This window comes from Micrasema longulum, unplaced genomic scaffold (genome assembly GCF_059751315.1).
Source record: "Micrasema longulum isolate JH-2025_06_02 unplaced genomic scaffold, ASM5975131v1 h1tg000469l, whole genome shotgun sequence".
Taxonomy (NCBI): Eukaryota; Metazoa; Arthropoda; class Insecta; order Trichoptera; family Brachycentridae; genus Micrasema; species Micrasema longulum.
Window position 1 is genome coordinate 349,696 of NW_028277667.1, and position 113,220 is coordinate 462,915.

At 32.8% G+C, this 113,220-nt stretch overlaps 2 protein-coding genes across 2 annotated transcripts; one reads left to right on the forward strand and one right to left on the reverse strand.

Annotated features, from left to right (window-relative positions):
• The first annotated feature begins 2,544 nt into the window (after positions 1-2,544).
• Positions 2,545-93,573, forward strand: Cftr (CF transmembrane conductance regulator). Its single transcript, XM_088226802.1, has 23 exons — positions 2,545-3,043; positions 28,635-28,880; positions 55,801-56,005; positions 66,490-66,715; positions 68,541-68,697; positions 68,889-69,138; positions 70,966-71,181; positions 72,819-72,986; positions 74,118-74,255; positions 75,122-75,289; positions 76,198-76,326; positions 76,559-76,652; positions 77,583-77,715; positions 80,464-80,730; positions 81,881-82,070; positions 83,837-83,973; positions 84,530-84,670; positions 85,942-86,045; positions 87,590-87,882; positions 89,061-89,183; positions 90,743-90,865; positions 91,775-91,935; positions 92,382-93,573. Exons 1-23 carry the CDS (start codon positions 2,970-2,972, stop codon positions 92,665-92,667), a joined length of 4,029 nt encoding a protein of 1,342 aa, XP_088082928.1. The 5' UTR covers positions 2,545-2,969; the 3' UTR covers positions 92,668-93,573.
• An 11,125-nt stretch (positions 93,574-104,698) lies between these two features.
• Positions 104,699-108,425, reverse strand: Sld5 (DNA replication complex GINS protein Sld5). The gene is made up of 2 exons (XM_088226758.1): positions 107,718-108,425; positions 104,699-105,616 (listed from the first exon to the last, which is right to left on the reverse strand). The coding sequence occupies exons 1-2, from the start codon at positions 108,295-108,297 to the stop codon at positions 105,543-105,545; spliced, it is 654 nt and encodes a 217-aa protein (XP_088082884.1). The 5' UTR covers positions 108,298-108,425; the 3' UTR covers positions 104,699-105,542.
• Positions 108,426-113,220: the final 4,795 nt, after the last annotated feature.

The following is a 113,220-nucleotide window of genomic DNA, read 5'->3' on the forward strand; positions in this document are numbered from 1 at the left end:
CTGGGAGTATGTGGACATTCCGTTATACTAGGATCCCTAGTGACTTTCTGATCCCACTTGGAGCAAGATCCCACGGGATTGGTTGATATAGATTTTTATCCACATCTGTCAACAGTCATAGATCTTTTAACACGATATTATTATGGTATCAATAAAATAAATAGTCCAGAGATTGATTCTCAAAGTGTGTATTCCTTGTTCATTGATAGGAATAAGTCTAGTGTTCTCCTTAAAAATATTGTTTTTGTTGGTTACAATATTTTTGCGATTATGTCTCGATACTACAATACACTAAATACAAAATATAACTACCGTTTACAAGTGGACAATACAACACTGTTCTTTCCCAGGATCCAAGTGGACTTATTGTGGGATTATTGTATTGTCCTAGAATATTGTCTTTTGTGGTTGATGCTGTTTATTAGACAATATTTTCATATCTTTTATATTGTACTCCTGTAAATGGAACTTTAAGCTATGCATTTAAACATGCAGGATCCCGCTAATACGGGGATTTCACTGGATTGAATTTTTTTCATTCTGCAAAAACCTAGATTGAAAATCAGCTGCAGGGTTGGAAGCCCTAATCTGAACCACGACACATTATTTTTCTTTTATGCGTTTTAAAGTTGTATCAAATTTAATTTAAATTTAATGTTTTATTCTGAATAAAGACTAAAATATATACATTAAAATTATAAACATGTTATATAAATACATATATATATAGAATTCAAATAAATTTAACTCTTCAGAAAGTATTGTATTCCAATGTTATCTTTTTTTGTTGCATAAATCTGTATTATATCAACTTAAATATATCCATGTATGTATTGAAGCGTTCAATTGGCATGTTTTTCTTTCCAGAACTTAAAATAAAAATTGTCATGTTTAATTATGTGTTCCATGTTGACGTTTTTTTATCCAACTTAACACTGAATCAAAGTTAACAACGTAAACTACATTATTAAAAAATCATGTTCCATATAAAGTGTCTTTTTTTCCATCTCCTCTGTCTTCAAAGCCTCTTCACCATTAATGATCAGTGTTAAGGCAAGTTTGCTTTAGAAAAGTTTGTTGTTAAATGTGGTGAATTCACTTTTAAATCACAAAAAAGGAAACAAAGATTTTTTATTAAATTTTATGGGTTGGCAATCAATTCCCAAAACTCATTATTTTCGAAATGCAGCATCATTAATGATAGAGAAGCTTTAATTCCTTCATAATATAAACTTTTAGTTTGATCAGTAGTAATAATTAAAAATCCGTGGTAAAAGTAACAATTTGGAAAAAGTGAATACTTCTGATTTTTAACTATTACTCATGATCAAGCTGAGCTGTAAAAACTTTTAGGGAAAGTTTTGAATTTCCCGCGGATTTTTTTTTCGATGGATATAAGCGCCAACGTGAAATAGCGCGAATACAAAATTTGACCAATAGGAATGTGTTATTATACCTAAACGTCAAATGGTTGTTACGGCGCCGTAGTACTAAGTGGCAGATCTGAACTAGTAATAGTTCTACATTATCTCTGGGTGAATCGACCGATTGCTCAACCGTGTGTCGTGGGTAAAAATATTTTATTCTGTTAAAAAAAATAATGAACTAAATCTCTCTCGCGTGTTGATGAAAAACAATTCAGTGATAAAGTTCTGATAAAATGAGTTGTTTAAAAGAAATCAACATTGCGTATTTAAAAGATTTCAATGGTTAAGAAATAAAAAAAATGTTTGAGAGCTGGTTTACTTTCCAATATATAATAAAAACGAGAAAGTACTCAATATTTTTTTAATAAAACTTTTTATTGTCGTTCATGAATAATTTAATACAGACAATTGTAGAGAAATTATCGCATGATATAAAAGCCTTAAAAACATACTCTTAATGACTTTTTGTTTTTTTAACTACAGTTGAAATTTGTAAATTAAGAGTTGTTCAACTACAATAACTTGCTAAAAATGGAAAAGAGTTAAAACAATAAATAAAGAAACTATTTAAGTATATTTTAAACATTACTTTGCGTTCGAATGTTTAAAAAGCATTTGTTAATGAGTCGGTGAACCGAGCAAATACACATTTTTTGGTTGTGAAAGCACGCATATTTAATTGACATAATATGCCACCTTTTTGTTACTCACACAAGTGTTTTTTTTTTAGAAGTGAATGGACAGTAAATTTTTATGTTTTTTTTTCGTAAATGTGTGAAAGATTTGCATTTTGGATGAAAATTTCATTAGAATAAATGCAGATTTCGCCAGCTTTTGAAAATTGAATAATAATGAGTATATCACTCATATTTTGATTTAATAGTCGTTTAGAATTATAACACCTTATTTCCCTTTTTCTTCGCAAGTTTATTAAAAATGTTTTGTGTGAATGTTTAATTTAATTAACGCGTGTGAAAATGGTGCGTGAAGTTTACTACACTATTGGTACTTCCGCTGTCCGTATCAAGATGCTTTGATAGAAAAGGGATCTTTATTACCAACGAACCAAAATGATCAAAATAGTTTCATTTTTCATTTCCAGTTTCACTCAGTTGCTCAGTTCGCGACCGGCGTTTGGCTCTGCTCGGTGTGGAGCTCGTGTCTCTCTCGTGGCGCGTGTGGCATTTCGCAATCTTTGACAATCCGTCAGTAAATATAAGATAATAAAATCGAATACGCCTAGCGGTAAAATTCGGTTATTTTATACAATCGAGTGTTGTTGTATAATATGTTTTCTGTTCAAAAGTACGGCGTTTCTTAAATACATAACCTGTAACTCGGGACCACATACGACGGTAGAATTAAAAGTTAACTAAACAATCCTGTTGTAAAATACCGTTGATTTTGTTTTCAATGCTGTGATAATAATAATGTTGTAATTATATAATAACTCAACTTAACGTTACAATTTGTGTGTATAATATTTTATATTTAGTTTGTGCAATAGTGTTTTGAGAAGTTGGAAGTTTTTTCAAAGTAAAGATGGATACGTCAAAGCGTACGATCAACACAAGCCCCTATGTGAAAGCCAACCCACTTTCAAGGCTTCTACTATGGTAAATCAGCTTTACATTAATTACGTATTACTTATTTACAATATTTATTTTTTAATTCACATTTTTATTACCTACCTAACATAAAACCGCTTACGCCGATTTCAAACTTCAATAAGCAAGTGTGTGCTTATTTGTTTTTTATTTTTTAGAAAACGTTCGCTATTTTACTTCATATTAAAAATGTTCTATTGTAGCGAAATGAATTTATTATAATTAGCATGTTAATAAAATAAAAGGCGTTTACCATTTTACATGTAAAAAAAGATGTACCTATTATGCTTCTTTTTTGCTCTTAACCACCTACTACATGTTCATGTTCTAGGCAATGTCGACTTTATTTTTGTTTATTTAACTATTTACACATGTGTTAGTAATAATAAAAGTCGGTGTCTGTATTTCATATTTATTACACTGTATATAACATTCCCTTTGTCCGGGCGGATAAAGAATACAGTTCTCCGTGTTAATTTTTAATCCAAAGATTTTAGAAATGTGTATTTTTGTATTTTAGAAAACCAATTTAATTTAATATAAAGTTAAAGCCTCTCATTGAAAAATACAAGATGTTTAAAGCATTAAAAAATATGAATTTGTCTCCTGAAAAGTTCTTTTTTTGGAGATACTGTAGTTTACCCCTCGACTACAGAACTTGTGATCAAACATTAAAAAAATATAGTAAATATTTGTAAATATATATATATATAGTTGGATAATTGATATAACGCCATTTTTGTGATAATCACCTCAAGGGCGCTGTACAATCAAGCGCATGGACGATTAGGATTCTAGATTCTAGTTCCTTCTTTCCAATTATGGTATAGTATTTAAATTTTAACATATAGGAGCTAGGTTACAGCACGTCTTGCAGCTACAGAGCGCATGTACGGTAAGTAATCTAGCCCCCACTTACATTTTGTTTTAATTTAATAGAAATATTTGCATTCTTATAATTTACGCAAATACTTCATTTTGAGGGCCATGTCTTTCTAATTTTTTTATAATAATTTTCTATGTATAAATGTGTCCATAAAAATGCCCATTGGACGTATATATAAATAAATACAAATATTTATTAAGATTTATTGAAATTCGCTTTTAGATAAAAATCTTAAAGTCGTTCAACTCTTGTACGAGTATTAACCGCTAAAGCGAAGACACGCGTCGCTCCAATAAGCGTGTCGAATTTTTATTTTTAGATATGTATTTTATGTTTTGACAAATTCGGTCGTCTCGGCAATCCTTTGTTAGGATGCGAGATATCGCATCTCGCATCCAGGCGCATGGCGCATGGAATAACAGTGGTCTAAATCCGATAAAGGCACTTAATTCATGCCGCGATTACAAACGATATCTTCATCGGTACATATCTAGCCGGTATAAAGTCAAATCGGTATTCATGTGCGAACATGTGCATATTTTATATACAATATTTTGAGTTTCTCCAAATTTTTGTAGACAAGAACTGGATTCAACTCCCTGGGGAGCTGTTTATATTTACATAATACAACAGAGATAAAGAACATTTAAGAGAAGGTAATACAGAAGTCTAGGCATCTACAGGGCTTATGACCTGTCAATGGCTGGTTTAAGTGGCCACTTTACACACTGTGTAACATATTACCTTCTATATTACCTTCTCTTAAATGTTCTTCATCTCTGTTGTAATATGTTAATCTAAACAGCTCCCCAGGGAGTTGAATCCAGTTCTAGTCTACAAAAATTTGGACAAACTCAAAATATTGTTGATAAATCCACCTGGTCCATGAAGAAGTATGGTAATTGAAAAAATAAAATTTTCAGGCGTTGCCTAGTATGTAGGTGAAATAATTCAATCAGATGAATCTCACCCGCATAAATAAAGGTGTCAGCTCTTTAACTTCACAAACATCAACAGATGAAAGAATTGAAGGAATATAGATGTTCAAATATGGGCAGAATGGTGAATGGTTACACAGTGTGTAAAGTGGCCACTTAAACTAGCCATTGACAGGTCATAAGTCCTGTAGATGCCTAGACTTCTATATTACCTTTTCTTAAATGTTCTTCATCTCTGTTGTAATATGTTAATATATTTTATATGAAAAATTAAAGTATCTTCTTCGGTAATCTGTAGTTGAACACGTTTAGAAAAAAAATTGCATGCATATTCAATTTTTCATACAGAAAACTTAATTTTCATCATCATTCCCTTTCCGCACTTAATGGTGCATAGGGCACTGCATTGGTAAACCAATCGCAGCGTATCTTGATCATTTTTTGTTTCATGAAGGTGAGATGATCAGTCTTACGCTTCAGGTACCAGTCCAGGGACTATGAAATATTCTAGTGTGAAAACACCCTTTTCAATAAATATTTAAAATCAACCGTGTCGGGAATCAAACCCGAGACCTCTCTGACCGACAAAAGGTTAATTTTACTTTATAAATAAAACTGACGGTAACTGTTAACTTTCCAAGAGGTTATCTTCAATTGTCCAAGGTACGGGTAAAATGTCCAGTGGATGGTCGATTAAGGATTTTTTTAAACTTTAAAAAATATTTGTATGATGGAATGACTGTTATACTGTATAATACGTTAATGTCATCTTCAGGTATTTGTATTCAGTATTTTCAGATATTCTATCTAGATTTTTAATTATTAATCTATTTATCAGAAATGATTCAAATCACCAGTGAATGAACACTATTTTTTGCGAATGAACACAATAAAACCCAGCCAACAAACAGACAAATTATTTTATGAAATCAATTTAGAAACCTGATTATATTATTAATATAATATTATTATAATTTAGTAAATTTGTTTCAAACTTATAAGTATATGAAAAATGTATAAATCATAAACATTACTATAGTTCCTTACTACAATGAAAATAACAGGCTGCAAAAATAGCTAAATAAATAAATTAGAAATACGAATTTTTGGCATAATTTACGATAAAAAGAGTAAATCAATAACACACTTTCCAAATAAGTTGACTCAAGAAATCAGTGTTTGTATTTTCGCATCTTTGTTTTTATTATTCGTATATTCATATCTACAGAAAAAAAAAATAATAAGAGAATTTAAAGTACCCATTAAAGTTAAGATCTAAAAAATGTAAATAAAATAAGAAAGAAATAAAAGAAAAGGTAAACCTAGGAAAATAACAAAATGTATTCAATGGGAGATAAGAAAATAAAATAAAAAAATCGTATTCCAGTTTTGTATTTATTTATTTTATTTATTTATTTTTAAAACAGAAATACTTGAGTTCTTATTATTAACTCAAATATTTAAAGTTTTGGACCATTTCCTAAAAGTCGTAAATAACTTGTGCTGGAAAAATGGAAATCGTGTTGTGGTAGAGTGGGATTTGAACCTCGAACCCTTGGCCCGTGAGTCCACAATACTACCACGGGACCACAACCCGGTTCAAATCTTTAAATTTATCTTATAGTTGCGATATCAAAAACTTTTTTTTGCATTTTTCTAAATATTATTTGAAAACATAAATTATATGAAATTTTTTTTTCTGTCCTCATATTAAAGTTAGTAGTAATTATTATTATACAATTATGTGGCGTTAGTTTTCATGTAAATGATCTTTACCGACAAGCCGTATTAATTGGCTTGGTGAGTCCTGTAAAAAAAATAATTTTATAATGTTATAAAAAAATAACAATATATAGGGTAAGCCGTACAGTAAATGAACAAAACGCATATTTTCTTCTCAAATAAGGAAACGGTACATTTATACTCAACCGTGTATTTTTTTCTGGTTGGCAACATTATTTTGTTAGTTATTGGTAATTCTCTGTATCTGCCATCGACCAGTTACAGCATGGCGGTTCTGTGAAAACCAAATGCCGTAGTTTGTTCAGAAAAAAATGATGTCAGATAAGAACAATGTGTTTTTGTCGATAACTCTGTGGCTACTTTCGACACTAAAACAATCATTAAAATTTTTATTTTTGGAGAACATACCTTAATTCTTTGATTTAGATTCATTTTACTCAGGTTTTGGCACTATTTATTAAATTACCGAGTGTTCCTTTACTGGCCGACGAGAATGTCTTATTTTTTTATTATTTTAGCCGCCTCCTGTTTGATTTAAATTTTTCAACTCAATTTTTTCAATTCATTTATTTAAATATAACATATACATTACAAACGTACATTTAATACGTACATATTATAAAAAATAAAAAAATACACGAAAGAGATTCATGTCAAAGTAGTAGGAGAATCCTGCTCCGGAAAACCCTTTCGGATACATGGAACAGATCAATATCCAGAGCGATGTTGTTCAGCATAGCGGTAGCTCTTCCAACAGGCATAACCATCGGCAGGTTGGTCCTGTATATCGGAATATGAAACAATCTATGATGACGCTGTCTTAGGTAACTATCAGGAACATACAAACTAATGCTCATCATAATCTCAGGATTATCGACAATACCGCGCAACAATCGATAAAAATGTGTAGTCAAATACACATTCCTTCTAGTCTCTAAACTGTTGTAGCCAAGCATACCCTGGAGAAACTCGGTCGGGTAGAGCCGAGGATAATACCCGCACTCTCTCATGTAGAGATATCTCAGAAACTTCTTTTGGATTTTCTCTATCATAAGAGAGTTCTTCAGTTCATGTGGCCCCCAAATCATCGAGCCACTCGCACCGAGGAGTTGTAAAGAGTTCTCAGTACGCGGGTATTTTCAAAAACCCCGGCAGTACGCAGAACGAATCCCAACATCTTCAATGCATTACCACTGATTGTCTCTATGTGTTCATGAAATGTCAGGGTGCTCACAAATCTAACGCCCAGATCCTTAACATTTGATGTTCGTATCAGATTCTGGTCATTCATTTTGTAGCTAAAAAATAGAGTTTTTTGGACCCTAGTGAAAGACGTGACCGAACACTTGGATACATTAAACCTAAGTTTGTTACGCCTTCCCCTTTCACATATATTCGATATATCCGCTTGGAGAAGACGAAAATCATCCAAAGTTGTCACCTTTAAGAATTTGATGAGCGTATGCGGTTTCTTGACTATTCTTAATTCTATGAATACACTAGATTATAATTCTCCAATATGGTCACCTTATCAAATCACTTTCTCAGATTCCATTGAAAGAATTCAGAATAAATTTCTTAGATATATTAATTTTAAGATGGGTTTTTCTACTAATCAATTAAATTATAACAAAATTTTAGACTCTCTTAAATTAACTAAATTGCAAGAACGAAGAACATCGACCGATCTTATGACTTTATATAAAATAATAAAACCAATGTTTGATACCCCTGATCTACTGAAATTGATTTCATTCTATGTACCACCTAGATTAAGCAGAACGTCTACAATATTTTATTGTCAAAATTCTCGAACGGTAGCTCAATATAACTCACCTATTGTTAGATTACAGAATACCGGGAATGAATATGAATCACATTTTGATATATTTAGTTTATCTCTGCCTAACTTAAAAAATAAAGTGACCAACATATTTTTATCAAAAAGAGCAAATCATCTTCAGAAGATTGGGTTGGAATAGTTATAATTTGATTGATTAATGTATTTTGTTATTGTATAATTTCTTTAAAATATGTATGTATTTCAAGTAATTAATAATGTGTACAGTACGAGTATATTAATATTTCATACTCGATTTTTTTTATTTTTATTTCTAAGCACTCTTTATACCACATATATGTAAATGGCAGAAATGCCGTATATAAATAAATAAATAAATACTAATTAAAAATAGAAATCTGTTTTTATAACTTAAAAATGATTTTTACTTAGTTGGTACTTAAAAAAGAACATTTTAGAATGTTTCCGAGTTAATTTAATTAGGCACATTCATACATTTTATCTCGCCGTCATGTTTGAAATCACACGGTAAACACTACAATTTTAGGTGAGTCATTTTATTTATCCTGATGAACAGATAAAATGTGAAATTCCCCCGAATCAAAATGTAATCTCAGAAACTGGCGCCGAGCAAATTAGCCGAATCACTATGCAAGCTCTGATGAACTAATGAAGCGTAACTAAACAACGTTCGGAAACCATCTGGAACTGGAATACAAAATACGGACCGCTATAGTAGCGAGTCTGATGATGCGTAGCGAGAAGACATCCGCAACGGTACACGGCATAATAAAAAGAAGATAAAATGTCAATTTTTCAACTCCACATTTTGTTTTTACAAAACAGATTCCTGTAACTTCTAGATAATAAATCTCACATTTATTTAATTTTACAATACGCCCAAGGGGCATTTACAAAAAATATACAGGTAAGTACAAACATAGTAAGTAAAAATTTATAAGATAAACAACGCCTTTTTTTTTTAAAGATACCAAATACGAATGATTTTTCGTGTGTCAATATAAATCACTCCTTAAACGTTACTACAAAGTTATGTCTTCAGTTTTTCTGACAACTGTCATTCTAATCATCTTACATTTTAAGGACTATAAATATTTAATTTTTCGTACAGAAAATTCGGTTTTATGGAAGATAAGATAACTCTTGTTAACTTTCAATTGTTATCAAAGCCGTGGACCGAAAAAATATATTTTATGCCGTTCACTATAAACAAATTCAACATTGATCCATAAATAAAAATATAATACACGATTCCAAATGTAATGAAATTAAACATGGCAACAAATGTGTTCAAAAGTTAATCCAAATACGAAATTAAATATTTAAGACTAGTCATAGGGCCAAATTTAAAGTAGAAAACACATATTATTAATACATTGGTTCGGAACTTATTTTAACAACGTAATGCATTCTGTCAGTAAAACCTCGATATATAAGTTATATGTACAGCATCACAAATAACAACGATCCAAAAGAGCTAAAAATAAACAAATTTACTCATTAAATTTATGGCTTTTATTTCATTATTTATTTTATTTAATACTTATTTTAATGAACTCGCAAGGTTTAACAAAAAAACGCCTGATTTTGGGTGTTTTGATTTAACTGTTAACTATAAGTTTCTGTTTCGGCCGTACCTAGAACGGAAGTCGAAATTCACTATTATAGTCCTTAAAATATAGCTTGATTAGAATGACATTTGTCAGAAAAAGTGACGACATAACTTTGTAGTAACGTCTAAGGAGTTGTTTATATTACACACGAAAAATCATTCGTATCTGGCGTGTTAAATATTTTTTTAAATACAATGCTTGACAAATAAATCAACATAAATATATAAAATCAGCTTTAAAACTAAAAAAAATAAAATAAACCTTACTATTAACGACGTTCTTACAATGTTACATCATTTTTCAAAAACGTTAGAGATGCGTCAAATTGATCGAATAAAAAAAATATTCATTTGATGTTGTTCATAAAAAAAGTATAATGTCTTATTTTTTTGGTGAACAATTGTGTCAAACACTATCAATAGGCTTGTTTTTGCGTTTTTATATCGATTTTCGGAAACAGAGTTTCATGATTGCATGAAAAAACTGATAAAATCGATTTGATCAGTGATCAGTGATTTCCATCGCTAATGACATTAGTTTTACAGCTGTCATTTTGATCAAGCTATATTTTAAGGACTATAGTTGGTGCGTTTACGTGCTGTTAAATAAATAAATAAAATTAGGATAATAAATAACTAATTTAACATATTAATTCAACAGAGATGTACATAACCATCGTACACGATCTTAGAACTGTAGTCATTCACCATCTGTACACTCCTCTAAATTCGGATTGTGGTCACTCCTTTACATTGCTTGTACTCAATATAACCTTCTGCCTAATTACTTTAAATCATTTTTTTATCAGTCTACCAATAATAATCATATTACATTAACAAATCATTTCCTAAAACTATTTCTCGCTGGCCCTTGACTTATGTAAGCTAATGTTAAATAATATATTATAATTTGTTTTTTTTTAAGTCTCTGAGATTTGTCCATTTTTGTTTTAACTAGGTATAACTATAAATCTTTATATCTGATAATCCTATTGATTGTAACTGTCCCAGAATTAGTTTGCTACTCGTGGGAATACAATGAGGAGTTCCAGCCCAACCCGGAATTAAATTTTAAAAATGTTTTCGTGTACACGTGAATATTAAAAAAATTTGGAGTAGGATGAAATATCTCAAACGCACGCAAAAATAAATAAAAAATGTTAAAAATGGTATTCATTTTTAAATCGTAAATAATGACGTCACTCCTTATATCTACGTGTAGTATTTCCGGTTTCCGCTTTAAAGCCCCCGCAACGTTTTGACCATAGAAAAAAAAAGTAAAATATGTATAATTGACATTTCAACCAGAGATTATGTCAACTTTCTAGGTTTTTCTGAATCGAAACGTTCGTAAAAACAACCATAACATAGAAATGAGCAAATTACGATCAACTAAATGAAGTAATCAAAGCAATTTTCCATAGATTCTTGTCAGGTCAGTGAAAGTAAGAACGCCAACCGTTTCATGACGTCACTACTGAAAAGTGACACACTGATTACAGTCATTTGGCGCGGTATTTGATAAATGTAACTTTAAAAAATCATATCTTTGTAAATAACGAACAAAAAAAATAATATATAGATTTGCTTAGTTAAATAGTACGCTAATAGAAAAAAATCAATTAGAAAACAGTGGAATTCCTCATTATATATTGTACATTTTTTGTACTTTAAATAAATATATCCTATATCTTATGATATTCTAGCGTGCTGGGTGGATTTTTACTTTTGTGTAAAAAACAGCCATTGCTTTAATGGTTTTACGTGTACTAATATTAGACGGTAGTACCGTAAAACTATAGTTACTAATAATAATAATAATTATTATTATGGATAACTTATATAGCGCCATCTTCGTAATATAATACCTCAAGGGCGCTTTACAAAGTGATTATATAAAGATATAAATTTAATTTTAAGAAAAATAATGTACCTTGTCACCACATGCTAAGAATTTATTCAAATAATTTAGAGAACGAGTGGGTTTTAAGTTTCTTCCGAAACATCACTTCACTCTCACAGTTTCGGACTTCTGCTGGGAGAGCATTCCATGCCGTAGGGCCTGCGACCGCAAATGCACGTTCGCCAAATTCAGTGCGCTGTTTGCGTATAGGTATAATAACTTCTCCTTTCGACGTAGATGTAGCAGATCTAAGCGTAAGATGTCTGTCAGCTAGTTCATCTGGAATGTAGAGTTCCCTTAGATATTCCGGAGCAGAGTTGTGCAGTGACTTATTTATAACATTTCTTGATTTAAATTTTAACAAAAAGGTTTCAAACTTCTTACCAAGCTCTTTCTTGTACCATTTCTAATATATTTGCAAGTTTTAAACAATTATTTTTATATACTTACGCATCCACACACACGCAACCTCTCCCTCACTCATTTACGCATACACACATTAACATACACATTAATACAAACGTCACACACATAAAATTACGTTAACTCTTTTCCTATATATTATGTGTCATTAGATTTACAGTGGATTTTTTAATTGGCTCAAGTATTGTTAATATTTTTCTACTTATTTTGTTTATGTAATAGCTGTAAAAATCCCAAATAAAATAAATAAATAAGCCAAGAGAATTTGTATTCCACCCTCTGTGGAAAACGTAGCCAATACAATTCCCGAAGTAGTGGAGTGATATGACTGAACTTGGAGATTCCAAAAATAAGTCTCGCTGCGGCATTTAATAGACTGTAGGCGAGTAATTTTATTCATAGGTAGATCTGCGTAGATACCATTACAATAATCGACTCTAGACACTACAAACGCATTTATACATAAATTGGTACATGATTACAACACCAGGTTTACTAGTATGGAAGGGCTAGCTGTTTCTAGATATTGCAATAAATATGGCAAAAGGACACTGCAAATACCTAAAATATTTAACATGTTACCAAACAATATTAAAAATACTGAGTTTTTTATTTTTTCAAAAATATTTACAAAATAGTTTTAAATTAAAGTCTAGTCCCGCTGAGTTGCATACATGCATAGTTAAATACAGGAGTGAGACGTTTGCTCAAATTATGGTTATTAGATAAAAGTTTTTTGTATTAGTGATAGTTTTTAATTTTTTATAATGTAATATGTAATGTTTTTCAAGTAAAATTATTGTTAATGTAGGTTAAGTGTAAATAATCGATGTAATTTATAAGAACCCGCTGTCGAGTTGTATGTATGCAACTCAGCGGGACTTTAATTTAAGACTATTTTGTAAATATTTTTGAAAAAATAAATAAAAAAATAACTGTTGGATAATATGCCTTCTTTTGGGCACACTCTTAGTTATTTATTTCATAATAAGTTCAGTTGCAATAACGTAGCTCGGGGCACAGCGATCAAGTCCCAAAGTGGCTGCCTTTCTCCGCGACTGGTCATTAGGGCAATCGTATGCGATACTTGCACTTGGACTACTTCGGTCGAGTGTATCAGTCCAGCACCGAGAACACGTTAAACGTACCAAGCAGACGGTACTGTATTTACTATTTCCCAGGGGCGAATCGTCAAAGTAAGCGATTATGCACAGCTTACCATTATATTTGACTTTAAATTATAATAATTTATAGTAACCATGTTTATGGGAAAATATATAAAGTAATTGTTATTTATTATAAATCACCGTTTATATCTTTCTACAAAAAAATATCTATGAAGTGCGCCCAGCGCCAGCGCCCAGTCTATTCTCACTGAACGATAAAACTAGCCGATTACCTCAGCTTATTCTTCCATACAAAAAACTACACTGTATTTTTCGTCTTTAACCCAAGTCGGCTTTTTTAGTACTAAAACAAACTTGCAGATTACAAATATTTTTAGAAGATTCTCTATTTGGAAACTAGTATTTCGAACATTATTTCCGAAGGACTATTTTTCTTTGATGGGATACCGTTGAAATATTATGTATCACATAGGACAGGTGGCGTTCGCAGTGGCCGTTTTAGGCATTATTCATTTTAAAAGAAATCGGCCAGTGCTCAAGTCTTGACAGTACTGTCAATGACAGATCATAATGAAAATATCTGTTGAATGTCATTGTGGTATGTGTTAATAAACTTTTGTACAAGTTTAGTATTCTAATAAAATAGTGTTGATAAAAGCTACGTATATCGCGTGGTTAGTAATAATTGTTGTTTGAGTTGATTTTCACAGAACCACAGAAAAAGTAGTAATTTATAATAACATTACTTACATGTTATGTAAGTACTTATATGTAGTACAAATTAATGAACATTTTTAATAGATTACCTATAAAATAAATCACGGCTCGCCACTGCTATTTCCCCTATAAGTAATTGCTTTATTTAAAAAAGTTATATATGTGACATGTCTATAGTGGAAACCATGGCCAGAGTCGTCTAGTTCTAAGAACTGCACGTCCTTTTAAGCCTGAGAATATAGTCGAATTACATAATTTCTACCGAGCTCTAGGAAGGGCTATAATGAGTCAAGGATTGACGGCCGAAAAACTAGTTAACATATCAGGAGATAATTATGATTTAGGAAATATTTCAAAATGATTAAAAGTGAATAACTTATAATTAATATCGCAGAAACAAAATATATTAATATCGGGAGAAAAAATATATACTCCAAGGATGCAATATCAATATTGTCATGTAATCTAGCCATACATTTTGTGGATAAAATAAAGTATCTCGGAGTTTACTTAGATAAATATTTGAACTTCAAAACACATTCTCAATATGTAACAAAAAAAACATGTCAATTAATGTTAGTAAATTTTTTATTTTATTTTATTTATTAAAAGAAAACAAATATTTACAAATAAACCAAAATTTAGAATTAAATTTGCCGTTTAGACTAGGATGGTATGTGGGAAATGGGCTATTCTCCGTCGAGTATCACGCGGCTGATTTATTTATTTGGAAATTCTTGTAATAATGAACAGACTTTAGTAGTGATAGGGGTAACGTGTGACACGCCGAAATATTTACCGTTGAAACAGTTTTTTGTATTTTTTTAAATTCGGTAGATCTGTAGGTTGCTCCCGAAATCGGTAGGGTTGGCAACGCTGCTTAGATCAAATAATTAAATATCCAGATGTAGTAGACTGCTGTGCTTTGAAATTAAAAGGTTTCGAATGGATGCTACGTGATGATTAATAGTTGCCAACTTGCAGAATTTTAAGACAGCACCTGTGCTCAAGAGCCCGTTTACTTGAGGTCCAAACCCTTGAATCTAGAATTCAATCGTTAGGAGAATGAAGGAGAACGCTACTGTGAACAATATATTTTGAACACTCGGAACCGACTATCGAACACTTTTTGAGAACTTTGAAAAATCTAGCGATGTCTCAATGTTCTGTTGCGAGATCTTTTTATTGGCTTTAATTAATATTAAAACAAATAAAAGAAACCGGCCGACTGATAACGTTTAAAATTTACGATAGAAGATTTAGCGAATACAATTAGGAAATATCACATACTACGAATACCGATAAAAATATATGAGATGAATCTAGAATTATTAATTGTATTATGATGACGTTCTGAAGACCATAAAGAGGTACTGAAGACCATAAAGAAAAGAAAACTTGAGTACTTTGGGCATGTGATGAGAGGCGAAAAATATAGCAGTTTACGAGTCATTCTACAGGGAAGGATTGAAGGAAGACGCAGTGCAGGTAGAAGGCGCATCTCTCGGCTAAAGAACTTGCGTGACTGGTTCCATTGCGGCACTCAGTTCTTGTTCAGGACAGCTGCCAACAAAGTGAGAATTGCTACGATGATTTCCAACCTCCATCGGGGAGAAATGCAGAAATTATGCAGAAAGCAGCCAGCCATCGAAAAGTGAAACTGAGATAATAGCGCTATTGTGAAAATTGTGAATTTTCAAATCTACACAACAGTTGGAATGTTTTTGAAAACCCTCGAGGTATCCACCGGAAGATCTATTCGCTGAGTTTAAGATATTGGATGTAAGGCAATTGTTTGTGAGGTGCCTACCACTTAAATTTTATGATAAATTAAGTGAGGTCAAAAGAACCCAACAAAATATAAACACTCGTTCAGCAACACAAATTAACTGTATTGCCCCATTTGTATGAACCGCCTTTGGTAAAAAGCAATATGATTTAATTGCTCCAAAAAGATTTAATGATTTATTGCCAAATATAAAAGACTCAAAATGTAAAACAAATTTTAAAATAAAAATAACTGCACATATAAATAGTGTAGCGAGAGATTTTTTTGAAAAAAAATATGTAGATCAATAAACGAATTACAATGAAATAGTTAGAGTTTTTTGTTATATTAGTATAGAACTACTTTAAAAGATAAATAATCTCTATCTAACACATTTAATTTTCAATTCACTAGTTTTATATAGATTCCCAGTTACTAAATATGTATACTTATTTTATGCAATAAATTTATAAAATAATAAATAAGTAAAATTATATTATACACTTCCAGAAAAAAATTGTGTCGAAAATTATAAAATATCACGTTTCGGTACAACAATGCTTTCCGAGATTCTGAGATTAATGCCCCCATAAAAAGTAGGTACAGATGTTTGTGTGAGTTGTGAGTAGTGGTATGAGTATATTATACTCGGTTATCTTGATGATATGCAAATATGCAAGCTGTTAATTGTAAGCGGAACACAAATCTTATCTTACTTTACTGAAAGCATTATTTATATCATCAGTAATTCATTATAATAGTGCAACCCGTAAATAATTGTACAATGTACATGTACATGTTACGTGCATGCAAATTACATCTATGGAGGCAAAAAAAGTTAAAGCCACGCTGTTTTAAATCTTAAGAGACTGCTAAAAATTACCTCAGCAAACGGTGTAATAACGCCGCGTCGTGTTTAAAGATGCAAGGCGGTAACCAGCTTTTACCAGATTTTGATGATGTAGCTATAACTAGAACCAAATCGATATTAAAACCTCTCGAATCTGCTCAAAAATCAATAGTTAAAATAGTTTTTAAAAAGCTTTTCGGGTACCCCAGCGTTAAGTTATTTGAGGAATTTGAGATCTCAGATATAAGGCAAATTTATATTTTCAGGGCCTTACTCATAAACTTGGCATAAAATTACGCCTAAGTATAGTGGTATAATTTGGATGGGAATACCATCCTTATTAAAGAGGTAGAATAACGATGGTTTTCCCATCCGAATTATACCACTATACTTAGGCGTAACTTTATGCCAAGTTTATGAGTAAGACCCTTAGAAGAATAATATTTGTGAAAGCAAATTATTCTACAAAAACCCAAAAGGAACACTCCCTAACTAAATTGACTCAAAAACATTCTTAAATAATAAATGGGATAAATGAATATTGTATAACCGTATAGTAAATTGACTAGTTTGTAGTCATGTTATTGTTTATTTTTGAATAAAAATGTCTGCCTTAAAACAGGTTGTACCTAGTTAGGCAGACTAAACATGATCCAGAGAAATCTATTACCTAAGCGTGTATGTAGTAGATTAAGTAATTGTTATTTTTGTTAATAAATCATAATTAATGAGGAAGTTCAGTACTTCTGGAAATTGGATATAAAAATATTTTTTTTTGCAAAAGCGCGATCTCTAAACCTAGTTTTTGAGAGGAGTTCGGCAAGTTTTCTGCATCAATCAAAGGATTTGTCTAGGACAGTGATGGGTAACCTTTCAGCTCGGCCTGTCATAATTCTGAAAAAACCTGGCTTGACCCGGGCGCCGTGTCACATCTAGGAATGTTGATCATTTTTGCAGTCCTAGTTAATGAATGTTTTGTTTTAAATTTGTTGCAACAAAGTGGCAAAACATTTTTGAAGAGGGAATATGGAAGTCTAGGCATTAACAGGGCGTATGACCTTTCATTGGCTGTTTTAAGTGGCCACTTTACACACTGTGTAACATTTACCATTTTGCCTTGTTTAACCCTTAGACTGCCAAACAACGATATGTCGTTGTTCTTAATCCGGGTCATAAAATTCTAACAAGATTGTTGCTGACGTCATAATCCCCAAAAGAGTAAATTAATTCGGTAACTGCTTATTGCACTTGTCCGTCAGTGGTATAAAACATTTTTAATAAATAAAAAGAACTTATGCGACGGGTGATTATCTATAGTCCTTAAAATGTAACATGATTAGAACGACAGTTGTCAGAAAAAGTGACGACATAACTTTGTAGTAACGTCAAAGGAGTTATTTATATTGACACACGAAAAATCATTTGTATCTGGTGTGTTAATTTTTTTTTTAATACAATGCTTGAAACATAAATCAACATTAATATATAAAATCAGCTTTAAAACTAAAAGAAAACCAAAATAAACCTAATTATTAACGACGTTCTTACAAGGTTACATCATTTTGCAAATACGTTAGAGTTGGGACAAATTGATCAATGTAAATTGATCGAATAAAAAAATAATTCATTCAATGTTGTTCATGAAAAAAGTATAAATGTCTCATTTTTTGGTGAATAATTGTGTTAAACACACTACAATAGGCTTGTTTTTGCGTTTTTTATATCAATTTTCGGAAACAGAGTTTCATGATTACATGAAATAACTGATAAAATCGATTTGATCAGTGATCAGTAATTTCTCATCACAAATGAAATTAATTTGACAGCTGTCATTCTAATCAAGCTATATTTTAAGGACTATCTATAGTCGGGCAAACCACCAACGACCGCGATAATAGTGCTGCTAACCTGTCAAGTAATGCCGAGTACAATTGTTGTATAAATAAATGAGAAATAGATAAAAATAACCCTCGTTAGTTAAAAACATTAACAGTTCGTCGAAAAACATCGAGCGTTATAAGTAAGTTATTATAGAATTGGCCGACGGACGATAATATCATATGCGTGCTTAGATGTCCCTCACTCAGCCCATAATCCTAGGAATGCATAAATAACTAATACAGTCATCGCTTCGTGTATTATGAATATATCAATATGGAGATAAAGAAATGAAAACAAGCTAACCACATGAAGGCTCATTCACAGGAAATGGCGAACGATGAATTTTCAATAAGATCAACGTGTTTTTTAATTTAAAATAAATATTTGCGTTCTTACGATTTACCCAAATATTTTTCTATGAGTTATAAATAACTCACTATTAGAAAATGGAATAAGTTGGGGTAGAGTGGGATTCAAACCACGGACCTTTGGTTCGTGAGTCCGAAACACTAGCCACAGGACCACAACCCGATGTAATGTGTTGTTTTTCAGAGTACACACGTTTTAAAATCAATATAATTTAAATGATTTTTATGAAAACTTTTCGATACGCACACATAGCAAAGTTTATTGAAGATTTGAACCGTACATTATAAGTATGATCAATAATAATATATTTAATAATAATAATCCTTTTAAAATTTTATCTGCACACATTGTTCTTTATACAAAACTGCTGTATTTTATATATAGTATTTATGTAAAATAATACTTTTACGTTTAATTTTAAGGTTTTTAACATTATATTGAAATGTTTATATTATTTTTAATATGTATCTTTTTAAGGTAAAAGGCACTGCGTGCCGTGTATATTATTAATAAATAAATACTGCAACTCCCATATGAATAAAATAATATTCTTGTTAATATATTAAATAATATCCAACTGTCAACCACAACCCACAACCATAACACAAGATACGCCAATAGGGATATAATATTAAGAGAAGGGGTCAACACTGTTTTGAGGTGATATTCCAAACGCTATTGCGGCCGTAAAAAAAGCTTTTATCTCGCGTATTTACATACAAAATACGCGAGATAAAAGTGTTTTAGTGATAGTTTATTTTTATTTTATTAGGGAAATCAACAGTTCTACAGACATATTTTTAGTAAACAAACAGATATAGTGTATAAACTCAGAACTAATAACAGATTTCCACATAGTATACAAAGTTAGTAAAGAATATATATATTACATATCAAATAAATACATACAATTTATACATATAAAAATGTTATTTTCAAGTACTCAATAATCAAAGATTTTTTAAATATTAATTTTAAGAACATTAAGTTACTGTAAATTGGGCGGGATAAGGACAAAAATGCTTGAAGAGAGGATAAGGAGGGGGGGGGGGAGATGTACATAGTTGATAACATTTTCCCATTGAAGCTAGATTACTTATCGTCTTGCAGCTACAAAGTGCATGTGCCGAATTTTATTATAATGAATAACTACAAAGTTCGTGTTTTATTTTAATTATTTATTGACAATTTTTGATGGAATTACATTGTAATGATGTAATAACTTATATTTACATATAAGTTATTAATTTAAAAATACTTGGTACACTTCCATTTTTTTATTTTGACCAATTAGCGCTTTCACCCTCTAATGGGTATCTTTAGACTGGTGAATATTATACAGTGTAAGGATAATTTATATAAAACTATATATTATCTTAAGTGTATGTACATTTAAAAATAAGTTGAAAAATATACAATACGCAATATTTCAATGGAACAGAGTGAGACAAATGGTTGAAACATGTGTTGGCGGTGTACTTTAAGAGAAGACTCTATTATTTGAAAAAACATTTATTGTTTTATTACAATGTACAGGGTCCAACTAAGGGGGCTAATAAGGGTGGGGGCATTAGAGGGTGAAAGCGCTAATTGGTCAAAATAAATAGTTGAAGTGTACCAAGTATTTTTAAATATTAGTTATTACGTCATTACAAAGTTCATGCTTCAATTATAAATTTTACATTATTTATTAAACTGATTAAATTCTATGTGTTGCTATTAATGCTGAATGCTATATATATTTACATAAATAACACCCGTTAAAAAATAAACTAAAGAATACTAACTCGGATCAGACAGTAAACAGTAAAGCCTAAAGCCATTTAAACTTGAGTGGCCATTGGCTATTAATAACAGAGAACCAAATGTCGAGATTCCCCTTTCATGTCAGCACAAACTTATGTTTGTTTTAAGAGAAATATAAACGGCTCCATTTGCCTATTCCGATCTGTGATCTGACGTAAACATGGCAGAGAAGCGACCGTTAAATTTGAAAATGGCGATATTTATCTGTGAGATGACAAGTGCTTACGAAATCATGTTTTCCACAGCGGAACATATGTTTTTTATACGACCAACTGTGAATCAACCAGTTTATTTAGTATACCAAATGGATTTTTATTAACATAATATTATAAATAAGTATCGGGTTATGTGTTAATATATCGAGGCAATACAGGCAAAATGCATTCAGTTAACAGTCTTTATATATTTCAAATATTTTTAAACATATCGTGGTTATACAAGTAAAAGTGGCCATTTGCAAAAATGTCGAAATTGAGATTATTGACTTTTTGACATCGTATTAGCATAATGCTTGACTGGTAAAAATGTCAAGTCGATCTGACACTCCAAAAAACAAAAATAGTTTTTAAAATATGTGACCATTTGATAGAAGCTCACAGATTTTTGACGAGTAAAACTGACCAACACACATAGTCACTTTTATTAGTAAATTTAAGATCCAAAGAATTAACCAAGTAACATTTCGTCAATTTTACTTGTAGGTCGATGTCACCAGTGGAGAGTTAGTTAGAGTTAGTCGTTAGTAGTTATTAGTTATTAGTTATTAGTTAGTAGTTAGTGGTTAGTAGTTAGTAAGTTATTATTAACATATTACAACAGAGATGAAGAACATTTAAGAGAAGGTAATATAGAAGTCTAGGCATCTACAGGGCTTATGACCTGTCAATGGCTGGTTTAAGTGGCCACTTTACACACTGTGTAACATTCACCATTCTGCCTATATTTGAACATCTATTTTACCTTCTCTTAAATGTTCTTCATCTCTGTTGTTAAATGTTAATATAAACAGCTCCCCAGGGAGTTGAATCCAGTTGTTGTCTACAAAAATTTGGACAAACTCAAAATATTGTTAGTAAGTTATTAAGTTAGTATTCGTTTTGTATTCGTTTTGTATTTAACAGAAATGTTTTTTTTAAATAAAAAGTTAATTGATAAAATTTATTATTTATATATGTTTGTTCTTAATCTAGAGTCAACAACCACGTAATCAATTATCGTTCTTTCATTCCCTCTTTCCCATGTGCGATCTCTTAGACGAATGTGTGTGAAATCAATGTATGACAGGGTTACGAGTGATGAAATCAGGCGAGAGTGTAAATCTGAGACAAGTATAATTGATAAGATTAAGAAAGGGTCTCTGAGATGGTTTGGTCACGTAGAACGAATGGACGACGAAAGAATGGTAAAACAAGTATATATGGCGAAAATGAACGGCGACGTTAGACGAGGATGACCAAGAAAGACGTGGCATGATCAGATAAACCAAAATCTTAAGTCTGGTCATGTCAAAAGCAGACAGAACCGAAGGGCATGTATGACAAGATGTATGAATGCGGAAGAGGCTAGGAATGTATGCCAGGATAGACGTGTGTGGCGGTTCATTCTCTCTGCCTACCCCTACGGGGAAATGGCGTGATGGTAGTAGTAGTAGTAGTAGTATTATTATTATTATTATTATTATTTATATAATTACGTAACATTTTTTATTATTTGTTTTTTTTCATTTATTTTGTATTTCTGTGTTATTTAACCTTTATAAATATTAAAAAATCCCAAAAACATAAGTTATAAAATAAAATACTAGCTCTCTCAATAAATGAAAAAAAAATGATTATCTGCAAAATTTCATGACAAATTTTACAGGCAAAATTTACTAAGTTTTTATTTTATTTATTTATTTAAAAGTGATAATGTTTTTGAAATACGTTTATACTTAACATTAAAGTCGAAAGTGACGTACATATAATGTATAATGACCAACCACCTGCTTGAAAAATCTGATCTTTGAGAAGCAATTGAACTCTAGAAAAACACTAAAATGGTTTCCTTGAACATTATTGATTTTGTCACTTGGTCAATTTCTCTTGTATGCCCACGATATGTGCAAAATTTAATTTTCAAATTTTATGCTATGCCTAGAATAAACATTACTCTTTCGAAGGTTTAAAAAAATTAAATAAAAGAAACTTATGGGAGAAATAATGCATTGAAATAATAAAAAAGCTTTAAATGAAAATATCTGGGAACTTGTTTTAATGACTTAATGCATTCTGTCAGTAAACCCTCGATATCTTAGGCGAATGTAAGTTAACCCTTGTGTGGATAAGATGCCACACGAGTAAATAAAATACGCTTTAACTGGCCTAAATTATATGATAATGTTTATAAATTATGGTAAAAACGTTATTGAACGGTATAAATAAGAAAACAAATAAAACAGCTTTGTTTTTAACCACTATTTTTTTTTTCCACCGACCGGTTTCAAAGCTAAACAAGCTTCTTTCTCAAGGTTTACTTAACTAATGAATCGCACATTTTAGTGGAATGCAACACTGGAAAATCTGTGAAAAACACATATTCGCTCGTAACTTTTTTCTGATGAACATATTTAAGATATTATTTACAAACCTAATTCACGAAAATTAGATTATTTTGCAAAATATCGCATGTAAATTGGTCCAGTAGTTATCGAGTCTATAAAGGACAAACATACTTCCATTCATAATAATAATAATACTGTTTGGATAATTTATATAGCGCCATTTTTGTGAAAATCACCTCAAGGACGCCGTACAATAAATAAATCTTGTACGTCTTGTAGCTACAGAGCGCATGGACGGTTGGGATTCTAGTTTCTCGCCTCCATTCATGATACATAACAATTATGATATATAGGAGCTAGATAACAGCACGTCTTGCAGCTACGGAGCGTATGGACAATAAGAAATCTAGCCCCTATTTACATTTTTATTTTTAAAAAAAATATTTGACTATGAAGTTTAGAGTTTTAAGTGATATTTTAAATTTTAAATATTTTAATAAAAATAGAAGTTAGATAACAACAAGTCTTGCAGCTACTGAGCGCATGGACGGTTGAAATTCTAGACCCCATTTACTAAATTTAGATATTTGATAGTTGATAATATTTACATATTTATATGATAAATATAATATGATAGCTAACATCACAAAAAGTCTTGCAGCTACAAAACGCACCGACGAATGGAATTTCAACAACATAAGAATGATTTTAAAAAGTTAACAATAAAAAATAATTAAAAAAAAAAAACACAATAATAATACATTGAGCAAAGAACTAGTAAGTATGGCAATTAAGTGAACATGTAACAGCACAAAAAGTAAAATATAAAAAAACTAAACAAAGATAGCATTCCTTAACTTATTATTAAGGTTAACAAGATGATAGGCGATACTCGAACTCGAAGGGTCCCTGTTTTATTTTGGTATACAGTTTACAGGATCTATTGTCCTTTTCCTGGTATATATATATAGACAATGTAATTCGATACTTCAAAAACAAACAAAAAAATAGTTTATTTATTTTAAATCTTGAAATAGGGCACATGTGAACATATTATTATGTGTGTTATAATAGTAAAAATGTACACACATAAATTCTTAGAAAAGTACTTACATATTGACTTACTATACCGTGAAACGCTTGAATTTTTATTTTGTACCTGTCTTGTAAAAGCCCTCTTGGCGTATATAGTAAATAAATAATCCAGAAAAAAAGATACACCGCGTTTCCTCCCAACAGTGCGTTGATGTTGATGGATGGATGCTAAATGAGAGATATGACTTGTTGAGCCCAACAAATTTATGAAACTGGACGTGTAGCAGTAAATAAACAGTAGATAAACAATAGAGTAATAAACCATAGAGTAACAATAAATAATTTAATCGGCGAGCGTGCTTTTGAGGTGATGCATATTTTATTTGTGGACATGTGAAGGAAGCGTTGTCTTGTATGTAAAATTAGATAGGAATGGACTTTCATCCGCTGCTTTCTCTTATTCGGAGGCTACAATATGGTTATGTAGTCAGTGAATAATTTATTTATTTAACGCTTCATGTACATATACATTTTATATACATATAAGGGCGGGAATGTTGCCTCGAGGCAATATCTTCCACCTACCCAAACCGTACGGTTTGAGAAAATAGGAATAATATGGACCTACTCTAGGTAATGGGTAATACAAAATCTTATAAAAAATTTGAAAACAAAAATAAAATATAAATCTATACTGTACTATGAAAAGAGGGGGGGAAATGGGAAGGAAATTAAAAGGAGAAAGGAAAAACTCAAATACTTACATAACTTAAATTACAAAAAGGATATGGATACATTAGAACTATTAAAAAATGTATTAATTTGTGACTCGAAAGTACCTAAATTTGACTATCTGGAACACTACCCCTCACAATAAATTAAAACAGTGCTGCTGAGAATGAACTTGTGTTTTTTTTGTTAAATACATAATATATTAAATACCTGTTAACGAAAAGGCGGACTGTAAATGAAAATAGAATTTTATTCAGTTTTGTGAATTGGGAAATATTTGAGAAAGGATAGGAATTTGGAATGAATACCTTACCTTTAATATAATCTGAATGTTCTTCAATTTCTAGCACTGGATCACAAAATGAACTGTAAAATGAGACAATGTTTTCCACGACGCGCGACGATTCCAACCACTTTTTATCCGATTTTATGTGAAGTCAAAAATGTTGTATTGTTTTGGTTCTAAATCCGGATCTTCTAATTTTGAATATCTCCTCTAATAAATTTTTTAATAAAACATAATTAAAGGAATAATTGCGCGGTGGAACAAAATTTTCGTATCGAGGGGTTCTAGACCCGTCGGTATAAACCGATGTACTTACATCAAAACTTGATGGTGGGGGGTATCGGTTGTGTACCTTTGTAGTCGGTCGGGGGACTTTTATCTTTAACTATGAAGTCATACTGAAGCTATGTCATTTTAGAGCGTAGATATGTGTACCGTGACGTACGCTTCCCCTTGTTTCATATCGATGTACCTACCCAAAACTTGAAGGTGGGGGGTCGGTAGTATATCTGTACAATCGCTAGAGGGAATTTATCTTCAACTGTACCGTCAAGGTGAAGGTATGACGTCTTTATCTTCCCATCATAATCGAGGCTTTGGAAAGGAGGAACTAGAATCCCAATCGTCCATGCGCTCTGTAGCTGCGTGCAGGGAACTTATTTATTGTAAAGCGACCTTGAGGTGATTTTCTCAAAAATGGGGCTATATAAGTTATCCAACTATATATAGCGACCTTAAAATCTTAATTTAAATGTTAATAAAGATGGGGTTTCTGACATAAGTGGTTAAAACTCGAAGAAGTCTTTCGATTACCGGCATCTTTGTGGCTGTTTTTTTGGTGCCTGTTTTTCTCCGTTTTGCATTTGAGTGACATCTAAAACACCTATTAAAATGTACGTATTTTAATGACAGCCTTTGTAATGCTACGCGAAATCGTGCTTCTGGAGATCTTGAAGGTTATCAATAATTTGTTTGCAAACCCTTAAACATAAGTTTATATTATGTAAATACAGGATACAGGCAAGTCTCTTCTTAATTAACTTTAAATAATCGGTTCAATAAAAGCATATAATAAAATACATACTCGTATGTACATGTAATGTTTACAAGGTTGTGTTCGCGGCTTCTTTTTGGTCTGTTTTAGTAAGGAACTGTCCAAATTAATATGGTTTCCTGTTTCCAACCTTGTCTCATTAAAATGTTATTATTAATTATAATATCTGAAGTTATTTAACTTTGGATAACATCTAAATCATAATTAGGGTTTCTTTCCTTCATTTCGTTTCCTCTGATTGTTCAAACACCGTTATTTGAATTTCAAACATTGTTAGATTAATTGTATTCAACTGTATGTTTTTTTATAGCTTGCTTTTTTCATAACAGATTTCTGGGTTTATGGTGTTCTTATTACTTTTTATTAATATATTAAAACAGATCTTACAGTCGAGTAAGTGGTTATAAAATTAAATACAGGGAATCTATATAAAACTAATTAATGTAAAATGAAAACGGAGTATTCTCTGTTTATGATAGTCTCCATCTAACATGGCTCAGCCTGTTCTAAGTTGGACATTTTTTTTATCTTTAGAGCATAAGTAGTCCTATACTAATAAAACAATAACATAAAAAAGAAAAACTAAAACTAATTTATTATAAATGCCTAGCTAATCAAATATAAGAAATTAAAAATCGTTATTATTCAAATATAAAGTATATATATGTGCCAAGAATACATGTTACTTAAACATAAATAATACAGTTTAATATATAATAAAAAACAATATAAAGCAATGAAATACATAAAAGTATAGATAATATGTGTACCAATTATATTAAGTACTACGTGTTTTGATTTACGTATATTTTTCAAAAAAATCTCTCGCTACACTATTTATATGTGCAGTTATTTTTATTTTTATTTTATTCAATGTTCAAATCAATGCGGGCTCTGAATTGGTATAAGGTAATTTGTTTGTTTTAAGCAAGTCAAATGATAACTCTGTTACACTTTGGATTCCTTGTTAAAAATGACATAATTAAATAATATTCAACAATGTTTTGAGTATGTCCAAATGCTTGCAGACTGGCTGGATTTTCTCCCTAAAGAGTCCCAACGAATTTAAATGTGAATAACTCCTAAGGAAGAAAATCCAGCCAGTCTGCAAGCATTTGGACATACTCAAAACATTGTTGAATTAATTACCTGGTAAAAGAAGAAGTATAAAAAATTTAAAAAAAATGTTTTCAGGCGTTGCCTAGTAGGTGAATTGGTTCAGCCGGATGAATCTCACCCACATGATAAAGGTTTCAGCTCTTTTACTTCACAAAAGTCAACAGATGGAAGAGTTGAGGAAATGTTGATGTTCAAACAGAACAGTGAACGTTACACAGTGTGTAAAGTGGCCACTTAAACCAGCCAATGACAGCTCATAAGCCCTTGTTAATGCCTAGACTCCCATATTCCCTTCTCGAAAATGTTTTTCCTCTCTGTTGCAACAAATTTAAATAATATTCTATATTTTTTCGAATACCTGACCCGTTATCCGTAAATAGCAGACGTCTCAAATGGAGATACCTGACTCGTTATCCACCCAAATAATAACTGAAACATACCAAATTCTTTTATAGTACATTTATTGCGTTGCCGAGATACCACAATGAAAACGATGCTTTTTATGTTGAGTGACGTTAGCAGGCCCTATTCAGGGGACAGTTTTTGCGTCACGAAGTTGAACAGTGCTAATTAATAACGAGCGCCCGAGTGATTCCGAAACATCCCGAACGGGAGACCGTAAACCATGATCCGATAGGCGTTGAAATTTTTCGTACTGGTAAATTGCAGGACTTTGGAGTATAGTGAACAGAAGTGTTAAGGTTGTGATAATCTCTTCGCTTTATAATTTTGAGCCATTTTAGTTTCCTACAATAATAAGTTTTTTTGTCATGTTTCCTAAGACAAGTACACAAATGAACACACTATGAAAAAAATACAATTAATATAAGGGTTACAAATAAGTTTTACAAGAAAACTTACCGTGACACAACCAGGGCTGGCATTCTGAATGTTCTCTGCACCCGAGAGAGCGTTCAGAATCACACCGCAGGAATCATGGCCGTGAACTTGCCCCGATTCGATTTTAACCGCTTCGTTTGTCTGCAGGTGGATGGGCGACATATTCAAGAAGGGCGTGAAGGCGGACCTGAGCGCGGAGGACTTGTACGATCCGCTGGACGGCGACCTGTCCGAGCCGCTGGGGGACGAGCTGGAGAAGGGCTGGACCAAGGAGGTGTTGGCGGCCAAGGACGGGGGGCGCCCGCCCAGCCTGATGCGCGCCATCCGCCGCACCTTCTTCTGGTCTTACATGGCGTGGGGCGTGCTGGAGTTCGTGCAGGCCGTGGTGCTGAGGTAAAGATACTTTATTTATTTATACATTCCTCACAGTAAATGATTTTATTTATTTATTTATTTATTTTATTTTATTTTATTTTATTTTATTTTATTTTATTTTATTTTATTTTATTTTATTTTATTTTATTTTATTTTATTTTATTTTATTTTATTTTATTTTATTTTATTTTATTAGGGAAATCAACAGTTCTACATACATATTTTTAGTAAACAAACAGATATAGTGTATAAACTCAGAACTAATAACAGATTTCCACATAGTATACAAAGTTAGTAAAGAAAATATATTACATATCAAATAAATACATACAATTTATACATATAAAAATGTTATTTTCATGTACTCAATAATCAAAGATTTTTAAAATATTTATTTTAAGAACATTAAGTTACTGTAAATTGGGCGGGATAAGGACAAAAATGCTTGAAGAGAGGATAAGGAGGGGAGGGAAGATGTACATATTTATTATTATAATGTCTACTAAGTTACATATTAAATATTTTGATAAAATTATAATTTTTTTTTTATTAAGTTTTATTCATTTTAACAAGTAAATAACATACAAAATTGTATTTTTGTTCCCGCAAAGCCGAAGCTTGTCTGCGGGTTACATTACATTTTTTTATTTTTTTATTTATAAGTAAGTACACAGTTTAATAATAATTAGAGAATAAGATATATTTATACACTTAAGTTTCACTTGCTGTTTAATAATTTTTTGACTATTTTTTAAATGAAATTAGGTTTTTTTCTTCACGATTTTTGGCTGGTATTAAATTGTACAGTTTTGGTACTACACTACCCATTGTTCAATAAAATAAAATAAAATAAAGTTATCAATAAAAATGTCTTAGTTTAGTTTTACTTTTTTATTATTTTGACCAACGAGCGCTTTTGCCTAAGTAGGCATCTTTAAGACTGGTGAATTGTTTACAGCTTTTATACTATTTCTAACATGTTTTGGAGATAAGAAGATCAAATAAGTATATTAACAGGGGACAGAAAACATAAATATTTACAACTAGTTTGCTAAACGGTTCACTTTTGGGAGTTATTGGACCGAAATTGGGATTAAGCATTTATTGTTTAAAAGGTGGGAAAATAACATATGGCGAAATTCAACAGAGTGCGAAATACACATTTTAGGTTAAGTTAGCACAATACTTAATTTTTTGACAGGGAAGTTTACATACCTATAGATAAATGACGAAATATTTTAAGATACGCGTATGGAATGAAGTAATTCATTTTGATAGTTAATTTTATGTTAATCTTATTATTTTATGACCAGTCTTGAAGATGCCTACTTAGGCAAAAACTCTCGTTGGTCAAAATAATACAAAAGTAAACTTAGGTTTTTTTGATAACAAGAAATTTTTATTGATAACTTTATTTAAAATTTAATCAAATCATTAACTATGGAGTTTTATCAATAAATATCAACAAAAAACATCAATATTCCTCATAGTAAAGTTTGAAATAAATCCTGGAAATGGAGTAAATCCTTAATTTCTCGGACTAGTGTCGCTTCCACTGGTTCCATTGCAACACTCAGTCCTTCTTCAGGACGGCTGCTAACAAAGTAAGAATTGCTGCGATGATTTCCTACCTCCATCGGGCAGAGGAAAGATAAATGTTTAAACTGTGACTCATTTAAGTATCTGGGCTCTCTCATTCGAAGTAAGCGAAGCCGATGTGAACCATCGAATAGGTGTGGGATGGATGAAATTCAGATCTGTAACAGGAATCACGTGCGACCCAAAAATGCTTTAAAAGCTAAAAGGAAAGATGTACCAGACTATTGTTAAAACGGCGATTATGTACGGCTCCGAATGCTGGACTCCAGGGCTGCTATTCTAAACCACTCTCGTGGCGCGAGAAAACAGTTTATCTCGTGTATTTTGTAAATAAATACACGAGATAATACGGCCGCGAGAGCGTTTGGAATAGCAGCCTAGGCGACTTGTAACAGCAGAAATGCGAATGCTCAGGGGGCCGGCAGGGAGTATCATTAAAAGAAAAAATAAGAGTACACGCATTCACGACATCACCAGTTCTTCCGAATTAACCAATGATAATAGAGTAATGATAGATTTCCGGTTTACGGTAAGTGGTGGTCAACTGACCAATCAGCAGAACACACAAGAAAGGGAAGAAAACTTGAGACGTCACACGCGGAGTAATTTCATAATCAAAACTTGAGAAAAATCACATTTTATTTTTGTGTTCTCACCGGGAATCGAACCCGGAACCTTTCGTGTATGAGTCAAGCGTCCTAATCACTACATCAAATACATACCAGGGCTGGTATTCCAAACGAAATTATAGCGCGGTATAGCGCGTTTTTACGTACTAAATACGCATTATAGCGCGCTGTAAACGCGTTCGGAATACCAGCCCAGAAGTCATAATGTTGTATGATTATGTGGAATTGACAGCTTAGCTGTACGTTATAACGTAACAACCCATATATAACCGATAACATTAAGTTTTATTTTGAAATATATTTTACAGCGCATAATTTATGTAAAAACCGTCGCCTTGCTGATTTGTTGCGAAAGATTTCCGGTTTACGGTAAGTCAACGGACCTATCGGCGGAACTGACCGAGAAAAGGGGAAGAGAACTTGAGACGCCTCTCGCGGAGTAATTTCAGAAATTCAAAACTTTAAAAAAATCATAGCTCTGATAAACACGATACATCAAATTTTAATTAAAAAAATTGGCTCAGTTTTATAATATTCACAAATAATAAAAATAAAAAAAACCAGTGAACTTCCTCATTGGTCTGGGTATTGTGGTGTACCTATTTTCGTAACTTTAATTTCCCCTATTCCCAACTGCTGACTAGCCTTTAATTTAAAATGCTGAGTTCAGTGCCTCGATTATGAACGTTATCTTCATCTGTCTATATCGAGACGGTATACTTAACTTCTGTACTATCTGTATCTTACCTCGGTATGTTCTACCTACTTGTCATATCGACATCATATGATCGAAACAAGCCAATGGAATGACCGCAGACAATTAGTCCGCGTTCCTTACGTTATTAACATTTAAAATAGTTCTCATTTATATTTTAAATAGGCTTCTGTAATAAAAAGTGCTCACTTTAATGCGATTATAAACTTCAATAAATCCCAATTCAAGCCAAAAATACTCGCTTGCACATGAATTTTGTGTGACTTTTGGAAATCACCTAGGCATTACGCTTAAAGATCGTCTGTATGTATCTACTATCTACCAATTGACTACAAAGCCGGCTCCTTTAACGTCTCGATACATACACTCGGAAATATAGTAAAACAGATGGAAAAAATATAATAACTAAATTATTTTTTAGAGTGGTAACTTTCTAACGCCTAGATAGTCTTATTTGTTAATAGAACAGAACCTAGCGACATTATTTTCACATCTAGGCGTTCGTTTTATTACAGTGACATTTATGTCGGAATTTAATTCGACTTCAAAATTTACTTATTTCTATCTTATATTTTAATAGGCTTTTAAGAAAAAAAGTGCCAACCTCAAAACGATTAAAATTTTTAATAAATCATAATTCAAGGAAAAATTGCTCGGTGAAAAAAAATTGTTGTCACTTTTAATGCGTAGATAAACGTATCGAGGGGTTCTAGACCCGTCGGTATAAACCGATGTACTTACATCAAAACTTGATGGGTGGGGGGGGTATCGGTAGTATACCTTTGTAGTCGGTCGGGAGACTTTTATCTTCAACTATGACATCATACTGAAGCTATGTCATTTTAGAGCGTAGATATGTGCACCATGACGTACGCTTCCCCTTGTTTCATATCGATGTACCTACCCAAAACTTGAAGGTGGGGGGTCGGTAGTATATCTTTATAATCGCTAGAGGGAATTTATCTTCAACTGTACCGTAAAGGTGAAGGTATGACGTCTTTATCTTCCCATCATAATCGAGGCCGTGATGGTTCTTGGTGTCAAAACTAGCTTTAGCCGATGGATAATATTCGTGTTGACACCAACGCCCATTTTGTGTAGTGCTTTTCTACGGTTGAAAATTTCACTCTCAACACAAAGTAAAGTTACATATTTATTACTTTTGTAATGCAATGTTTGGTTTTACACCATTATTCCGTAAGAGGCAACGTGCGCCTTATCGATGAACGGTTTTCGTATTTTACTGCGCGTCCTATTTGCGCATTTGTCAACCTGCTAAAGTAATTGTATTTACTGATAATACCTACTTCAAGTAGTAAGGCGAGGCTGTGTTAAAATAATCTCTTAGCCATAAACAACAGAAATGTATAAAATCGATATTTGATTAGTCGAGGCTTCGATTACGAAGTTTTGTAACATGTACCGACACTATTTCTAAATTTATGAAGAAAATACCGTTTTTTCATAAATAATTTGAGCTGAATTTAAGGATAAACATTCATTTAAACTACTGGGTGTTCATTTAGAATCAGATCTTTCTCTTCATTCTCAGGTCAATAAAACGGTGCGCTGGTTTTTCCATCTCCGACAAATCAAATCCGAACGGAGAAATATTTCTCTAGACGCAACCAAAGCTCTTGTGAATGCTTATGTCGTTTCGCGTCTAGATTACTGTAATGGAATATACGCAAATCTCCCAAAATACCAAACTGATAAACTTCGATTTGTTTCGAGTAAAAAAATACTCTCACATCTCACAACATATTCGAGATTTGCACTGTTTAAAAAGCCCAGAGAAAAAAATACAAGCTTTGCTGGCAGTATACAAATCCCTTCCTAAAATGGCTCCGAGATACCTATCGGACCTATGTATAAGGGAAAATGCATGTCAAAGAAAATATAATCTTAGGTCAGCATTTGATTCAGGCAGAGGAAAGCTTGTCGACATCCGGCGCTCCCCAAACACTAGGTTCGGAGATCGCGATTTGCCGTTGCCGGCCCCTCTGCCTGGAACCGATTGCCTTCAAACTTACGAATCGACAGTTCCAGTCAGTTCAGATCCCAACTAAAATCTCACTTCTTTAGTTTATCATCCCCTCAATTTAAAAAAAAGAAATATAGTATGTCACTTTAGCTTAGTTAAAATGTTAGTTTAAGTATACGATTGTTAAGCGCCCTTGACGTGATTTTTCCCAAAAATGGCGCTGTATAAATCAGCCAAATGTTATTATTATTCACAAATTTCCAGCTCTTTTTAGTTAAAGACCGTATGATTTCTGAAATAAAATAAATAAATGTCGGTTCTATGACGAAAAGGTTATTTTTTTTATTGATTAGACAAATTAAAAGTATTTTTTTAAACGATATTGTGAATATGTATTTTTTCTGGGTAATCCCGTGTAAGTTGGATTCGTTTCGACGTTTCGGCTACCATTGCAGGAGCCATCTTCAGGGTAAACTGTGTAAAGATGGCTTCCCCAATGGTAGCCGAAACGTCGGATCTTACACGGGATTACCCAAAAAAGATATGTACACCCAGAACAGTAATTAGGGTCTATAAAATACTGTTGTGTAAAAAAATATTTTTTTTAGTACTTCTTAAATTATAAAAAAAAAATTGGAATTTGTATTTTTAATTTCCGCAAAAACGGTCATTGCGTTGGCCACGCCCCTAATACGTCACGATCCATGTTCATATTTAACTTTGTTCCTAACCGTTTATTTTTTATAGAACATCGTCACGAATCTTGACGTCACAATATCAATGCCAAACATGTCGCGTTCTTATAGTGACATATGTCCAAATGCTTGCAGATTGGCTGGATTTTCTCCCTAGGGAGGTGTTCATATTTAGATTTGTTGCAACAGAGAGGGAAAACATTTTTGAGAAGGGAATATAGGAGTCTAGGCATTTTCAGGGCTTATGACCTGTCATTGGCTGGTTTAAGTGGCCTCTTTACATACTGTGTAACATTCACCATTCTGCCTATGTTCACATTTCCACATTTTCTCAACTCTTCCATCTGTTGACTTTTATTACTTATTTTCTGTATACAATACATGTTAAAACTGTTGTTTTTTTCCCAAATAAAAAAATAAAATAAAATAAAAGAGCTCAAACCTTTATCATGTGGGTGAGATTTATCCGGCTGAACCAATTCACCTACTAGGCATCGCCTGAAAAGAATTTCACATTTTTTATACTTCTTCCTTTATCAGACAGTCGATTATTATTATTATTATTTTTTATAAATTTTATAAAAAGTAAATGTTTTTGTAAAATTCTAAACATATCTACTTTTACACATCTAGTAAATGTTATCACTGTAACTCTCCAAAAAAAGAGACTAACTCTTGTGCTTGGAGAGTGACTTACACTGTTTTAGTTGTTTATTTATAGGAGTTTATATAATTTTAAATACGAGTACATGAAAAAGAAAAATAAAAACATAGGATTTATAAAGAAAAAACATAAAACAACAATACATTCATACTAATTCAAATTTAATGTTGTTTTTACACGTGTTCAACAATGTTTTGAGTATGTCCAAATGCTTGCAGACTGGCTGGATTTTCTCCCTAGGGAGTTGTTCATATTTAGATTTGTTGCAACAGAGAGGGAAAACATTTCTCTACAATATCCATAATGATTTTGAAAATGCAATTAATTATCCTAATTCCATTTCGAATATTTTTATCGGTATTTTTAGTATTTGATATTACCCTATTAGATGTATACAGCTTTAGAAAACGCATCTAATGATATTAAAAAAATAAATATAAAAAATAAGATTGTAAACAAAATATGCTAAAACTCGTGAGAAAAACTTTGTTTGGCTCTACTGAAAAAAGGTCAAATTTCGATTTGTGGCCATTTTGAATTTAAGCAGCGACATGTAAAATGGACCTTTCGCTGTCTGCCCTTGGTCCTCGCTTCGTCCAGTGAGCGCCTGGCGCCTGGCGCCTGGCATACTAACGCGTGCGAATATAATACACTTGTACACGTGCGGATGTATATTTATTCACTGTAATGAGAATTTGTAAGTATAGCACAAATAATGTACGTTATGTGCGTGTGGATTTATTATGAGGTCACTTTGACGAGTTGAAGAGCGTATGTACTCTGAAAACGTGATATCTCGAATCTTGATTAAAAACAGGGCCATCCTTGTGTGTGTGTACACAGTTTTACCGAAAATCGGCATAATGTATTATGTTACAAAACTAAGTAGGGTCAAAGCACCAATGAATGACCGTTTAAGGTTCAGCTTGTAGTGAAATCCAACAATTCACGGACCAACTTTGAAACGCTCTCTCCTATACCCAGGATACACAAGTTTGGAAATGAATTAGAACAAATATTCGATATCTTCAATACAAATTCTGTTCATAAATTAAAACGAATTCTCACTCGTTATTTTTTAGTAAAATATTGCTTTTATTTTTAAATATATTATTAAATTTAACTTTGTATCATGGAATACGGGATTTTTTATTTCTTTATTTAACATGTTAGACATAATTTTAAATTGTACATTGGTGGATTGATTGCCAAATGGCAACTTCTTCCAACCAACTGATGATGATGATTTCACTAAATAGAGGAATTATTAAGTAATTCAACTTTTTTTCATTTTTTATTTTTGTTTTATTGCTCAAAAAACATTTTTTTTTTAAAGTACTAATGTTGTATTAATTTTTTTATTATTATTATCTAGTTATTCTCAACTTTACTGTGTTATATTTAGTACGTAAGATTTTCTCATGGTTATTGCTATCTTTATTTAGAAATGTTATTTTATTTTATTGAAATAAACGGCACTTAGTGCCTTTTACATATTAGTTACAAATACAATTAAATATACATACATGTAAACATAATTATAAGTAATACAGAGCATTTAAAACAATATTATTAATTTAGAAAGTCTAAGAAATATAAACTATATAAAAGAATAAAATATTACCAGTTATAGAATTATCGATAAAAAAAGATAATTTGGTATTAGAGATACTTTGAACCAGTTAAAAAAATAACTGAGAAGTAAATTTTGAATAACATTAAAATATATATATATATATATATATGTATTATTATTGAAAACTAATATTTAGGTAAATAGTATATGTTTATGTATAAAAGTATATAATGATGTAAAAAAAATGATAAAGAGAAATATTTTTTACTTATAAAATAATTAAGAAAAGAAACGAAAAAAGAAAAAAAAACACTAATAAAGAAGTTTAAAACAATTTTTTAACAAAAGTAACAAATAGTTACCTAGAACTATTACCAATAAAATAAAGAAGAAGAGCCGTTCTATATGTAATAAAATTCATGTGAAATGAGTCACCAATGTCCTGGTACTTATGTTATGTTTCTTTTTAACTTTTTGTATTATATGTTTACTAAATTGTTTAGTTTTAATTATTCTATTATTTCATACTTTGTACTACATGATTATTGTGCACTGCTGTGATTATTTCTGTAAATTATTTTTATAAAAGGTTCTTTTGACCGTTGATTTATAAATAAAAAAAAATAAAAAAAATTAAAGGGATAAATTTCATTATTTAAGCGTACAAAATAAAAGAAAACAATAAAAAAAACATTAATTAAGTACTTTTACTTTTTTATTGAAATACGAGTATTACAATCATAATTAATATTACTCTTAAAAAATAGCAGAATCACCAGTGAATGACCACTACTACCCCAGTAAAAATAACACTCAGATTTAGTTACATCATAACATTATAAAACACCCTAACACATTAGAATATGGATATATTCAAAGAATTGCATAAGAAATAGCATAAAATAAAACACTTACCACACCTTTCCTTATAAAAACACTATCAATCTCAGAACAATAACGGGAAGACGCACTATTACCTTTTGACAACTCACAGTTCGAAACTGATAGATTTGTTTCTTACCAAAATATGTGTCCGCCTACTGCTTTTGTCATAGTTTCTAGTGTTAAAAGTTTTTTGACTGGACACATGTAGCAATTCTTATTAAATTGTGTTTTATTAACCAATGGTCATTTACTGGTGCTTTGACCCTATGCCATTATTGAATCAAGCGTTGATTATTTTCTCCAAAATGGAAATGATTGATTTTTTTTTCACGTTTATATTTTTGTAATTTCTTTATAGTTATATAGCGTACATTGAAGAACTGTTACACACAAGTCAAATGCCTAAAACATAATAACGAACCAAAAAGCGCTAAAAATAAACAAATTTATTTAAATATTTATTATTTAAAGAATAAAATATTTTTAAATATAATACCAGTACATTGTTGCGAATTATAAATTTGCATTTATGTGACTTACTTGACTGTTTCACTGTAATGAAATTATTACGATTATTTCTCACGATAATAAAATATTATGAAGGCACATCTATGTCAGTACCGAGTACTGACTAACTACGCGTAATGCTCAGTATTTACATATTATTCTCATGAAACATACCAGTAACAATAATGTTCGCTGTTCACAGTTAATTAATTCCAGAAAGTACTTCTCAGTTACACTGGTTAAGAAGCAGTAATGTGTTATTGGTAATCGTGGAATAGTCGATCAAATATGGTAGTCATATGGTAGTTAGTTGTTTTTTTATTATTATTATTATTATTTACAATATTTGAGATTGTCCAAATGTTTGTAGACGAAAGACTGGATTTCACCCCCTCGAGATTCTTTAAGATTAACTAATTACAACAGGGATGGAGAATACCTTAAATAAGGGAGTATGGAAGTCTAGGAATTTACAGAAGGCATTTACTAGAAATCCAGTCTTTTGTCTACAAAAATTTGGACAATCTCAAATATTGTAACGAAACCAACTGGTCCAAGAAGAAGTTTAAAAATTGAAAAATTGTTTTCAGGCGTTGCCTAGTATGTGAAATAATTCAGTCAGATGAATCTCTTCACAACAATGAAGGTTTCAGTTCTTTAACTTCACTAAAATCAACAAATGGAAGAATTTAAGAAATATGGATGGTCAACATAGGCAGAATGGTGAATGTTACACAGTGTGTAAAGTGGCCACTTAAACCAGCCAATGACAGGTCATAAGCCCTGTAAATGCCTAGACTTCCATATTCCCTTATTTAAGGTATTCTTCAACCCTGTTGTAATTTGTTAATATTATTATTTATACATTTTATCATATCGAGGCTATACTAAAAGAATGCATTAATTAAGTCAACAGTCTTTCTCTATCAACAATATTTTGAGTTTGTCCAAATTTTGGTAGACAAGGACTGGATTCAACTCCCTTGGGAGCTGTTGATATTAACATATTACAACAGAGATGAAAACATTTTAGAGAAGGTAATATAGAAGTCTAGGCATCTAGGGCTTATGACCTGTTACTGGCTGGTTTAAGTGCCCACTATACACACACACACACACACACACACACACTGTTACATTCACCATTCTGCCCATATTTAAACATCCATACTCCTTCAATTCTTTCATATGTTGATGTTTGTGAAGTTAAAGAACTGAAACCTTTATTTATGCGAGTGAGATTCATTTAATTGAATTATTTCACCTTTATACCACACACTAGGCAACGCCTAAAAATCTCATTTTTATATTTAAAATATTTTTTAATATAGGTGTAAGATGTTGATTTAAAATTTTATGTGTTGCCTAGAATAAAAATTACGTACTCTTTCAAAGCTTTGAAAAAAAATTAGTAAAAGAAAATGAGGAACTTCACCCCTACGGGAAATTGAATACAATAAATGTTTTCTTGCGCGTGGTAAAAATTGGAGCATTAGTTTTACGGCAAAGTTTCCTAAAAATGTACGAAAAAAATTATAAAAAAACATTTAAATAAAAACGAACCACTTTGAATGACGTCACTGGTTTACACGAATCAACCTATGATATGAGAGTTATGGAAGACTTCCAGTTTGCTTGCCGTGGATGGACCAATGGGAAGAACTGATCGAGAATAACCGGAAAAGAAACTCTGACGTCACACGCGGAGTTATTTCAGAAATACAAAACTTTGAAATAATATTTTTTTCGCTCTCCATGGAAATTTCGCGGTCTGATACTGATCATCCTGTGTCTGTATAATGGACAATTTCAGTGTGGACTTCGACGAATTCCAAAAACATCGTCGCGCAATGGACGAACAAAGTAGTCATTCAAACTCCACGGACTTTGACCGGTTTAGTAGCAGCTTGCAACGATTTATTATTATTGTTGAAAGTTTCAAGTGAAATGAGCGTAGGGTTACCACGAGGAAGACTCTGACAAAAATACCGATAAATGTTGGTTGATATTTGAGGCCCTCAGAATCAAAGATAGCCAAACGAGTATCAAAAGCGGCCAATATTTGTTACTTAAAAAAAATCGCCTTTATTTTTTTTTTTAAGCCAATCGACAGGCTTAAGTAAGCCCATTAGGGCCATATCTATTAATATTGGCATTAATGAGTAATACTTAATTTAAACATTCTTAAAATCTACTTAAATTAACAAAGTGCATAATTAACAAAATGTACGAAATGGCAAGTGTGACATCGCGAGTCAGGAGAGACAACACCGCTTGCTTCTTAAATGCCTGCCCTTGCTGTAGGAACACATCGACATTACCGTTTAGTGAGATTTCGTTCACTGGTCCGAGGATCCTTGGCAGAGGGGAAAAGAATCCAATGTTAGTTTTATAATTTCCCACAGCAAAGACAGGATTGGTACGCAAGTTACGGCGAGGTACATTGAGGTTTATCTGAGCAAGGATATCATGGGCATCTATACAGTCAGATATTAATTTGTGCAAGAATATCAAACCAGCTAAAATCTTTCTGAATTCTAAACTAAAGATATGAAAGTACTCTAGACGATCATAATAGTTAATTAAGAAAGTATTAGATCCGATTCTAAATATTAACGATTTAAAAAAATCACGTTGCACCGATTCAATACGTGCAACGTTATGTTATGTTAACCCTTAGGATAACAATTGTTAAGTGCGAATGGCACCAAATATTATCAAATAAAAAATATTTTTTGTAAATATTATATTTAAGTTAGGGATGTAACGATTCCGATATAATCGGCAGGCCGATATATCGGCATCGCCGATTATATACAGCCGATATTAAGAGTTTGAAAAGCTATAATACTTGTCTTATCAGGTGAGCTCAGTTGGCTCAGAGCGTCTGTTTTCAACTGCAGGTCTCATACTTTTTTTATATATTTTTTTTATTTCGAATACAAACAGATGTACAGGTTAAATGAATATTAACCCTTATACTGCTAAACAACGATATATCGTTGTTGTTAATCCCTATCATAAAGTTCTAACTAGACTGATGCTGACGTCATAATCCCCAAAAGGGTAAATGAATTCGGGAACTGCTTGTTGCACTTAACTGCCAGTGGTATAAAACATTTTCAAAACATAAAAATTACTTATTCGACGGCTTATTATTTAGTTTTGTACCTATTTCAGGCCTACGGAAAATTTAATACAAAAAATATTTTCTTACGCGCAGTAAAAATTTAAGTATTAAATTGTACAGCAAAGTTTCTTGAAAATGAATAAAAAATAATTAAAAATATTTTAATGAAAACGAACAACTTTGAACGACGTCACTTGTTCATATGAATCAACCAATGATAAGAGGGTTGTTTAAGATTTTCGGTTTGCTAATCGTCAATAAACCAATCAACAGAACTAACCGAGAAGAAGGGGAAGAGACCTTGCGACGTCACACGCGGATTAATGCCAGATATACAAAACTTTAAAAGATCGTAGCGCTGATAATACGATACATAAAAATTGAAAAAAAAAGCTTCGTCTATTAACCATTTTATTTTTTTAAACCACTAAACATCCTCATTATAAATTTACTTATGATGTTTAAATTCACAGTGCTTTTAAGAAAAGAGAAACGACTAAACACAGGAAACTCCTAGTTAGTCGGGACCTGAAACAGTGAACTTTTTTACATTCCAGAAACAGTGAAATAAAAAATAAATCAATGTTAATAGTAAGATTTTTTATCACTTATATGACATCTGAGGAAAATAATTATATTCAGTGTTTTCCCCGCTATTAAACCCGATTCAGTGATTACGAAAATATTGATGTACTTCCGTAATGAATAACTAATTGAATACTTTACCTTTAATATAAAAGTTCTTATCTAGTGAGGTCCCTATATCACCGGAAAACCCCATAATTAAGAATATAAACAAATAAGTAAAGAGCCATAAAACATAAAAATAATTCACCATGGAACCTAATGATTGTCAATTAGGACCTTTGAATATTAAAAAAATCATTTGTTAATTTATTATAATGGGTACCCACAGTAATGGGAAATCAAAATATTTTAGCTGTTCATTAGGTAGTAATTATTACTCTACTAACAGAACGTAATTATTACTATACAAACTCTATTCTACAAACTGTTCTACAAAGAAAACGTAAATGAGGTATATCAGCTCGATATTGATCCAAAAATACTTCAGAAAAAGCTTCTTCGATTTCGTGATCTTCGTAAGAGTCATATTATAAATTGTTATCACTATCACTTAAAAAGATATCATTATTGTCTAATTCACTTTGGAATAGGTTCAGCTGCTAAGCCTCTGAGTTTCTCGGCGAGATACTATTATTTCTTTATCACTTTTACTATCCGTTATCATTTTGAATGATATATTTTGTAAATTTATTCATAATAAAAAACACGCTTTGCAGAGTTAAATTGTTAGTTAAAGTAACAAAGTAAGATTAAAAATATCTATAAATGTAAAAAATATGTAATTTACCTCAGCTGTTTGTAATTTCGGCAACTGTTGTCTATCTCACTCAATCCATTATGCGTGAACTAGCTATTAGTGAAACGGAATATTTTTCTTAGAAGAGATATCAATTTGTGAGACAGATGTACAAAAACATTATTTTTTTTAATTAAAATTATATTATGACAACTACCAAGAAATAATATCACTTAGTACATTTACCGGATACCTTTAAGTTTCAATCTAAATAACTCCCTACAAACATTTGGACATACTCAAAATATTGTTGATTAAAATAACTTGCATAAAAAATTTAAAGTATTTTTAGGCATTACCTAGGAGGTAAAATAATTTATCCAGATGAAACTCACCGACATTAATAAAGGTTTCAGCTCTTTTAGTTTGCAAAAGTTAACAGTTGGAAGAGTTGGGGTAATGTAAAAATAACCATGAATGTGGATGTGTAAACATACCCAGAATAGTGAATATTTCGCAGTGTGTAAAGTGGTCATTTGAACCAGCCAATGACAGATCATAAGTCCTGTAAATGCCTAGACTTCCATATTCCCTTGGCAAAAATGTTTTCCCTCTCTGTTGCAACAAATTTCAAGATATATTTTACTCAATTTTTGTTTAGCATGCATTTATGGAAGTGGTAGGTTTGATAATATATAACAGAGCACTTTGCCCCGCAATCAACAAAAAAACTATCATAATTATTTCGTTTCAATAATAACAATGCGCCTTGAGATTGCAGTACGAGATCAGTTTTGTTTGTTTTAATTTTCAATTTAGAAAGGGTTTGCAACCGCTGTACGAAAATTGTCTATTTGCGGCACGAATTTTCTATCTTGCTCACTCCATTGGGTTTGAACTAGATATTTATGAAATGGAAGATTTTTCTTGGAATTGCTATTAATTGATAAAACAGTAGTGTGTTTGGAAAACAACGTATTCGATAAAATATTTTTGAAATGTATAAATAAGAGGATTTCTGATTAGATTCTTGAAAACCTGCGTAGCAGCGTAAGGGTTAAAAAAAAAAATATATATATAAAATGTATACATAGTAGGGCCTGCCATCCAATTATATGTATTCACTAAATAATACTGTAATAAAGCGACGACGGCTTGAAGTTTAAACTATATAAATAATAAATATACTATATATTAAAATAAGATAAATATGGACAAAACAAGGAGATAGTGGGAAGGAAAAGAAGGAAATTGATAAGGAGTGGTAAAGGATGATTGAAGGAAAGTGAGAGTGGAAAATTGCATTTGATTTATTGATTAAACGAATTATGAATGAAGAGCATGAATCAAGCCTATTAATTCTCTTCTGTACATATTGTATGGAGTGTTAAATATATCAAGACTATTAAATTTTTTGTTAAATGTTTCACATATACGAGGGATTGTAGAATGTTTCCGATGATTAGTTTTAAATTTACGAATATAGAAAATATCAGAGAGTCTAGTTGGCCTGGAGGGGACACGGTAAGCAAGTAGATTAATGAGTTCCGGGGAATCGAATTTATTATTGACAATTTTATAAAGCAGGATCTGATCAAACATATCTCTTCTGTGTGCTAATGAAACAAGGTTATAAAATTTTAATGAAGCTAAATAATTTGGAAAATGCAAATGAAATTTGTATTCTAGTTTTTTCAGGATTTTTTTTTTAACATTCTCGATTCTATTAATATTTAATTTATAAACAGGAGACCAGATAGCAGTGCAATATTCAAGATGGGGGCGTACGTATGTTACAAAATGATTCGCGTAACAGATTGTCCGCTAATAATTCGAATAAACTCTGTTTTCTTAACAAAAATCTACCAAAACTGAACTTTAATTACCGGCTTTATCTTGTGTATCGGTTTACTTTACCACTTTGTGTAATTAAATGATAATTACTTTCTTAATTAGCGCTTTGATTGCTTGATAATATTCTTGATTATTCCATACAAATAAATGTTTTCTTTGAATTTGAATTTAACATTTTGGTTTACAACCTTCTCAAGGTTGTCTCTAATAATTATAGGTAACTTTTATGCAGAATAACAACAATTATTAATTATTTATTTGTTTTATTTTTTATATTTCTACTAAGCCACCGATATCGGTATCGGATCGCCGATTATTTACTCTAATGATCAGTATCGGTATCGTATCGGCAAAATTATGTATCGTTACATCCCTAATTTAAATTAAAAACCAACATGCTGATATGAGACAAAAAATACTATCAGAAGCAAACATCAACGTGCACGGATTATAATAATAAAAAAAGTTATTTTAATCTGCCAATAGGGATATATCACATTTTTAAAAACATTTTTAATGTAATAAAGCTCTATGAAATACTGTCCAGTAATATTTTTTTTGCTAATTATTAGTAACATAAAAAATACTTTTAAATTTGTAATTTTAAATTCCCGCAAAAACGGTCATTCCATTGGCCACGCCCCTAATACGCCACGATTCATGTTTTTTGTTCCTGGCCATTGAAATTTGTTAAGAACATTATCACGAATCTTGACACCATAACAATCAAGGCCAAACACGTCGCGTTTTTCTTGCAACGTATTAAAAAATATATATATATATTTGTGTAAGAAAACATTTCTCCACAATTTACATATTAATTTTAAAAATACAATTAATTATTCTAAATCCAATCCACATATTTTTGTCGGTATTTGTAGTATGCGATATTACCCTATTTTTTGCAAATTTTAACGCATTGTTGGTTTATGACCGACAATTCTTACAATTGACCCTAAAAATCGGAACAAATCCTGACGTTTGGTAACCCTAATTGAGTGGCAGTCACTCGTTCGCCTGTCTCTATTCACTTGACAGTTGACAGTTGAGTAAATAGTGTCACATTTGTTGATTGGCTGCACCCGCTGATCAATTTATCGCCTTCAATTAGACGAGGCGATATCGCGTATCTTGTATCGCGCCCCAACTCAACTGATTGCTTAAAATATCACATTTCTGTAATAACTATAATCCTAACACCCTTTTCCCTGGTTTTTTATGCACAACAACATTGCGTACAAACTAGGAATCACAAGATTTTTTATATTTTTATGTAAACATTATTATATTGTGTTACCAAAATGTTTAAAGAGAGAAATCCCTGCAAAAAAACTGCTTTTGCAGTTTGGCGGGAATTAAAAAAATTGTTTAGAAGAATGCTTATGTACAATATTTTGAGTTTGTCCATATTTTTGTAGACAAGGACTGGATTTAACTCCCTAGGGAGCTGTTTATATTAACATATTACAACAGAGATGAAGAACATTTAAGAGAAGGTAATATAGAAGTCTAGGCATCTACAGGGCTTATGACCCGTCAATGGCTGGTTTAAGTGGCCACTTTTTTTTTTTTTTTTTTTTTTTTTCAATTCAATTTATTTATTTTAAATATAACATATACATTACAAAAATATATTCAATACGTACATATTATAAAAAAGGAAAAAAAATACACGAAAGAGACTCATGTCAAAAGAGTCGAAGAATCCTGCTCCGGAAAACCCCTTCGGATACATGGAACAGATCAATATCCAGAGCGATGTTGTTCAGCATAGCGGTAGCTCTTCCAACAGGCATAACCATAGGCAGGTTGGTCCTGAATATCGGAATATGAAACAATCTATGCTGACGCTGTCTTAGGTAATTATCAGGAACATACAAACCAATGCTCATCATAATTTCAGAATTATCGATCATACCGCGCAACAATCGATAAAAATGTGTGGTCAAATACGCATTCCTTCTAGTCTCTAAACTGTTGTAGCCAAGCATACCTTGGAGAAACTCGGTCGGGTAGAGCCAAGGATAATACCCGCACTCTCTCATGTAGAGATATCTCAGAAACTTCTTTTGGATTTTCTCTATCATAAGAGAGTACTTCAGTTCATGTGGCCCCCAAATCATCGAGCCACTCTCGAGTCTACTTCGCACCAAGGAGTTGTAAAGAGTTCTCAGTACGCGGGTATTTTCGAAAACCCTGGCAGTACGCAGAACAAATCCTAACATCTTCAATGCATCACCACTGATTGTCTCTATGTGTTCATGAAATGTCAGAGTGCTTACAAATCTAACGCCCAGATCCTTAACATTCGATGTTCGTATCAGATTCTGGTCATTCATTTTGTAGCGAAAAAAAAGAGTTTTTTGGGCCCTAGTGAAGGACGTGACCGAACACTTGGAAACATTAAACCCAAGTTTGTTTCGCCTTCCCCATTCAGATATATTAGATATATCCGCTTGGAGAAGACGAAAATCGTCAGAAGTTGTCACCTTTAAAAACAGTTTTAAGTCATCCGCAAACAACAGAAAACGCGAGTTCAAAATTACATTTTTAATATTATTAATGAAAATTGAGAACAACAATAGACCCAGGTTAGAGCCTTGCGGGACACCCGAGAAAGTATGGAAACACTCTGACGCGAATAGACCGTAGGAGACGTATTGGTTTCTGTTTTGGAGGTAGCTCGCCATTAATTTTAACATACCATCCGAGAAACCGATCTCATACAGCTTATTTAATAAGACATCATGGTCGACAGTATCAAAGGCCTTGGCGAAGTCATTATATGAACAGTCTACCTGATGTCCTGCATCCAGAGCTTCCGTGACGTAGTTTGTAAAAACCATTAGATTGGTTTCAACCGAGCGGCCTTTCCTGAACCCATGTTGTTCATCAATAATAAATGGCTCTACTCGGCTACACACTGTGTAACATTTACCATTCTGCCTATATTTGAACATCTATATTCCTTCAATTCTTCCATCTGTTGATGTTTGTGAAGTTAAAGAGCTGAAACCTTTATTTATGCTGGTGAGATTCATCTAATTGAATTATTTTCACTGAATGCTTATGTGAAAAAAATTCCAATAAAAAAAATGTATTAACATGCTTTTCTTTGTTGTATTTCTTCTATTATTTGTTACTGTATTATTATTGTTTTTTGTTATATGATTTGTTTAAATTGGGCATAGTCCGTAAATTTGTAAAATAAAAATGTTGATTAAAAATGTTAAAACAGTTTAGAAAAAAGGCAAAAACTCGTAGAGTTAAAACTTTGAATGTTTGACCATTATGATAGTTGGTTCATTTAATCTGAAATGAACTTAAGTACTTTCTCTGTAGATTAAGTTTTTTTTTATCCTTCTCTTACTGTGTCATAAACATCCGCGCGTTGCGGTGTTGTGTAGTAAACATGCAAAAATCAGATATTTTAAATTGAAAAAATTGAATATTTATAGGCAATAGGGTATTCTCACAAGTCGGGAAAACCGTAAAAAATATAATTTATATTTAGAGGGGATTTTTACGATTCTAATGATATAACTATCAATGTATTAAAAACAAGTTTTCATTTCTAATTTTCGGGTTTAAAAATGAGAACATTCAAAACGGCCCGCAGCTGGCATCACGTCACTTTGACGTCACGCGTTATGACTGCTGACTGCGCTTCTAATAGACATTGCGTACAAGTTTGGCGCCAAAACGTCATACGTGCTGTTTATCCTATAAGGCGCGAATCGTCTCGTTTTTGGGTAATTCAAAATTGGTTATTTTAAACCTTTCTAGAAAATTTATCCGACGTCGCACGAAAAAAAAAATTAATACCGCTATCATCGTAATTTTTTGCTTATTCAAAAACAAAAAAAAACAAAAAACCTAAAAATACCCTATTGCTTCAATTATTTATCGTTGAAGTAAAAACTAATAATATGATTAATCTAATTTTGGTAATACTAAAATAATATTAAATGACATTCAATAAATTTTTGAAAATCGCATTCATGAATAAAGTGCACCCTTGTTGGTGAGACGAGCCGAGTTTGACATTAGCAAAAATAATTACATATTTAAAAATTAATTAGTTTTAGTTTTGGAATTCAATCATAAACAAGTACCTAGGTACCTGCTTATAAATGAAAAGTCTTTTTCCAAGCTAATAGCAGGCAAGCCAACGGTCTGGCAGGACAGCGTCTGTCGGGTCCGCTGGTATTATAATATATAATTCTTCTGTTTGCGTGTATGTCACTGAACTTCATCTAAACGGCTGGACCGATTTTGATTTTTTTTTGTGTGTGTTTGACGGGTGGTTTAGATTACGGTTGAGATTTAGGACCCGGAAGGTGGCGCTGCGATCTCAATGTCGAATGTCACTTAGTATATAGTTTATCGAAAATTATTATTTTTCGAGATTTTGCGTTAGCTGAACCAGGGCCGCGATTCTGAACGGCTATCTTCATCGGTATATACTGAGACGGTATAAACTAATATCTATATTTATGTATGAAAGTGTGTATATTTGTATAAATATTCAAGTGTCTTTGTCGGAAACCGGTAATTGAACATGTTTAGAAAAAAAAAATTACAAACATATTCTATTTTTCATACAGAAAACTTAATTTTACTTTGTAGATAAAATTGAAGATAAATTTTAACTTCCCACCAGAATACGTACCCAGGGTTGCATTCGACGAGAATGCACATACAAAAAAAATGGAAGGATGTTGAGTTTGTTTGTTTTTTGTGGGTCTCAATCAGATTCTTTCCTTAAATTCCTTATAATTTGTTCCCATTTATTTATTTTTAATGGATTTTTGGTTATACTAAAATAATATTAAATGACATTCAATACATTTTGGAAAATCGCATTCATGAATAAAGTGCACCCCTGTTGGCAAAAAGAGCCGAGTTTTACATTTGCAAAAATAATTATATATTTGAAAATTAATTAGTTTTAGTTTTGGAATTCAATCATAAACAAGTACCTAGGTACCTGCTTATAAATGAAAAGTCTTTTTCCAAGGGCAGGCAAGGCAAGCCAATGTTCTGGCAGGACAACGTCTGCCGGGTCCGCTAGTCTATTATAAAATAATAAAAAATATAAACATTGTAGTGGTAAAATAGGACAAGATAAAATATTAATAATAAAATTTTGTGATGTTATCATAAGAATAAATAGTAATTTATGTACATTACGTTTCATTCCGAGATAAATGATGCAATTTGTACTGGGAATGTCTTCAGAATGTATTCATAAATTAGAACGACCATTAGGAAACCCGCATAACTCACAAGGATCTGTTTTAAATATTCTCCTTGTTTACATTATAATCTATTAAAGTAACGTTTGTTATTTGATGATCAATGTTCATTCTAACCGATAACACTGTTCATGACATTCAGAACTAGGCGATAATGTGAAATAAATTAGATAAATGTTTGCATAATATGTACATTTTAATTTGTTAATACTTTTAAATGACAAAAGAAGGACAATGAAAGCATCCACCCCTTTCCCGAAACTGTTCATAAAGACTTGAGTCTTTCTTCAGTTTCGCATATCAATATCAATTTTTTTTATTTTAAACTAATGAAGCGAAAATTTAATATTTCTTTACAATCAAACCGCGAAAATAACAAAACAAATAAACTTTAAAAACTTTCATTGTACCCCTCACTGCAGTATTGTCAGTTTGTGATCAATCAAATACACATGGTCAGCACAATCACCTTTTTCTAATTTCCCAGTATTACAGTGGAGGAATACAGTGTTAGTTCCAAATTGAGATCGCGGCCGCGCGCTCCAGATCCCGCATCGGAAAGGAAGAAGAACGTAGTAATACAAACAAATCAATCAAACGACACGAAACCCAAATACATATAGGAAACATTAGAATAATTTGCCCTTTACAACATGCACTCAATCAGCAGAAGAAAAACAATACGTATCTATAACAAATCACAGAGGAACGTCAAATCATCAAGACACTACCGGCAAAATCCTAACACAGATCCTAACATGATCCCTATCGAACTCAGGCGAAATTACTTTTCGTCATAGTACTGAATTCCTCGCAAAAACCATTTTCAAAAGAAGGACAGCAAAATAGTGGAATACAGTATATTGAAAGAGTACGTTTTACATAAAACTTCGCTAAATAAGTCAACCCAATCCTTCTACACCCCGCAATGCATCAACGCGAAGAGATCTACAAAAAGCAGGAAGATCTGTCTATTTCAAAGAATTCTAAGTATCTTTTTTTTCTAATATGTGGAAAGAAATACCTACCTGTAGTCCTTAACATGTAACATGATTAGAATGACAGTTGTCAGAAAAAGTGACGACATAACTTTGTAGTAACGTCATATGAGTTTTTTATACTTATTTTTTAGTTTTTTATACTTTTATATTACACACGAAAAATCATTTGTATCTGGCGTGTTAATTTATTTTTTTGATACAATGCTTGAAACATAAATCAACATTAATGTATATAAAATCAGCTTTAAAACTAAAAGAAAACTAAAATAAACCTAATTATTGACGACGTTCTTACAAGGTTACATCATTTTGCAAAAACGTTAGAGATGGGACAAATTGATCGAATAAAAAAATAATTCATTTGATGTTGTTCATGAAAAAAGTATAAATGTCTCATTTTTTGGTGAATAATTGTGTTAAACACACTATAATAGGCTTGTTTTTGCGTTTTTTTATAACAATTTTGGGAAACAGAGTTTCATGATTGCATGAAATAACGGATAAAATCGATTTGATCAGTGATCAGTAATTTCCCATCACTAATGAAATTTATTTGTCAACTGTAATTCTAATCAAGCTATATTTTAAGAACTATAGAAATAATGTCTAGGATTCCTTTATGTTTGAATTATGGCGCGCTTTTCAAATGTGATCGTGTGTTGACTTGGCTAAAGCTAGGGTTTCCTAGGACAGCGGTGCCCGTATCTTAACGGCCGTAGTGAACGGTGATGCGGTGGACAGCCGTCGTAACGGTGACTAGAGTGTGGTTTCCTAGGGAAACAGTGTAAATAAATGTTATGAAAACCGTTTTCCCAGGAAACCACTCTCTAGTCACTGTTAGGACGGCTGTCCACCGCATCACCGTTCACTACGGCCGTTAAGATACGGGCACCGCTGTCCTAGGAAACCCTAGCTTAAGTCAATAGGTGGCGCCAGCGAGAGAAGATTAGTGATGGCGGCTGTCAATTAAGTGGTGAAAATATTAGAAAAATAATATAGTTTGGTTATTAAAGAAAGATCGACAAATAAACTTTAAATGTCGTTTCTTTGTTTTACGGGCAATGTTTATAACTTTATGAAAATGTAATTAGTGTTTTATTTCTGAATATGAAAATGAAAATAAATCTTTGTTTTACAGAGCAACACAAATAGTTAAATTTGTCATCACCAAAAACTAGAAAACAGATAGACTTATTGTGTAATTTAATTTCATGAAACCAACACCGGCTTATGATTAAACAATGCCTACATAATAACAAGAATAATTATCATATAAAAAGTAATATATATAAAAAACAAAACACACTATTCACAGATGTACAGCATACATACATACATACATACATACATGCATACGTACGTACGTATTTACACACGCACGCACCCTCTCACATACACACATTTTTTTTTTGAGAGTTTTATGCTGGATTTTTAAAAGTTAACTTACAATATTTTTCGCCGGAACTGATAGTTTCGGAGATGTTTTTGAAAAGCATCCTTTAACCCTCCCCCCCCCCCACCGTTATGGACCACCCAACCTCGGGGGCTTTTAGTATGTTATGCAGTAGAAACCAACAAACAATCATGCCAAGTTTCAAAACTCCGGGATTTTTTTCCTCGAAATCGATGATCAAATTGAAGAATAGGGAAATATCACATACAACGAATACCAATAAAAATACATTAAATGGATTAAGAATAATTAATTGTATTTTCGAAATCAATATGGATATTGTGGGGAAATGTTTTCATATATAAATTAGATTTTTTTTTTAAAAATACGTCACTACAAAAACGCGACATGTTTGGCCTTGATAGTTGTGACGTCAAGATTCGTGACAATGTTCTAAACAAATTTGAATGGTCAGGAACAAATAAACACGCATCTTGACTATTGGGGGCGTTGCCAATGGAATGACCGTTTTTGCAAGAATTCAAAATTAAACATTTAAAAATATTTTTTATGCTACTAATTTTTTTTTTACCGGACCCCGAACCCCGAAAATAAAATTAATTTTTCAAATCTATTTCTTACATTTTTATTAATGGTGGGATGAATCGAATTAAAATAATCGAAATATTCGATTATTAAAAAGATCGAGACATTTCGAAATGCTTACAACTAATCAATTTCACTCGTACTAATCGGATAAATAATCGAGATATCTCGAGTGAATTCATTCGAAATGGTTTTCCGAGACAATCGAGATGTGAATTCGGACTTGAGATTTCGAGACAATCGAAATATGATTTCGATCTTGACATTTCGAGGGAATCGAAATATGATTTCGATCTTGACATTTCGAGAGAATCGAAATATGATTTCGATCTTGACATTTCGAGAGAATCGAAATATGATTTCGATCTTGACATTTCGAGACAATCGAAATAAGATTTCGATCTTGCCATTTCGAGACAATCGAAATGTGATTTCGGACTTGAGATTTCGAGACAATCGAAATATGATTTCGGACTTGACATTTCGAGACAATCGAGATATGAATTCTGTCATGTGGGTAAACATTCACAACTTTTAACATTTTTGTGTGCCGTATCATCAGCACTATGATTTTAATTTAGATTTTATTTTGAAATTACTCTGCGTGTGACGTATTAAGTTCACGTCTGTTAGTTTGTTTCCCGAAAATAGGATAACTATCATCGTCATCATCATTCCCTTTCCACACCTAATGGTGCATAGGGCACTGTATTGGTAAACCAATCGCAGCGTATTTTGATCATTTTGTGTTACACGAAGGTCAGATGATTAGTCTTACGCCTCAGATACCAGGCCAGGGACTATGAAATATTTTAGTGTGAAAAAACCCTTATAAATAAATATTTCAAATCAACCATGTCAAAGACCTCTTGCATGGTAGGCAAACGCGCTGACCATTAAACCACGAGGCTGACATATAACTATCACAACGCTATATTATTGGTTGATTTTGGCGAACTTTCTTTCATGCATTTTCAAGAAATTTACAATTTATTGTTCTAATTTTTACCGTGCGTAATAAAACATGTTTTATTTGAAGTACTTTGTTATTACAGATGTATTTTTATCCCCCCACCCAACAGTTACCAACGTTTTTTTTTTTGGCCGTTTTCTTATTTTTCACGGTAAAAAAATCGATTGATTTGATTTTTTAATTCGATTATTTGCATGTCTCGAATGCTTGTATTTCGACTATCTAAATATCTCGATTATTCCCATCATTAATTTTTATCGGTATTCGTAGTATGTGATGTTTAAATGCTATGACTCGACTCATTAAAATTTGGCAAGATCGGGGCATCTCGAAGAAAACTAAAATGCTCATAGTGCGTACGCTTCTGTTCCCAATATTATTACATGGCGCAGAAACGTAGACGATCAAATCACGTGAGCAGGAGAGAATAGATGCCTTTGAGATGGGGTGTTTGCGTCGAACGCTGAGAATACCATGGACAGCCAGAAGAACAAATGTCTCCATACTGGAGAAACTCAACGTAAAAGTTCGCCTATCGGTCATATGCTGCAAACGTAAGCAGTTCTTCGGACGCATGGCTAGACGTGACCCAGAAAATCTGGAGTAAATTATAATCACGGGCAGTGTGCCAGGACGAAGAAGCAGAGGCAGAGGCAGAGCTGCAGCTCGATGGATCGACCATGTGAAAACAACATCACGGGCGACCCTATATCTGGGGCAAATCGTGTATAGTAGCGATTATGCGCAGCTTACCATTATATTTGACTATCCATAATAATGTTTTACGGTGACTTTGTTTACAGAAAAACAAAAAAATAACTACTATTTCTTATAAATCATTGCCACCATTCGTATGTTTCTCCAAATATAAATAAAAATATTAATAAAGCGCGCCTAGCGCTAGCAATGAGCCAAGGAACTAGCTGATTACTCCAGCTTATTTCTTCATACAAATAAGTGTACTATATTTTGAATATATTAAACCCAGTAGCGGGATTTTTCTCCTAGAGTTAACTTGCAGATTACTATTATTCTTTGAGATGATACTTTTGACATATGACTCGCAACACATGTGGCGCTCGACGCGGTCGTTTTTGGTATTATTCATTTCTAGAACAAATCGGCCAGTTGACATTTCAATCTTTATGAGAATACCCAATACTGACTGAATTATAAACTTTTATATAAGTTATCTGTTAAATCAATGGACAATATAGTCATACAATATAATATATCACGAAGTTACGTCGTTTGAGTTGATTTCATAGATGAGAGTTGTTGTATCATACAGAACCACAGAAAAATAGCAATTTTAGTATATATAACTTATATTATATTATGTACCTACTCTCTCTTCAATTCGTGCCTCATGTCTGAGGATGGTGATTACGCTTGACTCCAGGCATGGGTCATCTGTGAACAGTCTTCCTCCATCTGGAACGGTCTTGTGCTCTTCTATAGGCATTAGTCATTAGTCAGTGATGATTCTGATAATTCAGTGACTGTGCCGCTCCATCTTGTCGGTTGACGTCCACGCGACCTTGTTCCTTCGACACTTCCCAGGAGAATAGTTTTCTCCAAACTATCAGAGTTCCCCTGGAAATATGCCCAAAGAACTTTAAAAGATTCTTTTCTCGCACATGGATGTTAGTCTTTCTCCTATGTCCAGTTCCTGAAGAATAGACGCATTCGTACGTCTGGCCGTCTACGGAATCCGCAGCATTCGCCGCCAGCACCACATTTCGAAAGCTTCGATTTTTTCTTTTCAGATTTCCTCTGTGTCCAACACTCCACACCGTACATGAACACTGAGAAAACCAAGGCCTTCACCAGTCTCTTTTTGGTTACTATGTAGGCACAAATAAATGATTTTTTTTATAGCTTACCTGTAAATAAAATCACCGTTCGCCACTGCCCTATATGGAGCTGTGGAGAGGGCGCAGAGCCGTGAAGGGTGGAGACGCTTTGTCAATGGAATGGCTGGTGAGACTATCAATGATCACGACCCTCAAAACTGAGGAACGACAGAGAAAATGAAGATGTTTCTCCTATTGTTTATTTATATTTTTACTCAGTAGTGTACCGCACATATGCCTATACAGTGAAACCGCCTTCGCTATAGATACATTTTTTGGATTATTTCAGAAACCTCCAGCCTTTTGTGCTGGCGTACCTGATCGCCTACTTCAACCCCGAGAGCGAGCAGAGCGCAGAGGAGGGGTACTTGCACGGCGTGTCCACTAACGTGGTGGCGCTGCTGTCCATGTTGCTGATACACCACTGCGGGCTCGGGGAGATGCGCATCGGGATGCGACTGCGAGTGGCGTGCTGCTCCCTCATCTACAGGAAGGTGAGTGTTTACGGCATGTGAAATCACTGCCTGTAATATGCATACAGTAGAACTCCGACTGTCCGAATCGCTTTCGGAATTTCAGAAGGAAAAAAAACAATGATTCTGTCTACGCGCGCTATTGTCCTTCCCGCCGCGAACTCATTGAAAGTGTCGAGGAAGAAGATGGCATTAATGTCGAAGCAGACACGGGACCATCAGCTAGTGAAGCATTTGCCGGCCTTGAAACTGCGTTGAAGTGGATGGCCCGTGTGTGACCACTGTCAGGCGGATGATGACAGTCAAACGTCTTCGACCGAGATGTTCAGCAAACGGTGACATTCATTTACAGTACGGTGCGTACATACTGTACTTATTTCAGCACTTGTAACTACGCTTAACATGTAAAACTGTTGCCTTTTAATTGAATGAATTAAAATCTCGTTTTGTATAAAAATAGTTTTTTATGTTAAAAAATCAGTTCTGTTATGCATACAAATGACTCGTCATTATCATTCCCTTTCCTACACCCAGTATTGTATAAGGCACTGCATTGTAACACCAAATGTAGCGTATTTTGATCATCTGTTAAATGAACTATATAGCTAAAAAATCTTGAAACTCTGCTTTTTTGTAACCTTTTTGCCTTGTCGCGATCCACAGTCCTAATGGCTACAATCGACCGGTTGGCTACACCTGATTTAAATCGCAAAAGTAGCTGCATTCCCAGTGGACCATCAGTCAGACCTGAGGATTACTTGGTGAAAGCTATTGCCGTTAAAAATGGGCTATATTGAATAACGCCAGCAGCTCAATCACAATGGGGGGCCTCCGTGGTGTGGTGGTCAAGACGCTTGACTCACGCACGGAAGGTTCCGGGTTCGATTCCCGGTGAGAACACAAAAATTAAAAATGTGATTTTTTTTTTTTTAAATTATTTATTATTTATCACGCTATTTATTGCATTTAGCTGGCGGTTGGCGAGCCAAATGTCAAGAAAAGCAGTCGCCATAGTAATTGTAATTTAATTTTCACTTGTTGGTATTAGATATTTATTACTATTTTGCAAATGCAATGTATTGTATTATTTTTTAAAGTAAACGCCGATTTTTCGCCAATGAACTGTATTTATTTACGAGGAAAACAAAAAACAAACCGACACGAGCGTTGACTTATGACTGCGATAACTTAAGCATGTTCATTAGGATGGTTCGATATCTATTTTTGAACTAGTTCAAGTTTATAATTCATACAAAATAATAGTAATTTATTTATCGGAAACAGGAGTCGCGCATGCTATTCTGACGGCCGCTCGCTCAGTTTGATGCAGTTTTACGGACTGATTCGAGAGGATGAGGGAAAAGGGTTGGTTATCAAAGCAATTGTAATGTATTATTTAATTAATGATTATAATTTATGTATCTTTATATTGCAAAAGAACATCAATTTAGTATCCAAAATCATCTTACCAAAACATGGCTTTTTTAAATAAAAATCTAAAATTCAACCCACTCGCGGCTAACCTTACCCTTAAAAATATTTTTTATATTATTTTTCCCTTATTCTATATACTATAGAACATCTTTTCCGCATAGGGCCGTTTTGATAATTTCATTTTTTTTCCGTACAAGATCGATCCATCCCATTTTTTTTTGCACCACAACAGGCAAGGAGGCCCAATTATAGTGGTAAATTACATCACAGAACACCCAGGCTTGAGGAAAATCACATTGAAATATTTGTGTCCTCACCGGGAATCGAACCCGAAACCTTTTTAATGTTCATTGGGATCGCTCAAATGCTTAGCACGTCGATAGTTATTTGTAATTGAGCTACAGTTAATGGCTAAATACCCCATTAATGTGTTATTAAGTGAATTATTTTATTAAGATGCGCTTAGTCGTAAGGAGAAGGTTGAAATTCTTATTGATAAAACAAAATAATTATCTCGTGTGTTTTCCCCGCTATAAAGAATACCCGATGCGGTAATTATGAAAATATTGATGTATTTTAGCAATGAACACTATTTTTTTAAATTAAGTTTAATATAATCTAATAACTCTTATCTAAAGAGGTCCGTTTCACCGGAAAACCCAGTCATTAAGAATATAAACAAATAAGCAAAGAAATTAATACATAAAATAATTCACCATGGAATGATTGATTGGATAAAGTGAGGTCTATGCGCAGAGGCGTATTAATATTGACGTTACGTCCTCTCTGCCTACCCCACCGTGATGTTTTATTTGTTGTTTTGTTTGTGGAATAATAATTACTACCCAATAATCCATGGTGAATTGGTGCTCATGGAACTTGCCAAAAAACAGTCCGGCTCTTGTGTTTGGCAAGTTTACAAAATATCATAAAAAAGAAACAAAAAATGCAAAACAAAATAATACAACAAATTAAAAATTAAACAATTATAAAAATTGAGAAATCTTAACACTAATAAAAAATAAATAAAAACACAAAATTTACAAATTGATGTACACAGGCACATATTACACATACATCTTTATTTTCAGAATGTCAATTGTGTCAGGAAGCTTTTTTTAAATTTATCCTTAAATTTTCCGTAATTTATTTCTTGACGTAGATTTTGTGGTAAATTATTGAAAAGCTCCGTCCTATCTAAGTACATATAACGATGTTTGGCCGTGGTAGTTTTAATTCTCTGTAGAGCGAGGCATCCTGTTATTAACCTTCCCGTAATACGGTCCGATGGGAGACTCTCCTTATGCACCTGGAGCATACAACACGTTCCGTAGATAGCCTCCACTCTTAAAACATTCAACTCTTTGAACATTTCGGTAGTTGAATGTTATATAAATGTCATACAAAGGAATATACATCATTCAAAAATGACGCGTGTGTCTTGTGTGAGCGCTCGATGCGTACCACACGCGTACTGCGACCGCGGGGTTATGTGGCCGACCACTCGCGCTCATATTGCCGGTCCTTTGACTCGCGCTCAAAAACCGACAAAATTGGGAGAGGTGGGCACGACGAGGAGCATGACGAGTAACGTCTGCCTCCTTTCCTCGCTACTTCCCATGCCACTTGTCGAGTGTGTGGCAGGCCCAATACACGTCGTGCACCGGAAGAACATTTCACAATTCGTCTTGACATTTCGTGCCGCTGTCCTACTAGTGAACGGTCTTTTCTTAGAGAGCAACGACCGAAAAATGATTATTGGTGGTATTGATAAATTTATCACGACCGCAATCCTCAAGAAAAGTGTTAGGGAAAAAAACAGAATTAAATAACTTATCAAACTCTTCAGTTTTTTTTCCAATAGTTCTTCAGATGACAGGGGAAAAGTAGTACTAATAAATGAAGATTTCATTTCGTCAACTTGCAGTCATGTATATGATAAAAATCAAACCCTTGAAAGAAATGAAGGTATAACTAAATGTGTAATCACTGTGAATGGGGTTAAACTTTAACAGGAAGAGGGATTTGTGTATCTGGGAAGTATATTTATTAGGGATGGAATGACAGAGAAAGATATCGAAAGGAGGGTGAGTGCCGGGAACAGAGTGAACGGTGCACTTAAATTAACCTTGCCAAATAAATGTTTGTCGCCAGAGGCAAAATTACCAGTTCACAATGGAGTCCTAGTCTCGGCCCTGATGTATGGGAGCGAAGCATGGACTTGGAAAAACAGGGATGAAAGTAGGCGAATGCTGTCGAAATGCGATCTCTCGGGCGAATGTGTGGTAAAACTTTGTACGATAGATGTACAAATGTTGAGATCCGTACATTATGTAAGGCTGAGATAAGCACTATCGACAAAATCAAGGAAGGAGGTCAGCGCTATTATTATTATAATAGATAACTTATATAGCGCCATTTTCGTAATATAATACCTTAAGGGCGCTTAACATAGTGATTCTATAGATAAATAAATTTAATCAAAGCTTTTAAATTTGTAATTGAATTAAAACAATTTATTTTGTTATCACATGCTACGGGTTTATTCAAATCTTGGATTTGGTTTGGACTTGAGCGAATGGACAGCGAAAGGACGGCTAAAAATATTTACAATGCGAATGTTGACGGATGCGGAAATAGAGGAAGACCGAGAAAGATATGGCATGACCAAATCCAACAAATACTTAAAGATGAACATGTCAAAAGTCGGAATAATCGGCGTGCGTGCATGATAAGATGTGTGAATTTAGAGGAAGCGAGATATGTATGCAAAGACAGAGTGATATGGCGTTCTATCCTATCTGTCTACCATTACGGGGAAACGGCGTGATGGATTGTTTGTTTATGTTTATTAATTCATGACGGTCAATTGAATAAGAGTCTTTTTTGACAAAATAATTACATCGGTTATTTTTTATTATTTATTTATTTATTAAGGAAATCATAGTCTTTATATAAATACAAGGAACAAAAGAACAATTAAAAAAGTATGACCAATTACATATTTACACTGATTTATTATGAATGCAGGAGGAGAGGGGAAAAATAATTGAATTCTAAAAAGTCAAAATATGAATATTAACTAAAAAGTACATAAAAGGGATAAGTCATTATATAGAAATCAAAAGTTAAAATTAAAATCAAAAGTAAACGTTAAAATTAAAATTAAAAGATTAAATTAAAATTAAAGTTAAAAGTTTAAATTAAAAGTTAAAATTAAGAATTAAAATTAAAAAGTTCAAATTGAAAGATAAAACGAAAAGTCAAATTAAAAGGTCAAAGTCAAGCAGGAGATAAATTTAAAATGTCTTTAACAGATCTGATAAAAATATGGTATTTACAATGTAATATGTCGATGTCACTAAAACTGTCATTTTAGGTAATCTGTATTCTTCGAAGAGTGCTATATTTCAAATAATTAGTCATTGAGTTAGGAATGTCGAAGAGTACAGATTGACGAGTGCTACGGACAGGGACTCGATGTGAAATGCCTCTAACAATTTCCGGGCTATCAATTAGGTTATTAACAATTTTGTAGAGAAAGCTCATATCCAACATGGTTCGCCGAGTTGCGAGATTTTGAACCTTGTGAAAATTAGCGGACTCAGTCCTACTTGAAAATGAAACATTATTTTTGAAATCTAATCGTCTAATACACTGAATATGTTCAATACGATTTTTGTAAGTACTATATTGAGGATTCCAAATCGGCGAACCAAACTCTAGGACACTACGTACAACGTACATATGAAAAAAAAATACGAAATATTTTCAAAACTGTTACTCATAAATTTCTGGCAATTATTGCATTAAAATCAACTCTAACATTATATTTTTACCATATTCATGAGAGGCATAGTCAATTGCTAAAACATCTAATTATATAGTCACTTTATGATGTATTTATTGACATCTTTTGTCTTATTATTTTGAACTTTGGTACTGTGTGTGCTCCTCAAGGCCCAAATGTCTTTCTATAATTATTATACAATTGATTTTTTGCCGTTTTATTTATATCCAATTTTGTTTCGTTACTCGTGGCCTCATACATAATTTAATAAATCTCTGATGTTATTAGGGTATTTGTTGATGAATGCGAAGATGCCATCTGAACAGAAAAAATAGTATTAGTCATAGAATTGAGAATAGTCCAGAAACCGCATACGCACATCAAACAGAAGGCGACTCATAAATAAGTAGGTTTACGTTTTGACCCATTATTTTCTTTGTAAACGTCGCTCAGTACGCAACTCCTGATTTGAATTCAACTATGCCGTGTTGTGTCCTTTTAAAATGTAAAAATACCGCTAGGATCTTAAAGAAACAGAATGCAATCACATTTCATGTGTAATTAGCAAATGGATGTGTGTATAACAAATGCATTACTCAAAAATTGAATTATTTTTCCATTTGTCAGATTGTCGAAGAAACAAAATGGAAATTTCGTTAGTGTTGCCAGGGTAGCAAATTTTTTTTACCCTACTTTGCTCATCTAATGAGAGAATTAATGAAAATTGGATCTCGGATTAAACAACTATGAGGTGGACATTTGACCGACATTATCTTCAAAACATCAAATATTATCTAACATGATATAAAAATATCCGTTTCATGTCAAATAAAATTTGTTTTATATTTTAAGTTTAAAGTTCATTAATTCAATTACTCTTATTAAACGACCTTATCTACTCTGTTGTGCCAATCAATATTTCCGCGTGCACAATAAAATTTTATAGAAATTAACAAACAACAAGAAATTAATTAACATCAAGAAACATTACGCTGCGACCTCACGAATGCGCGCGGCGATGTAGGGCATAGTGGGGAAATTATTGGACACAGTCGGATGTATTCAAATATGATTCTACGCTCCTTCTGGACTATTCTTAATTCTTCGTATTAGCCATTAGAAATGTGTAATTTCTACTGAGAAGCATTTTCAATCACATCCAAATAAATGAATACATTAATTGATGATTATTTGTGCTTTATGTCAGTTTTGCATGAATACTCATACAATTATCTCGAGTATCGTCACATTACTTCCATTTTATGCTCCAATTAATATTTTATTAATTACTGTGGTTTCCAGTTATTCTGTATCAAATGACTCCATATCATTACCCAGAACCAGCATCTGTTTATGGCCATTTAAAGCCCCGTTATAACCTCATGTTGTAAAATTACATTAAGTTAAATAAAAAGTTGATTCGGCATCAAAAAACAGTATTTTGAAATTAACAAATTACAACAGGGATGGAGAATACCTTAAATAAGGGAATATGGAAGTCTAGGCATTTACAGGGCTTATGACCTGTCATTGGCTGGTTTAAGTGGCCACTTTACACACTGTGTAACATTCACCATTTTGCCTATATTTGAACATCCATATTTCTTCAATTCTTCTATTTGTTGATTTTAGTGAAGTTAAAGAGCTGAAACCTTTATTGTTGTGAAGAGATTTATTTAACTGAATTATTTCACATACTAGGCAACGCCTGAAAACAATTTTTCAATTTTTAAACTTCTTCTTGGACCAGTTGGTTTTATTATAATATTTGAGTTTGTCCAAATGTTCGTAGACAAAAGACTGGATTTCACCCCCTCAGGAGTCATTAAGATTAACAAATTACAACATGGATGGAGAATACCCTTAATAAGGGAATATGGAAGTCTAGGCATTTACAGGGCTTATGCCCTGTCATTGGCTGGTTTAAGTGGCCACTTTACACACTGTGTAACATTTACCATTTTGCCTATATTTGAACATCTACATTTCTTCAATTCTTCCATTTGTTGGTTTTAGTAAAGTTAAAGAGCTGAAGCTGTTGTAATTTGTTAATCTTAATGACTCCCGAGGGGGTGAAATCCAGTCTTTTGTCTACGAACATTTGGACAAACTCAAATATTGTAGTAGTATTTTGAAAAATTATGTATACAAATAAATACTCTAACATAAGATGCGTATTTATTATACGTATTTAATATTGGAAGCTGAGGAATATAATTCATATGTATGTCAGAGTATATATAATAGGGAAAATATAACTTTTTTAAAAAACATTTTTAAAGTAATAAAGGTCTATGAAATACTGTCCGGTAAAAAAAAATGTTTTGTTGCTAATTATCTGTAGCATAAAAAATACTTTCAAATTTGTAATTTTGAATTTCCGCAAAAACGGTCATTCCATTGGCCACGCCCCTAATACGTCACGATTCACATCTTTTTGTTCCCGGCCATTGAAATTTGTTTAGAACATTATCACGAATCTTGACGTCATAACAATCAAGGCCAAAAACGTCGCGTTTTTACCACTACCAACGTATTTTTATTAAATTTATTTTTTACGTTTATGTATGAAAACATTTCTTAGCAAAATCAATATTGATTTTGAAAATACAATTAGTTATTCTAAATCCATTTAATATATTTTTATCGATATTCATAGCATGTGATATTTCCGTATTATATAAAAATAATATAACTAAATATTTTCTATGTGACTAAATTATTTAAATCTGCCGACTGGTTTTAGAACATGACTGTTCCTTTGTTAAAGCTAGGGTTTCCTAGGACAGCGGTGCCCGTATCTTAACGGCCGTACTGAACGGTGATGCGGTTGACAGCCGTCGTAACGGTGACTAGAGACTGGTTTCCGAGGAAAACGGCGTTATCAACACCATTTAACAACCTTTTCCTAAGAAACCATTCTCTAGTCACCGTTACGACGGCTGTCCACCGCATCACCGTCCACTACGGCCGTTAAAATACGGGCACCGCTGTCCTAGGAAACCCTAGCTTTAGGCTTAGGTGTAGGTTTGACTCCAGATGAGAGCACAAAAAAATAATTTGGTTTTTCTCAAGCCTGGGTGTTCTGTGCTTGCGGAAACTTTACACTTTATTGATTTTGACAAATACCATAACAATACAATTTAGGTCCTTATCACAAAATGGTGATCAAAACAAAAAATAACTCATCTTGTTTTTTGTTTTGTACACCATTTTGTGAAAAGGACTTAAATTATATTATTATGATATTTGTTACAATTTATATAGTGTAAAGTTTCCGCAAACCAAGTTTTGTAAAATTTCCATTGAAAATAAAAGTAAAAATGGCATTTTTCAATAAAAAAATTATAAAAGCCCCATCTATGAATAAATAGTTTCATATTTTCGTTTAGAATCACCTTAATGCAAAATATATCAGCAGTCCCAAATACGATATTTTAATATGTACTTTTATTATTAAAATAATTATTATTTTACATTGAAAGTTCTTCATAGATTGAAAATATCTCACTTTGTTCAAAAGTTATCATGTTTTGGAAATAGCGCAATCAGAAAATCTCATTTCCTGAGCATTTCCATTCAATGTGACTCCTGGGTTTATCCTTTAACCCGGAATTAAATCTGACAGTTGTAAAAAATATTTGATGCTTGATAACAGATTAGAAAAATATTTGAAATTTTTTAGTGTATTTTTATATTTTTAATTCCCAATAGTGTAGAAGTTATTGCAATGTTCGTTTGAACATGCATTGTATGTCTCAAAGGGTATTTTTCTATTACTATGGAAAATAAATACCAATTGCAAATACATACTAAAATCCATTTTATTAATAAAAAATAAAAAAAGTTATTTCGAAAACTTGCATAAATTTAAACATATTAATAATGTTTTGAGTATGTCCAAATGCTTGCAGACAGGCTGGATTTCCACCCTAGGGGGGTATTTAGATCTGCATTTGTTGCTGTCTCTGTTAGAGGGGGAAAACATTTTTCAGAAGGGAATATGGATGTCTAGGCGTTTACAGGGCTCGCGACTCCAGAGATCCAGTATTTCATCAATTTCATCTTCCTCCTCCAGCTCAATGTCTGAAATGTCGCCTCATATAGTAGAGCGATTTCGACTTGTATTCATCTGTAAATTGTAAAAAAATACATAAAATATCATTGTTTTAATCATTTAAGAATAAAATAAATTAAAGATTTACTATAATTCCTGCAAAAATTAAAGAATTTCTAATGATAATAAAACATGAACAATCAGTCATACTGGAAAAATATTAACTTTAAAATTCTAGTAAATAACTTTTAAAAATGGATTTAACAGCTTATGGTATCGTAAGAATACGCCTTTAGGCAACAAAATAAATATAAATTGCATGAAAAAATCAACGACTTACCTTAAATAGTCCAAATAACAACAGAAGGAGTTAGGTGCTCTAACAAATGTCGATCTGTCAAAATTTGAATGCTAAATTTAAGTGGGATTATGGATTGCAACCTAGCGGAAAAAATAGATGCCATAGAGAATATTTCCAGCAATTAGAAAACAAAAACCCGAAATTATTATTTCATTATTATGGGATGAATAAAATCGCAAAATTAGTGTTCGTTTGAACATACATAGGGTCTCAAAGGGTTAAGGTATTATTTTATTTCGTAAAAATAAATATGGAAACTTCACTGGTCCATTAGAATTAAGTCCAATTGTGTAAAATATTAAACTTTGTAACTGTACTGTATGTTTCCTGAATAAAAGAAAATAAAAAAAAAAATAAAAATAAAAAAAAAAATATCAAAATATGACTTATTTTTACGAAATATGCGTATTTTAAAACAATTTTAGAAAATTTATCGGACCTCACATGTAAAAAAAAATTTCATACAGATAATAATAAAAAATGTAAAAAGACAATTGTTTTTTTGGATTAAGTTAATACAAAATACGAATCGGGTTGTGGTCCCGTGGCTAGTGTCTCGGACTCACGGATCGAAGGTCCGTGTTTCGAATCCCACTCTACCCCAACTTGATTCCCATTTTCTAATAGTGAGTTATTTACAACTCGTTGAAAATGGCCCTCAAAATTCAATATTTGTGTAAATTATAAGAACGCAAATATTTATTTTTAAAAAAAACAAAAAAAATATTTGAACAAAATAAAATGCTAAAAGCAGGTTTTGAGTTGATTATTGCCACATAAAACATTATTTTTTCTATTTGGTTACCCTGATTATTGACTGTGTACGTGTTTTCAAATAAATATTGATGTATTTTTTTTTTTAGATTCTTCGGTTGAACCGTTCATCCCTGGGCAAGACAGCGACGGGGCACGTAGTCAACTTGATGTCCAACGACGTCAACCGCTTCGATGTGGCGGCTTCCTTCGCCCACTACCTGTGGATCATGCCCCTGCAGATCCCCTTGGCCGCCTACCTCATGTGGCGGAGCGTACAAGAGGCAGCATTCATTGGGATAGCTGTGTTGGTCCTCCAAGCTGTTTTCCTGCAAGGTATGCAATGAGGAAGTTCACCGGATTTAAAAAATATGTATATTAGACTAACAACTAAGCAAAGAATTAGCAAAAATTTACAAATCTGCTTTCCATCCATATTTTTACTTTTATTTGCTTTTTATATATATTGATAATTTTTTCATTATGTATTTTTGCATAATTTAATTTAGTACGTACTATTATTTGGTATATAATTTATTGCTCCTATTTCTTATATTTCTTACTATAGTATTGAGTGAGTTTCTAGAAAACATATCTCAATTATCTTCTCAATTATGCTTTTATATATATATTCCTTTTCTGTTGATTTAAATGATACTCTTATTTTGTTTTTTTTTTTAATACTGCTATATTTTTCTATTATTTTGTTGATTTTAATGATACCACTATTTTGTATATTTGATTATGTGTGATTCTTAATTTGTTTAATTTATATTTTTAAAATTATTTCTGATTATCATTTTTGCATTGTATTCTTTGGAATTTGATTATTTATTACATTATAATTTGATGTTATTTTATGTCATTATAATTTGATCTAATTAATCTTACTATGTATTTTTCTTGTTATTTATTGTGGCTTGATACGGGCGTAGCCTAAAAAGCCTTAATAATTTCATAAATATTTAAACAAGTGTAATTTAGAATGAATAAATAAATAAAAAACATTTAAAAAAAATGAAATAAAATAAAAAAAAAGAAAAAAAAAAAAGAAGAAAATAGGTAGGCGACGACCAAAAAATATATGGCATTATCAGATTAACCAAAATCATGTTCAAAAGTCTGGTCATGTCAAAAGCAGACAACCGAAGGGCATGTATGAATTTTGGATGAAGCTAGGGGTGTATAAGGTGTGTTCAGAAAATAACAGGAATTTTATAATTTCGCGGGTTTGGAGAGTCCGATTGTAATATTTTTTATTATATTGGTATACATGCCCCTGAAGTATGCCAAAATTTTCAGCTGTATTCATTGTTTACTTTCTCTATGGCAGCCGCTAAGGTTAAACATGTTCGGCAATTTTTGTAACAAATTTTGCTGCCATGCGTTTCATACCCAAAACATTCGAAGAAATTTTGTGGCATGAGCCAATCGATATGCCAACATCATCAGCGACTTCTCTGATTATGATTCGACGATTGTTCATAACCATTTCATTAACCTTTTCCACGTTTTCATTGGTTGTTGATGTGCTGTGGTGTCCGGGCTGTTCATCAACTTAAACGTCTTCACAGCCATCTTGGAAATGCTTAAACCACTTGTAAACTTTTGTTTTACTCATAGCAGACTCATCATAGGCTTCTGTTAATATTTCACGAACTTTGTTACCCTTAAATTCATTTTTCTACAAAATTTGATACAAATTCTTTGATCCATTTTATTAACAAACGATAATCACCGAGTTCATAAAAACACGTCTAACATTAGCGGGTGCCACGGGTAAACAATGAATACAGCTGAAAATTTTAGCATACTTCAGGGGTCCGTATACCAAATAATAAAAAAAAATGACAATCGGATTCTCCAAACCAGCAAAATTTAAAAATTCCCGCTATTTTCTGAACAGACCTCGTGTGGATACATGTGTGTGGCGGTCCATCCTCTCTGCGTTATCCTACGGAAAATGGTGTGATGGTAGTAGTAGTAAACCTGCTAATGACCGGACATAAGCCTAGACATTCATATTCCCTTATGAAAATAGTATGTGTTAATATATATTTAAATGTACAACCTAATTTATAAAAAAATGCAGTTTCTCATATGTCTTTAGGAGTGTCCCGGCTAGGGAAAACTAGTGGTAAAATGTTTATTTCTTTTCCAGGATATCTGAGCAGATACCAGACGATAATGCGCAAGAAGATTGCCATGCGTACGGACGAACGTGTCAAGTTGATGAGTGAAATAGTGGCCGGGATCCAGGTCATCAAAATGTATGCGTGGGAAAAGCCGTTTGAGAAGCTTGTTGCATTGTCCAGACGGTCAGTATGTTTTTAAAAATTATTTCCTTAAAATATCTTCTGTATGTTCAATGCCAAAAAAAACTAAATATGTTATAAATAAAGTTCAAAGGATTAGGAACTTTTATCTAGAAACTACAGAATTTTAATTATAGTTCTTTTTCAAAATTATGTAATTGAAAACGAATAATTCTTTGATTGGATGATTTCAGAGTGGAAATGAAATTGATCGGAAAGACCGCGTACATCCGCGGCTTCTCCCTCGCCCTAATGGTGTTCATGGAGAGGGTGTCGCTGTACGCGACCATCGTGGCCTTTGTCCTGCAGGGGAACGGTCTCCGCGGAGACGTGGTGTTCTCTATAGCCCAGTACTACAACATGCTGCAGCTGACCGTCTCCATCATGTTCCCCTTCGCCCTGTCCACCTACGGGGAGGCCAGGATCTCTGTCAAGAGGCTGGAGGTAATTTATTTGGATCAATAGTAGGGATGTAACGGATGCAGCTTTTATGACACCCGCATATTTTGAGAAACAATACAAAAATGAAGCACAAGTTTTAAAGTTCAAAGTTTTATTAACAAAAATAAAATGAGCATTTTAGCTCCGTTTTCATTTGTAATAAAATAAGGCAGTCACAAAATTACATTTTGTGCTATGTGGCATTTTATTTTTTTATGAAATGGGAAAAAATGTGTAAAAGAAAGAAAAATATTAAAATTTAAATATGGCATTAAGGTATTTGTTTTACCTTAATGTCATGTTTTAATTATGGTTTTCATTCCCCTATGCCCGGAATTCTAAGGTCTGCCAACAAACATACCAGTCTTGATTTCTTTGATAACAAGTTGTCTTCTTTCAAACGATCACTGAATCAAATTCAATTATAAACACCCCTCTCCCGCTTCCACTCCCACCAATTCCACTATATACCATTGTGTCTTTCTACTTTCTTTTATAAAATTTTTCTATGCATAAATATGTCCTTAAAAATGCCCATTGGGCGTATATATAAATAAATAAACACCTTACTATCATGCCAAAAAAATAAAACAATAGGGTCATATGTCATTTTGCTGTTGTTCAATTTTAAAACGGCCACCTGTAAAAAGTTTTAAAGATTGTTACACGCGTATAGCAAATAAGCTTCTTTGCCACTAAGTTAACAAGTATTCCATACACAAAAATAACTTAGACGAACTATGAGATGATGGTAGGATACGGCGGGACACAGCGTCTAATTACAAAGACAATTACAGTTATCTTCCAATGGCGGTAGTTCTTTTTTCCGTGTTGATTTATATTTATATTTTCGTAAGTAGATACATATTGGTATTTAGCAAATACTCGGTGACCAGTTCAATAGTCTGGCCAGCAGCTTACTAGATGTAGTGGAAATATTAGGCGTCTCAATCGCTTTAGTGTTATGGATTTGCCAAATAGATAGCCTACCACTGTATAAATCACCGCACAACTCTGCTCCAAAATATCTAAGGGAACTATGCATTCCAGATGAACTAGCTGACAGGCGTCTCACGCTTAGATCAGCTACATCTACGGCGAGAGAAAAAGTTATTACACCTCTACGCAAACAGCGCACTAAATTTACCAAGCGCATTAGCGGTCGTAAGCCCTATGGCATGAAATGCTCTCCCAGCAGAGGTGCGAGGCTGTGAAAGTGAGGTGATGTTTCGGAAAAAACTGAAAACCCACTTGTTCTCTAAATCATTTTAATAAATCCGTAGCATGTGACCACAAAATAAACTGTTTTAATTGAATTACAAATTTAAAAGCTTGAATTAAATTTATTTATCTATAGAATCACTATGTAAAGCACCTTGAGGTATTATATTACGAAACTGGCGCTATATAAGTTATCCATCATAATAATACCAGTTTAAATTAAAGAGATGCCACTTGATGCCTCCTCTCTCTTACTCAATAAAATCATTTAAAAAAAAACAATTTATGGTCTAAGACAGGTTGATTGGAGATAAGAAAAAAATTAATTGGGTAACTATAGTGTCATCGGAAAGAGTCGCAATTAATAACTTCTTTTTTTTTTTACATACATTACATTACACTCGAGAGACTGGGGGTAATTTGTTGGAACCGAGAAAATCATAGACTTAAAAAAAGTAACAGTTTAATGTTCTATCAGGAAGCTATAGAAATTGCTAAATTAAAACTAGATAAATAAAGTACAAAAAGTTTTTCTCCTCTACTTCGAAGTAGGTCAGGGGTGGTGCACACCAATCATCCCTTGTATACCTGTAATTATTTTTTCCTTAGGAGTTCATGATGCTGGAAGAGAAGGTGACTAAGGCCAAGATAATTTCCCTCAACGGGTCGGAGAAGGGCGCTCCCATAAGCCGCTCCGACGTCGTGCTGTCCAAAGCCCGCGCCAGCTGGTCTAGTGAGGCCATCGTGGACACCCTCCGCGAGATTTCGCTGAGGATCAAGCCCGGCACTTTCTGCGCCATAGTCGGCCCTGTGGGGGCAGGAAAGGTAAGTCAAGTAAGAGTGCGGAAGTCTGTATGCAAAAAAAACACTGGGAACAATTTCGTTTCGTAAGTTCGTTTGTTCGTCATAGACCCATCTCACTCATTTAACGCGATCAAACTCGTATTTTGCTATCGTACCCTCTCATACAATAAAAATGAATTTACAAATCGCTTGATTTGAATGACAGTTGTTAGCAAAAGTGACGACATAACTTTTTAGAACGTCTAAGGAGTGATTTATATTGACACACGAAAAATCATTTGTATCTGGCATGTTAATTGATTTTTTAAATTATTATTATTATTTTATTTTATTCCAGTAAAATGGCTATATAGTGCAGAGCCAATTCTACCATATAAACATGAACATAATTATAAATATAAACAAAAATATAACAGAGAAAAATATATATAGAGAACACTAATTTTGGAATCTTTTTAATGGCTTTTTTGGAGATAAAACACAACACAAACAGTTGTCTTTGCTTTTTTCATCTATCACCTTATCTTTCAATTATTTTAACTTCTTCAGTCTTTCGTTTTCCATTATTTTTTCTTCGCACATTGCCCTGTATTTTCCACATGTGCATGTGGTAGCAAACAGTGTTCTCTTCGTTTGTCGTTTTCCTTTTCTCTTTGATGTATCAGGCCATAATAAAATCTCATGTAGATTGCTCGATGATCTAAAAGTATTTTCAACTTCGGTGTTTGACGGACCTGGTTCATTCAATCGGCCAGTTGTGGATATTTCTACATTATTTGAAATAAGGTTGTTAGTCACAACTTTTATACATGCTTTTGTGATTGGCTTAGGCCGTATATATAATAAATAAATACTTCAAACCATTTTGAGGGTCTGATAATCTGACTATAATGAGTCTGATTATAATCTGACTGAGGTAATTTTAATAATACTGATAATCTTATTTATTTTAGTGATAATTATATTTTAAAATATATATGAAATCAGGGCCAGCTATTAAATTTTGTACTTCACTGGATTCTAGATAATGTTAAGAAAACAGATAACATTGGGATTGCAAACAAAGAGAAGATTTTAATGTTGATCTCCTTAATGGCCTGTGTGCTTTTGCTAAATCTATAATTATACATCGCATTATAAAATTTCATATCTTGGGCTCAAGTAATTGCATATTAACAACGTATATTACTGTATTAAAATATTTTATCAATTGCCTATGCAAAGAAAAGAAAATCTTTACCATTATTAGATACAAAAACTTGAATGTCTTGATATTTAAATATTATTATTGTGGAAAATGTTGGTCGAAAATGTCAAGTTTTGAGCCGATTAAGAGTCATTAGCAGGAACTTTTGATTTACTTCTTCGATTTAAAGAAATCTCTAACAGAGGCTCATCGATTGCTTGTTGAAGCATATGGTGAAACTGTCTTAAGTAAGAGAAGTTGTCGTGAGCTGTTTCAAAAGTTTAAGAATGGTTATTCTGACATCTAAGACAAAAAACGTAACAGAAGGCCGAAAGTGTACGAAGACGCGGAATTGGAAACATTATTGGATCAATACTCGTGCCATATGCGTGGCTCAACAAGCAATTTCAAATGATTCATAAATAAGGATATTGGGCACCCATATTTATTTGTTTTTTTTATTGTCTGCCAGAGTTCACTGTTCCAAGTCCTCCTGGGAGAACTGCCATTGACTGAGGGTACGATGGACTTGGGAGGAGCGAGCGTGGCCTACAGCTCGCAGGAGCCGTGGCTGTTTGTGGCGACCGTGCGGCAGAATATTCTCTTTGGGCAACCGTTCGACAAAGACAGATACAGGAAGGTAATAATCAATATTTTGTAATATTTGTTTTTGGAACAATAAAAATTACTAGCAACACTCACATAGACACATGCAAAACAAAATCGTAATCTATAGTTGGATAATTTATACAGCGCCATTTTTGTGAAAATCACCCCAAGGGCGCTAGTAATAGTAATACTTTACAACCAACGATGCCCAATGTGTATTTAGTCGTTCTTCCACCGCCAACTAGGTGTGACGTTTAGAATCGAAAACAAAATGTCTGCCTGTGTCATGAAACTATGTAAAAACCTTTCTGATAAATATTGCAAAAAGGATTGTGTAACTTTTCATTGGTAAATATTTGTTCATAAGTGATTAACAAAGCTTAAAACAATAATTGTTTAAACATAAATATTTTTTGTAAATGTCAAACTGTGCCTAGTGGCGCAATTGCGAAGCTCTTCTTACTATCAGGGGTGCACTGATCAGAATACATTAAAAAAATAATATAAATGTTAGTCAATAGTATTTTTGGGTTCTTTAAAACCCAGTGAAAAGAAATTATAGGGTATAGAAAAGGATTTTGTATAGAAATGAATTTTGTAAAAAATCGGAGATAAATCATTAACGCATATTTTTTTTTTAACCTATGTGTCGTATATTGTATATAGGAGTATCGAATGTACGGTTGTCTCAAACACTCTTTACGTCTCACTCTCAATGGTATATTCACGAGCGAGAGAGACAAATTCACGTATCACACAGGCCAGTAGCAAAGTTACCTATATCACTGCCACAGTACGCCAGTTGTGCGCAGTTGCTTTCGGCCATTGTTAGAGGCGTTCCCTTTGTTAGAGCTGCGAACGTCAGCCAATGATTTTTTCATGGTTTTAGCAATTGCCTATGAATTTTTCATTTTTCCGATTTAAGATCTCTAATTTTTTGCATGTGTATTGACACCCAAGGCGCGGATTTTTTTGACACGGTAAGGGAAGGGTTAAAACAAATTATACTTAAATACTTCCTCTTTATATGAGTACTTATGTACCTAAGTTTAGTTTAAATTTCAAGAGGCATAATCTGCCAGTCGAAAAATAGTTTTATAAAATTATATTTTTGATGTTTTATGAGAGTCTTCTGTTTATTGACAATGCAATTTGTTTTCAGGTAGTTAAGGCTTGTTCCCTAGAGAAGGACTTTGACCAGTTCCCTCGAGGAGACCAGACTATGGTGGGGGAGAGGGGAGTCTCTCTGTCGGGCGGACAGCGTGCCAGGATTAATCTTGCTAGAGCTGTATACAGACAGGTAATTAAATGAATCATGGTGAAACAAAGATGGCATTCTCCATTTTTTTTTCATTTTGAGTAATTAAGAAATGAATGTTTTTTCAGTTCTTTTTCCAGAATGCAAAGATAATTTATTATTTTAGTCAATAATAGGGCCTTTCTCTTTTTTTAAACTTTTTTATTTTTAAATAAGCAAAAAATTACGATGGTAACAGTATTAATATTATTTCGTGCGACATGGGATAAATTTTCTACACGGGTTTAAAATACGCTTATTTTGAATTACCCGAAAACGAGGTGTTTTGCACTCTGTTGGGACAAACGGTTAATGATGTAGTGGTCAAGACGGCGGCCTCCGTGGTGTAGTGGTCAAGACGCTTGACTCACGCACGGAAGGTTCCGGGTTCGATTCCCGGTGAGAACACAAAAATTAAAAATGTGATTTTTCTCAAGCCTGGGTGCTCTGTGATGTAATTCACCACTGTAATTAGGCCTCATGGCCTGTTGTGGTGCAAAAAAAATGTTAAATCAATTCTACTCTTTAAAAAAATGATGTTTTGGCGCCAAACTTGTACGCAATGTTTATTAAAAGCGCAGTCGGCGGTCATAATGAGTGATGTCAAAATGACGTGATGCCAACTGCGAGCCATTTTGTATAAATGAAAATTTGTTTTGAATACATTGATAGTCATATCATTTAATTTTTATCTACTAATTATTACATTTAAATCATAAAAATCCGCTCAAAATATATATTGGAATGTTTTAAAAATAATAATAATTGTTTATTTTTTGAAGTACACCCTTTCTCAAAATCCCTTATAGCTTATAAAATATAATTTTTCTCTCAACATGCATTATGTGTTTGCTGTATATTATGTGTAGGCCGACCTTTACATGATGGATGACCCCCTATCGGCCGTCGACTCTCACGTTGGCCGCCACCTGATGAACGAGTGCCTGATGGGCTTCCTGGCCGACAAGACTCGCATCCTCGTAACCCACCAGCTGCATCACCTTAAGTCTGCCGACCATATTGTCATCCTGAGAAACGTAAGTCGATAATAGAACCCTCGTTTTAACACCTGTCTTTTCGTCATCGTCTTGCTCAATGCCGAGGGTCGTGGTCTCCAGACTCACTGATCAGAAGTATGAGGTTCAAACCCCAGTCTACTAGAACTTGAATCTCATTTTCGAATAGTGAGTTATTGATAATTTAGGGTTATATAAATAATAATCTCATTAATCTGGGTCCAGTCTCTAAGATGTCAGAAAGCGATGAAACAATCACTAGTTCCAAATTTGGGATTTAAATATCACTCGCCTTATATTTCTATGATTTAATAACTTATTTTTATAAATAAGTTGCCAATTAAAAATACTTGGTACACTTCCACTTATTTATTCAACCAATTAGCGCTTTCACCCTCTAATGGGCATCAGTCTGAAGATAATTATTTTGATGAAATCATTGAAAATAGGTAAAAATATTTATAATCCCTGATTATGACGGTTTTTGTAATTTTTCTAGCAGTATATTTACACTATAGTCTAGTACATTAATTTTATTTTTATGTAATTCCATTTTTTCCGTACATTTTTTCATTGGTTTAGTGTTTTCCTCAGTTTTACAATTTTTTATTACAGTTTATAAATGACAAATTTCAATATTAAAGGACTGTACGTAGGAGAAACACTCGCTGATAAAAAAAATATTGGCGATTTTATTTATAATCGACATGAATTAGTGTTTTCATCTGGTGGCGAGTTTTTGAACTATCAATATGACTAAAGCAAAGTTTGAAAATATGTGTGTAACAAAAAAAATTAATCATTGTGATATATCTAGTCAAACATGACTGATTTTAGGGCCTCATATGAGGTGTTTGTGTGTGAGAGGGTTCATTTTTTCTTTTCTTATTAGTAACTTCAGGTAAATATTGAATCATTGAATTTTACAGGGGAGGATAGAAATCCAAGGAGCTTATGAAGACGTATATAAGAACCCACTGTTTTCTGAACTGATGGCCGATGAGGATGAAGACTTGGACTCTGAGAAGGCTCTGCAGAAACAGAAATCTTTACTTGAAGTAAGACGTTAATAAATTCTTAAATTTACAATAGATGTCACTTGCTTTCTCCATACTTTCATTCTCTATAGTGGGCCAACACACATGCAAATGTAATATTTAAACCAAGCATATATAAAAAATTTAAAAATGCTGTATGTGGATATGGAAGTCAACTACCTATAGGCGGAATGGTGAATGTTGCAAAAACTATGAAACTCTAAATATTGTTGATATTTTTTTATTTTTCCAGATGAAAAATGTCCCAGAAGTAATCGATTTACTTCCTAAGGATGATGAAGATGATGAAGAAGAGGCCGATGAAAACAAGGAACTTATGGAAAAAGGTAAATATCTGTGTCCGGGCGAAGGAAGAACACAGTTCTGTGTGGGAATTAGAACGAGATTCCTAAACTCGATGACTGCTCTCAGGTGAAAATCCCTTAAAACGGTAATCAAATGGAGATACATATAAGTCCGTCATAGTGGAGTGGTCGGCGCGTTCGTCTGCCGTGCTTAAAGTCCAGGTTTTGATTTCTGGGAGGGGTCTACATGAAATATTTGTTTGTAAGGTGATTTCATTGTCCTTGGACTGGCACTAGCCATTCTTTAACAGATGATCGAGATACGCTGCATTCACTTTACCAAGCAGTGTCCTATGCATCATCAGGTGCGAATAGGGGTTTGCTGATAATGTTGCATGATGATGAAGGTCAAACATAAAACTTAATGTTCCGCATGATTTTAGGGTTGTCGACAATAAAAGACCATTTAAACTTGTACAATACAATACTGTTTTGTCCCAGGACTCAACCATTGTCCACGTCTAAACAGCAATTTGTAGGACAAAACATTGTCCCGAGACATTGCCACGGAGAAAAACTGGCAGGCTACTGCACGGAACAATGATTACCCCCACCACCGTGCGCCTGTCTGTCTGTCGCGCGTTGTCTTTATGCAAACACTTTTGTCTTTGTGTGAACTTATCTGCATTGCAGAACCTACATCTAGAAGTTCCGGAAAGGTTCATTCTAGCAGGGTGTTCCGTCGAAGGCTAATATTAATAATAATTTATTTACATACACATTTAGTTTGCCCTGTTTTTGTATCAGTTCAAAACATTTTGAAACTAAAATGAAATAAACAACACATATTTTATCAGTTGGTTGGAAGAAATTTTCAGTTGGCAATAAACCCGTCGATGTACAAAAAGTTAAATTTAAGAAACAGATTGGTGTAGTGGGTTTTCGCTCAGTGTTAATATTTGTATTTTTCAGGTAACCTGTCCAAATCTGTGTACTACAAGTATCTGAGGTCTGGTGGCGGAGTGTTCCTCCTCTTCATAACCCTGTTAATGATTCTCCTGGCCCAAGCCATCACTTCCATGGGAGACCTTTACCTCACAGCGTGGTGAGTACGCGTGTCTTTTCCCCCATGAAATAACAACATAAGGACAACAGAGTTTGTATTCCACCCTCTGTGGAAAACGTAGGCAGTGTAATTCCCGAAGTTGTGGAGTGGTATGACTAAACTCAAATACTTTCATATTTTCAGTTTAGAATTCAGAAGGATTTTGACTGGTTTAATATTCTTGCACAAATTAATATCTAACTGTGCCCATGATATTCTTGCTCAGATTAACCATAATGTACCTCGCCGTAACTTGTGTACCAATGCTGTCTTTGCTGTGGGAAATTATAAAACCAACATCGGATTCTTTTCCCCTCTGCCAAGGATCCTCAGAACAGTGAATGAAATCTCATTAAACGGTGCTGTCGATGTGTTCTTACAGCAAGGGCAGGCATTCAAGAAGCAAGCGGTGTTGTCACTCCTGACTCGCGATGACACACTTGCCATGTCCGCCTAGATTATGCCATATTTATACATTTTGTTAATTACGCCTTTTGTAAATTTAAATAGATTTTAAGACTGTTTAGATTAAGTATTACTTATTAATGCTAATCTTTTAGGGCTTACTTAAGCCTGTTGATTGGTTTAAAAAAAAAACAACTTAGAGATTGCAAAAATAAGTCTCGCTGCGGCATTTAATACAGACTGTAGGCGAGTCATTTTAACCAGCTAATGACAGGTCATAAGCCCTGCAGATGCCTAGACTTCTATATTTCATTTCTAAGATGTTCTTCATCTCTGTTGTAATATGTTAATATTAACAGGTTCCTAGGGGGTTGAATCCAGTCCTCGTCTACAAATATTTGTACAAACTCAAAATATTGTTGACTATTATATTTCGTTAACTTTTGATGGTATCAAAAGCAAACTTAAAAATCTTCACCAAAAACTTTATTATGGATGCCAAAATAAACTATACATATGCCGACTGGTTTTGAGTCGTAGCCGTCTCTTCGTCAGGACACAAATTAAACCAACATGCGAAACCCATAATTGTTGCACAAAATATAAAACCAACATGCGATGCATTTTACTATGCAACTCTTACATGAACTGGTTAGGTTATGAAAATTTTTGATGTTTTGAGAGAAATAGTTGAGAAAAGAATGAGGGGATGAAGGAAGGGGCGTGAGTTTAATAGGTATAGGGTGACCACTACAATGGAACATGGTATAATAGACTGAGGGTATTAGAAGCAAAATTAGAAATCTCCACCAAAAATGGAAAATGAGTTATTGATGTCAAAATAAACTATACCTAAAAACCTACCTACTCAAATAAAGGCTTAATTCAAAACCGTCTCTAAATCTTGCAAAAACAGATTTCAATTATACATTTGTTACCGCAAATGTAGCGTTCTCCATTGAGTTGGTGAAGCATAATTAGAAATATCACAATTCTTTTTCAATTTTTTTTGCAAATATTTCAGTAACTCCTTCGATGGAGATTTCTAAATTTGCTTATAATGGGTTCATAATTTGACTTTTGAAATTTGATGGAAAAGGTAAAGAAATATGTATAAAGTTAACATTGACGGCAAGTTCGCCTTGCATGTTTGAGATAAGATAAGTTATTTTTTGTTTTGTACACCATTTTGTGAAAAGGACCTAAATGATATTGTTATGGTATTTGTTACAATCAATATAGTGTCAAGTTTCCGCAAACCAAGTTTTGTAAAATTTCCATTGAAAATAAACGTAAAAATGGCATTTTTCAATAAAAAGTTATAAAAGCGCCATCTATGAATAATTAGTTTCATATTTTCGTTTAGAATTGCCTTAACCCAAAATGTAATGGAAACTATAAATATAAGTTAGAAGTTAATGAATAGAAGGCAGATAACTGCTAAACTGTCGATATGTACACAAAAATAGATTCATATTATTATTTTTTTATTTTTTTTACAATATAAATAAGAGGTAAAACAGAGTATTAAGAATTTATGTAAATATGTAATTATAAATGGAATTAAGTTGTAAATAAGTTATACAGTATGTAAAGTGTATGTAATATAGATACTAACACACTAACTTGTATGTATAGTACTAACACATGTGTAAATATTTCAATAAGATATCTTAAACTTGACACTGGCTAGAACACCCCAGTTAGGGGTGAAAAAAGCCAAAAAACTAAGAAGAAGAAGAAGAAGAGTATTAAAAAAATAAAGGATAATTACATAGTAATAAAATACATATTAACAGTAAAAATAGTCAACAAAAATCCCACAAAGGCATTCCTTGTTCGTGGTTATACAAGAAATGTTTATGAATTTTTGCTCCTATAATAAACAGGTATAATATTTTTGTGTAATATAAGTAAGAGAAAAGAAAATATTCTGAAAAAGGTACTTTTTTATTTTATAGCAATTAAAAAAGGAAATAAAAAATATAAAAAAACATAAGAATATTCTTTATTATTAAAGGGAAACAAAATACATCATAGAAAAAAAGAGTTAATATCTTAAGTTCGAAATCCAGGATAGTGTGTATTTTTTAAAAGAAGGAAAATTTCGAAAGTATATTATCCGCAGAAGCAGTACTCAGCAAGCAAATTGCTCTATTAATGGGTGAATTCTGACGTGCATTTGTACGGCTTCTAGGTGCGTAAAACAGTGCATGAGATCTCGCTCAAGTATAATATCACTTTTTTATCATTATTCTGACACCAACACATTTTTTTCACATAGCGTTTTTAAAATATAATATTCAGTCACATTAAACTCCCTCGTTCTTTTTTTCATTTCAGGTCTAACAACGCAGAGTACACAACCGCGGGGGACAAATTCTTCTTGGATAATATTACTGATTCGACGGATTTCAATAGCAATTTCTCCGACGTCACAACTCCCGTCAATCTGATGGGGATCCAGATGGATGCCGTGAACCAGGCCATCGAGATCGATCCGAACACGACGGTCGTCGACCTTCTGGAAGAGTCTTTCGAAGACCCCATCACGGCTATATACGTCTACACCGGATTCATCATCGGCTGCATTGTGCTGACTACCATAAGGTAACGGATGAAAACATTCTGTCATATACACATGACTGAGGTTTATTAAAGATTTGAATGGACTGGACATGTTGCCTGTACGGTACACTACAGATTTAATAAACGCCTTGCTAGTATGAACCTTCCTATACACATTCGAATGATGAATGTATGTGAGTTCATTGGAAGCAAAGATAGCAAACTCCCGTTTTGGTGTTTTCGAGAAAAATAACATAAACTGCTCTGCTTCACTAATGCCAAAGAGAGTCTTCATGTTAGAAATGTTATTTTCACTGAACTTAAACTTTAAGATACTAATAAATCAGCTTTAATAGAAACACGAATTCAAAAAACTTTCTTGTATGGCACGGCCATTTTGAAAATTTAAATCTCAAGCCTGTCATTGGCCGAATAAAATGGTTGATGGATATTGCTATGTTTGCTTCCAAACACTATTTTCAAACCATCAGAAGTATGATTTTAAACTACATTTGAAACTCAACTCATGATTTTTATAAAAATAAAGTTGACAAACCTCAGAATGACATCATAACCAAAAAATTTTTTTGAGGGTTGCTATCTTTGCTTCCAATGCCCTCATTATTTTTGTGTTTTTAAGTTTAAATACGTAAAATTATTTGAAAACTTTTTTTAAAATTTAATTAAAAAACCACATTGTAATATTGATTGAAAAAATACAAAACAATTTTATTGAAATCATTCAAAATAGGTTAAAAATATTCACAATACCCAATATTTGTAAATGATTTTTAAAAAATGTAATTCCCTCTTTTCATACGTTTTTCCCTCACTCAGTTGCAAACTTTTGGTACTCCCTTAAAAAACGTAAAAAAGGGGGTTTAACTATATATGTTTATGTATTTTACAATGTGAAAATTTTTATAAATTTTTATTATTTATATTTTTCTATTATTATTTTGTATATTGTTTTGATTATTTTGCATATTGTTTTGATTACTTGTATATTGTTTTAATATGTAAATAAATATTTTTGATTTATATATCGAAAAGTCTCGACTTAACACGGAATTTTCTAACAAGTCGGGACATAAAAAACAAATAATTGTGTCTATGTAAAAATGTGTATTTTGTGCATTAAATAAATAAATAAATAAATAAATAAAAAAATGTTTGTACGATGTCCCCACAGATCTATTCTCTTCTTCTGGGTGAGCGTCCGCGCCTCCATCAACCTCCACGACACAATGTTCGGGAACATCTTGCAAGCGACCATGAGATTCTTCGACACCAATCCTTCCGGGAGGATCCTCAATAGATTCTCTAAGGATATGGGAGCCGTGGATGAAACACTGCCCAAATTCTTCCTTGAAGCTATTCAGGTGAGATGAAGACCGTAGAAGTAATGTGCAGTAAAATTGATTCATTAGACTTCAAAAAACAATGTTTTGAGTATGTCCAAATATTTGTACCCAGACTGGATTTCTTCCCTACTGAGTTATTTAGATCTAAATTTGTTGCAACAGAGAGGGAAAACATATTTGAGAATGGGATATGGAAGCATAGGCATTTACAGGACTTATGACTTGTAATTTATTTATACTTTTACATTGTTTGTATACTTTTTTTTTTATACAGACTCCCTCACTGGGGTGTCCCGTGCCGAGGGAAATATTTTACAAAATGTCAAACATGCCTTAAATTAGTTATTTGATAAAGTTAACATAATAATAATAATAAAAAAACATAATGAATCCAATTAACCTAATTATCATAAACATAATAAACAATATAAACTTAAATAATCATAAAAACCATAACCAATTTATATGGACCAAATTTCATTAACAGTACACACATTTTACCTATTTGGCTTGATCCACTCATCGATCCGTGTGCAACCCACCTCCACTATCCATTTCTTAATAGCTGGCTGGTTTAATAATAATAATGGTTTAATAATTGACTGGTTTAAGTGGCCACTTTACACACTTTGTTACATTCACCATTCTGCAATTCTACATATCCTCAACTCTTCCATCTGTTGACTTTTGTGAATTTGTTTTGTTGACTTCCCTTCTCAAAAATGCTTTTCCTCTCCGTTGCAACAAATTTCGATCAAAATAACTCTCTAGGGAGGAAATTCAGTCAGTCTTCAATCATTTGGACATACTCAAAACATTGTTGATTAAAATAGCTGGTATTAGAAGCAGTATAAAAATTTGTGAAATGGTTCAGCCGGATGAATTTCACCCACATGATATTCAGCTTTTTTACTTCACAACAGATGGAAGAGTTGAGGAAATGTGGATGTTTAAAAGGCAGAATGGTGAATATTACACAGTGTGTGTCAAGTAGCCACTTAAACCAGCCAATGACACATCATAAGCCCTATAAATGCCTAGACTTCCATATCTCCTTCTCAAAAATGTTTTCCTTCTCTGTTGCAAAATTTTAGGTTCCTTTATATTTATTATTTTATTTTATTGGAAACAAAAAGTAGAAAATGATATAATAACATTAAAAAAAAACGGTTTAAAGACAGACCAGCGAAGTTTCTAAATAAAAATCATACATATTAAATTGTGGTACAACAAAAGGGTGTTAGTGTGTATTTGTATGAGAGTAAGTGTAGATGTGTGTTTGTGTGGGAGTAAGTGTTCAGGTGTGTGTAAGTGTTAGCATCATTAAATAGCTAGTGGGATCGTATCGCAGCCAGAAATAATGAGTCTTAATTTATTTTTGAATAAATTAAGGGGCGTGTTAAATATATCAATAGATGAAAAAAAAGCATTATAGTTAGAGCAAGAACAATAGAGGAAAGAGTGGTGTGCATAGTTAGTGCTACAGACTGACAGATGGAATAAATACTTATTTCTTGTCACGCGAAAGGGGACATTAAGATTAATTTCGGAGAGTAGGTTAAAAGAGTCTACTTTATTATTTAATAATTTATATTAATATCATAATTCAGATATAGTGCGTCAGATATATTATAAGTTTGTTTTAAAGAAATATGAATATATCCTTTTCTAAAATGTACTCTATCACTGTTGTAACAAATACTGGTCAATCCCTAACAAAGATTTCTTAGCAAAGCAAACCCAACAGACCCTACCTATCCCTTACATATATGTTTATGTTGCAGGTGTTTATGGTCGGTCTCGGTATCTTGGTGATGGTGGCCATCAAGTGCCCATTCATGCTCATCCCGATGGTGGTGCTGGCCGTTGTCTTCTACAAGATGACCGTTGTGTACTTAGCCACTGCCCAAGACGTCAAGAGGTATTGCCCAACTTTTTTTCTTTTTTCAAATTTAGTCTTAAAATAGTACAAACATAATGCATGAATGTCCTAATATTAACTTATGTACAGTAAATATAAAAAAATATTGTTTGAAAAATATCAAAATCTTTTTAATAAAATCATTGAAAACAGGTAAAAATATTAAACATTCCCAATAATGCCAGGTAACAGTTACAATTTTTTGAGCGGCATATTTATACTAGAACATAAATTTAGTTTTTATGTAATTATATTTTTTTTTTTTTTTCCATACATTTTTTATTTCTTCACTTTAGCTTTTTCCTCAGTTTTACACTTTTTTTGTTGATCCCTTGAAAAATGTAAAAAAAAAGTTTTACTGTGTTTAATTTGTGTAAAATCACTAAAACAAATTTAATACGCCAACCGGTTTCAGAACATGACAGTTCCTTTGTCATGGCTTAAAAATAAACTAACACTAAATATTTTGAGCAAAAAAATAGTGCAACCATTTTAAAAGTATAAACCTGTATTCGGTATTCTGCAAACGCTTATTACATAATGCATATTTTTTTAGGTTAGAAGGAGTGACAAGAAGCCCCGTATTCTCCCACCTGTCGGCAACTCTGGCTGGCATCAGTACCATCCGAGCCTGCGGTGCTCAAGAAATGCTCAAAAAGGAATTTGACAAGCACCAGGATGTTCACAGTGGCGCCTGGTTGGTCTTATATCATAACATTTAAAGGGTACACGGCAAAAACAGGCTCGTTAACAAATAATGAATTTTATGGGTATGCAAAAAGAAGATAAAAAACATTATATGTGGGCTACCGCGTTCTTATATTTAATAAAGTTGATTTTCAGTTAAAGGTGATGACACATTGGACGTTTTTGTATTGACAACTTATCATGTTGAATTAATTTAGCATCTTCTCTGTTTATTTGATAAGGAAAATATAAAGTGACTTTAATTTTGTTAAAGCCTTAATTACAAGTTACTGGAATTGTGTAAATAAAAACCGTTTTTACAGTTGCATAGGTATATTTGGAGATGCAAAGAAAAGTTCTTACACAAAAGCTTATAGAGTTCTAAATAAAACTACTACCCAACAATTAATAGTAAATAGTGGGGTAGGGCATCGTAGAAAGGATGATGGTATTTTTCCATAACCGATTTCATATTTTGTAGATGCTTGAATTTTTCTTCTGATATTAGAAACTGGGCTTTGTATAAATTCTCGGAGTAAATAATCATGTTCTGACTTTTGCGGCCACTCGGTAATATCTCCGAATTGGAAGAATAATCCAATGTAAAACACGCACATCATCCGGTGAATATTGGAATTGTTTTATTATATGTCGACAACTACTGGATCCCCTGCCTTTCTGCTTGGCGTTATAGATGTATTTTTTAAAAACTTATAGTGAAATACCTCCAATGTGGAGAGCCATGTGGTCGAGGGGAAGTTACAGTTGGACAACACATTGGAGGTTTGTTTTTCTCAAATATTTTTATTTGAGTGATACATAGCACATTAAAGAAATTACAGAACGATCCGGGCCAAAGTGAAGAACAAGAATATGAAATAAAAGCATTTTGGAAAAATTAGTGAAGGTATTACACACCCAGCGATGGTATAAAGAAAGAATTCTTGATTGAGCATAGATTGAAAGAAACATGACACATATACATATTGTATCGTCTTTTTGGTTCTGGAACTCGACGCTAGAGAAAGTCGTGAAAATACTTTTTTGATTAAAGTTCACTTTGTTTATCGAGCAGAGTTAGTTGTACGCGAGTAGGTTTTTCAGATGAGCCACGAACAGGGCGTAGATATTCAGTATAATAAGACTTCTTAAGCGCGAAGATAAGACGTATGATGTAGAGGAAGTGAGATCCGTTTGCAAAGACCGAGTGATATGGCTTTTACCCTGTCCACCTACCCTCACAATTTAAATAAATTGTTTTGATTGAGTATTTTTCCACAGGTATATTTCCATAGCGGCGAACACTGCCTTTGGATTGTGGCTGAGCAACTTCTGTTGTGTTTTTGTGGCCATCGTCACATTCACTTTCCTCATTATTGGCAAAGGTATGTCGTGAATTTTGTCCCATACAGTTTGTTGATGTGATCGATTTGAAATTTAAAATTTGCATTTTTTAATATAAATAATATAGGTAAACTTAAATTAAATGTAAACATAAATACGCAGTGTATAGAACTATCTGAACATTTTGTTATTTATCTCTATAATATATTAAGTCTTCTTTGTATATTCTCACGTGTAAAAATATTTAAAAAAAAGTATATTGTTAAATGTCCTCGGCATGGGTAACCACAGAAGTGAGGTCACATTATTTTTATTATTAATCTTTGTTCATTATGTGGAAATTTTTTTTAAAAAAATACAAGAAATTAATATGCGCACAAAAATTGGAAAATTTAAATAAAATTTTTGTGAAAATTTAAATAAAAATGATAAACAGGAAACAAGAAAATAATGCAGTTTATCCACATTTGAACTCAAAGTAATTGACAATATTTTGAGATTCAACCCCCCGGGATTTATTGATATATTACAGGCTTATGACCTATCATCGGTGGATTTAAGCGACCACTCTACATACTGTGTAACATAAGCCCTGTAAATGCCTAGACTTCTATATTCCCTTCTGTAAAATGTTCTTCATCTCTGTTGTAATATATTAAAGCAATTACTTAAATGTGGCAAAAACCTATTCTATATTAAAAAGCAGTATATCCATTGTTAAGGCCTAAGACACATAAGCAGCCAATTAGCAGGCTGCTGACGCAGTATTTTGTGTACTTATTCAGTCCCACATCGCTTTTTGGAGATTTCAATTTCAATTTATTTATTTTATAAACGTTTATGTACATTACAAAATATTTCAATGCATTCATAAAACGAAAAAATTAATACTAAAATTTAAATATACAAAAATGGTAAAATAAAAATGCCCAGCAATTATAGAGAAAGAATGCTATCCTCTCTGAACTTTTTTTCACTAATTTAAAAGATGTCAATATCCGAAGAGATACAGTTGAGTAAAGACATTGCTCTTCCTACTGGCATTATCATCGGCAGGTTGGTTCTGCAAGCAGGAAGATAAAACAGCTTAAGCTGTCTATGTCTAAGGTAGTCATTAGGAACATAAAGAAAAATACTCTCCGTTACACCTATGTTGATCGTAATACCACGGATCAATCGGAAAGAATATATAAGCAAGTATGCATTTCTTCTTTTCTCCAAACTATTGTAGCCAAGCATTCCCAGTATGAAGTCAGACGGGTACAACCGCGGATAATATCCGCACTCCCTTAAGTAAAGATACCTCAGAAATTTCTTCTGAACCATCTCCAGCATAAGAGAGTACTTCAATTCGTGGGGTGCCCAGATCAGAGATCCACACTCAAGTTTGCTTCGCACCAATGAGTTGTAAAGAAACCTTAGAACACGAGTATTCAAGAACACCTTAGCTGTTCAGAGAACAAATCCCAACATTTTGCCCGCATTATGTGAGTATGAAATCTCAGTCTAGAATCAAACATAACTCCCAGATGCCACTTTCTTCATAAGGACTGCGGTATATTATATTACACGGTATTTCCCACAGAGAACGTGAAGGCGGGCGACGTCGGCCTGGCCATCAGCCAGTCTCTCATCATGACGGGCATGCTGCAACACGGCATCCGCCAGGCCACGCAGGTCGTCACGCAGATGACGAGCGTGGAGCGCGTGCTCCAATACACGCGGCTGCCGGCCGAGCCAGGGCTGGGGGCGCCGCCGGCACCCAGCGGCTGGCCACCCAAGGGGCGTCTGCAGTTCCGGGGGGCGAGCCTGCGCTACTGGGAGGCCGGCGAGCCCGTGCTGAGGGACCTCAACGCGGTGATAGAGAGCGGGTGGAAGGTGCGATAGTCACAACTCTTCCAAACTCCTTACCCAGTCCCGCATTCTACGCATTCCTATTTATAATCATGTAAAATGTTACACAAGTATTTTTAGAAAACATCTATTTGTACAAGCTCTATCTGTCCACTAAAAACAGCTGTATAAAATACAAAAGATCTTGTAAGGATTTTTCCATTATTTTATTTTTTAAAGCTATTTTTTACTAAGTTTTTTTTAAATAATATGTTCCAGATACTAGACATTTGTTAATACACACAATGTTTCAATATTTCAACACAACGGAGCGGTTTATTATATAAAATAACACAACAAAAACAAACCATCACGCCGTTTCCCCATAAGGGTAGGCAGAGAGGATAGAATGTCACATTGCTCTATTAAGAAAGGAGCTCTGCTTTGGTTTGGACATGTAGAGCGAATGGACAGTGAAAGAACGGCTAAAAATATTTACTATGCGAATTTTGATGGATGCAGAAACAGAGGAAGACAGAGAAAGACATGGCATGACCAAATCCAATAAATACTTGAAGATGGACATGTCAATAATCGGCGCGCGTGCATTAGAAGATGTATGAATGTAGAGGAAGCGAGATCTGTATGCAATAGATTTAGTTACATTTACATTTTCCTTCTTTTAAGAAACACACACTATCTTGAATTCAAACTAGAGATATTAACTCTTTCTTTCTATGATATATTTTGTTGCCCTTTAATAATGAGGAATATTTTTATGTTTTTATTTCCTTTTTTAATTACTACAAAATAAATAAGTACCTCATGATTTTTTACAGAATATTTTATTTTCTCTTTCTTATATTACACAAAAATATTATACCTGTCTATTTATTAAAGGAGCAAAAATTCATAAACATTTCTTGCTATGTGTATTTCATTGCTATGTAATTATCCTTTATTTTTGGAATACTCTGTTTTACCTCTTATGTTTATTGTAAAAAAATAAAAAAAATAAAATAAATAAAAGAGAGTCAAGAGTCAGATTTCCGCTCACTCCATACTCCGATAACACCTTCCATAATTTTTCTCTGGCAACTCTATCAAACGCTTTTTGCAGATTGACAAATGCGCAGGAAAGCTTTTGGTTTCGTAAAGCAAATATTTGATCCATACATTCTCTTCGAAGAGGATATAAAATAATGTATTGTTTTTTTGGTCAGGTTGGCATAGTAGGACGCACTGGAGCAGGGAAGTCCTCTCTTATCGCCGCCCTCTTCCGCCTCGCCATAGTTGATGGAGAAATCATTATCGATGGCAAGGACACTAAAGACATTAAGCTGCAGGTAAAGCGGAAAAACTTTTTTTTAAAATATATTTATTCATCAATGCATTAGCAAACCTAATATTTGAGGTCATTGCAAGTGAACTAACTGACGTTTTAAAGGTGAAGTGAACTTATTGCTTATATTATATTTCTGTAATCAGTATATTATTATTATCCCAAATAAAATAAAATAAATAAATAAATAAATATTAGGGAAATATCCCATACGAACACAGTTAAAAATTTGTGAAATGTCAAATAATACTCAAATTAATAATGGAGTGCTTTACAATACTCGTAAATTGTGGAAATTTACTTTTAAAATAAGTGTTCAGTTGGTCAGACCGTGAATTTACTGTGTGACAAGTTTGGCGACAAAATTATTTCCACGGCCCTGTTAATTGGCCCCCATGATCCTGTGAATTGACGCCATTGGATTATTTCCTATGGGGCTACATTAAGTCCATGGTCTATGGAAATAAACCAACAACTTTTGAAGCATTGGAAGCCAATATAACACACTTTATCTTTAAAATAACGCCGGATTTGTTGGAAAAAGTGGCTAAAAATTGACTTGATTGGTTTCAATAATTTATATAATTTTTTTCATTGTACAATTTAATGCTTCAGTTTTCATCGTGTTCATGAAAATACAATGGAACCTCATATTAGTTTCAAAATAACACTGTCCAATAAATAAATTCAAACAAAATTTTTAACATAATTTAACAATGTGTAATAGTAATATAATTTTATTATTCTTTATTAGAATGCCCTGAAGGGTGAATGCTTTTTTACTTATTTAATATAAATATTATAGTGATGGTGAATAACCAGGAAGCAGAGCGTAATGCTCTGGCGAAAAGTACCTAGTTAGCACTATGCGAAGGAACTGATAAAAGGGTAGTCGCAAAATTTTGCTTTTGACCTAATAAAGCTCAGCCGAAATCAAAGAAGGGTTATCACTAGAGCCCGCCCAGGGCACTGCGATTGAGAAAAGAAACTTCTAGATGTAGGTTCTGCAGTGCAGATGAGGAAACGTGCGGTGAATGTGATGCTTTACATCATAAAAAGAGCCTCATCCTCTCGGGACCACTGGTTTAAACCTGAGGATGTGTAAGAGCTCGCCCCCTTACCTAATAGCCCGATACTTTACGGATCTGGGTTTGGAGGGGGAGATTTTGGAAAAAGTAAACTCGCCTTCCACACAGTAGCCAGGCTCTTTTTGACCGGGGGTTGGAGGGCGAGAACTATTCACGGGGACCCGTTACAATAGATCTTCACGCTGACCCCCACCACTAAGAATAATAATAAGGTAGTGAATAATCATTGTTATGATTTTTTTTAGTTATATCATTTAAGAAAAAATTGTATAATAAATAATTAATAATTAAAAATTTTGAAATTCCGAATTTATTTTTTAAACAAGGAAACCTATCCAAAACTGTTATTTTTTATTATACTTTTTAAACTTTTACACAATACTGCGTGGAACGTATCTCTCGTGGAAAAAGAGGTTCCAGTATATATTTTATATCCAATTTCAGGAAGTACTATACATTCTCATTATTGTTTCAGGAACTCCGAAACAAGATCTCCATCATCCCCCAGGAGCCGATGCTGTTCTCCGCGTCTCTCCGTCACAACCTCGATCCCTTCTCGCAGCAGTCTGATGCTGCTCTCTGGGGAGCCTTGGAAGATGTAAGTCCATACACTTAGTAGTTCACGAACTAGTTTGTAAGTGCATGTAATTTATATTTTAAAACTGAAAATACACGTGTGAAATTTAAGCACGTCATTCTAGACACAATCTCAGGGTTTTTTTTTTCGAAGCCAATTTTGTCTATGACTTCTTTAGTATAGTAAAATGAAACTTATAAATGGTCGTAGCGATGACAAATTTAGAGTCAATATTAAAAATGCTATTTCAAAATCAACCGTGCTGTTTTCAAGACAAATTCTTCGCGGTCTTCTTTGATATAAAATTAAACCCACTTACTACATAGAATATTGTTTTTTGTGATGCGGCTAGGTTTTTGACATCTATGTCAAATCTTTCGTTATTTTATAAATCTTAATCTGTCAGAGAGTGTAATGTTTTCTTAAATAATTCATGATTAATATTATATTACAGGCATTCGAGGTTTATAATATCTAGGAAAAATTATTTAGTGCCTTCAGAGTGTGAAAATGATAATTTATGTGCAGTTTGACTGAGTGGATTTGCGAGTATAAAGCGGGTGTGTATTTACTAACGCAATCAGTGGTGCATTCGGTCTAACGATGAACTGTACAGCATATACCGGCCCCAAGCTTCTTGACACATATGAAACTACTTTGATTAAGATAGGCCGGATATGTACAGCGAATGCCTGATTCACACGTTCTTAAAATACTAGGGAGATTAGTGGGAAGATCCAAGCCGAGATGGGATGATGAAGCGAGAAAGGATGCAGCGCAGCTTCTCCAGGTGGGGAGTTGGAAGATGGTGGTTGAAGACAGACAGAGTTTGAGGCCAAAGCTCGATATGGGGAGAGAGAGAAAGTGTATTTATTAACTTAGAATGATCTCATTATTATTACCGACCTAATGAATGTCTTTCTACATCAGGTGGAGCTGAAAGAAGCCGTGGGTTCCCTGTCTCAGGCGGTTAGCGAGGGGGGGAGCAACTTCTCAGCTGGGCAGAGACAGCTGTTGTGCCTAGCGCGGGCCATCGTCAAGAACAACAATCTGTTGGTGCTGGACGAGGCCACTGCCAATGTGGATCCCAAGTTAGTACCCAAAACATGTCAATCTGTATTCAAGTTCCTTCCCAACTCATCAAAATATAACAATGGTACCCGGCGGGCGCGTTCTGCAACCGCAAGTTTCGGCTTTGTCGATGTTTTGGCCAATTTTCACTCACTAATTATACACAACTCGTTCAAAATGCCCCCAAAATTAAAATATTTGCGTAAATCATAAGAACACAAATGTTTCTTTTTACTATTAAATAAAAGGACAAACAATGTCAATATTTTTGTCCAGCATCCCTACTGATAATAATCACCGCACGCACCTGTTACTCGGGCCATCATTCTTATTTTATCCTAGATCTGCTATACGTATTTTCAATATTTATTCATTCAACCTCTTGCCTGCAGTGTGAGTTATTTTCAATAGAAAATCTCCAACGTTTCGAAAAGACTATCCTGTGACTAGACTTCTATATTTTCAGAACGGACTCCCTGATACAGAAGACGATTCGTGAGAAATTCAAACACTGCACCGTCCTCACAATTGCGCACCGTCTCAACACCGTGATGGACTCCGACCGTGTGATCGTCATGGAGCGCGGGAGGATGGTGGAGTTCGGGCACCCTCACAAGCTGCTGCAGGACCAGGAATCCACCCTGTCGGGGATGGTGGCCCAGCTGGGCAAGGCCGCAGACAGGAACCTGCGCCAGGTGGCCAAGGACGCTTACGAGAAGCACATCAAGTTCATAGAGGAACCTGCCGATTAAGTGAGTTCGTAGAAGAACCTGCCTATTGGATTAAAGTTTATAGAAGAGATATCGCTCGATGTAAGTTCATAGAAGAGCCAACAAATTATGTATGTTCAAAGAGCCTGCTTGTTGATTGCAGTGCATAAAAGAGCCCGTCTATTAATCACAAGTTCATAAAAGAGCCCGTCTATTAATTACAAGTTCATAAAAGAGCCATCGGTTGATGTAAGTTCATAGAAAAGCCAGGCGATTAATGTAAGTTCAAAAAGCTCACTTATTAATTACAAATTCTTAGAAGACCCAATCATTTAAAGTAAGTTCAATGAGCCCACCTCTTGATTTCAAGTTGGTATCAAATGATGTAAGTTCATAGTAGAGCCCGCCTGTTAATGTCAACTGAGAGTTATCCGAATAATATAAGTGGCAGACCATTTTGCTGAATTGCATCTCCACAGCAAAATGTATTTTAGGTATTTGATGTTATTACGTATTTGCTGTGGCCTAGCAAGAAACGTCTGAGCAGGTAGGCATTACATTTATGTTGCTATTGGTGCGTCTGTAAATAGATGCAAGCATTGATTACTATTATTACCGAGCAAGAAGTCTCGGGTTCAATTACCGGCATGGTTGATATGAAATATTCATTTAAAAGGGTCTTTTCACACCAGATTATTACATATACCCTGGACTGGTACCTGAATCGTAAGACTGATCATCTTTTTTTCATGTAACAAAAAATTATCAAGATACGCTGCGATTGGTGTACTAATGCAGTGCCCTATGCACCATTAGGCGCGAAAAGGGAATGATGATGATGATCATTTTACAAATCAGATTTTTAAATGATTTTATTCGGCTCCTGTTAGTTAAAAAAAATTTATATTACATTGATACTGCAATACTTTGATATTTCAAAAAATAAAATTTGTGGGTCGTGTGAGATTACTGACCTTTTTGTGGCTATAAAGGGAATCGCAACTTGAAAAGTTGCCATTGATAAAATTACATTTTTTATTTATCGATTGTCACGAATTGATGATATGAGATTAACTATTAATTTTATTGAATGTATCGACAGCAGATTAGATTATATATATTCGTTTTAAGAATACCTTAATACTTTTATATTTTATTTTAAAAACATTTCAAAATAATAATTATTAATGTATTCAATCAATTTGTATTTATGCGTTTTATATTTTAATAGTAAAATATAATACATATACTGCCAATATACAGCAACTAAATCAAATATATACGGACTGAAGAACATTGTTTAATGTTTTCTTTTATAGCTAAATGTAATCGAATTGATTTTTTATACAATTTTTTAAAGCCTTATAAAGTTCATATAAATGTATTATCTATATTATATTTAGTGTTGATAATATTAAATGTCCATTTTTGTACTTAGAATATAAAAATTTAGTGCATAAGGAATTTGTATCGTGTGAGGTTTTGGGTTCAATAGAGCAACAATTTGCTGAGACAATGTCTCTTTAATATGAGGCCCCCGATATCAAAGAAAATTTGAGTAATGAAGAAGTTCAGCCCTACGGGAAGTTGGATATAAAAAATGTATTTTTATGCAGGGTAAAAATTAGAGCATTAAATTGTCCGGCAAAGTTTCTTGAAAATGTATGAAAAAAATAATAAAAACGAACTGGTTTCCATTACGTCACTAGTTCTTCCGAATCAACCAATGATAAGATAGTTATGGTAGATTTCCGGTTTACGGTAAGTCAACCGACCAATCTGCAAAACTCATCGAGTAGAAGTATAGTCATCAGAACTTGAGACGTCAAAAATAACGACGACGTTGAAAACACAAAACTAAAAAAATCATAGCACTCAACATTTATCATTTAACACTGTTCCTATCTTTTATTTTTTTATATTGTATTTTTTTAAATTCATGTTTATATACTCATCTTCTTTTACCAACTTTACTTCTAAATACTGTTCTATCCCTTATTGCATTATATTGTATTTTTTAATTTTACGTTGTTTATATACTTATGTTTTATATAACTTCCATGTATGTAAAAAGCCCTGTGGGCGTGAAAAATTAATAAAATAAAAAATATTTAAAAAATAGCGCTGATAATACATTTGTCCAAATGTTCGTAGACAAGGGCTGGATTTCACCCCCTAAGGAGTTATCGAGTTTAACATATTTCAACAGAGATGTAGTACATTCTAGAGAAGGGAATATGAAAGTCTGGGCATTTACAGAGCTTTTGAACTCTCATTGGCTGGATTAAGTCACCACTTTACACGCTGTGTAACATCGACCATTCTGCCTATGTTTAAAATTCCATATTTTATCTGTTCATTTTTGTGAAGTTTAAGCGCTATTAAACTTTATTTATGTAAGTAAGATTCATCTGACTGAATTAGGTGTATGGAGGTGAAATAATTTAGTCAACAATAAAGGTTTAAGCTCTTAAACTTCACGAAAATTAACACATGCGACGTTTAAATAAATATGGAATTTCTAACATAGGCAGAACGGTGAATGTTACGCAGCCTGTAAAGTGGCCACTTAAACCAGCTGACTTTGATATTGCCTTCTCTAAGAAGAATTACTTTTGAAAATGGCATTAGTCAACCGGCCTAAATGAAAGAATTGCCAGATTTAGTTCTAGTAACTGCTCATACATTTCTTACACAGAAATGCTACACCAGCGTCCTCTCTGCTTTGGAATAAGCGTTGGTCGGACTATAGTATCAAAGTATCAAAACTGGAAAAATGAAAATTACCTACATCAATTTTAAATTTAAAAAAAAAAGATTATGTTCCTACTCTATGGGATCTGTATCCTGTAGTGAGTTGTGACCATTGACAAATTAAATTAAAATCTTTGGTACTGATGGCCTCATAAATAGCATGTGCACACAAAAAAAATTGTTAGATTATTATGAATTTAAAGTAATTATATGCATTCAAAAAATCTGCAAAGGTATTTGAAGAAAAAACGTCTTCATAATTTCTTTCCGAATCTAAGAAATGTACTTTCTAATATGCATTCGTCATTTTGTCCATTCACAAAATGTCTATTCCTACTTACGTCTTGCATTTTTAAAAAATGGCAAGAATAAATTGATATATTTTACATGAAACCAAAGTAATATTTCAGAAATGTCTCAAAATAATTTTGCTATACCAACTTAAATATTGTATTTTGCACCTATTTTTAATTACATTATTTATTAAAATAATTTAATTAATGTAGTTTGTGTTGAGAATGAGAATTTAATGAAATTTATATCCCTTAAAATGTGTTATGTACAGAGTTATTCTAAATATGGACTCAATTTTGTAATTCTTCATTCTTTGATGAAAAATACATGGAATTTGTGTATATTAAAAAATATATTAATATTGTCCCCTTCAAAGCAACCACCATCGGATATAATACACTTGTGCCAGCGTTTGATTCGGTCTATCTCCTCTATGGTCGCAAAACATCATCCTTTCAAAGATAGGGGCTTGGCCCTGGTGACAAGTCTGGTGAATACGGGGCTGGCGATTCCGCTCTGGAACAATAAAAAACCAAATACGCATCCAAAATGGCCGAAAATTGACACATTAATAATGAGCATGTGTAGCAATCTAGGAAAAAATAGGCTTTTACAATTATTCAAATATTCCATGTATTTTTTTTATCAAACCCCCCATATATCATTGTCTTAGTGGAGAAAACAACAATATTTTCTCAGTACCAACTCAGCTAGTTTATGAATTATTCAGCTTTCCTAGCACCTTTCTACTTTTTGTGCCGCTCCTATCGAAGGTTGGCGATCGTCTCTTGAAACTTCTCTCGATCCTGGGTCATTCTAATGAGCATTGCTGCATCTGGTATTCCAAACCACTGCCGAAGATTCCTGAGCCATGAGGTTTGTTTCAACCTATAGGAAATATTAATTACCGAATATACTACAAATCTCAAAAGAAAATGCTATGAAAAAGATTGTTACAAATGAGACATTTCTTGGATCCTTTCACCACCAAAACAATGATATTTGAAACTGTGAATTAGTGACAAATAATATGATGTAAATTACAATATATTAATGTTTACAAATTAGTTTATAAATGATTCCTTTTTTCTGCTCGGAAAACATTTAATTAATAGCCTAACTCGTTCCACGCCCGAAGAAACATGAAAATCATTCACATACAACTTATTGTTCAGAAAATATAGCATTACGAAATTGAGTTCATCATTTAAAATAATCGTAAATTAGTAACATATTATGTTCTTTTAAGTAATTTCTAATCAAATATAAAGCTGGCAGAGTACATTATTGTAAAACAGTACTTAACAAGATAATTTATGTCTTCACATGTGTCTTTTTTACATTTATAAAATAGAATCGCCTTATGCCTGCAATTGCTAGAAATTATACTGCTTAATTGAAATCTGTTTTTACCTGTGATCAAAGCATTTTTTAGATCATTTTGTTTTTCTAAATAATCGTAATTTATAAAAATATTCAAACAATGCATTCCTGTTCTGAAAAGGAAATTCATATCTTGTCATGTTGACATTAATGAATATTGTTTATAATGTAAAAATATTGCCTTGTTTGTGGTATTAAATTTATTTTTCCAACCAAAGCTCAAACGAGGTACATTTTAACATACCATGTTGTCATCCTCAAAAAAGAATTCGCCTTAATTATTTAATAAAAAAAACGTTTTTACCGATACGTAAATGTATAACGTAGGAATACTGAAAATTTCAACCCAGCATTTATTATATTAATGGAGATATTAAAGTTATTAGATGCAATGTGTACTGGCTACACATCACTGGGAAGAGCGAGTTAAAAGTGCTTAGGACTCATGTTGCCTCCAAAACGATTTGGATAATTTATGCCACTGGGCTGTATCTAACAAATTACCTCTTAGCATACCAAAATGATGCGCTACCTCGCATACTCGCTCCAAAGAAACATCTCTATTTCCTTACAACATGAATAATGTGTAGTTTTACCACGCAATGACCAAATTAAAGATCTTGGTATAATTTTTTACCAAGAACTTCTGCGGATAATTTGGATATATTTTTTTGTACATATCGATAGCTAAGCAGCTATCTGCTTTCTATTCATTAACTTCTAACTTATATTTACAGTCTTCATTACGTAGTGGGTTAAACAGCCAGCCCGTTAAGTAATGCAGATTACAATTTGTCAAATAAATACATTAAACTAATCTTTGTGAAATTTTCCTTGGGGGTGATGATTGATTTATTTTTTAAAAATCTAATTTTTTGTTATTGGTATTTGTTATACCAATTTTTTTAATTTAAAAATGGAGTCAGAAAATCAAACTGTGCGAATATATTTTGCCAAATAAAAGAAACAGTTAAGGTATCTTGAAAATTCCAGTTTAAAAACAATGCTGTTTTGTATAATTTGGAGAATTCATTTTGAATATGTATATTATACATTATCTTTTAATGTATTGTATTAATTTTTAAAGTTTGTCCTATTGTTACATTTTTTGTGCATAGTTTTCAAAATGTTTATTATTTAAGTCTATCCTCTCGAGTATTATTATATAGTAATTTTTAAATGTTTTACAAATCTGTTTCATGGGTTGAAAACAATGTATTCTAAGTGTGATGAGTTACACATTTTGGAAATATCGTGTTATTTTTCATTAAGAATGTTAGATCCATTTATGTGCGTATTTCTGATTCATTAAATGTCTGATTCATGTTCTGATTCATTAAATGTGTAAGCGTAAAAAAAATGTCAAGGACATTTTAATAGAATATATTTTATTTATAAATCACATAGAATTATTTTAAACATGAAAACGATTATTTTGTACTTAAGAATTTGTTAATATATACATTTTTTAAAGATATAATTATTTAGTTTTATTTTACCTGCTATCCTCCTGTTTAAAGTTGTATTTTAACCTTTCCCTTACTGTCCTAAAAACATCCCCGCATTACGGTGCTGTGTAGTCACTACACGTGCAAAAAATGAGAGATTTTAAATTGTTTAAGTGTAATATTCATCGGCAATTGCTTCAATTATTTATAGTTGAAGTCAAAAGTTTTTTTAATCTAATTACTAAAAACATGAATTCATGCTCTCAGTGCTCGCAAAGGAACCACTCTCAACAAAAGCCGGGAAGCTACTAACGCAGCTAACGGACGTCTGGGAGAAGTACAAGAAACTTTGCCGTTCGCGCGTGTGACACATGAAAATGGTCTCTCTCGCTCCCAAATATACCAGTATTATCAAGAGTGAGACGTAAAGAGTGTGCGAGACAATTATACATTAGGATTACTCTTTTACTATGAACGCAACATGCAACAGATTGGTAAACTTTCTATTGTATTGGTGATATCTCCGATTTTTGATAAAGCGCTTTTTATGTTCCCAACAAGCATTAATTATTTAATTTAAAAAAACATTTTTACCAGAAGGAATACGGAAAATCTCAACCCATCATTTATTATATTTATGAAGATATTAAAGCTATTGGATGCAATGTGTACTAGCTACACATCATCAGGAAGGGAGAGTTAAAAATGTTTTTTTGGCCATACTTAGGTTATGTCAATAAGAAAATTCAATTATATGGAATTACAAAACAATACCGACTGTTTAGACCTGAATATACGGGACTACAAAATTACTTTGTACTATAGTAAAATTCCAATTTTCTGGATGAATGAGTGCCAGACGTTATCCGAATATGCAGAAATTCGGATAATTGGATTAACCATTAAATTATGGCAATATGGAAATGCAAAATTTACCCTAAGATCACTTTTTTATCAGGAAATCATTATTTTTTATTTTCTTATCAGAAAATTATCACAATCCGTATATTTGGTAATTTGGATGACTGGAGTTCGGATAAACAGAATTCTTCTGTATGTATGTAGGTCCTTCTTATCGCTCCCTAACCTGATGGAGGTTGGAAATCATCGCAGCAATTCTAACTTTGTTGGCAGCTGTCCTGAACATGGACCGAGTGCTGCAATGGAACCAGTCTTGCAAGTTCTTCAGCTAAGAGATGCACCCTTTTCTTGCACTGCGTCTTCCTTTAATCCTTCCTCGTAGAATGACTTATAACATGTTATATTTTTCGGCTGTCATCACATGTCTTAAGTACTTGAGTTTTCTTTTCTTAATTGTATTCAGTACCTCTTTATCTTTTTCTGTTCATTCAGGAGATTTCCAGCTTAGGATCCTCCTGTAGCACCACGTTTCAAAGGCTTCGATCTTTTTTAAAGTTGCTTGTGTGAGTGTCCACGTTTCGACACAGTACAAAAGTACCGAAAAGACGTAACATTGTACAATGCGCATTCGCAGATCAAAATTGAAGTTTCTATTGGAAAGGAGATCATCATTTTGGAAAAGCAGTCATCTCTATTCTGGCTTTGACCTCTTGAGAGTGATCCCATTTATGATTCAGCCAACTGTGGTCTAGCTCAGAGTAACCGTTGCTCCAATTTAGGTAGTAATGGAATTAATTTGTAGGACGCATCCAGAAACCAACACCCACTGTTGCCTGATCTATTATCATCTTAAGGACAGTGCAAAAGGTAAATCCTGCATTTTCTGTACGTAAACAAAAAAAATATTCAAACATCCAAAATACTGATTGCCTAGAGCGGATGTCAAATTGCCGACAGTCAGGGAAATAGAAGATGACCTCAATTCTCCACTCAGAAGCTAAGAGACCAATTTGGAAAATTACAACAGCAGTAGCACCTTTAGGTACCATTGGTGGTAAAATCCTACAAATTATTGGAAATTTGTCGATATTTCTTCGATTTTTTTATATTTTAGAAATGATTTAATATTTCGTTTTAATGACAACTGCGTCTTGAACTAAAAATAAATTGTCAATGTTCATTAATCTTGTCATTATTATTTTATAAATTTTTATTTGATCAAATTATTATTTTAGTGAATTCGCTCCAAAATAAACAAATCGGCTTGTACTGAAAACGGACTTTTCTGCGTAATGCAGACTACTAACTTCGGCAGAAAAAAAAACATATTCAGAGATACCAGAATTTAAAAAAAAAACTAACCACGTTTTAATTTCAGTAAGTAAAAAAAAGTAAATAAAACTTAAATTTGTGTATATTATTATAAAACAAAGTTTTACATTTTAAACACACTAAATAGTTCCGGATTAGAGAGGCTTTCTCATACGTGCATGATTATCCTTTAACAGTAGAAATGATGAATAAGCAGCCTTTAATTCAAGTTTAAGTTTAAATTCCAGTATCTAAAAATAATTGTTTAACCCTTGGTCTAAACAAAACTTACAATTGAGGGTACTATTTGCAAACCCGGCAAAATCCATCTTTCTTTATTTTGAGCAAATCAAAAAAGTGTTGCAATAATAGCTTCAACTTTTCATTATAACCAGTTAACATTTTTATAAGTGATGAAAAATCATGATTTTGTCATGCAACAATACTGAATTAATAAATTTGATTTTGGAGATTGCCAACTTTGCAATACTCGAGTAGAGGTTGCCATGTTTGCAACAAACCCAATAATTTGAAAGTCAGATTCAAACTGTATTTTGAACTGACAATGTTATAATTATTGTAAACAATAATTGTATTACGAATAAGTTTCAATTCAAATCTTACTTTTTTAAGATTTTAGATATTACCGTGTTGCAATTCCATACCCTCAATAGAAAGATAATTACTATATTGGGTGATTCTCGGTATACACATTATATGATTGAACCTGAGCGAACAAATGAAAACCAATATATAATACAATAATTACGAATAAGTTTCAATTCAAATCTTACTTTTTTAAGATTTTAGATATTACCGTGTTGCAATTCCATACCCTCAATAGAAAGATAATTACTATATTGGGTGATTCTCGGTATACACATTATATGATTGAACCTGAGCGAACAAATGAAAACCAATATATAATTACTTTATAATATAGAAACTTCACTGGTCCATTAGAGTTAAGTCTAACTGTGTAAAATATAAAACTATGTAACTGTACTGTATGTTTCCTAAATAAAAGAAAATAATGTTTATATAACAAAATAAATTGAAGATTTAAATTTTTAAGAAAGGAAATATGTTTTTATCAGCATATAAACTTTCGATTCTTCTCACTTAATTTAAAATGTTCTTCACAACCCTTGTGCACCAAAATATCTTGCTGAGAACTTCATTTACCATTCTGATCATACCTACCACATCATTCATTCTTCAGTAATTCCTTTTCTGATCAAGGTGCTAGCCTTTAAAAAACCGTTTTATATTTTAAAAAATGCATATTTTTCGACCACCATTAAGAAAGGTCTGAAACATTATTATGTATATATATACATAGAACCATAATTTAGCTTAATTTTTATTCCTTTTCTTTCTTGGATCCTCTTTCTGTCTCCTAAACTCGTTACCAGATTCCACATTCTATGCATTCCTTTTCTCTTCGTATAATATGTATACCAGAAGTATTTTTACTAATAAGTTTGTATGCACAAGCTCGTACCTACCTGTACTTTTTTTAAAAAGGAATAACCCACTAAGCCTCAATTTAGAGGCTTGTCAGCAGGTGAAATAGAGGGGATATGGAAGGAGGTAATGAAAAATACACCACAGCACCCAGACCAATTGAGAAAAAATCTTCCTTAGATTTTTTAAATTGTAACTGGCGGGAATCGAACCCGCGACGCCAGTTTCACAGTTGGCCATCTAACCAACTGAGCCACGGCGCCTATCTAAACGTACATTAATATAATTTTTTTTAATGTACAAATTTTGACCAGTTTTTCATCCGTCTATTTTCGGTTGGCTGGAAGATATTGCTTTTAGTCCGCCAAAGTGCTCATATTTTTGCGCTTAAAAATAAAGAAATATGAAAGTCTAGGCATTTACAAGGCTTACGAACGGCAAGAAAAAAGAAAGGCAAGCGTGCCTTTTTTTTTCTTCTTAATGAAGAAGTTTGAAATATCACTATTAAAAAATTTGTGGATGGAATTTCATTAAAAAAATTGAGAATGTGCTCTTTAGGAAAGTTAAGTCGGTACCTAGACACTATTATTACATACACTGGATGATAAACACACACTTTAACAAATGATGGAAATAATTAACATTATTTTGATTTATCGATTCCATGTCTGGGTGCATAAATAAAACAACTTCTGCATTCACTTCTCCATCTTTGTTGAGATATGAGAGATGTACCGAGCTGTTTCTACCTACCTACTTCTGAGGGAACATTGACAGCAAAACATATTTCTTGAGAATTGAAGGCCACGAGAGAGAACTTGGTTGGCTTCTTACTCTATTGACGTATTTTCTAAGACTTTGTTTTTCTCGGGCTACGACTTACAGGAGATTATAAAATAGAATAGTGTAGCGAATTCCTTAAGCTTTACCGACTGCCCTACGTTGATTTGACCTTTGAAATTGTACTAGACACATATTTACAATCCAATCAATTGAGAAATATAATTAAGAAATAAATGTAAAAATATCTCGACATGTTGAAGCGTACAGCTGTCGGCTTAAGAGAGATGATATAATGTTTAGGTGAGTACTAAATTAGATAGGTTTATGATATTTGAATTAAAATAACATTTTTATATTTAAAAAAAGCATTTTAAATTATCGCTATCCAATGCCGATAAACTTACTCACTGCCTTTTGTTTACAAATATTGGGACCATACCGGAATTCAAAATTTAAACATAAGTGGTTAAATAATTTAATTTTCTACAATAGAAATCAAATATTTATTGAAATAAATACTAACAAGATTTTAAATTCTGATTTAGAAGATCACAACAGAAAACATTGCTTTGTCCCTTACAAAAAACACAATCGATACCATCAGATTTTAAATTGGCACTGAAATATAGGCAATAGTATGTGTATTATATTTATCACAAAAAGTGTGTCTATGAGTTAAATGACTCCACAAAACTATCAGATGTCAAACAATTTCATTTTTGACTTTCAAATTAAAGAGTGCCGACCTACCCTACCACAAGGGTGACATAGATTTTATTGAAAGGGGCTTACAGGTTTAAGTTGCTATCCTTAAGTTGTGAATGTTTATTTCTTTATAGGTAAAGAGATCCCTAGGGGGAGATAATAAGCATTGGTTACATAGCACCATTAATAAGGGTCACAATAGAGCACCTAATTAATAAAATAACAACATAGAAAAGTCTTTTGAATATTCACTTCTCATTTCACTATTTGTAATATGCATCAATATATTTTGTGCATTGCAGTATGTATTGTAATATACACTTTTTTGTACAAATATATGTATAAACTACACTGGAACCTCTTTTTAAACAATGCATACATTCCGCACAGTACCGTGTAAAAAAGTATACTAAAAAAAAGAATCCTCGTATGAAAATAAATTTGGGATTCTAAAAAAATTAATTTGTTTACTATTTATTTTACCTGACTAAAAATATAACACGGCAACAAAATATTTTTTAAAATCGTAACAAAGATTATTCACTATAACTGTCATATATTATATTATACGCAAGTAAAAGAGCGATTGGAGTGCATTCCAATTTTTTTTTTTTTTATATTTTTTTTTTTATATGAATAACTAGCTGAGCCTCCATTTTAGAGGTTTTTCAGCAGGTGGGAAAGAGGGGATATGGAAGGGAGTTATGAAAATACACCACAACACCCAGACCAACTGAGAAAATAATCTTTCTTGGATTTTTTTTCTTGCAACTGGTGGGAATTGAACTCGCAAAGGCAGTTTCACAGTTGGCTGTCTTACCAACGGCTCTAAGGTGCCTACAACTAGTATAATTAGTATATTACTATTACGCATTGTTAAATTAATGTTTAAAAAAAAAATATTTAATTTTGATACGGTGTTTTTTAAAAACTGTGTAAAAAAAATTCATATGAAAACAGGTTCCAGTGTACATTTATTAGGAATTATGTCGACCGGTTTTGAGGTAATTCGAGGGACTTAAACTAATTTAGATTTAAATTATAAATATATTACAAAATAATCATAATTATTCCCATTTTCGCACTGTATTTGTAAATTAATGGTGTTAAAATGATTAGTCTTTAAGTGATAATTATTAATTACTATGCCTATAGAAATCCACTGATAAACGTATATTTATTTATTGAAAATATACTTGTAAATTACAGCACACCTGCCAATTACAATGTACATATGGATATTATAAAAAATGTAAAAAAAGGGCATAATTTTAAAAGTCAGAGAGGAAGAGTCTAAAACTGGTAATTCTCGAATGGAAAAGTTAGCCATTCTTGGTAGGCTGTTCAACAGACCAATCATCTTTCCTACAGGCATCGTCAACGTTAATTTGTCCTGCATTCAGGAAGAACAATGTTGTTATTTATATGAGTATGGCTAGTGGAATCTGGATGGATAAGCGCTACTCTGTGGGGTTAACTAAGAATTTATCAGATTACATATGCGAAACATATACCAGTCTAAAATGGACCATTAGAACATTTTCCATGTTAATCAAACAATTTAAGAGAAAAAATATGGGTAGTAATATAAAAAATAAAGTAATTCATTACACCTTTCACAAAGATTAATTAAACAGTTATTTAAGATGATTCCATTTATCAATTCGCAGGGTAATTACTACAACTAGGTACCTTCAAAATCAGCATTTGTGAGTGCTACAAATAGACGAGTCACGCATTCAAATCATCATAAAATGATTATAATGAATCACGATTTAACTATTTGTGACATTCACAGAAGACACAAATATTTTTTTTAGTAGCTAGCTCAAAAATGCTGATTTTAAAGTTACCTAGCTGTAGTAATATTACCACACGAATTAGTGAATGTTTCTTAGTTTTGGATCCGATTTAAATCAGTTGGACTTTTCCCGATTTCACTAAATCTGCTATCGCCTTATACTGGAGAATATGCTGTGACCCCTCTGAAATAAAACAGTCAATTTAAAACACAATTTTTGATATTACTGAATATTATACTCGTTTACACTGATAATGCTTAGTCGTATACTCTCGGGGGATCGTGGTCATAAGCAAGATAAAAAAATAGCAAGGGTATTAAAATAAAAATATCATCATTTCAGTGAGAATGCTGCGCCTGTTTATTTTTTAGCGTTTCGTCGAATTCTGACTATTTTTAAGATACAAATATCCAAATAATTTGAAAGGTGTTTTTTTTAAGGATATGTTTTTTTTTTGCAGCACAACAGGCTAGGAGGCTCAATTACAGTGGTGAATTACATCGCAAAACACCCAAGCTTGCGAAAAATCACAATTAAATATTTGTGTTCTCACCGGGAATCGAACCCGGAATCTTCCGTGTGTAAGTCAAGCGTCTTGACCACTACGCCATGGAGGCCTGAGGATGAATGTCAAAAAGTCATTTTGAGATACAACGTTTTTAAGGTTTCAAAACTCTTGGACATGAAAACAAACTTAAAAATATAAAGGAACATAAATTTTTGCAAAAGACAGGGAAAACATTTTTGAGAAGGGATATGGAAGTCCAGGGATTTACAGGGCTTATGACCTGTCATTGGCTAGTTTTAGTTACCACTTTACACACTGTGTAACATTCACCATTCTGCCAATGTTTAAAAATTCAGATTTCCTTAACTCTTTCATCTGTTGACTTTTGTGAAGTAAAATTTGTTGAATCGGGTTGTGGCCCCATGGCAAGTGTTGCAAACTCAAGGATTCTGATCCTGACTCTGATCTGACCTCTGGGTCTGAGGTTCGAACCCCACTCTAACCCAACTTGATTTATATTTTCTAATAGTGAGTTATTTATAACTCGTTGAAAATGGTCACCAAAAATGTTAATATTTGGGTAAATTATAAGAACGCTAATATTTCTTTTTTCTTAAAAAAAAAAGAGCTGAAAACTTTATTATGTGGGTGAGATTCCCCTTCTCAAAAATGTTTTTCCCTCTCTGTTACAAAAAATTAACCTGCAAACATTTAGACATACTTAAAACATTGTTGAAAAAGAAATTGGCTTAATGTAAATAGTTCATACTGTTTTATATAATCTAAAATAGTTTTTATTATTCAAATTATTGCTTCATTTCCAGTATTTAACTGACATCCATCCTTTATCTCCTGCAATTTTTTTTTTTATTGTTCAATCATCTTGAAAAGTAGAGCTTTTATATAAAATTTTATTAAACAGAAATGTAGATAACAAAAACTGCCATTATTAGTTAAAAACCCATAAAAATTGACATCCATCCTTTATATCCTCTACCCTTCATTTCCTAATTAGTTCCTTGTCATTTCTGGATACTTTTTTTCCTCTTCATTCTTGAGCAAATTAATCTAGCCGGACCAAAGGGGGGGATTCGAATCCTCCATAGACTGATTTTAATTCGATAACTCAAGTATTATTAAAGTTATTTGCCATATATTTTTTGTAATCGTGAAATTAATAGAAAGAAGCATTTTCCTGTTTTTGTTTTTAAATTTTGAAATAGTTGTTTTTTTTTTTTTTTAATATTAAAACAAAAAAAGACATAAATAAACAAGGGTCAATTTCACTTTAATACATAAACATTCGGCAAACTAACAAAAATGAATAAAATACATGAATGAGTAAAATATGTGTATGCGAAAACATGAATAAATTATTGCATGGTCATAAACATTTCTGACGTTTTATTCTCCGGACGCCATATTTAAGTAGGCGCTGGGGTCGTTTAGTCCCCCCATTCGGATTATGTGTAATTTTTGGATGCTTAGTAAGGGAAAGGTTAAAATCCATTTGAAATACACCTTCAGCGACAAGATGTACAGATCTCGCTGCTGATGGCTGCGTTCGCTTTTACCTTGCGCTTGATTCTCGACTGATAAAAATATGGTGTCAGCAAAAAGAAACTTAAATACATTGTCATTTTCGATACTGTTCGCGTAATTACAATTTGGTCACGAGGATGTATGATGCCCGAGTGAAAAAGTTGGCAAAAGTTGTGATGAAGACAATTTACTAAACAAAGATAATAATTGATACAATTTATAAGTGTTATTTACCTTCTAGATCGATCTCTTCATCCTGATCTGCACTGAGTCCATCCAGGACCACTCCATTTACAGTTTCGTTGGCTTTCAAGAAAACGTGGCTGTAAATATTTGGAAGACTGGCAATTTTATTTGCGTCAAAGTTCTGCATATTTCCCGGCATACTGTTCAATGCCGTGTTTGTTAAATATGATTTCACACCGTTGAGATAAGCCTGCGCGTATTCGTACTCCGCGGGAGTCAAGTAATTATTATCAGACTCCATTCTCTGCTGCTCTTCATTTAAAATTTGTATCGTAAACTGTTCGATTTTGTGAAGTCTGGTTCTCAGATAACTGCAGATCATGTATTTGATTCTATTCAATTCCATTTTGTGTACGCTCAATCTAATATCAGTTTTTGACAACTTGTTTATATTAACTTCCATGTGTTGTATTTGTCCAAGCATGCATTCAACCATGTCGTTTTGATGGGGTAATATTTCGGGGGCGAATTTTTCATTTAGCCACGCTGATTCCAAAGTCTTTAAAACAGTTTCTGCAGTGATATGTTCTTCTTCATCACTTAAATTTAATTCGGCGCTATCTTCCATATTGCAAATTAAAAAAATATAACACAACAATAATACAAAATTTGTATTTTCTGTTTTGACTCGGTAAGTTTTGATTTTTGACAGACGGTTGCGTATCCCGCGCAAATAAAACTTTTGACAGTTCTGTCATGCAAGATGTAACGCCATCTATATCTATTAATAGGAAGAAACAATAAAAGTCAAATTGCCACTCTTTTCAAAAAAATTAACAGGAACGTGTTTTTTTATTCTTTAAACACATCAGTGTATAATGCATTATAAATGATTAAATTCAGAGGAATTCAAAGGTGTACGTTACGCTTTTTCGCGCTGCATCACATTTGCTTAGCGTTTATAAGAAAAAACACTATTTCCCACCAAATACAAGATAAGCTCCGGAACCTACGTTAAATGGAACACAAGTCTTGTGCTTAGTGCCGCTTCTAGTGAATACATTGTTATACATCAACGACTGTATCTTCGTTATAATTATTTTTGTATATTTTTTTTGCACCACAACAGGCCAGGAGGCCCAATTACAGTGGTGAATTACATCACAGAACACCCAGGCTTGAGAAAAATCCCTTTTTTTTGTGTTCTCACCGAGAATCGGACCCGGAACCTTCCGTGTGTGAGTCAAGCGTCTTGACCACTACACCACGGAGGCCGCCAATAATAAATAAGTACGACTTTACCTTTTTTATACCTTTATGGCTTTGAAAATTATTATCATGAAGCATCTGATTTATTTGTTTTAATAAGGTTGCAGTCCTAAAACACGGTACCCATTATTAATAAATTATTAGTATTGATGTTAAAACTACAAAAAATAAAACATTTATCTACTTAGATTCAGGTTCGATTCCTTTACCGGATCAATTCATATCAACAATTGAATTAGCAAAGTGGCGACTTTATCTAATCTATTTTTTAAAATCAAAAACTTTGTTCCAATAAAGGAAAAAAAATAAATAAATGAAGCCTATGTAAAAACTAAATTATGTTATATGCAACTACTATGGGGAACAGGAAATCAAAATGACATAAACAGACTACAAAGACAGCAAAATAAAATATTAAAGTTAGTATACTTATGACCTTCCCTATCTAACAGCAACTAAAGAACTTTTTAAACAATTAAATGCAACTAAACTCTTTAAACTAGAATCCTTAAAATTTATTCATAAATTAGCCACTGATGTAATTGTAGACGAAGAATTAAAACTTGAAAAAAACTGTAGTAAACGTGAACACAATACGAAAATATCAGAAAAATATCATATACAACCTTTTAAAACGAGAAAAGGATAATCGAGACTAATAAACCATGTACTGTAATTATACAATAAACTACCAGACAAAACTAAAAAAAAGACTCAGACAACCTTTACGAAAGATGTTCAAAATATTATTATTAACAGTAGAATGTGAATTTTAAAAGTAAAAATATTTTGTTAAATGTATGTAACCCGTGAGGGTTTATCAACGAAATTTAAATTAATTTTTTTTTTTTTTTTTTCTAAATACTGTAGATTTTGTTTTAGGCCTGGCATACTGCCATTGTCAAATTGATCCCAGAACCTCACGCAGGTAGCTAAATGTGGTAATCACAACCCCACAAAAACGACATCTTTAATGTTGTGTTGTTGATTTTGTAGGTAGGTATTTTTATTTACCTCCAAAAGCGCGAAATTTATTTCACACTGGGTACGAACCTGCACATTCAAACAAATAACAAGATATTTTTTGGAAAGTAATCTTATTATTTAGAGCTGCCCTTGTTTCTCAGTTGGTACTTGGAAAATATTTAGCAGGTAGCCGAAGTATTAAACTGTTATGTAGGTAGGTAATGATATTAGAAATTAAGACCGTCGTGTCGCTTAGGGGACAGTGCAGGAATAGGACATTTGATAATATATCATTATTTATTTATTTTATTGAGTAAACAAACAGTGCGAACATAAATATTGATATAAAAAACTAATTTAATAGCAAATGTAAAAGATAAGAAATGAAAAACATGTAAAATTATTATACAGGTGTTCTTTAAACCCTGTCACATCCGAAATCACGAAGATCAGTATGGGCAAGAAGACATATTAGCATATTAAAAAAAATATTTAGAGCAAAGAAAATGAAAAAAAAAAAAAACAAATGGTTGCTAACTTCTGCAGGGGAGAAGTGAGGGGAGCGCGGCGCAGTATCCAACTCAGCAAGTAGCCATTTGCTTTTTTTTATATTTAATTTTTTTAAATTTTATTCGTTTTAAAAAAATATTTTGATGTGCCGATATGTCTTCTTCCTCATACTGATCATCGTGGTTTTGGATGTGACAGGGTTTTAAAGAACATCCTGTATAATAGTTTTGTGGGAGTGTTGTGGATTCTGGATCAAGTGCTCGTCAATAACCGTACCGCCTCCGCTTGATGACAGTTGTCACTGGAGTTTGCTGCGTCCGTTCTCTTGTTACTCATTTCTTACAAAGTCAAACCACTGTACACCCAAAAAATTTCTGAGACACCTAACCTCAAAACATAGTATTTTGCTGTTTTACGCCTCAGTGAGGTGCCATGATTCAATATAAATTATGGGCCTTACTTATAAACCTGTTATAAAGTTACGCCGAGGCGTAGTAGTAGAACCATCATCATCATTCCCTTTCCGCACTAAATGGTGCATAGGGTACTGCATCAGTGCACCAATTGCAGCGTGTCTTGGTCATTTTTGTTACATGAAGGTTAAATGATCAGTCTTACGCTTTAGGTAACAGTCCAGGGACTATGAAATTTTCTGTAGTTCTTAAAATATAGCTTGATTAGAATGACAGCTGTCAAACTAATTTCATTAGTGATGGGAAATTACTGATCACTGATCAAATCGATTTTATGAGTTATTTCATGCAATCATGAAACTCTGTTTCCGAAAATTGATATAAAAAACGCAAAAACAAGCCTATTATAGTGTGTTTAACGCAATAATTCACCAAAAATGAGACATTTATACTTTTTTCATGAACATCAAATGAATTTTTTTTTACTAGATCAATTTGTCCCATCTTTAACGTTTTTGCAAAATGATGTAAACTTGTAAGAACGTCGTTAATAACTAGGTTTATTTTAGTTTTAAAGCTGATTTTATATATTAATGTTGATTTATGTTTCAAGCATTGTATTTAAAAAAAAATTACACGCCAGATACAAATGATTTTTCGTAACTCCTTTGACGTTACTACAAAGTTATGTCGTCACTTTTTCTAACAACTGTCATTCTAATCATGTTACATTTTAAGGACTATAGTGTAAAAACAGCCTTTGAAATAAATACGAGTGTTTAAATCAACTAGGTCGGAAATCAAACCAGAGACCTCTTACATGGCAGGCAAACGCGCTGACCATCACACCACGGGGCCGACAGGGACATGGAAATACCATCCTTATTTTGCCACTGTAATAAGGATGGTAATTCCATCCGTATTCTACCATTATACATAGGCGTAACTTTTGAAGTTTATAAGTAAGGCCCTAAAAATATTACACAGTGGGCCTTACTCATAAACTTGCTATAAAGTTACGCCTAGGTATAGTGGTAGAATACGGATGAAAATACCATCCTTATAACAGTGATATAATTAACCTATTGTTCCCATCGATGTATTTTGACTTTGTAAGGAATGAAGAAATAGGAGAACGGATGCAGCAAACTCCGGTGATAACCGTCATCAGGCGAAGCGAAGGCGATACGGTTGGCTGGGCCATATACTGCGGATGCCTTCTGAGATCCTAACCACGCTTGCCTACTTTACAAGGCATCAGGTTCTCGACATCCTGGACGTCCAATGCTGACAGTTCGTCGGCAGTTCATGTCAGAACTACGGGACGCGAACCTGAATTGGGAAGATGTACCGGTGCTAGCAGCAGACAGATATGTCTGGAGTATCTTTGTGGATACCATATGCTCCAACTAGGGAGCAGACATTTATTTATTATTATTATCACATCATAAAATTATACATTTATACAAAGTTGCTTTGACTATCTAAGTAGGGTTATTTACCTCATTCTAAACCAGTAAAATATATATATGTATATATATAAAAACAGTAATCAATCGGGTTGTGGTCCCGTATCTAGTGTCTCGGACTCACGGATCAAAGGCCTGTGGCTCGAATCCCACTCCACACCAACTTGATTCCCATTTTCTGATAGTGAGTTATTTAAAACTCGTTGAAAATGGACCTCAAAATTAAATATGTGGGTAAATCATAAAAGAGCTCAAATATTTATTTTTCTTTAAAAAAAAATACACAGAAAAATAAATAAAGGTATTATACATAGCGGGTTCGATTCCCGACATGGTTGATATGAAATATTTATTTAAAAGGGTGTTTTCACACTAGAATATTTTATAGCCCCTGGATTGGTACCTGAAGCGTAAGACGGATCATCTTACCTTAATGTAACAAATTGATCGAGATATGCCCCGATTGGTGTACCAATCCAGTGCCCTATGCACCATCGGTTGCGGAAAGGGAACGATGATGATGATGAAAAAAACAAAATCCATAGAAAGAAACATAGTAAAAGAGTTATATATATGTAATGATGATTGTGTTGTGATTGAGTATCATCAAAAATATTATTATTTTAATTAGAGGTCCATCTGGTGCTGCTGTTTTACACAAATAATGCAAAATGACAATTTTTTTATGATTTCTCCAGTATCTTCCAGTATTAGTCGTCATCCGATAAATGTCAACAGTTCATAGTGGATACATATTATGAGGTTTTCGAAATTCTTTATATGTAGTGTAAACTTCTTTTCGATGGAGGGGAGCAAGGATTTGAACCTCCCAAACATTCTCCTTATATACGTCGTTGGGTACATTGATGGCGATAGAGGTATTGAAAGCATGTATATCTAAAAACGCGAATCTCTAAAAAAGAA

What these genes read in the sequence shown, in the direction of transcription:
- Sld5 (XM_088226758.1), bottom strand. Translation starts at nt 108,297, where the DNA reads ATGGAAGATAGCGCCGAATTAAATTTAAGTGATGAAGAAGAACATATC. An exon ending in TGAAGAGATCGATCTAGAAG is followed by an intron (nt 105,617 to 107,717) that starts GTAAATAACACT and finishes GTTTTATTTCAG; the next exon opens with AGGGGTCACAGCATATTCTC.
- Cftr (XM_088226802.1), top strand. Translation starts at nt 2,970, where the DNA reads ATGGATACGTCAAAGCGTACGATCAACACAAGCCCCTATGTGAAAGCC. An exon ending in ATTGTGCTGACTACCATAAG is followed by an intron (nt 80,731 to 81,880) that starts GTAACGGATGAA and finishes ATGTCCCCACAG; the next exon opens with ATCTATTCTCTTCTTCTGGG. An exon ending in TCTGGGGAGCCTTGGAAGAT is followed by an intron (nt 90,866 to 91,774) that starts GTAAGTCCATAC and finishes TTTCTACATCAG; the next exon opens with GTGGAGCTGAAAGAAGCCGT.